Source organism: Lepidochelys olivacea, assembly GCF_965140295.1.
Source record: "Lepidochelys olivacea isolate rLepOli2 genome assembly, chromosome: 1".
In the NCBI taxonomy this organism is placed as follows: Eukaryota; Metazoa; Chordata; order Testudines; family Cheloniidae; genus Lepidochelys; species Lepidochelys olivacea.
This window is the reverse complement of record NC_140411.1, coordinates 351,733,006-351,862,524: the sequence shown is the minus strand read 5'-3', so window position 1 is coordinate 351,862,524 and position 129,519 is coordinate 351,733,006. Positions and strand designations below refer to the sequence as shown.

Genomic DNA, 129,519 nt, shown 5'->3' with positions numbered 1-129,519 from the left:
CTCGCTGCTCCCTCTCCACACCCCACTCACAGGGGTTGTCCTTGGTCAGTGAGGACCCAGGTTTCCGAGGTGCATCTGTGTGAGTTCCCCTCCCACCTGGGGAAGAAGGCACCTTGCTTGCTCCATCATCCCAGCACTTGCTTTGGCTGGCCACCTGGCCACCCTGCCAACTGCTGTTCCTCACCGCCTGGCCGACCCACCAGCCGTGGTTCCTCTCTGCTGGCTGCCCAGCCAGCCGCGGTTCCTCACTGCCTCGCCAGCAGCTTGTTCTGCTCACCGCTTCACCAGCCGCTCGTTCGCCGGCCGACTGTCAGTCGCCTTCTGCTGCCACCTGCCTCTCTGCTGTGACCTCCATATGTCCGTCTCTGAGTGATTGTCAGCTCTGTGCAGGCTGGGCAGAAACACAGCCCCACCACAACTCATTTTAGCTCTGACTGAACGTTTAAAATAACAAAGATGCTCATAATGAAGCCTATTTAGCTTTTGATTTGAGCAGTGGGGAAGAAGAGGGTAAACCAGTCTGGGGTGGGGTGACCCCTAGAAAGAGTTCACACTGCCTGGCTGGGACACCTGTCCCCACCCCTTTTACTTTCCCAGGGCTCTGGCATTCAAGCGCCTGGTTTAAGAAGGTCCTTTCAGCTGAGGCTGGTCTCCTCATTTGGGACCGGTTAAGCACAGTTCTGCTCCCTTTCATTCATACAATAATGGCAACACATTGATAACAGCATTTCACTACCCCTACATTCAACCCTAAAGTGATTTGTAACCCAACACCAGCCAAAGTTGATTACTTTGAGCAACACCGCTCTATCTGCTGGATATCTAAGCAGAGAAGGTGTGTTTATGTAAATACAGTTTGCTCCTGAAGTCTCTCCCCCTCATAGCTAGCTGTCAGGGGAGAATTCATCAGTTCATTCAGACCCTGCTTATATCTGCATTTCTATCAACAAAGTCTTTCCAAGAGTCCTTTATCATTTTGCGTTACAATTGGCCAAACCCTGGCAGACATAATCCCTTTGGCAGACGCAGTGAAGTCAAGTTGAACAACACAGGTACATGTATAAATTGAACATAATTGAACAGCTCTTTAAGGGGCCTTAATACCTGTCCATTATTGGGTCCCGCCGTGGGGCATTGTTTTTTTTCCAATGTACGGTATTTGTGCCACCCCTATGGCTACCTTCCCTGATGCTCAGAAGGGTACACATTGCTAAACGCTTGTTTGATTAAATGTTACAGGAAACTCAAAACACGTATAATGCCCCTCATGCCTAGATGCACATATGGAAAACTCAAGGTACCATTCCCTAAATGGGGATTGATGCTACAATTGTCAATTCTTATGCAATCAGCGTGTTTTTGCTTGTCTTCAGGCCACGTGCAGAATTGTGTGTGATATCCAGCGGCATTGTTTATTTCACACCCTGACTGAGCTGACTTCCGGCTGTCACTTCAATGACAGCGGCTTCCTCAGATCCCCAAACTCGGATTGTTATTTCTGCCTTTTATTGACGTGCCTTCTCCACGCACAATCACACCGGCCTCTCCGGACGCTACCAACAGCCTGAAAAACAAACCACAATTTCTGGTGCTGCCCTAGGCCACGGCTACACTTGCGCTTATGTCAGCAAAATTTTTGTCACTCAGGGGTATGAAAAAACAACCCCCGGAGCAACGTAATTTTTGCTGGCTTAAGCTCTCGTACGCACAGCACAATGTTGGCGGGAGACGCTCTGCTGGTTATGTCGTGACCGCCGCTCCTTGAGCTGGTTGTATTATGTTGCCAAGAGAGCACAATGCGGCTACACGAATGCACTTACAGCAACACAGCTGTACCGGTGCCGCTGGGCTGCTGTCAGCTCGTAAGTGTAGACATGGCCTTAGTGGGAGCAATTAACCAGGTTTAACTGGAGTAGCAGGTAGCCATCGATCCTTGCTTTTAGGTCCTGCTTCTATTCGGCCCAAAGACCTGCAGAGCTGCCTGCTTTGCATCATATAGCAGGGGTCTCACCACCTGGGTGCTGGAAACGGGTTTTTTTCTGGGGTTACCAGTACCAGCACTCTGTCCTCTGGATTTTGGGCTTGTTGTTAAAGCATGCCCTCATTTTTGGCATGATCCCATCCCTGCTACTCTGCCCTACACACACACATGACTTGTACCTCTTTTTCCAGCTGTCTGACCCATTGTTCTGTGACCAACCCTTCCTTCATTAGGCTTGGCATGGGATCAGAGAACAAATGTTCTGGGAGTCTCATTTCTTGGCTTGTTGGCAGTAAAAGGAGAGACTACGGTTGGTTTATTTTTGGTTCCCCTTAAACCCATAAGAACCATAGTTAATTTTGCATCCTACTCTTTGCCTGATTCACATACCACCTTCTCTAGCATCATTCTGATCTTTCTGTTTGGCCTTTCCACCGAGACAGAAGCCTGGGGGTGATAAGGCTGGGCTGATTTATTTGGGGTTGGTCCTGCTTTGAGAGGGGGTTGGACTCCTGAGGTCTCTTCCAACCCTAACCTTCTATGATTCTATGACTCTAAGGTATGTGAAATTTTTACTGAAGTCCCAGGATGATGCAATCATCTTTCATCACCTTCCCTGTGAAGGTTGTTCCCCAGTTACTGTCTATGGTATGGGGTATCCCCCAGAAAAGACATGCTCCACTAAGAGTCTGGCTGTAACAGGAGCCGAGGCTTATCCAGTAGGTGTCATAAATATAAAGGGAAGGGTAACCACCTTTCTGTATACAGTGCTATAAAATCCCTCCTGGCCAGAGGCAACATCCTGTTACCCGTAAAGGGTTAAGAAGCTAAGGTAACCTCTCTGGCACCTGACTCAAAATGACCAATGAGGGGACAAGATACTTTCAAATCTGGAGTGGGCAGGGGGGACGGGACAAAGGGGTCTGTCTGTCTGTGTGATGCTTTTTCCGGGAACAGATCAGAAATAAAAGCCTTCCAACTCCTGTTAAGTTAGTAAGTAATCTAGCTAGAAAATGAGTTAGATTTTCTTTTGTTTAATGGCTGGTAAAATAAGCTGTGCTGGAGGGAATGTATATTCCTGTTTTTGTGTCTTTTTGTAACTTAAGGTTTTGCCTAGAGGGATTCTCTATGTTTTGAATCTGATTACCCTGTAAGGTATTTACCATCCTGATTTTACAGAGGTGATTCTTTTACTTTTTCTTTAATTAAAATTCTTCTTTTAAGAACCGGATTGATTTTTCATCGTTCTTAATATCCAAGGGTTTGGGTCTGTGTTCACCTGTACCAATTGGTGAGGATTGTTATTACGCCTTCTCCAGGAAAGGGGGTGTGTAGGGCTTGGGGGGATATTTTGGGGGAAGACGTCTCCAAGTGGGCTCTTTCTCTGTTCTTTGTTTAAAACACTTGGTGGTGGCAGCATACGGTTCAAAGACAAGGCAAAGTTTGTACCTTGGGGAAGTTTTTAACCTAAACTGGTAAGAATAAGCTTAGGGGGCCTTTCATGAAGGTCCCCACATCTGTACCCTAGAGTTCAGAGTGGGGAAGGAACCTTGACAGTAGCAAGGCTTCTTGTTAGGGGGCTTATTCCTTCACCCACTTCCTTCCCTGGTCCTTCTTGCATGAACAGAGAGCTACAATACCCAAAGTCCAAAGGTGCAAACAATTCGATGTTTATTGGGGTGAACTTCCAGCAAGCATGATTCCAGTTTCCTTCCTTAGTGTCCCCCTTCCCAGCTCGGACACCACAGAGCCTTACCTGTGTCCCTGTTCCCATTCCTGCCCTTAGCCAAACATGATTCCAATTTCCCCACCCCCCATTCCCTGTTCCCATTTCCCCCACCCACTTCCAGATTGACTGCAGACTATATAGTAAAACTTGAGTTCTGCTTAGCTATACCTTAACCAATCATTTTTCTGAAATTTAACTAACCAATCCTAACATATTGTAACATGATTATGTAACCAATTATATCCCACCACCTTAATTAGTTTACACTCAGCAAAATTAATTATACAGCAGACAGGAACAATCACAGAACCAGACAGAGATTATACAGACAACCAATAGCAAAGTGGGAACTATAATGACAAAACAATACAGAAGTGAGGATTTCACAACTACATCTATAAAGACATAAGGGTTTCCCAGCTGTGTCTGTTGATAATCACTTGCTGGAGGATTCTCTGCTCCTTGAAGTCTTTAAACCACGATTTGAGGACTTCAGTAGCTCAGACATAGGTGAGAGGTTTTTCGCAGGAGTGGGTGGGTGAGATTCTGTGGCCTGCGTTGTGCAGGAGGTTTGACTAGATGATCGTGGTGGTCCCTTCTGACCTTGATATCTATGATAAGTGAGTTCTTACCGAACAGAAAACTATCAAATTAAACTTCCTTTTACATCCTCTAGGCTCTTCCCTTTCTCTGGAGGTGATAGGCGTTATCACCTTTCTAACAGCCCCAGATTGCCTTATTTTGATGTGACTAGTTTGGAATGTGAGGAGGTGACCGGTCACTTCCCAGCTTATGGCTGCCTCTGCTGCTTAGCCAGAGATCTTAGCCTAAGAACAGGGCCTCAGACGGTCACAGTAAGAGAAGGCCCTTACACCGGCAGACAGCGATTTTGATTCTTTCTTTTATACCTCTAGAATTAGCTAAGTGATAAGAACACACCTAAATTCTTAGAGTATAGGCCTTTGCAGACAGGCCTGAATATCTATATCCTAACACTTCTATCCGTTTAGTAAAGGCACCAGCGATTACCCGTAAATATTGGTTGCCTCTTCTTGTGCTGGGGCAACTCCCCTGCGTAGTTAACCTGCAATCTTTCCCACGGATCCCGGAAGTGCTGTGCCGGGTACATCCACAGTCTGGTTTCCCTGGTGGGTGGCTTTTAGCACAAACCAGGCAACAGCTAACACGAATTGTTACATCTTTTTTACAATCGGGCCACCCGGCTGCCTCAGTCAGTCCCTGCTAAGTGGCATCAGCACTTCAGTGGGCCCCCGATGGTACGTCACTCACCAGTCGCAACATTTCCTTTTGAAGAGGCCGAGGAGGAATTCAAAGCAGGCCGGGATGCTGCAGTAATTCGGACAGTGCGGGTGCTGAGAGCCATTGAACCCAACTGTCTAATGGAAACCACTCCAGGCCGGGGGTAGGGCAGCACCCCTAGTTCCAGCACCTATCAGAGCGGGCAAGCTCAATCACCCCCTTCGCAGAGCACCAAGGAGCGATTTGCCATTGAACTGGTTTAGCGCCCGGGGCAGCGCTTTCTGGCTAAGAGCAGATCCCTGTGGAGCAGCGTCTTGGAATGTTATTAAAGCAAAGTGCTGGAGGGTGGAACAGCGAGGACCGGATGAGCAGGGGCCAGGACCCGCACTGGCCACAGCTTCATCCCCCCTGCGCTGTTTTCTTGCTGGCTTCCCCATGTCCGGAGTGAGCTTTTACCTTACCCACAGGGTCCGCTGACTTGCCTCATTGATTTGTTGGTTCCCAGGCATAGGAAAAAAGGGCTCAATAACATCAAGGCTCGTGAGCTGCAGGCAAAATAAATTCATGCTCCGCCAAGCGAGACACTCATTGAGAGTCTGAACGTATCTGGACGGATCACACCTGCCGGCACTTGCCCTTTGTCCCAGAGTGGGAATGCCTCTGTTACAGCAGCCTGAGGGCCCTCTTTGGTGATAGGACGACCCATCAGCATATGCTGCCAGCCCCTCAGGGTGCAGCCCTGCAGAATTTAACTGATGTACTGCACATGGGAGAAAAGGTTAGGGCCCCTTTCCCAGGGCACTCGCGCGTGGAGAGACGCTGTAGCACCCTTGATTTTACCACACAAAGGACACTTGAAGGGATATGAACAGTGAACTGGTTTATTCGTCCCAACCCCACCTAAAACGTGTCGAGGCCATGAACCAGGCAGTTCGTCTTTTCAGCGCCATTCAGTATCCTGGATGCACGGCCAACAGGTTTTCTCTCTCATGACCGTCTTGAGTCCACGCAGCTGAAACGGCTGCGTCCCTGGTTCCTACAAACAATCCAAAAAGTTTTGTCTCGTCTGGGGTGCCAAAACCTGGTGCTTGTGTTAAAGCTGTATACGCTGCTGGGGGCGGGGACGTTCCTACTCAACCTTCTGCTGCAGAGACGTGCAGCAATTGCCTCGGCAGGGGTGAAACCCTGACAAAAGCTCGTCCCGCCCAGTGGTGAGCGCAGCGCTGGGTCTGAACCAGGGAGGGGCCGCTCCAAAATCACTTCACTCTTTTGTCTGTCTGCAGCTTGCTGGCTGGGTTGCAGGGGTAGTCCCAGGGCTTGCACACAGGGGTTCCAATACTTTTTGAGGGCTTTCCTGGTCAGCAGCGTGCACCAGAATATCACCCCCAGATTGGCCAACGTTTTCGTAACAGGTTTAACCGTAAGCCATTAGCTGGATTTGTTTTCAAGCTCGGGCTTTTCAGTCTATTATTCAGTTACTTCGTTTTAATACTATTACTCTTCTTCATTTACGCACCACCACCATGTAGGGTTTCACTCCCTAACAACATTTACTTTACAACAAAAGGAGGACTTGTGGCACCTTTCGAAAGCTTATGCTCAAATAAATGTGTTAGTCTCTAAGGTGCCACAAGTCCTCCTTTTCTTTTTGCGAATACAGACTAACACGGCTGTTACTCTGAAACCTTACTTTACAACACAATTCATCATAACTTTTGGAAAGGTTTACACTGGTTAAGCACCATTTCTTAAATGCACGGATCTTTTTTTGGTGCGGGGTTGGTTTCTGCTTCCGAAGCACACAGCCTCCCGAAAAAGAAGATTTTAATTCAGTAGCATGCTTTGTTTACCTTTCTTTTACCCCTTTTACATATACATTGCACCGTCCAGGGGGAAGTGCACGTTCCTTCCAGAGTTTAACTCCCACTTTCTTTGCTATCACATTATATCAGCTACATCAATTTTCACATGAAGTGCAACTTTATTTTGAGCTTGCAGAGTTTCCACGGACCCTTATCAAAGTGGCTGTCTGATTGCTCAGGGCCACCTCAAGGCTCCGTGTTCCTGACATTACTTCTCTTGTATACCTTGCCCTGGCCCTTGCTCCAGAGGGGTGCTGTCTTTGGAGTTTTTCATTCCTCTTCTGCAGCTTTTTTAGCTGCTGTTTTACTACGGAAAGAGGATCCAGGGTCTCTCCCCACTCTCCTGGTCCTGGCTGACTCTGCCACAGCCACGATCACGTGCTCTTGTCCTTAGTTAAAAAGACGTTGAACTGTATAAAAGCAAAGGTTTACATGCTAAATAATAAACCCTTCGAACACTGGCTACCTGGGCTTGGCAAAAACTGTCTGTCAATTCTGCAGCTTTGAATGAAAGATTTGGATAGATTTTAGGGGATTTTTTTTTTAAAGTCAGTTTATTTCACACATACATTTTACCTTTTCTTTTTAAATAGCTGGGGGGTTCTAAAATTAAATCCTGAGGCTTCTTGCTGCGCTGTAAACAGTTTATTACAAGAAACCAAATAAATATTTTTAACTTGCTTGGCTTCGCCTGGCCAGCGGAGCCTCTGAACCTTCCTCTTTCCTAAAAATGGTTTGATGCTCCGGACTTTTCCCCTTTGTAAACTGCGAGTTAGGAGCTGAGGACGTACTGCAGTTGCTCACATTTCTAACCTGACATTTTATTTTGATATTTAAACTTCGAATAAGTTTTTCCACAGGCAGGAGAACTCTTCTGGCCTGGGCACTGGTAATTGCTATATCCTAGCAATGTTTTGTTTTACTGCCACTTTTCCTCCCTTCTCTGTCTCAGCTGTCTGAGACATCAGTGAGACGATTGCGGGCTCCAGTGCTGCAATGGGTTAGCGTACAGTACTTGCGTCAGCAGTGTGCCCTCGTTGCCAAGAAGGCCAACGGCAGATTGGGCTGTATTAGTAGGAGCGTTGCCAGCAGATCGAGGGAAGTGATTATTCCCCTCTGTTCAGCACTGGTGAGGCCACACCTGGAGTACTGTGTCCGGTTTTGGCCCCCCACTACAGAAGGAATGTGGACAACTACCTGAGAGGTGGTTCCAAAGAGGATGGATCTAGACTGTTCTCAGTGGTAGCAGATGACAGAACAAGGAGTAATGGTCTCAAGTTGCAGTGGGGGAGGTTTAGGTTGGATATTAGGAAAAACTTTTTCCCTAGGAGGGTGGTGAAACACTGGAATGCGTTACCTAGGGAGGTGGTGGAATCTCCTTCCTTAGAAGTTTTTAAGGTCAGGCTTGACAAAGCCCTGGCTGGGATGCTTTAGTTGGGGATCGGTCCTGCTTTGAGCAGGGGGTTGGACTAGATGACCTCCTGAGGTCCCTTCCAACCCTGATATTCTATGATTCTATGATTCAAATTGGAGAGAGTCCAGCAGAAGGCAACGAAAATTATTAGGGCCTGGGGCACATGACTTCCGAGGAGAGGCTCAGGGAACTTGGTTTATTTAGTCTGCAGAAGAGAAGAGTAAAGGGGGGGATTTGATAGCAGCCTTCAACTACCTGAAGGGGGGGTTCCAAAGAGGATGGAGCTCGGCTGTTCTCAGTGGTGGCAGATGACAGAACAAGGTGCAATGGTCTCAAGTTGCAGTGAGGGAGGTCTAGGTTGGATATTAGGAAACACTATTTCACTAGGAGGGTGGTGAAGCACTGGAATGGGTTCCCTAGGCGAGTGGTGGAATCTCCATTTTTAGAGGTTTTTAAGGCCCGGCTTGACACAGCCCTGGCTGGGATGATTTAGTTGGGGATTGGTCCTGCTTTGAGCAGGGGGTTGGACGAGATGACCTCCTGAGGTCTCTTCCAACCCTAATCTTCTATGATTCTATGATTGTTACACTGAGATTTGTCTTGTTCTGACAGGCAGGATTTCTTTTGTAACTTACTAGATGGTTTCCCCTTTTTTCTTACAATCTGTTCTTTGAGCTGATCAACGCCCCTCGCATTGTTCTTAATAATTTGCCTCCACAACTGTACCCAGGTTACATCCCCACTGGTACATTGGGAAGCAGTCCAACCTCATAGAAATCCCTCTGTCCTTTTCAGTGATTTTGACTAAATCATCCATAGTCAAAGGAAATTGTCCCTCTGCCTGCAGCAGCCATTTACAATTGATTATTCACAGAGCATTTCTTAGGGCAAAGAGTCCATGCTCCTTCGGACTGGCTGTAAAGGCTCCTGGGGACAAAAGCAGAGTGGTGGTGATCTTGCCACCTAACCTCCTGTCTGCATGATGTGACGACCAGAGTTCCACCGAGCGTGACCGTCCTCGAGCTGTACTGCCATAACTGGGTTTCAATACTAAACCAAGCTTTTAACCCATTAGCACCCTCATGATGACTTCTTCCAGTTTTTTAACACGTCTACAACCTCTGACTGGTTACTTCCCTCTGAACTCTGAGGTGTGAATTTGTGTGGAAGCTACTTTGAACTCGGTGTGCTCTTTCTTTAAAACACTTATCTCCCAAAGTGACACATTCATCCGCTGATCTCTCTCCGCGGCCCTGAGCTCAGTTTTGTGCTTTTTGCACTCATCCTTCAAGGTGGTGCCCTTTGCCTGCAAAGCTTTAGCCACCAAGTGCAGCCCCTGTAACACCGCTGCAGAAGGCTGGGCTTTCTTTGCCTGCATGGTTTAAGAAGGCAGTGTTCATATTTGTCTTCCTGGTCACCCACGGGTCTTATTCTTTAAAAGTTCAGTGGCGCTCAACAGCCCTCTGCCGAGCTTTGCCAAGAAGCTTTCCACACAGGTATCCAAAGTACCTTCCATCTCCCTTTTGCTATTGATTTTCTAGTTAGGAGAGAAATTATCGTAACTCTGGAGGGCAGGGCTCTACGGCAGACATGGGCAAACTACGGCCCGCAGGACCATCCTGCCCGGCCCCTGAGCTCCTGGCCCCTCCCCCGCTGGCCCCCCTCACCCGCAGCTATGCTGCCATGCGGGCAGTGCTCTGGGCGGGGGGCTGCGTGCTCATGCAGGGCACCGCGGTAGCATGTCTGGCTCTGGCCGAGCGGCGGGGCTGCCAGACATGCTGCTCTGAGCGGCATGGTAAGGGAGTGCGGGGGTTGGATAAGGGGCAGGGAGTCCCAGGGGGCAGTCAGGGGACAGGGAGCAGAGGTCGGTCGGATGGGGTGGAGGTTCTGGTGCGGGGATGCGGTCAGGGGACGAGGAATGGGAGGGATGGATAAGCGTGGGAGTCCCAGGGGGCCTGTCAGGGGGCGGGGGTGTGGATAGGGGTTGGGGCAGTCAGGGGATGGGGGGTTGGATAGGGGGTGGGGTCCCGGGGGAGTGGTTAGGATTAGGGGATCTCGGGAGGGGGCAGTCAGGGGACAAGGAGTAGGGGGGGTTGGATGGGTCGGAGGTTCTGAGGGGGGCAGTTAGGGGGCGGGAAGTGGGAGGGTGTGGATAGGGGCGGGGTCAGGCTGTTTGGGGAGGCATAGCCTTCCCTACCCAGCCCTCCATACAGTTTTGCACCCCAATGTGGCCCTCAGGCCAAAAAGTTTGCCCACCCCTGCTCTACGCCTTCAGTCTGGGGGTTTAGAGCAACTGAAATTAATGCCAGTGGGCGTCCCTTCGTGGGTCCCCAGAACACTGGTATAATTTAGGCAGGGTACTACCACAATACTAATGTAACCAGAAAGTCCTTGATTAAACCCAAAGGCCAAATGGTATTTATACAATTGCTCCACACTCGTCTGACAGTCTAAGACTCAGCCATCACTACGCCCAGTACAGTAACAAAGTGTTCACAAGCAGTGTTCAGTATACTTACAAACAGGCCAGGCTTGGGGATGACCGTCTCATCCTGCCGTGCCCCGGCATCATCAGGTCGGGTCTGACAAAGCACCTTCACATTCACAGTTCTCTTTATACACCTCAGCTACCTTGCTAGCTTGAGCAAAATCCCAGTTTGAAGCAGTTCAGGCTTGCTCCTTCCCTTCTGCCAAGGCCTTCCTTTCTTATCTTCTCCCCCAACCCACTACCCTTACCAGGAGAACCATGGGAAGGTTTTCGCTTGTTTCTTTTAAGACAGTTTCCCTTTGTCTTATTACTGCAGCTTTTCACTTGAGCAGTTCCTTTTGACCCAAACTTCTTTCCCACACTATAAACAATATTACTTATTATTCTCATGACCTTATTTTATGTGTTGATTGGGGCCTTTCCCGTACTAGCCACAAACCATAAAGCAGATATTATTTTCTTAACCAAACTTAAGCTGACTTTAATTAACTGTCCCTACAGGCAGAGACCAGGAGAGGCTGAGATGTCAGCAATATCTGAGGCGTCTGCGATGGCAGGAACTGATTAGGTGAGACCTGCCCGGGTGATCCCCACAGGTGACCCATGCTGCAGAGGAACGTGAAAACCCCCAAAGTCCCTGCCATGCTGACTTGGGAGAAATTCCCTCCTGACCCCAAATCTGGGGCGAAGTTAGACTATCAGTATGTAAGCAAGACCCACCAGCCAGATATCTAAGACAGAGGATGCTCTGCACCACCTCACAACACTGGTCTATCCCCGCCAGTACCCCATCTCTCACTGTGGCCAACCTCTGATGCTTCACAGGAAGGCAACCTGCCACTCCCCACCCCACAATTACAACTGCATAATATCGAGGGGGCAATTCCTTCCTGACCACTGGAGGCAACCACCTGAAGCCTAAAGAATGAGATTTAGACATTGCCATCATACACAGCTGCGAGTGGTATGCGCACATTGAGGGCTAGGGGGGCCACCCACCTAATGGTTGGTAACTGGACCCCCCAGGCCCCGCCCCCTGCTCTACCTCTTCCCCCAAGGCTCCGCCCCCGGCTCTGCCCCTTCCTCCCCAGATCAGGGCTTGTCAAATGGCACTGGGACGCACAAGCCGGAACCAGGACTGTCTGGGTGAACATCGGAAGGGTGGCAACCCTATTAGGAGGGCAATCCTGGCAACCCCATTCTCCCCATGGCCTGTGAGGGAAGGGGATGACCAGGGGGATTCACAGAGTCACAGATTCCCAGGCTGGACGGGACATCCATGCCCATCCAGGCTTACCCACAACACGCACAAACAGCTGAATTTCTGCCAGAGGCTGGATTAAAGCCTATCTTTCCGGAAGGTCTCTAACCTCATTGTAAAGGCCACCACCACCCCAGTGAATGGTTCCAACATCTAACCGCTCCCACTGCCAAGAAACGGCTGCACCTTCCTGCACGGCTGAGTTGGTCTCATTCCGGCTTCCAGCCGTTGGATCTTGTTCCGTCTTTGTCAGCAAGACTGAAAATCTGCCCAGTTTCAGCTCTCCTGTCCGTGTGTCAGATGCAGCAATCAAGCCACCGCATGACACTTCTCTTTGATCAGCTGCATCTGTTGAGTGCCTTTTAACCTCACCTGGGGCAGCTTGTTTTCCAGCCCCAGGATCATTTGTGTGTCCTGCCCCCTTTGAATTCTCTGCAGTATTTCCTTGCAGTGGGGACCGTGGAACATTGAAACAGAGAAGGAAAAGGTCCTTAGCCCTGGCTTTGGCATCCCCTCCCACCTGAATTCCACCTTTCCACAAGCATCATTTTGATCGCGCTGAATTTCACACCGCCACTTTAAACATTTATACAGAGAGAATGAATGGGTTGTTCAGCACTAAGGAAGCACAGGGCCAGATTCTTTCCTGATGTCACCCTGGGGGGGTTCGGGCTTGACACCAGGGCCCTGCACATTTGACTGGCTGGTTATCTGGCTGGTGTTTGTGTCTGCGATACCTGGTTCAGGTTGTTTGCAATCAACACCATGTTTCACAACTCACATTCCTGCTACCTGCTCTGTTCCCTTCTCAGCCAGCGCTGGACAGGGAGCTTGGACGGGGAGCAGGTCTGAACTGTGCACTGCAGATGAGGGTTATCAGTTGTGGTGTGTGGTGCCCAGCTTCGTTTAGACAAAGGAATAGTTATGCAAGAGCCCAGGCAGGAGTCCTGGTAGGCGAGCAGAATCCAGCTTGGCCGGGGGAACTCTCATCCACAACGAAACACTGTCATTCCCAATGGGGAGAATGGAGCCCTGTCACCAAAGGGTTTGACTTTATAAAGACAGGTTTCAGAGTAGCAGCCGTGTTAGTCTGTATTCGCAAAAAGAAAAGGAGGACTTGTGGCACCTTAGAGACTAACCAATTTATTAGAGCATAAGCTTTCGTGAGTTACAGCTCACTTCCTCAGATGCATATCGTGGAAACTGCAGCAGGCTTTATATATACACAGAGAATATGAAACAATACCTATTCCCACCCCACTGTCCAGCAGGACAGTGGGGTGGGAATAGGTATTGTTTCATATTCTCTGTGTATATATAAAGCCTGCTGCAGTTTCCACGATATGCATCTGAGGAAGTGAGCTGTAACTCACGAAAGCTTATGCTCTAATAAATTGGTTAGTCTCTAAGGTGCCACAAGTCCTCCTTTTCTTTTTGACTTTATAAAGGCAGAGGAAATAAATCTCCCCTCCTCCTGGATAGACATGCATGACCCAGCACATACTGCTGTACCCCACATGTGATCTAGCACTGTGATCGAGGGCTTTTCCTGTCACGTTCGTAGGCTGGTAACACAAAACCCATAAATACCAGAGCCAGAGGATCCAGGTCGGGGAGGGGGACTAGCACCCCACCATGGAAATATTGTGGGGGATCCATCCCCACATAAACTCATGCACACGGCTCGGGGGGGGGGGGGAGCAGAGGTAAGAGCGGGACCTGGCAGGGCTGGGGTAGCGGCAGCTGCACCTGGGATCGGGCCGTGGACCCGGCAGGAAATACCAGGACCCCCCATTCCAGCCTGGGGCCACCCCCCCTTCCCCCACACTGCTCCCACTCCTATCCCTCCACCCCACCTCCCCCCTCACAGCAACCTTCCGCCTCCCAATAATCATCATCTCATTTGAGTCATGCCAGGCCCGCAGTGGCCTGCTTGAGGAAGAAGTTCGCTGCCTTCTCTGGCCCTGTAGCTTTGTACTTAGGTAGCTTATGACTGGGAGTGGTCTCCCTTGAGACAGCTGGAGAATGGGATCTTTCCCAGAGACACTAGCCAGCAGCACCCCGCTCTGAGTCTGCTTTGGCAATTCAGAGAGAACCCAGCCGGAACCATAGGGCAGGAGCCAGGCTAGTCTGGCCCTAAGCTTAGCCATAGGGTAAGGCAGCAGTATGCAGAAGGCTGCAGAGAGCTTCTTCCCCTCTGCCAGCTCAGAGCATCTCAGTTGTGGTGCCACGTTCCAGCATTTGTGCACAGCCAGGCCTCTTTTTCCTATAGTCCAGGCCGGCTCTGTGAATCCATGGGTCAGCTCTCAATTAGCCTCTGGGGATGAGCTAAACCCTTAATCCAGACTGGAGTGGTTGTTCTTTGTGAAAAGGCCACTCATTAACAGTAAAACAAAACACACGCCTCTCTTCATGCCAATTCCAGCCCTTCCTGGCTCCTCCGGCCTGCAGACATACTCGGAGACCTCCAGCTAATCTCACCTGCAGTCAGTGTTTATAGTGCCTGCCCACCGCCGTGGTGTTTTGAGCGCCTCACCGAAATGACAGGAAGGCAATAAACAGACTAAGATAGAGCTAAGAAGATACTGCAAAAAAGTATTTGCAAACATTTGCCTGAATTAAAACAACCCATCAGGTCCTGTGGTGTCTGTTGCCTGCTTCGATTCCCTATTTACACTTGAAAGGACTCTGTGGGTTTGGGAAACATCCAACCTCGGAGCAAAACCAATAACATGTGATCTAGCTGACCCATCACATAGTGTGAGATGTTACACTCATTTTGCAATAGCAAATAGTTTGGTGAAATACTTTTGCACTAACCGTTCACTGGGCAATTGCATATAACAAGCCCATCTGTTAGAACCAAAGTCTTCTCTGTAGATTATCCATGAGCAAAGTGCTACAATCATCTACTAAATTGTTCCCCATGAATAATCCAAACACAGCTGATGTTTGCCTTTCTCACTGTTTTCCACATGCACATCTATGTAATTGCATTGTAAATAGTAACGTGTTTGCTCATGAGGGGATCCTGTAGGCAACAACCCTAAGAAATTATTTCAGCTAGAGAAATAAGGCAGCAAACACTCTGAACGGTGTCAAGAGTGCTTAGCACTCCGTTTCTAAGAACTACACTGCAGCTAACCCCACAGCATTTCTCCAAGATCTAACTGCAGATACAATCATTGAGAAAGAACGTGTAACCCTATCGACTACAGCGCCACTTGGTGCCTCCCCATAATATGACAAGAATGTCTTGTCTCTCTTTTTGAATGTTCAGGTACAGCGACTCCCGGGGAAGGGATGTTTCTTCCTCGCTGTATGATGTGTACGTCATCAGTCAACCTCAGTGATTCCCCGGTGAGCTCCTCTGAGGCCAGCCCCTTTGCGAATTGTCAGCTGGGTGGTTCCCAAACTAACAGCGCCCAGGAGCGCCCATACGCTGTCACACCAGCAGCACAATATGGTTCTCCCCTCTCCGGGACTGAGTCGGGATGGATTCCTCCTGGGTCGCAGCAGTGAGCTCGCAGGCAGGCCCATGGGACGGAGACCATGTGCTGCATTGTGGTTTAGCAGATAAGAGCTCTGGCGGGATCGGAGCTGCACAGGATGCCCTGACCTGGGAGCCGCAGAAATAAACACACGGTTTACAAAGGGCCTTTCAGAGCCTGCCACTGTCTTGCTGGTAGTAGCATTAGTGGGCGGGCCTGGGTGGGCAGCCCCAGGGTTGGAGACCATAGGGGACTGACTGGGGAAACGAAGGTTATTCCCCTTTCTCCCCACACTGACCCTAGCCCCCCGAACAGGGTTGCTTCCTCCCCCTGTGGCTGCCTCACTCCCTTCCCACTCAGCACGGCTTTGCTATGCTCGGTGGCACCCTGGGCTCCTGCCGGATGCAGCGTGGAACTGCCCAAGTTCTTTCAGAGCCCGACAGCCAAGCAGAGCCCGAGCTTGGGGCCATCCAGCGCTAGCTGTGGTGTGCGGTGCATAGGGCAACCTGAACCGACCCAAAAGACCAGCAGGAGAGAGAGGGCCAGGGTAGAAGGAGGAGGGCAGAGCAAGAGAGGCAGCGCCCTGTCTATACTAGGCCCACGGTCTCTCGTTCCAGGACCCCAGTAACTCCTGCTGGCTCCTGGAGGGCGAGAGAGAGGGCTCAAGGGCTTTGAAACCTGCTTTGGGACCAGCTGAGGCTAATGCTGTTTAACCAGTGACTGGCGGCAGCCCGGGTGTGTGTGTGTAACACCAGGGAAAAAGTGGGCTTAGAAACAGATTCAAGCTGATTTGGATCAAGAGCCAGTGGTGGGTGGGGAAGAGACAGACGGGGGCCGGGGGGAGATTCCCCAGATTCGCTCCCAGCTTTCATCAACACAGAACTGTTTAAAAAAAAAAGAGAGACGTTGATTGAGAAGGGTGTGAGTGACTCGGGGAGGGAGGCTGGGTAGCAAAAGACAACACTGCAGGGGCTGCCGGGCTGGGGGCTGTAAATTAGAGCTTGTCCTGTGGTTAAACTCTCCCCCAGTTCCCATTTGGCGGCCCTTTCCCCTGAGGTCACAGTGCCCTCTGCTGACAAGTTCATTCCTTCCCACACGTTCCCTGTGCACATTCATGTTTCCTGTCTCTGGTCGCTGGCTGTTTCAACCCCTGTACAGAGCTGTATGTCTGCCCTGCACCATCCGCATGTACATTGACCCTCACCCCACCTCACCCACCAGCAGCGACTACATATTAGCTCAGTTTTACAAATGGGGAAACTGAGGCACAGATGCATTAAGTCAGTTGCTCAAGGCCACCATGTGTTGGTGTCCAAGCTGGAATTCAGGGCTCCCAGTCCTCTGCTCACACCACTAAACCTTGCTGCCTTCCTGTGCTAAGGCAATGCAAACTGGAAGTGCTGACAGCAGAAGTCCCTGTACTTGCCTTTACCTTGGTGAGTCTAGGTTCAAACCCTGCTAGGCCACAGGTAAAATACATGGCAGGGGCTCACCCAGGCATTCCAGGTGGGCACAAGCCCTCCACCCAGTTTGGCACATGTCAATGACTGGAACAGCAGAGGGCTGCGGGCTGGGATTGAGGAGTATTAGCAGAGCTGAGCATCTGGGAAGTAGCGGGGAGTTGAGGGGGAAGAGAGGGGCGGCTGCAGACAGAAGCCTCGACACAGCTCTGAGTGTGGAGAACCCAGAGCTGGACTAGCAGAAGTGGCTGCGGGTTAGGAATGTGGGGCACAAGCAGATCTGGGAGGGACGGGCCTGGAATAACAAGGGAGGCCAGAGATCAGGACTGAGGGGGCCGCAGCAGAGCTGGCAGGAGGGGGGATCTAGACTGGAATAATCAATGGGGCGACAGCTCAGGAGCTAAAACGTTGACAGAAGGGTTGGGGAAGTCCAGGGTAACGCTTGCCTGCACAGGGGACAGAGCTTCCGTGGGGGCCAGGCTGAGACTGGGGAGCAGACCCCACCGGACTGGAGGAAAGGCCAGTATTAAGCTGCCTGTGCAACCTTATTTCAGCCCCCTCGTGCGTCTCCATTTCAATGCAGTCGTTAATTACGTGATCTTATGGGGTGTTTGCCACAGGACCAGTCTCAGTCAGTTATTCGATATCCCTTTGTATCCTCCACTCAGCAGGAGCCCTAGGCCTTATTTAACCCACACCAGCCAAGCCCTACCCTGAACACCACATTATAGTGTATCTATGGGGCTCGCACCACAGTATCTCCACAAACGTGAATGTATTGATCTTCGCAACACCCCTGGGAGATGAGGGGCTAATTTAATCCTGGCATCGCCTAACTTTTGAGTGCCGGACTTTGCAACCTTAATCTTCGGTAACAGGGTGTTTGGACGCAAGTCCCTAAATTTTTTTAAAAAAGAGACCTTGAAACAGGAGAAATTCCATCATGTGGAACCATATTGACCCGCATCTTGGGTCACCGGCAGGGTGGAATAGTTAGCATAGGAGAGCAGTGTAACTAGTTGCAACAACCTTGCACCCCTCTGCATGTCCTCCTTCTCCTCTATGCCACCTGGGCCCAGCTGTAGGATCACTGAAGCACAGGAGAGACAGTCGCCCTGCTCTCAGTTCTGGTACCTGGCCCCCCACAGTGCCCCTTGGCAATTGCAAGGGAAAGTTCTGCTCAGCCCCTGTAGCCCTGGGATGGTGCATGGTCAATTGCTCTGGGAGATGGCCCATGCGCCATCCAGCCACATGTAGGAGTTGTGCGGAGATGGACCAAGCTCCCTGGAGATGGAACCTTCAGAGTATTTAGCTACCAAACACGAACAAGTCTCTAATGAGCATGTGCTCATTGAAATTTACACCTCAGTGACACCAGAGCAATATACCTGGCAAACTTCAAGTCCCTGCTCCAAAGCATGGGAGGTGCTAAGGCTTCTCAACTAAACGATTGTAAAAAAAAAAAATTAACATGGGCAAAACAATGTCTTTCCCTCTCACCCCAGTCTCAGAAATGGCTGAACTGATTCAGATGAAACTTTAACAAAAAATCCTTTATTACCTAAAATTACCTAGCGTGGGAAATTTCAGCGCATTACAGTTTGGAGAAGTTACAAACAACTGAAAAGTGAGTGTTATAAAGGGAAATTGTCAGGCAACCTTATCTCGATAGGCATCACTGCCACCTCTGTATAGAATAGAATAGAGAATAGAATGGGATGGGATGGGATGGGATGGGAGTGCAGGTCAAAATTATGCTACTCTCAGGCCCAGACCCATAAAGCATTTTCTTGCATAAAGGAAAATATAAGAACGGCCAGACTGGGTCAGACCAAAGGTCCATCAAGCCCAGTATCCTGTCTATCAACAGTGGCCAATGGCAGGTGCCCCAGAGGGAATGAACAGAACAGGGAATCATAAAGTGATCCATTCCCTGTCACCCAATCCCAGCTTCTGTCAAACAATATATAACCAAAGTTAGAAATAACCATCAGAAAAAAACCCTGGGTCAGGAATGGAAGCTGGGCAGCTACGATCACCCACCTTCTCTGTGCAGGCCCCCCTCTCGATGGTCTAGACAGAGCTTCAGTTTCTCTCCTGGGCCTATCCATCAGCTTGGGGTTGTAGCTGTAACTGATTGGTTTTCTAGCCTCAGAAGCAGTCTGTGTTGGCTCCATATCGGTTTCATCCCTGCCCCACTGCCCTTTGTCTCAGCTGGGCTGGCTGCCATTTGGAAGGGAAAGTTTATAGTGTCAAACATCCCAAGCATGCCAGCTATCCCCCATCTGGGAAAGCAGGAAGCCTGGGACACAGAAACCCACCGGCAGCAGCTTGTGCTTCGAAAGGCATGTTTCCAATGCTGCATAAAGGCAGATCAACAACAGCAGCCTCGTCTCAAGCCCCATGAGCGCTGGTACCTGCTCACAGCCAGGCATCCCTTGTCCCTGGGCAAGGAACAAAATAACCTGCAGAATGAAAGTTCGGAACAAATAGTTTCCAGCCAGCTCCAGTTTCAGAAACAAAACAATGGTATTCCCTGCTCACGGATAACCAGCTGGGCAGGTAAAGGCATCAAACTCCCAGCAATACTCAGGGCCATGGGTGAACCAGGGGCTCGGGGAAGCTAGCCCCTGGCCCAGCCCACCCCATCCACCTGAGCCCCCCCTCCAAAGCCCAGAGTCGTTCCCCCCTCCCCCCGCAGCTGCCAGCCCCCCTGCAGCCCCGGATCACCCGAGTGCCTCCAGCCTCAGAGTGCCTGGTGGGAAGCACGCGCCTCCGCCCCCCAGCCCTGGAGCACTAGGCAGCATGGCCCCAGCCACCTCCAGTCCCAGCCGCCCCTTCCCCAGCAGGCTTCCCTTCCCGGAAGAGAAGCAGGCTGCCTGGGCTGGGGCTAGCTAGCAGCAGGAGGGGGCCTTGGGGCGCAGGGTGGGCAGGGCTCCATGGGGCTGTTTGGGGAGGCACAGCCTTCCCCGGCCTATGATACGCACTGTCCATGCACAGGGCTAGGCCATTAAAAACCCAGACACCATCCTCTATCCATCGAGTGCTGATAGTCAGATAGACAGCTAGCTAGATGGGTGGCTAGGGGGAGACAGCGGGGTGATTGGCTGGATGCAGAAGCAGAGGGAGGGGAGGGTAGATGGATTAGATAGAAGTTTTGTTTCATGTTGGGCTTTGGAAGGGGAATTTACCCCAGACGCTTCTGCCCCTTAGCACAGGGCCAAAGATTCAGGGCTGAACTTAGTGCAGGATTGAAAGCCCTGGGGACTGACCCTTTACCCTACGACCACTTGTTCTCCTGAGCTGCCTCTTGAGAGGGCCCTTGTCCAAGGCTTTGTGACAGTCCATAGTCAGCCCGGTATTGTTATTGTTCATATTGTTGCCCCTTTCTGACCTGAGCGGCTAGTCAAAAAGTTTCGGGCCCCCGGGGATGTTCCAGGTGGCAGAGGATGGAATCGGGTATTTTCTTCTATGCGGTTTTGTTTGTTTCCAAAGAATGTACAAAGTGTTGTGGCCCTGAGTCCAGAAGGAAACAGAAAGCAGGAAACAGCTTCTTTTGCTCACAGCACCAAGAGCACTCGTCTCATTCCAGGTTTCTTCCAGCGTCAGCCACTGTGCTTGCAGCTGCTCCTTTACACTCTCTCTCTCTCTCTCTGTCTTTCCCAGTTGGATCCGTTCTGCCTTCCCACACGCAGCCCTACCCAGAACAATAAACAGCCAAAAGCTCCTGGGTGTGGTCACACACTCCTTTTCCCACAGCAACGTTCCAGCCAGCTCACGACAGTGCGATCGTAGCGCCCGGCAGGTTGAACCCAGGACCGAGACCCCACTGCGCTAGGCGCTGTACGCACACAGGGCGAAACGATGGGCCGTGCCCCTATCTGCATGACACAGCCTCACCATCGTCATGTTTCGTGTGGGCATCATGGCAGAGGAGAGCTTTAAGGAGGGCTCTGAAGGTGGCTGCCGAGGTGGCTTTGTGGATGCTTCCAGGGAGCTCTTCCCACACATGAAGGGCAGCGTGGGAGAAAGGACCAAGGAGCTTGTTGGCAAAGTTGACAAGGGGCTGATGGAGGCTGATGCCAGGAGCCGATGGCAGGCAGGTGTCAGATAGTGAATGAGGCCTGAGGAGTTGCACTTGAAAGTCAGTCTGGTGGAACTATCCTGGCTAGGGGTGAATACTACACGTGTGGACACAGTTATACCAGTATAAAGGTGCCTTGTACGGGTACTTTATTACCCTTCCCAGGCAGGAATAGCTCTATTGGCATCAAGTACCCATCTAGTAAAATAAATGCTTCTCCACTAAGGGGCTCCTACTGGTTTAATTACACCAGGAGAGTTAAAGCGACACAACTGCCTCGCGCAGACAAGGCCTGAGAGATGATAAGGGGGATGAGGCTAGGCCACGAAGGGGCTCAAACGTGCAGAGAAGCCACGCAAGAGAAGGGGGAGCCGGGGGAGACATGGCCAAAAGGCAAATGGTCTTTGCAGCGGCATTGAGCCTGGCTGGGAGCAGGGCGGGATGGCATTTGTCAAGGCCAGAGACGGTGAGAGGTCTGGCTGGGTGGATGGCCGGGAAAGGCCGGATCTTAGAGCTATTAGGCAGAAAGCAATGGCAAGATTCAGAGGTCCCCGGCTGGGAGGACCTACAGAGAGGGTGGAGTGCAAGATGACCCCCAGGCTATGGGCTTGTGTGCCAGGCAGGCGGGTGGTGCTGTTTAGAGAATGAGAAAGGACGGAGGAAGGGCATGGGGTGAAAGATTAAGTGCTCTGGGTTAGCCAGGTGGAGCTTGAACTTCCTGAGCTTCCCCCGAAATGTCTGGGTATGTGACCAGGCCTCTAGCTCCGCAGGGCCCGCTCTGCTGGGATGGCCTCTCCCCTTCCCCAGTGCGACCCACTGCCCGGGGCACAGGACAGGCCACTGGTTTGTGCCTCTCAAGGACACAGATACGAGTTCTCTGGATCAGCAACAAGATCCTTCTCCCACCCCCGCCCCTCCTGCAGCTGTCATTCCTTAGCTGTCAAAGGCTCACACATTAATTGCTTTCCCAGAGGCTACTTCCAAGCAATGAGAGTTTGGCCCAGGGCTAGTTAACTGGTGACTCATTGCGCCCTGGGGTCAGCACTTCTTCAGGCAGGTTCTGGCCAGTCCTAGGCCCTCCTTGCATAACTCAGGGGGTTTTATAAACCCAGAGAGACGCCTGCCCTGGCCCCAGAGACTACAGAGCTCCCCTCCTCACACACTCTCCTCCTCCAGGGGCTGCCAGGGTGAGGAGCCGGGATGAAGGTCATACGCTTGGTGAGTAGGGAGAGGCAGACTGGCCTGGGATCTGAATCCTAGAGGCAGCAGAGGAAAAGCCGTGGGGTCACTCCCATTGTGCCCAGCCATCGGCCCCCCCGCCTCCCATCCTCCAGGTCCGGATTTGCCTAGCGTCTATTAGCCAGGGCTAGGCCCTGGCTAGTTTTCAGTGTCCCAAGAGACAAGGCTCCCACTCATTCCATTGGGGACATGACTCACCAGCCAGGCTGGCAGGAAGGTTTTTCTGTGGTTCCCCTGAGATTTTCCTTTGCTGGGTTTGGTCCTACGGCTCCCTCTGGCTCCTCTGTGTACACACCCCACTGTACCTCCCCACCCCCATGCAGAGCTTGCATCTTCCACTGGATCCCCCACATGCAGAGAGACCACTGGATCCTCTGTGTTCAGACCCCACTGGACCCTGCTGGATCCCACACACAGAGATCCTGCTGCTTCTCATCTGATCCCCTATGCACAGACCCTACTGTCTGTGCACAGACCCCGTCATACCCCATCAGGTATCCTGCACACACAGACCCTAAAGGTTCCCAGATGTGTGTGGATGCTCCTAGTCAATCCTATACATATAGATCCTGCCTTCCCCCACTGGCTCCCACATGTACAGATCTGCCAGATCTGCTGTGCTCAGATGCTAAGGAGACGCCCAGGGCTCAGGGTCCAGCCCCTTCTCCTTGATCTCATAGCAGTATCAGGCACACTTGCCCACCTCTCACCCTTACGCTCGGGCCCTACAAGAGTTTGCTAGGAGGATAGGGGGATTCTTGTCCCCACACTCCTCCCCGCCATAGGTCAGGGCAAAATTGAGCCCTAAATAAAACAGTGAGCCCTTTAACCATCAGTAAAAGATAGACACACAGGCCAACGGATTGTTAGGGACCATCAGGAAATGGATAGGTAATAAGACAGAAAATATCGTAGCGTCACTAGATAAATCCATGGTCTGCCCACAAATTGAATCGTGCATGCAAATGTGGTTGCCACATCTCAAAAACGACATCTTGAAATGGGAAAAGGTGCAGAGAAGGGAACAAGCTTCCGAATGAGGGGAGATTAAAAAGACCGGGACTGTTCATCTTGGAAAAGAGACGACACAGGGGGGATAGGATAAAGGGCTGTAAAATCACGACCGGTGTGTGAATAAGGAAGTGTTATTTACCTGTACACAAGAACCAGGGGTCACCTGATGAAATGAATAGGCAGCCAGTTTAAAACAAAAGGAAGCACTTCTTCTTAAAAGCACACAGTTAACCTGTGGAACTCATTGACATGGGATGTTGTGAAGGCTAAACATATAACTGGGTTCAAAAAAGAATTAGATCAATTCCTGGAGAACAGGCCCATTAATGGCTTTTAGCCAAGATGCTCAGGGACACAACCCCATGCTATGGGTGTCTCTAAACCTCTGAATGCCAGAACCTGGGACTGGACAACAGGGGATGGATCACTCAATAATTGCCCATTTCTGTTCATTCCTGCTGACGCATCTAGCACTGATCGCTGTTGGAAGACAGGATACTGGGATAGATGAACCATTGTTCTGATCCAGTATGGCTGTTCTTCTGTTCTTATGACATAAGTAGTGACATCTCTGTACCTTTCCTCAGCATATATTTTTGACAGGTTTCCAACTCCCCTTCCCCCATGATATTGTCTCAATTAGACTTCAGCATTAGACCCTCTTTTTGGTCCAGTGAGTTGGCTGTATGTTTCTGGAAGTCCTTCCTATCATGCCCTCCCTTTCCAGGGCCCCTAGGGTTCCTTTCGAGCCACGTGTGCATTTATGGTGCCATGGGCCCGGTTGGGAAAAAAACGAGATTTAAAAAAAATGTTAATTAATTCATTCTTCTGGAATCATTAAAAGGAAATGACTAAATACATATTTCATCCCTTTCACTCATTTTAGAAAAAATATGCTTTTTATGCCATTACTACAATTCTAAATAAAGCCAAGTAAATAATTGTATGAAAGTGCTAGCAAAATTCTCAATACATATGTGCAAAAGGTTTAACAAAGGAATAAAAGTATCTACCCCCAGACACCCTCTCTATCTATCTATCTATCCCCAGACACCCGCCACATCTATCTAATGCATTTTCCTTTATTTTAGAGAAAAATATGCATTTATATTATTAGTTCAATTCTAAACAGATTAAACACTTGCAAAAAGGGTTAGTAACAGAGGAACAAAGAAGTGTTTATATATAAATACATAATGCCTCATGCATTTTCCTCGTTTTTCGAGAAAATATTCTTTTAAGCAGTTAGTACAATTCTAAATAAATTAAACACCCGCACAGACACAAACACTCACACACCACACTCTCCTTTGTGGCTGCTATTTAAAAAATTAAAGCCGAACTGCAGAGCGCCCTGGTTTAAACTCTCCCAAACTCCTGAGAAAAGCACCATGAGGAAAAAGTTATTTTCTTTGAAATCTTCCTGGCCATTTTGTCATTGTGTTGCTAGATAACACAGGTATCTTAAGTGTGAAGACAGAGAACAGGTGTTAGTTGCTTTTTGAAGGCCAGTAACAAGGCTATGCAGGACCTGCAGGATTGCCCTTCCCCCTCCCAAATTCCTCTCTCTCCACACCAAGCTCTGAAAGGATAAAGACGGCAGTGCTGCCTTTGGCTAATGTTAATGTCTGAAATACCGACACTCTTCCATAGCACAGGTTTCAGAGGAGCAGCCGTGTTAGTCTGTATTCACAAAGAGAAAAGGAAAAGGAGGACATGTGGCACCTTCGAGACTAACAAAAGGCTTTACCAGTTCCGCCACCCTCCAACGTAACACTTTATGTAAGCAGGGGGAATGGGCCTGCTATTGTGGGGAACTTTCCTGGCTTATACGCTAGCCCGGTGAAGTGGGCTAGGGAAAGGATCTGAGTCCTCACTCCCACTTCCTTTACCCAGGGGCCCACCTGACCTCGAGGGCTCCCCTTCCACCCTCCTGTGTGACGGAGTCCTTGTAACCCCGACAAGACTGGGCCCAGGATTCCTGGGGGGGCTCGACCCTCAACTTTGTCGTGGTCACTCAAGGCAGGGGGTAGGGTGTCCCCACTCTGGGGGGCTCTCTCCGCACTGGACATTTCCCTGACCCACTGATCATTACATATAGTTCAAAGCAAATACAACTGATTAAACAGCAAGCAACTTTAAAAATTGCTCTGTGGCCCGGGGACATCGCACCCAGCGTCTCTGGACTGTCAGGGCAGTTCAGTCTGCTCCTCACAAGTCCCAGGCCCCTGCCCGGGCCATAGCTGTGCTGCAGGGATGCTGCGGGTCGGATCCTTGCTCTGCCGGTTCCCACACGCCCTCGGGCTCTCGGTGGCAGGACCCTTCTTCCCAGCGTCAGGCCCCGTCGGGGTTCTGATCCCCGCCTTGGCTGGGGGCGTCTCCCTGCGCTGGCCCCTCTGCCCAGGGTCCCCCACCCACCCACGCACTCTCCCCAGCTGCCCACCGCACCCGGCTCCGGACGGCTCCAGCCCCGGCCCCGGCCCCGGCTCCACTCTGCCTCAGCCTGGGTGCGGCTCTGCCTCCAGCTCCCTGGGCTGCTTCTCTGGCCCCTCTGGATCTGGCCCAGCTCTGCTCCCCAGCTTGCCGTGGGCCCCTGCTGTCTCCTTAGCTCAGCCCCAAGCTGCCTGCCCCAGGCAGTTCCAGCTCACAGCAGGATGGGACCCCCCCCCCCCCGACTCCCTGATTAGCCTGCCCGCCCTGTCAATCAGGCTGACCTGGAGCACTGGCCTCTCCCCATTGGTCCTGGGGACTGTCAGTCTCAGGGTCCTGATTCTCCATCGACCCTTCCCCTTTCTTTTGGTACTGGGAGCTAGCAACCAACCCCCGCCCCCGCCCCCCAGTGTTAGTAAGGAGAGAACAGTGCCCTTGTATTTAGAAAACGATGCACTCTGGGCACATGTGGACAGCCAGTGCATGCATCACAAGTGCACGCAAATGGAAACTGGACATACGCAGAGGACCATGCGAAGCCCTGCTCAGCAACCGGTGTGTGCTGCCTGCACGTGGTCATATGGGGGTCGATAACAAGTTATTTCAGAGGAATCAAGAATAAAAACCAGGCAATCGCATGACACATGCGTGGAAGCCTGTAGACGTCCCCCTGGGTGCACACAGGCCATGCACAGACAATCCCCCAAAGTGTACACACTCAGACTTGTTTTTCAGCCCTAGTTTATACAACACACACAGAGCCCAACTTAAAGGAACTCCAACTGTGTAAAATTGGTCAATACACCCGGGCAGGAGACAAAATGCAGGCCTAGATGAAACTATTCCTACTCTATGTAAAAGAATTCATAACACTTTTTACTTTTCTGTCCACAGCTGCTGCCCGTTTTGTTAACCTGTAACTCGTTCAGTGTTTAAGGCGCCTGCCTGGAATGTATATTGATAAAACTTGGATTTAATAAATGAAAAAACAATAATGGAGTGTTCAGGAAACCCATATTTTAATATTTGGGAGGCGATGGATACAAACAAAATGTTCAACGCCTCTGAAACGGTTTAATAGTCAGTATTTTTACATTATTCACTTATTTGACCCATTGAGCAAAATACAAAAAAGAAATGAAAAATCCTGAAACGGCCACAAACACCTACATTTTATCTAACTTAGAGGCAGGAATTTGGCAGTCAGATAAAACCCAGCTGCAAAATTATCACACTCTGCTCTCCCAGCACCCAGTTGAGCATCTGGTTTCGGGTCTGGCGAGCGCAGGCTGGGCCGAACCCAGTCGTGCCTTCAGAGACGGTAGTCTCCCGGTACTCCAAGGCCTCTGAGGAAACAGTGCTCAGCTGCTGAGGGATTTAAATACAAAACACAAGCCAGGTTTGATTTTAGTTTTTATGCCACACTTTAAAACCTTTACACTTTGTGTCAAGAGGCCTCTTCGGCCTTAACAAAAAATTCACCTCAGGCTGGTCTTGCTCCACAGACCTTTTGGCGGGTGTGGGGCAACCAACTGCTCTAGCAAGTTCAGCAACCATAGCCTGCTCTTCTCACCCCTACCGCGCCTTTTGTGCAGCGCCTTAAACATTCTTACATGCAGCTTCATAGATTCCAAGGCCAGAAGGGACCCTTGTGATCATCTCGTCTGATCTGCATAACACAGGCAAGAGAACATCCCAAAATAACTTACGTGTGCCTCGTCTCTTCCACCCCACTGTTTGAATGACTTGGGGTCTCCTGATTGAGTTTCAGAGCCTCAAACAACAGCGGGGCTGAGGAGCCATCTTCTGGTTCTCTTCCTCTGCCCCATCCTTGCGATTACTTTCATTGTCAGCTACCATGGTCTCATGGCTTGTCTGGCTTGGTGCTGGTGTGCCCTTCTCTGCACCTTTTCCAGTTCTAATATATCTTTTTTGAGATGGGGCAACCAGAACTGCAGGCATTATTCAAGGTGTGGGTGTATTATGGCTTTATATAGTGGCATAATGATATTTTCTGTTTTATTATCTATCCCTTTCCTAATAGTTCCTAACATTCTGTTAGGCTTTTTTACTTCTGCTGCACATTGAGTGGATGTTTTCAGAGAACTATCCATAGTGACTCTAAGATCTCTCTCTTGAGCGGTAACATCTAATTTAGACCCCATCATTTTGTATACATAGTTGGGATTATTTTTTACAATATGCATTACTTTGCACTTATCAATATTGAATTTCATCTGCTCACTTTGCCTAAGAACATTTGGTGTGGGAACTTGTCAAAGGCTTTATGAAAGTCCAAGTACACTATATCCCCTGGATCCCTCTTGTCCACATGCCTGTTGGCCCCCTCAAAGAATTCTGTTAGATTGGTGAGGTATGATTTCCCTTTACAAAATCCCTGTTTACTCTTTCCCAGCATATTCTGTTCATCTGTGCTTCTGATAATTTTGTTTTTTACTATCATTTCAAGCTCACCAGCCTGTAATTGTGAGGATCACCTCCGGAGCCTTTTTTAAAAACAGGTGTTACATTAGCTATCCTCAAGTCATCTGGGATAGAGGCTGATTTAAGTGATAGGTTACATTTAACAAGTACCAGTTCTGCAATTTCATATTTGAGTTTCATATTTGGTGCAAAATACCTCTGAGCTTTCCGGTTTTCTTCCAATCCTCTCTTACATCATATCCTCTTTCACTTCAGCAAGGCCTTCAATCCCTCCCAAACCCCTCTGCGTTAGGGCTTTAGTCACCACAACGCCTCTGTTTTCAATGATTTCTCAGGTCTATCAGATGCTGTCTTGTGTATTTATCTCTATCAAGTATCTAGATCAGTGGTTCCCAAACTAGTTCCGGCGCTTGTGCAGGAAAAGCCCCTGCTGGGCCGGGCCGGTTTGTTTACCTGCTGCGTCCACAGGTTCGGCCGATCCCGGTTCCCAGTGGCCGTGGTTCGCTGCTCCAAGCCAATGGGGGCTGCGAGAAGTGGCAGCCAGTACGTCCCTCGGCCCACGCCGCTTCCAGCAGCTCCCATTGGCCTGGAGCAGCGAACCGCGGCCACTGGGAGCCCCGATCGGCCGAACCTGTGGACGCGGCAGGTAAACAAACCGGCCCACCAGGGACTTTCCCTGCACAAGTGGCAGGACAAGTTTGGGAACCGCTGCTTTAGGGTCACAGTTTGTGTACAATGTAACGTTTGATATAAGAGCGGGGGAATTATTTCTTGGGACCCCTTCAATGTGATGACAAATACGTAATTTTAAAAATTTAATTGTTCCTTTGCAGATACTGATACAATATATCACTGAGCATTTTTCTTGCCAGTTAGAAACGACCAAGCACGGTGTTTTGGCCTGTTATATGTAAGCAGTGTCAGAATGAGCTCCACCCTGACATCTGGTGGTGAGGTGTGGCAAGTTGTGGAAAAGAACTTCAGGGGCCGATCTTATTTGCATAGGCACACCCACCACGCCTAAAATGAGACCATAGCTGCCCAAATGGTCACTTTGGCTGCTGTGGGATCCCCAGTGTTTCTGTTATTGGGGCAGGAAGAATAAATTGTTATTACCCTGATTATGGGAACTGTGCTTGGAACTGTACGTGGCCTTTTGTTATGATGGAGGGATTCACCATCAACTAAGTAGCACTCGCTAGGCAAGGGTCATGGGTTCCAAAACTGTGTGAATGGAGAGAGGCTGGGGACAAGTTTTAATACTTGGTAGCATGGGCTCCTTGGTGAGGGTCTTACATGCTAATTGCACTTCCTCCTCTCTCCACTGTGGAATATCAGAGCTAATTTTGATTTCATTAGAAGTCTAGTTACAGGCTGCTGAGCTCACTTTGGGCTGACAGTGCACCAGCACTGGGGCTTCCCTACTACAAGCTGAATTCACCTAAGAGCTGAAATCACTGAGTGTTGTGTTAAGCAGTGGGGGAGCCTGAAGCTATATTGTGGAGCAGTTTGCGGGATGGCTGGAGTGCCTTGCGGACTGGCTGGTGAAGCAGTTCGATGCGGAGCACTATGTGGATGGCAGGAGCTGCTTGTGGGCTGTGGAGCGGAGCGAAGGAGTTCGTGGGGCGGCTGGCGGAGCGGAGCGCAGCTGAGCGAAGGAGTTCGTGGGGCGGCTGGCGGAGCGGAGCGCAGCGCAGCTGAGCGAAGGAGTTTGTGGGGCGGCTGGCGGAGCGGAGTGCCGCTATGGAGCTATGGGGCGGTCAGCTTCAGATCATGTAAGGTGCCTCTTACCCCTGTCCCATTTCCACACAGGTTGGGAGGTAAAGCTCAGCAGATAAACTTTCGAACTCTGGGGCTGCCCTGACCAGGGACAGAGACTTTTGGGGCATTGGACTTTTGGGACTTTGGGTGATTTGGGGTTGCTGGACTCAAGAATCAAAGGGGAAAGGGCATGCCCAATTTGCTTGGGGTGGGTTTTTTTTTGCACATGGGTTGTGTTATGAATCCTGTTGGGGGTGTTTCCCCAACATAATGCCACATTGTTTCTCTCTGTTATTAAAAGGCTTTTGCTACACTCAGACTATGTGCTTGCGAGAGGGGAAGTATTGCCTCCTGGAGGCGCCCAGCAGGGGTGGTATATATTTGTCCCAGGTCACTGGGTGGGGGCTCGAGCCGGTTTGCATTGTGTTATTGGAATGGATCCCCTAGATATTGAACCCAGCCCTTGTTGCTGCCAACTCTGACAGGCAGAAGGGTTACATATATATGCCCAATATGTCCGATGCCCTCGTTAATTTAATTTATTTATTTCTCACTGCTGATCCCCTTGGGAAAACGATTAGAAAGACTGGCAAAAGAAAGGTGGGGAGATAACACCTCAGGAGGCAGGGGAGAGCTTTTATATTACATAGTGCTCACCTGTGCTAAAGTATGCCGACTGACAAACAAAGCATATAACATTTGCTTTGCTTTGCTTTTGCTAAATAAAGGTTCCAGACAGTTGTCAAAGTTTCCCCTAAAAGCCAGGTCTGATGTCTTATCCTTGGCCCTATTTATGAATTATACTTTTTAAAGGTTGGGTTACTCTTTCTCTTGCTGTACGTAGCATGTAAGAAATACTTTCTAAACCATTAATTGGGGTGATTTTTTATTTCATTAGACCTTTGACTAAAAATAAGATGTTTAGTAGAAGGAGATGGAGAGGACACAATTTTAATTACCAGCTATTAGCTTGAGAAAAATAGGGAAGGTGAGGTTGGGGGCACATGTTTCTTCAGATAATCACAAAAAATTCAGAAAAATGGAAGGGTCAAGGGAAGGTGCCAAATGTGGAACCTTTATCTCTGTCCTTCAGGCAGTCGGAAAGCCATGACTTAAAATTAGGGCTGTCAAAGCAATTAAAAAAATTAATCGCGATTAAAAAAATTAATCGTGATTACTCGTGCTGTCAAACAATAATAAAATATCATTTATGTAATAATGATTATTAAATAATAATTTTGGATGTTTTCTACATTTTCAAATATATTGATTTTAATTACAACACAGAGTACAAAGTATACAGTGCTCGCTTTATATTTCTTTTTGCTACAAATATTTGCCCTGTAAAAACAAAAGAAATAGTATTTTTCAATTTACCTCATACAAGTACTGTAATACAATCTCTTTATCATGAAAGTTAAACTTACAAATGTAGAATTATGTACAAAAATAACTGCATTCAAAAATAAAACAGTTTAAAACTTTAGAGCCTACGAGTCCACTCAGTCCTACTACTTGTTCAGCCAATCACTAAGACAAACAAGTTTATTTACATTTTCAGGAGATAATGCTGCCCGCTTCTTGTTTACAATGTCATCTGAAAGTGAGAACAGGCATTTTCGTGGCACTGTTGTAGCCGGCATCACAAGATATTTATGTGCCAGATGTGCTAAAGATTCATACGTCCCTTCATGCTTCAACCACCATTCCAGAGGACATGCATCCATGCTGCTGATGGGTTCTGCTCAATAACAATTTAAAGCAGAGTGGACTGACGCATGTTCATTTTCATCATCTGAGTAAGCTGCCACCAGCAGAAGCTTGATTTTCTTTTTTTTGTGGTTTGGGTTCTGTAGTTTCCGCGTTGGAGTGTTGCTCTTTTAAGACTTCTGAAAGCATGCTCCACGCCTCATCCCTCTTAGATTTTTGGAAGGCACTTCAGATTCTTAAACCTTGGGTCGAGTGCTGTAGCTATCTTTAGAAATTTCACATTGGTACGTTCTTTGCGTTTTGTCAAATCTGCCGTGAAAATGTTCTTAAAATGAACAACATGTGCTGGGTCATCATCTGAGACTTTAACATGAAATATATGGCAGAATGCGAGTAAAACAGAACAGAGGACATACATTTCTCCCCCAAGGAGTTCAGTCACAAATTTAATTAACACATTATTTTTTTAACGAGCGTCATCAGCATGGAAGCATGTCTACTGGAATAGTGGCCGAAGCATGAAGGGGCATACAAATGTTTAGCATATCTGGCACATAAATACTTTGCAATGCTGGCTACAAAAGTGCCATTCCTGTTCTCCCTTTCAGGTGACATTGTCAATAAGAAGTGGGCAGCATTATCTCCCATAAATGTAAACAAACTTGTTTGTCTTAGCGATTGGCTGAACAAGGAGTAGGACTGAGTGGACTTGTAGGCTCTAAAGTTTTACATTGTTTTGTTTTTGAGGGCAGTTATGTAACAGAAAAAAATCTATATTTGTAAATTGCACTTTCACGATAAAGAGATTGTATTACAGTACTTGTATGAGGCGAATTGAAAAACACTATTTCTTTTATCATTTCTAAAGTGCAAATATTTGCAAGAAAAATAATAATATAAAGTGAGCACTGTACACTCTGTATCATGTGTTGTAATTGAAATCTATATATTTGAAAATGTAGACAAATGTCCAAAAATATTTAATAAATTTCAATTGGTATTCTACTGTTTAACAGTGTGATTAAAACTGTGATTAATCCCTAAACCACATGGGGTAGCATCAAAGACTTACAGCCCATACTCGATGGGGACCCCATCCTGAAATAAATCTTTCCCGAATGCCCCTTCTGGCCTTCAAACAACCCCCCAACTTTGCCAAGTCATCATTAGAAACAAGCTCCCCACAGACTAGGACCCACCAATGCCAAGTGGCACCAGTCTCTGCCAGAACAACAAATGCAAAACGTGCAGGCAAATCTCCACTGTCATGATAATCAACATCCCCCATAACACACCTTTCAAAATCCATGGGTCCTGCACATGCCTATCACAACATGCAGGGTACTTCATCCAGGAGTGGCGGAAGCCCCTTAAAAATGGGGGGCCCACCATCGCCTGAACTGTGGTCCTGCCCTGCCCCTTCCCCCTGAGGCCCCGCCCCTTCCCCAGGGTTGGATTGAAGTCTTCATTCTGTGCAGTTCATGTAGGCAAAATTTTACTAAAATTATGAGGCCTCTTTACAGTGGAAGCCATTAGGGGCTGATTGCCATTTGGGAGAAGAGGATGATGAGTAAATGGAATAGGGAAATTTGGGGGGAAAGCCTGGTACAGTACCGTAAAAGGCTACGGGGGTCAAAAAAACCTTCTGACTGGTGCAGAAAAATGTGACGCACCCTAAAATTTTATGATGTGTGATTATGCAAAAGGCCGCGTGGTTAAAGACGACTTGCTAATTGGCTCAGGCAGGGGGGTGTGGTTTGTCGCCTGCTCCCAGAGCTGGGAGTTTTCGGTGGGGTAGATTCATAGGTTCATGGAGTTTAAGCTCAGAAGGGACCATTAGACAGGGCGGGCCTTAGGGAAATGGCACCCTGGGTGAACCTGTATTTTGATGCTCTGGCCTCCACTGCCTCCCTGAGCTCCCCACCCATCCCCCTAAGCCTCCATTGCCCCCCACTGATCCCCCCATTGCCCCTGGCCCCCACTGTCTCCCCAGGCTCCCCACCCATTCCCCCATCACCTATGTCCCCTACTGTCTCCTTGGGTTCCCCACTGCCTCCATATCCCTTGACCCCCGCTGCCTCCCCCACATTGCCTCGAGCTCCCTTCCACGGCCTTGCACCCCAGACCCAGCACGCTCCTTCCCTCTTGACCACAACATCCTGGGTGGTCACCCACATTGCCCACCCATAAGGCCGGCCCTGCCATTAGATCATCTAACCTGACCTCCTGCATTTCACAGCCCATTCAAATTCACGCAGTTCCCCCTGTATGGAGCCCAATAGCTTGTGGTTCACTACCGCATAACTTGTGGTGTAGCTAAAGTGGATCTTCCAGAAAGACAGCCTGTCTTGCTCTGAAGACCTCCAAGATGGACAAACCACCCCGCCCCCCCTTGATAATTTGTGCCAATGCTTAATCCCCCTCACTCACTACGACAAAATGTGCCTTATTTCTAATTTGATTTGGTCTGTCTTCAGCTTCCAGCTGCTGGTTCTTGTTCTGCCTTTCTTAGCTAGAGTACAGACCCCTTTAGTGCCCAGTCGCTTCTCTCTACGAAAGTCCCTATACACTGGAACCAAGAGTCACCTGTCAGCAGCTTGTTGATGAGCTAAACAGATGGTGCTGCTCTTTATGTCTCTTGCTTCAAGGCATTTTCTCCCCCCGCTTTGAGTTGTTTTTGTGGCTCCTTTCTGCATCTTCTTCAGTTTTTCAACATCCTTTTTAAAGTGTGGACCCCAGAAATGAGGATTGTGGAATCAAACATTTTATGTCATGATCACTGGGCCTCTGCAACCACCAACTTCCAGTCCAGTGATTAATTCATCTTTGTCCATCATAATGAGGTCCAAAATATTCACTTTCTGTTGCGTAAATGGCTTTTCTCATCTTTCTCCCGACTCTCCCCATCCCTTTTAAAAACCTTCTTGGCCATCTCTGAAAGGCGGCTGTAGAACAACTAGATCCCGTGCACACGTCATTAATCCTAAAGTTATATTTACCCTTCCGATCAGGAATCCCTTGCAGCCTTTGTGCATGTGTGTAATGTAGTTAGAAATGTTCTAACTGCATACAAATATTTTTTTCTGAAAATTAGAAAAATGCATGATAGATATCATAGAATTATATATAAACATTTCTCCTTTATTCCTCTGTTATTAAGTCTTTTTTGCATATATTTAATTGATTTAGAATTGAGCTAACTGCATAAGAGAATACATACCTTTAAAAATGAGGAAAAGTTATGTATATATGTAACCCTTCTGCCCGTCAGAGTTGGCAGCAACAAGGGCCGGGTTCAGTATCTAGAGGTTCTGTTTCAATAACACAATGCAAAACTGGCTTGAGCCCCGACCCAGTGACCTGGGACAATTACACCCCCCCCTTCCCCCCAATCGCCTCTAAGGGGCAATACTTCCCCTCTCGCAAGCACAGAGTCTGAGTGTAGCAAAAGCCTTTTAATAAAGGAGGGAAACAATGAGGCATAATGTTGGGGAAACACCACAAACAGGATTCATAACACCAACCATGAGCAAAAGACCCTCCCCCAAGTAAGTTTGGCAGTGTCCTTTTCCCCTCAGGGTCTTAAGTCCAGCAACCCAATAGTCACCCGCCCCCCAACCCCAGTTTCTGTCCTTGGTCAGTGCAGCCCCCAGAGTTCAGAAGTTCATCTGCTGAGTTTACCTCCCAGCCCGGGTGGAAGTGGAGGGAGGTGGGGGGCATCTTACATGCTCCACTGCTCCGGTCAATGGCCAAGTGCCATGCCTCTCCATAGGGCTCTGCTGCAGTCTTCACCACCAGCCGCACCTCTCCGCCAGCCACCCTGCTATCCACGCCACTCTCCACGCCTCTCCGCCAGCCGCCCTGCTATCCACGCCACTCTCCACGCCTCTCCACCAGCCGCCCTGCTATCCACGCCACTCTCCACGCCTCTCCACCAGCCGCCCTGCTATCCACTCCGCTCTCCACGCCTCTCCACCAGCCGCCCTGCTATCCACTCCGCTCTCCACGCCTCTCCGCCAGCCGCCCTGCTATCCACTCCGCTCTCCACGCCTCTCCGCCAGCCGCCCTGCTATCCACGCCACTCTCCACGCCTCTCCGCCAGCCGCCCTGCTATCCACTCCGCTCTCCACGCCTCTCCGCCAGCCGCCCTGCTATCCACGCCTCTCTCCACGCCTCTCCGCCAGCCGCCCTGCTATCCACTCCGCTCTCCACGCCTCTCCGCCAGCCGCCCTGCTATCCACTCCGCTCTCCACGCCTCTCCGCCAGCCGCCCTGCTATCCACTCCGCTCTCCACGCCTCTCCGCCAGCCGCCCTGCTATCCACTCCGCTCTCCACGCCTCTCCGCCAGCCGCCCTGCTATCCACTCCGCTCTCCACGCCTCTCCGCCAGCCGCCCTGCTATCCACTCCGCTCTCCACGCCTCTCCGCCAGCCGCCCTGCTATCCACGCCGCTCTCCACGCCTCTCCGCCAGCCGCCCTGCTATCCACTCCACTCTCCACGCCTCTCCGCCAGCCGCCCTGCTATCCACTCCGCTCTCCACGCCTCTCCGCCAGCCGCCCTGCTATCCACGCCGCTCTCCACGCCTCTCCGCCAGCCGCCCTGCTATCCACTCCGCTCTCCACGCCTCTCCGCCAGCCGCCCTGCTATCCACTCCGCTCTCCACGCCTCTCCGCCAGCCACCCAGCTATCTGCTCTCTGAGCTAGCCAATTGCCACGTCAGCTATCCGCTCCACTCCGCTCTCCATTCTCCACACCTCTCCGCCAGCTGTCCTGCTGTCTATTCCTCTCCGCCAGCCGCCCTGCTATCCACTCCACTCTCCCCGAGCTGTCCTGCTGTCCACTCCTCTCTGCCAGCCGCCCACACCGCTCTCACTGTCCTGCTGTCCACTCCTCTCTGCCAGCCGCCCACACCGCTCTCACTGTCCTGCTGTCCACTCACCAAGTTGTCTTCAGCCCCCCCCATTTAACACAGCTCTCAGCACCTTCAGCTCTCTGACTTTTAGCTGGTAATAGGGGGAGCCTCAGTGCTGGTGCACCACCAGCCTAAAGTAGGTCCAATGCTCACGCCCAGGTGTTAGTGATTTCAGCTCTGCAGGATAAAACAAGACTCCTAAGGGAGCCAAACGTAGTTCTGTTATTACACCATGGAAGAAGAGAAGGAATTAAAGTAGTGTTCAGAGCCTTCAAAAGGGCCCACACTCCCCAGTACATATACCTAGCCCCAACCTGTCTCAATCCACTGGGTTTTGGAACCCATGTCCCTTGTCTAGCGAGTGCTCTTTAGTTGAGGGCAAGTCCCTCCGTCATAAAATGCCAAGTACAGTTCTACTGTCCTTGATTCACATAACCAGGATAACAACGCTTTATTACTCCTGCCCCAATAACAGAGAGACTGGGGATCCCACAGCAGCCAAAGTGACCGTTTGGGCAAGCAGTCCATCACACTAGGCAGGGTGGGTGTGCCCATGCAAACGAGATCGGCCCCTGAAGTCCTTTCCCACAGCTCACCACCAGATGTCAGGGTAAAGCTTATTCTGACTGCTTACATATATATATAACATAACACTTCTCTTTTATTCCTTTGTTATTAAGATTTTTTACAGGTATTTATTCTATATAGACTTGTACAATTACGTAATTTGACTAAATTTAGAATTGTACTAACAGCAAAAGTGAGGATAATGCATGAGTATATATATTGATTTTTCTCATCTATATATATATACTATTACTCTGTTACTAAGCTTTGTTGCATGTATTTAATTTATTTAGACTTGTACTACTGTAGCGGTTGTGTACAATTATTTAATCAACTTGATTTAGATTTGTGCTAATTGCACACAAAGTACATTTTAAACGAAAAAGACGGAAGAAGGACGAGATTTATATTTATTGGTTTGTTTTGAATGATTCCAGTAAGGATACAGTAAAAAAAGTACCCCCCCAAAAAATCTTGTTTTCCCCCCAAAAATGGCTGAATGGCGCTATAAGTGCACGTGACCAAACCTGCAACCTAGGGGGTCCTGGAAAAATAGACAGGACTTCCAGAGCCATATGGCCATCTCATTGGACAAGAAGGAGAGCACTGGAGTCTGATTGGTGGATTATAATAGCTGGGGGGGGCATGGAAACCTGTCAGACCTATAGGAGGAGGAAAGGTGTAGAGTATCACTACTGACGCAGAGCTGGGCATTGGAGCTGGTTGGGAATTTGCCACTGGATCATGATTCCATCAGAAAATGCCGATTTGTTGAAGTCGAACTGTTCCATGGGAATGTGTCAATTGCAACAAAACTTTTGCAGGAAGCAGACGGGTCTGTTGCCTGTGGATGCACTTCCTGGCTCTGCGGAAGCCTGCCTGGTAGTCGGCTGGGGAGTCCGGGCTGCCGGGGTTCCCAGTGCCGGCCAGCCCGGCAGGTAGGCTGCTGGGGAACCAGGTCTCTGAGAGCTTTCAGGCTCACTGACAGGTTCTGTGGAACTGGGAGTCCACTGTGGAACACGGACAGACAGACACATGCACAGACAGAGTGACGGACTAACGGACAGTTGGACATACTGACCCAGCATACAGACAAACATACCACCTGGACATACAGTTTGATCTATTGAGGCAATAGCCCCTGGTAAGGACGACCTGGCCAGGGCCGGGTGAGAGGGGCTGGCAGGGAGGGGAGCAGGTGGGCGCTACCCTCGCTGGTCCCTCATGCCTTCCCTCGCCCCAGGACGCAGACCCCTCTGAAGTTTACCGGCCGGAGGCAGGGGCTGAGCATGGCAAGCTGAAAACAGACTACAGGAATTACACGGTGAGCTCCCGCCGCCCTGTCGTCTGCCACTGGATATCTGGGACCTACCTCATGGGCATGGGGTGTCAATCCCCCATGTCTAGGCAGAGACGGGTCCCGGTGCTAGGCGCTCAGGCTGGAGCCGATCTGCTCTGGCCAACAGGCTGGCGACCCGGTGACTGCAGGAACTGCACTCCCTGCTGGGGCTAGGAGGGGCCAAGGGGGAGGCCAGGGCTGGAATAGCCGGGAGTCCCCTATGGCCAGCGCTCCCGCCCCGCTCCCCACAGCGCCCTCTGCTGGGAGAGACCGGGACCGGAATAGCCGGGAGCGCCTCCCACAGCCAGTGCTCCCGTCCCGCTCCCCATAGCACCCCCTGCTGGGAGTGACCGGGACTGGAATAGCCAGGAGTCCCCTATGGCCAGCGCTCCTGTCCCGCTCCCCATAGCACCCCCTGCTGGGAGAGACCGGGACTGGAATAGCCGGGAGTCCCCTATGGCCAGCGCTCCCGCCCTGCTCCCCACAGCACCCCCTGCTGGGAGAGACCGGGACTGGAATAGCCGGGAGCTCCTCCCACAGCCAGCACTACTGTCCTGCTCCCCACAGCACCCCCTGCTGGGAGTGACCGGGACTGGAATAGCCAGGAGTCCCCTATGGCCAGCGCTCCTGTCCCGCTCCCCATAGCACCCCCTGCTGGGAGTGACCGGGACTGGAATAGCCAGGAGTCCCCTATGGCCAGCGCTCCTGTCCCGCTCCCCATAGCACCCCCTGCTGGGAGAGACCGGGACTGGAATAGCCGGGAGTCCCCTATGGCCAGCGCTCCCGCCCTGCTCCCCACAGCACCCCCTGCTGGGAGAGACCGGGACTGGAATAGCCGGGAGCTCCTCCCACAGCCAGCACTACTGTCCTGCTCCCCATGGCCAGAGATCCATAGCTACCTCCTGTGGAAGAGGCTGGGGCTGGAGTAGCAGGCCTGGGCTCTCATCTGAGTCACGGGTGTGTTGTTCCAGGCCGGGCCGCTGCTAGATCGCGTGTACAACACCTACCTGCTGATGCACACGCACCAGACCGTGGACTTTGTCCGGAAGAAGGTACGTCTCCTGGGGACTCACAGAACCCCACCTGTGCCCCTCCAGCACTGCTGATCCAGCCCCCCGAGATGCTGCAGACAGCCCCTTCCTGAGAGGGGACTATAAATCTCCAGCGGTTGTGTCTAGAAAAGGGTTAGCCACAGCCCGGCTCCCCAGGAGCCCCAGCCCATGGGAGCCCCCTCTGTTTCCCTCCCCAGCCCAACCCAGAGCCCCTTAGGGAACGCTGCTCCCCCGACAGTCCCTGGGAACCCCAGCCAAGGGAGTGAGGCTATTGCAGACATTTCCCCGCCCCATTTCTGGCCCCTAGAGCTGGCAGTGACCCCTGTGCTCACAGCTGGGCCTCACCAGCTCCCCTCTCCCCAGGGTGCAGAGTACGGGGCCTGTGCCCAGCGCCGAATGAGCATCATGGAGGCCTTGGATTTACTGGATAACGTGGTGGATGAATCAGACCCTGACGTGGACTTTCCCAACTCCTACCACGCGTACCAGACCGCCGAGGGCATCCGCCAGGCCCACCCAGACAAAGGTAGGGCCAGCCCCTCTGTGCGCTGGAACTGGGGCAGCTTGGGTGCGGGATCCCAGTTGGGGTCTCCACAGAGCTGGGTAGGTAGGAACCGACCCCCTTCCTTCTCTGGGACGAGAGGCTGCTGCATTAGCGGCTCCTCGTGGGTGCAGCCAAGAAACCAGCGTGGGTTTTTCTGCTGCCAAACAGCCCCGCGTGTGGGCTGCCCCCATCCCAGCCCCAGGCTGACCCCTCTCTGCTCTCTCTGTCACAGACTGGTTCCAGCTGGTCGGGCTGCTGCATGACATGGGCAAAATCCTGGCCCTGGCCGGGGAGCCTCAGGTGAACAGCCGTGGAGGCAGCGTGTGCTCCAGTCGAATGCACTCAGTATGACTGGTTACCCCCGTGTGACCCCTGGGGATCAGCCAGGGGAGGGGGAGTGAGGGGGGCAATGCCCTAAGGTGCTGGGTGCATGTGGGCCACCTGCCAGAGACACAGAGCCCTTTGCGACGGGAGCCAGTGGGGGCCATCCCCCATCCCTGGCCAGCTCCTCAACTGTGTGTTTCCAGAGGGATGGGCCAAGCACCCAGCAAGATTCAGAGGGAAGGGCCGCGTCCGTGGGTCCTATGGAGATCTGGAGCTATTACAGTTAATGCTCACAAATGCAAGGCGATGGGTGAGCTCAAGCTGATATCTGGCTACGAGAGCCCAGGATGGGGCTGGTGCAGGGCAGATTACCCTCCCCGCCAGCTACCCACTGAAGGGACCATGGTTGGAGCCAGGACACTGGGTTAGGTGGCCCTCAGCTCGGCCCTGGCTGGCGAGCCCTTTGTTCCCATGTTCTCTCTGCAGTGGGCTGTGGTGGGTGACACGTTCCCCGTGGGCTGCAGGGTCCAGGAGTCCGTCGTCTTCAGCGACTCCACCTTCCACGACAACCCCGACACAAAAAACCCCCTGTACAAGTGAGTCCCCTCCCGCCGCCAGAGCACCTGTGCCCTGGGGGTCCCTTCCACTAGGAAGTGACCCCTAGGCTCACCGCACCCTACAGGGCAGCCACCCACTGGGACAGCTCTGCCTGACCCCCCGGCCGCCCCTACACCCAGCAGCCTCCCAAGGTCTGCAGGCTGGAGCAGCAGAGCGCTGGGCCTGGGGTGGTGAGAGCAGCTGGGCACTGGGGCGGGTGAGGTGTAATCCCCCTCCAATGGCACAGCTGCAGTCCCGAGTCCCCACTGCGCCCCTCAGGGGCAGGTCTGGGTCCTGCCCCCTTCCCCCCCAATGGGGGGCACGAGGCTGAGTTTCCCCAACAATTAACACACCGAGTCGGCCAGTTGTTACTGCGGCTCATATTCCGCACCCGCCTGCAGGCACCTGGCCTGTGTCTCGGAGCCAGTGCTCGTGCCCTGTAGCCCTGTGGGGCGCTCCCCCAAGGAGAGGGGACGAGGCAGGAGGGCTGAGGCCCTGCTGGGAGCTCAGCTGACCCGCTCTCTCTCTTGCTCAGCTCGCAGTACGGGATCTACCAGCCTCACAGCGGCCTGGCCAACGTGCTTATGTCCTGGGGCCATGATGGTAAGGGCGTGCCTGGCGGGGGGCTCCTGGCTGCGGCCGAGGGCTGGGCCTGGCTCCGGAAGCCCCTTGGAGAACGGAGCTGGGGGTGGGGTGGGGTGGGGATTTGCTTTCAGGGCCCCTTCAGGGTGAGGGTCAATGCACCAGTGGGAGCAGATCCCTGCTCCTGGAGCTCTCGGCTGCCCTCTCCTCCCGGCTCGCCCTCGTCTCGCTCCTTGGGGGTCCTCCCCTGCCCCTTGTGGTCAGTGTCCCACAGGGCTCCGTTCGCACTATCTCCCTCGCCCCTGGGACCACAGCTGCACCCCCCCTTCCCACCTGCAGTTCCCAAACCCACCGCCCTCTCCTGCCCCACTGTCCCACTCCCCACCTCCTGCGCGTCGGGCCCTGCTTTCCTGGCCCTCTTCTCACCTTGCTGCACCCTTGGCCTGTGCAACCCCCCCACGCCAATAGCCGCCACCAAAGAGCAGCTGGGTGGCAGAAAAACAAAACGGTGGGTGTGGGGGCGGCTCTCCAGACACATGATCCTCTCCTCTGCCCAGAGCAACCGGGATCTTCCCCCCAGCAGCCCTTCCCCATCCATAGGGGCTTAGGGCACTGTGATGGAATACCCTTGCAAAGCATCTCTCCTGTCGCCCGCTAGCGGCTGGGCCACAGAGGATAGCAGCCTACTGCTGCTGCCAGCTAACAGAGGTGCGCCAGTAGGTAGTGCGTGACTTGTGTATCCCCCATTCACAGCTGGGGAAACAAAGGCACAGACTTGCCCAAGGTCCCATTGCAAATCACTGTCAGAATCAGGAACAGAAGAACCCTGTTCTGCCTTCTCCCACCCCTGCATCCTTCGGGCTGCATGCCTGCACCACTTTGCAGTCTCTTTGGTACTGTCAGCTCCTGCGATGGGTGCTCCGTCCTGACTGATCTGCACAGCGCCTGGCACCGGGGCTAATATTGTCAGATGTGGGCAGTGATCAAGGGTGCCAGCAAGAAGCTCCCAGGGCCTGGTTTTCAGCTGGGGGCCTGGAGCTGTAGGGCTACATGAACTCCTTACAGTAGGTTCATTTCTGGCTGCCACAGCCCACAAGCTCCGAGAAGGGTAGCAGTGTCTTGTGAGCAGACAGGCTGGGACAGGGCACTGGAGCCAGTCTGGGTGCCTGGGCTCATGGGACTAACACTGCTCTTTCTCCCCAGAGTACATGTACAAAGTCATGAAATTCAACCACTTTGCTCTCCCCCAGGAGGTAAGTGGTTTGGGATTTTTGGAGGTTTTTTGGGGGGTGGGGGGCAAAATGGGGGTATGTGGCTGTGAGAACTGGCTCATGCCTGTCCCACAGCTGAGCCAACCCCCCAGGACTGTCTCCTGCTGCCCCCAGGGACAGCATGCTGGGCATTTGCCCCATCGGCTTTCCCCTGCTGTCCAGCTGGGTTATGCTACCCCCTGCAGCAGCAGGAGGTCTTCACAGTCCGGTTCCTCTGCCTCCACCTACTCCTTGATGCCCCATTGGCACAGGGCTGATACCCCCCCCCACCCACGCAGGCTCTCAGGATGAGGTACCAAAAGCCTTGGGGACACAAAGGGGAGATTTGGGGATTGGAGAAGGAGCAGCTGCCCCCTGGGCTGGGCTGCATCAGAGTTGGTGGGATGGCTGGGTCCGGGCCGATGCTGGCCCTCTCACCCTTTCTCCTCGTGCAGGCTTTCTACATGATCCGCTTCCACTCCTTCTACCCCTGGCACACGGGCGGGGATTACATGCACCTGTGCAGCAACGAGGACCTGCGCATGCTGGCCTGGGTCAAGGAATTCAAGTGCGTGCCCAGCCCTGGGGAGAGGGGAAGGGGCTGCTGAGCCAGGCCCTGAGGATGGGCATAGCAGCCATGCAATCAAAGGCAGCAAATCTGAAACCGATACTAGGAAATACTCCCCCCACACACAACACAGAGTACCAGCGAGCTGTGGAACTCTCTGCCACATGAAGTCATCAAGGTCAAAAATTTAAGATTCACCCAGGCCTTGGACATTTTATGTGGCCAATAGGAACACACAGAGTTATTGATGCTAACATGTTTTTGCACCGATATTAAGCTTTTGGGCTTGAGCTGTGCTCCAATTATTAGAGAGCAGGAGGGGACCTAATGTGGGATCCTCCCCACTCCTCACCTCCTATTACAGAGTGCTTGCACTTTTCTCTTGCACAACTGGTTCCATCCCCTGTTGGAGACAGGATCCAGGACTGGGGGGACCTCAGGGCTGATCCCATCTGGCGGTCACAGGGTTTGAGATCAGGGTGAACAGAGAGAGGCTAGAGTGAGCAGGGAATGGAGGCAGGGCTGTGGCTGGGGAAGGGGGCAGGCTCCCTGGCTGAGGCTGGTCTCTGAGGGTCAGTGTTTGGGGACTGGCTTTGGCTAGGAGGCATATATGGAACGCGTTGCTGCGCCCACAGGGAGCCCTGGAGAGAGCTAGCCCAGTTACAGACATGGGACAGAACTGATCACCTCCATGCTCCACGGGGTGGAGACAGAGAGCAGCATTGGGGTGGATTATCCTTGCCTTCCTGGGATGTTTGCCCTGTTGCTATGGGGCAGGGTGCAGCCAGGTTCCTGGGAGGTGAATGGGGCAGGGACAGCAGAAGGGGAACAGCCTAGTTCAGCCTTTGCTTTCTGCTCCCTGCAGCAAGTTTGATCTCTACACCAAGTGCAAGGATCTGCCCGACGTGACGCAGCTGAAGCCGTATTACCAGTCCCTGATTGACAAGTACTGCCCCGGCCAGCTGTACTGGTGACCCGCTGAGCAAGCACCCACCTGGCCCCGAGACAGCATCCCCACCCAGTCCCCTACCCTCACCCAGCTGGCTGAGCTCAATCCCTGAGCACAACAGGAGCCAGCCTTTAGGGAACAGCCGCCTTCAGGCCTGGCCCTGCATTCTCCCACCGATCAGCCTGCAAGGAGGTCCCCTAGAGCCGCTGGGCTGGGCTGCTGGGGGATCCAGGCACCCCGGGCCGGGGAAGGTACATGCGGGTGGAAGCGGTGAGAGGAGATGGCTCCATTTCTCATTCTGTTCCCCACTCCAGCTTGCGGAGGCCCGGGTACTTTACACAATGCCACATGGGCAAAGAGCAAGCTGCAGCCACCCACTCCCCCCGCCCTGGCCCACCCCCTGCTTAGAGACACCGCTTCCTCCACGAAGCACCCCTCCTTTGCCCCTCACTCTGCCCCTGCACAAGCCCACACAGTCATTATCAAGTGGCTGAAAGCCCCCGGCGCAGCTCAGTTTCTAGCCCCCTGCAGCCAGGGCGGGGTACGCAGGAGCAGCGCTGCTGTGTCTGATCTCCCCTTCAACCAGGGCGCCGCTGTGCTGGGGGTTGTTTTCAGAGCTCAATAAACAGGTTGTTAGCATACATGGTGCTGGACCTGTCCCATGCATGCTGCAGAGCCCTGCAGAGCTAGCATCACAGCAAAGGGGGTAGGGAGTTAGGGTACTGAGCTGATGCTGGCATGCTGGGGGCACCTGTAACTCATCGCCCCTGGCCTGGCTCTCCTGCTCCTCCTAGGGGGCAGCCGCCACCATTGCCTCAGCATCTCTGCAACCAACTGCCTGCCCCCACCCTTCCTCCTTCGCTACCAACACGCACCCTGGCCTGGCCCCCAAAGCTCCAACACAAACTCAGAGCACCAGGGCCCAGGCTGACCTGCTCCGAGCTGGCTAACAGGCCGCAGCACAGACCCTAGCCTCCTCCTGCCAGCTACTTTCTGCTGCTGCAGTAAAGAGCAGCAGCAGCTCTTCTTGCTGAACCCCTTTGCCTGGGCTTGACTCCTCTTCTCCCCCCGCCCCCGCTTCTGATGGCAGGGACCAGTGCCCTCTTGCCTTTACCATCTACTCAGACCCAGCCCCGCTGGGCTCAGCCCAAGGCCCTCGTGCAGCTTGCCTCAGCACCTGCTCTCCGGGCCTGCACACGCAGCATCTCCTCCTACACCAAGGCTCCTTTGTTCACCCTAGGGATGGTTCACATGGTGGAGAGCTTGGCTTTCTAAGGGGGCAGTGAAGGGCCCATGGCCCCAGGACACAAGCTGGGCTGCTTGAAGCCATGCAAGAGGCTAGAGCTGCAGAGAAAGGCAGCTGGCACTATCAGCAGCCTGCAGGAGATGGTACGGGGAGGATGTAGGCCTGAGAGAACAATAGAAACAGGTCCAAAGGCCAAAGAACACAGAGGCTCTGCGCTGAGTCCCTGACCAAGGGGCAGGAGGGGAGGGTGGCTTTTCATAGCACAGTTGCTGTAGCAGCTGCCTCCCGTGTGGGCTCAGCCTTGGAGCCCAGCAGGGGAAAACATGAGCCGTCTCCAGCACCTCACACTGTTACGCTAGAGGTCAGGCGGCTCTATGGCGAGGATGGACGGGGGGGGGGGGGGCACGGTGGTGTCATGGAGACAGCTAGGGCAGAAATCCTGGTACCACAGCTTCAGGGGGCAGAGCACACAGGGGCTAGGCCAGATCAGCCTGAGCCAGGCAGCTGCCTTGCAGTTTCTGCAGCCACATTTCCAGGGCCCTGCTGGCCAAGGATCCGGGCCTCAACATTCAGAGGAGGAGGGAATGTGTGCACGCACCCACCACGTGGCCCCGGGGGATTAGTATTACAACCTGGGGCAGCCTGGCAGGAACTGTCAGCCCATGCCCTATGCACCCCAGCTCCTGTCTCAGGCTGGATGCACTGGCTCCTGGGTGAGGGGCTAACCATCCCCCACTCCTGGAAGGGAGGCAGGGCTGGAATGTCAAAGGCTTTATTTAGAAAGTTACAGGAAATGTCTCCGCTCCATTAACAGCTGCTGGGAAGCACGTGCCAGCCAGGCTCTGTGCCCAGGGAGGGGCCAGGGCAAGCGAGACAGGTGCTCATGCCCCTGAACACGATCATGGGATTGCCCAGCAACCCTGGGCAAGCACAGCAACCCCCACCCCCCCACAGCAGGCTGGTACAGGAGGGGGCAGCATTAAGGCAGTAGTGGAAGGGGAGAGGATGGCATGGTTTCTATTGGGCCTCCTGCCTGCCTGTATGAGCACAGTACTGCTGTCCCTGAGCACAAGGGGAAGGGCTGGGCGTAGCTGGAGCCTGCAGCTTATCCAAGCTGGGCCACGGCTCCTTGCCTAAAGGCATCTCTGGGATGAGATCCAGGATTCCCACCCTGCCCACTTTACAGTGCCCCTAGGAGCTGGAGATCTGCCAGGTTGGGGCAATTCAGCCCCCAAGAGCCACTGGCCATGGGGGAAAAGAGTATGTGGCTCCTTGCCCTGGGTCTGCTGTAGGGATCCCCGTTACCAAGTACCCAACCCCAGTTCTCTTCTCAGCTGTAAGGGCCAGCTCCATGGGCAAAATAAGGCCACTGTTCAGCAGCAATAACCGGGAGTGCCCATGGCACTCAGGGGCAGCAAACTCCCCAGCGGGGAGGGAAGGGACTGACCTCACCGGTGTCCAGAGACTGCAGTCCTAAGGGAAGGGGATGACAACTGTTGCTCCACAGAGCAGGGTGGGTGAGGGGTAGGTCAGGGCATGGCCTCTCCTTGGGCAGACAGGGATGTAAGTGACATTCCACACCTTTCCTGAGCTGGGGCAGAGCAGCCTCCCGGAGAGCAGGCAGCTCCACAGCTCAAATCCTCGGGGCTATGGGGGAAAAAGTCCAGGCCAACATGGAGCCACTAGGGGTGGAGGCTGATAACCAATGGGCCCCCACGGTAAGGCCTGTGGCCGGAGCAGACAAGATCCATTTGCCGTATGGTTATGGAGACAGGAGAGCTAGGAGGAGCCATCAGAGTGGAGCCAGGCAAGGCGAGAGCGGCAAGTCCAGAAACAGGAGTTTAGAGCAGAGGTGATATCAGTCATTGCCTGGAAGAAAGGGGTGGGGGTCTAGGGCTGGCACCTCCGGGGCTACTTCTTCTTCTTGGTGCTACGGAGGCTATCTGAAAGGGCATCTCCAGCCCCTCTGGCTCTGCCCTCGACCTTCTCCTCTGCCTCCTTCTTCTTCACCTGCCCATTCTTCTCACTGCCCGCATGGTCTCCGTCTCCCTCTGCCACATCAGGCCGCTTGGAGCCTTTGTGCCGGCTGATGGGGGCGCTGCCCAGTGTCCTGCTGCTCAGCACTCGCAGGATGCAGATGGTGGCAGCAGTGAGGTAGAGAGACCACACCACGGCAGGGCCTGTGTAGGGGCGGCTAAGCTCCCGGATGAGTTGCAGGGTCATGGGCAGGAAGGCATCCGTAGGGCGCTTCAGGGGCGTCTTGTCCTGCATGCAGAGGAAGAGACAGATGCAGATGCAGTCACAGAGCTGGGCTGTTGGAGCCCTGGCTGCCCCACCAAGCCTATGGATGGTCCCTGCTTCGGGGCAGACAAGCCTTTCTGGAGCCACCCACCACTAGGGGCTCAATTCCTCCATCACCACTTCGCTGAGATGCAGTGCTGAGTACCTGGTCTTAACACAGGGCCATGACATGTCTGTCCCCACTGCTAGGGGGCATGTGGGGCTCTGCTGCTCAGAAGTGATTCCAAGGCAGACATACAAGGTGTGTGCACACAGGGGGACACATTGCAATCCAACCCCATGGCAGGCAGCCCTCCCTGCTCCAAGAACACTCCCCCTGGAAGTGCCCAGGAAGTGGCCCAGGCCTCGTATGGCTCACAGCCTAGATGTGGTGTTCTGCCAATCCTACCTTCAGCCCGTACTGATTGAGCATGGCCTCCAGATTGGGGTCTCCCAGGAACACAGTGGGGTAGAACTCCTCCACGTGCTGCCGCCGCCACCATTGGCGGGGGAAGCCCCTGCAGAGAAGGGAGAAGAGGCAGGAGTTGCTCAGATCAGCCATGCTGAGCGGCAGGTGCGGTCCCAACTCCCACTCCTGGAGAGTTTTCCTGACAGCACAGCCGGCCCTGCCCTGAACGGTTATTGCATAAGGACCAGAATATTCCCACTTGCAGAAGCCAGGCTGGGAGGCAGTGGCCTCCGAGTGGTTAGGCCCTCTGCAGCCAAGAGTCTCCCCACCGCGCACACAGGACAGATGCCAGTATTTGCCCAACTCTAGTTCCATTATTCACCATCCCATTCCTCACATCCTAACAGCTTCTGACTGCAGCTGCAGTGCGTAGACAGCTGTCACCCAGTTCCATCTCAGGGGCTGACAGTTCATTTAGAGCCTTTCCGGTTAAGTGATTAAATGTTTCCCTCCAGCATGCATTACTTCACATTTAACACTGAATTGCATTTGCTCGCCTCTTGCCCATTCCCCTGATTTGGCTCGGTCTCTGGAGTTCCTCACAGTCCTCTCTGGTCCTGACTAACCTAAAGAACAGAATCCTCTGCAAGTTTTGCTTCCTTGTTGCCACCCCCTTCTCAGATCATTAACATGTTAAGCACCAGGGAATGCTGGCCATGGGAATAAGCAGCGCAGGGTGAGCCCTGGGGACAGTGGGCTGTGCCTGCTGCTCAAGCCAGCTCCTCATCCCCTCAGATGGAGGCTGATGGCGAAAGGTGCTGGCGTCACTCACCCGGCCTTAGTGCTCTCCGTGAACCAGTACTTGTAGAGCTGGGCTCGGACGTAGGCAGGCGGCCGTGAGCTGAATGGGTATTTAGTTTCATCAACCTGTACCAGGTGGATCACTGCCAGACACAGAGGAGTTAGCGCAAGGCCCCAGCACACCTTTACCCCAGGCTGCTCCTCCTGCCCAGCTGCATTAACACCAGGCATCAAGGCCATGCCGCGGGCCCCAGCCTGTGGAGCCTGGTGATCTCACCAGAGTCTCAGCTCTCACATTAGGGTTTCTAGCTCTCAGTGCTGCAGAGAGAAGCTTGATGGCCACGACTCCAGTGCAGCCAATGCAGAGGCCAAGCGCTCCAGCAGGAGTGAAATCCCACGATGATGCATGGGGCAGCTAACTCCCTGCCCTGTCACTGTGGGGACCCCAGCAGGAGGAAGAGCAGAGCATGCCTTACCACCGCACCCCAGCTGCTGGGCTCACACGGGGCGGCCCCTGCTGCCATCCCAGGGAGCGCAGCTTGCCAGGTTTGGGCAGGGCTAGGGCTGGGACCACCTTAGCACAGGCATGCTCTGGCTGCACTGCATGGCACTGGGGAGGCAGGGCAGGAAAGCAGCAAGGACTCAGAGCGCTGGCCAATTTGAGGCTAAGAGGCAAGCAGGGAGTGGTATGGAAGACACAGCTCTGTTCATGTCAATCCTGACCCAGAGTTCCCCCTGCTATCCCAGCCCTGGACTTCTCATGCACGCAGCTCTGCTGGTGCCCCCAGCCCCAACCCACTGAAGTGACTAGCTCCGTCGACAAAGCAGAGTAACACCCACTGCCCAGGGCACCACGTGAATTTACTGGGTGGGCAGGGTGTGGGGCTGATCACAGGGTGAGAGCGCCCACCCCGAGCTCAGCCTGGGACACAGAATGGCTGGGCATGCATGGCCCCCTCACCTTCTTTCTTGCCCTGCAGCAGGCGATAGACGAAGCTGGTGAACCAGGGGCTGTGAGCGTGATCCCCCAAGGCCGCAAACCACATCTGCCAGTCGAGGCGGGGCTGGTGCGGGGCCACCACAGGAGGCCCTGCGCTGATGTTCCCTGGCTTGTACATGAACTCAATCTCCTGCAGGGACAGAGGAGAATGGGGCAAAGGTGCCTCTGAACTGCTACCTCACCCCACATGCAATGGGGCTCGAACATTCTGGACCAACATGGTTGGAATGAGGATGCCACCGGCAACGCCCCAAAGCACTTTACAGCATCACTGCCCCATTCCTAAATGCAGCTGCCTATGGGGTGGAACACAGCAGCTGTTTAACAGCACACAGCACCAACACAACAGTTCAGGGCAGGAACTGAAGGACGCCACATCTAGATGCATGGGGCCTTAGACCAGAAGGCCAAACTGCAAATGGGGCTGACAGCCAGCTCTTGCTGGGGGAAAGGGGGGCGGCGCTCATTGATGGCCACATGGCACAAGCAGCACCTCCAGAGCACGTCACTCCTGTTCAAGCCCCAGGGATGGTCACCTCCTCTTCAGGGAAACACGGCCACCTGGAGCCGCAAGGGGTCAATGGGGCTAACTAGTGTTTATTTCACTGCTGATGTCCAACAGAGGCTGGGTCTCGTGGTTAACCTAGACTCCCCCTCCCCACACATCCCAGACGTATCCCGCCCCCTCCCCCCCCTTAGGGAAAAGCTACAGCAGCGGCATGAGATCACTGGCAGGGCATAGCAGCGAGTTACCGTCCAGTTCTCCTTGTCATAGCTTCCTTCCACCACCACCTCTGGCCGGCCCCCGACCCCCGTCATCCTGCGGAAGAGCCCGTATGAGTTCACCAGCTGGTAGCGGTCAACAGCACTGAACATCCGGTGGATGCTGGGCCACAGCTTCCCATTCGACTCATACTCTAGGTAGGTGAAGGGCACCTGGGAGGCAGCAGCAGAGAAGAGGCCGGCTTAATCACCCTGTGCAATAGGCACCAGGGAGGGGCGATGCAGCAGAGTGGGCCAGTTCATCTGCTGGCCCTGCCCAACTCACGCCAGGAAGCAACCCTGGCTGGTGTCTGCAGCAGTCAATATCCAATGCTGTCCACCCAAGCCCTGAGGATAGTGCCAGCCAATGCCCAGAAGATGGAGCTTTACCTTGACCTCAGGGCATGACTAAATCACCCCTGCAGTTACCCAGCCAGAGTATCTAACTCCCTGTTACCCATGGTGGGGATTCTGTGGGCTGGTCACATACTATGCCACACAGCATTTCCCCAGACCCAGCCAACCCTCCAGCACCAGTGGCCCTTCCAAAATTTGAGGCTGCCTTAGAGACAAGCCTCACCAGCGGGGAGAGCTGCCAGGACGCAGCCTTGGCAGCGTTCACAGCTTTGCTCCCCAGCGCAGGTTGTTCTGCCCGGCTGCATCGCCAACGTGCTCCCCCTAGCAGATGGCACTGCCCTCTACTACGCCTCAGGGGATGGGCCTGGGTCCAGTAGTCCGAGCCTGCAACGAAGCTAGAGCTGCAAGAGCTAGGTAGCGTGATCCGATCACCCGGGGCTTTAACCATGCTCCTGTCCCTCCCGCATCCTGTATGTCTTCTGACCCAGAAGGCCCCAATGCCTTGAGGCAGAGCCTCACCCTGAATTGTAATGGATGGTGCTCAGTCTCCACCTGCCTTCTCTTTTCCTGAAGTGCCCACAGCACCCTGAACCCTGCCCGCCCTCTACCAGCCTGGGCTCCCTAGAGGGTGGCTGCAGGAACCAGGCACCACCCCATGCAGTGACCCTGCCTGGCCTGTACTAGGTATGGAAGGGGAGTGACTAGCCAACCGCCAATCCCCATATCACACAAGACATGATAGGCCGCTGCCCCACACCATCCCACCCACTCACCAGGCTGACAGCAAACATCCCTGCTGCTGCAGCAGCGAAGACAGCCCACTGGAGAGTAGCCCAGAGCTTCCAGGGAAAGCCCCGGATGCAGGCACACCTGTGTGGGAGGCATGAGAAGGACAGGTCAGCAGACAGGGCCAAAGTCCCCCATTAGCCACACGACTGGAAGTGAAGCACCACTGAACAGCAGAGCTGGGGGAGGGGCTGCAGACTTTGCCCCACTTCAAGAGGCCCAGGCTGCCAGACGACACCGCTGTACGAAGGGTTTGCCAGCCGCAGTCCTTAGCTGTGCTCTGGACTAGAGACTTTGCAGCAAAGACAACTGGAGTTTAACTTCAATCCCATCCCCAACCCCTTAACCCACAGAAGCGAGGCTTTTCATACGAGTTGCTGGCCCAGCAGGGGGTACAGGCTAAAATTCCAGTTAGTGCAACTCATCAGCTGCCAGCACAGCTGTTCTGCAGTGTACTGCAGGCTGCTCTCCTTGAGTGCAGGTAGCCCACCAGTGCCTCTCCCCTGACGCCCATGTGCCCAAGAGGGGCTGACAGGCTCCCCCACAATACCCTCAGAGCTAACTGCAGCACTAGGAACCCTGGGAAGTGCCCCAAAGAGCTGCACTCATGTGCTGCGCCACGCCAGTGTAGACAGCAGCGAGTGCTTTAAGCAGTGTGGCTGCTCTCACTCGAGCCAGGATAACTGGAGAGGGGTAAGGAGAGTGTAGACAACTCCAGCCAACTCTGCAGGGAAGTCTGACCCTGTGGGGCCCCTGAGGCTGTGGGTGAAGGGTTAAGCATAGCAGCGCCTCATCAGCCCATGAGCCAACCTGACAAGACTCTCCCAGGGCAGCCAGTGGCTACAGCATGAAACTCGATCTGAATGCAGTGTTCCTGCAGACCACGCCAACAACCAGGAGCTGTGGGGATCCTGGGATCCCCCAGGCAGACAGCCTGCCCCACTGATCTGAGGGGTGCCAATTCCCTCAGACCTGCTGTACTCTAGCTCCAAGTCAGGAGTAATCAGATCTGTGCATGGATTGGCTGCATTTTTCTACCACTCCAGACCCCATGGCTGCACCTCCGGGGCAGTTCCCCTCAGCTTTAGGAGGGGATGATACAGCAGAGAACTGATGCTTGCCACAAAACCCCTCCAGTTCAGAGGCACAGCAAGCAGCAGAGCCTGCCCCTGGAACAGTGACTCACCTGTACATGGCAGAGAGAATCTCCCAGGCCAGGGAGAGGAGGCCCAACCCCACTAAAGGGAGAGTCACTGTCTTCAACCACTGGATGAAGTCATGATAAGTGAAAGCTAGAGAGGAGGGGTAAAACCACAGGAGTCAGATAGTGTCTGGGCAGGGAAGGGGGGACGCACAAATCACCCCTTTCCTCCAGGAAGGAGTGCAGGTCATATGACACAGAGGCACCGAGGGGTGTCACTGTTAGCAACAAGGTGGCTCGTTTTGAGTCACTCAGCCAAAGTCAACAGGCTCACCAGGACATGGACCAACTTCACCATTGGGCGGAGTAAAAGGGTCGGGGAGCCAAGTTGCACCTGACCTGAGGGAGGCCTTGCCAGGATGCTGCCTGGATGGTAGCTGGGTCAGGAGCTGCTCAAGGTTGTGTCCTGCTAGTGTCACTCTTCTGGCTAAGCTGCAAGGCCCAGAGCGGATCACAGAAGAGATGGGATACCAGCCAGAGGGCACATCAGCACCCAGCTGTGGGCTGTGCATGCTGTCCCACCCTGCAGTGAAGGGAGGAAGCACCACACCTGTTTTGGATTCAATGAGCTGCTTTTCCCAGTTGAAATGCAGGCCGAAGTCCTGGATGCTCCAGTAGATGAGTAACCCATAGACAGTCAGCTCCAGCAGCGTGGAGAGGACAGACAGCAGGCTTGGAGGCCAGGCTGCAGGGTAGGGGAGGAAACAAGTGATGTTAAGGGACTGAGTGGAACTGATGCACAATGCTGTCTGCCAGAATCTGATCAGAGCCTGAAACAGCTCCAAGGGAAGCATAATTGTGCCATGGGGGCCTGCTCAACTATTAACTTTGAAACCCAACAATGGCAGTTTGAGAGGCACTGTTAATCATAGAATCCTAGAATATCAGGGTTGGAAGGGACCTCAAGAGGTCATCTCGTCCAACCCCCTGCTCAAAGCAGGACCAATCCCCAATTTTTGCCCTAGATCCCTAAATGGCCCCCTCAAGGATTGAACTCACAACCCTGGGTTTAGCAGGACAATGCTCAAACCACTGAGCTATGCTCCACATCCTTCAACAGCCACCTCTCCAGATCCAGCAGCTACCCCAGATATAGCAAGGAATCCGTTACTTACAGCCAGGCACCCAGGTACCACAGAACATGCTCCGAGGAGCAAGTCTGGGATGCACAACTTAACACACTTAAAACCGCCTTCACCAAGCAAGGCCTATCCACCAGAGAAGTATATTGCATCATGGAACAAGCGACACTAATAACCTGAGAGAACTTGCTTCAATCGAGAAAAACACCCACTGACCACACACCTCTAGTTGTCACCTACCACCCCACACTGGAACTTGTACTGGCACCTAATAATTACTACCCTGACTCGATTGGGACCCCATCCTAAAAGAAACCTTTTCCAACCCCTCTCTTCTAGCCTTCAAGCATGCACCCATCATCATCAGAAGCAAGTTCCCCATAATTGAGGGCACGCCAATTCAAAGCGGCACCAGACCCTGCCAGAACAGCTGCAAAACCTGCAGTCATATCTCCACTGCTACAATGATCAAGACCCTATGCAGGCCTATTGCAACACATGGTGTACCTCATCCAGTGCATCAAACTTCACAACAGCTATCACGACGTTCTTGGATGAGCTCATGCAGAAAAATGATAAGACAAAACCATCTTATCACCAGAAGTGAACATTTCTCACAAAGTGATCACTCCACACCTGAGCTCTCAGTCCTTGTCCTCAAAGCACCTTCCAAAGATGAGCCTGGGAGAACTCTGCTGAACACTAAAAATCATGAACAGACACACTAATTTTAAGTCTCATTACAACAATCTGTGACCTAACAAATCTTTTCTCTTATGACTGAAGGGTGTTAACGGCCCGCTGCACCTTGGTTTCTTACGTGTGTTAATTCCTTATGCTAACGTTTAGCTGAGACACTGCGCATGGCTACACTTCGGGTATGTCTACACATAAAACGCTGCTGCAGCTGAGCTGCTGTAGTAGCTTTAGTGTAGACACCACCTATGCCAACAGGAGGGCTTCTCCTGCCAGCATAGGTAACCCACCTCCTGGAGAGATGGTAGCTAGCTGAATGGAAGAATTTTTCAGTTGACCAAGCACTGTCTATCCTGAGGGTTAGGTCGGCATTGCCATGTTTCTCAAAGTAGGATTTTTCTACACTCCTGAGAGATGTAGCTTTGCCAATTCAAGTTCCCGCTGTGGACCAGGCCTGAGTACCTTTTGAGACCTGAACAGCTGGGGAGGCTCAAAAGCTTATCTTGTATTGAACCAGCTTCTGCTGTTGACAGACATCATCTCACCCACCTTCTCTCTCACCATTCTTTTAGCAGATGCATGCAGCCAATGTGCTTCTCCCACAATTCCTGCCTACCCCACAGCACCCCTGATTGTCTCAGTGCAGCTGTGTTTATTAGACCTACAGCCCCCTAAAAGTTAATTATGGGACAGTTTAAAATAGCCCAGCTGAGTCTGCTGCAGGATCTCCTGTCTGCACCAGGGCACTGCCCCCTTGCTACAGGGCTCAGAGCAAGCTCCTTGCACAGCACATGGGACTGATCACCGAGAATTCTGCCAAGGGCTCCCCCTCTGCCACTTCTGGATCAGCCCCAGGACCTGCCCACCCCCAGAGCAGGACCCACCTCACCCTGTGGAACAGCTTGAGCCCAGGTGAGCTGAGACCACAGCAGAGCCCTAACCCACACAGACTCACCGCTGGTGGGTCTCCTTTTGCTGCGCCCCAGCCCCAGGTGCTCGTCATCCAGCAGCGAGAAGCACAGGACAATGGTGAGCAGGTTGAAGAAGTTGTAGTTGCCTGTGATGATGATCAGCAGCTGGAGCAGGACCTGCGGAGGAGGGCAGGAACTCAGAGTCATGGCTTGGGTCCCATCACGGCATGAAGTGCAGGCCTGTCATCCCCAGCACCTCCCTTCCTGAGCCCAGGGACAAAGTGCCAAGAGAAACACCGAACATCCCTTCCCATGCACCCCCTCCCAGGCTCCCTGCCCAAGAGGCCTCCACTCTCAACATTCCCCCATGGAGGGGTCCTGCTCCCTGTAGGGGAGCTGCCCCACACTGGCACTGCCTGCCGCTCAGCCTAGGAGGCAGCTTGTAGACTCCAGAGGGTTAACAGAGATCCACACAGCAGCATGACCATCCTTCTGGCTGGCACCAGCAGCCAAAGGGCCAGGACCGTGGCACGAGAGGAAGGTATCCAGGGGAGAGGTGAGGGGGACCCTCCCTGTCTGGCCTTGCAAGGCAGGGGGAAACCCATCTTGCTTGTAAGCTGCACCCTTCAGTCTGAGGCTCTGCTGCCCTTTGCCTCCAGTGAGCAAGGCAGGAACACCTCCTTGTGGGCCCAGAACTTGAAGGGTCCAATGTCACTGGCATTTGACCATTGTGAGCCTGCAATGCATGATGGGAACAGACTGCTGGGATGCTCATTTCCATTGTATCCCCCTTGGTCTCCTGTCCCCTAAGTCTTATACCCGAAAGCGAGATCTGAACTAATGGCTCCCACTGGACAACACGTGGGACAAGCACAAGGCCCCCGAACTCTCTTTCCTGCTCCTATCCCCAGAGGCGCATCCGAAGTCTTCCGGCCCTCGCTGGCTGTGGACGTACCTGGCAGTAGAAGGCGAAGAGGCGGAGGCGGCGGATGGGGGAGAAGAACAGCAGGGGCACAGCGATCTCGATGACGTACGTGGCCACTACGCTGAACTTCTGGAACCACACAGGGAGCTGGTGGGCAAACCAGGCGGCCGGCGTAGGGATGCACTGGGTCTCGTAGTGATAGGTCAGGGCTGCGTGGGAGAGAGCAGGGTCAGGGCCATGAAGGGATGCATTAGACACAAGCAAGGAAGGAGGAGCCAGTGCAGGGTAATAACTGGATGTGCCTCAGAGAGCAGGAGAGCCAGGACCATATGGGGACAGAAGCCATGCAGGGATATACAGAGATGCTGGAGCAAGCTGCACACAATATTAAGTGCTGCCCTGAACAAGTCACTTGGGCTGCACAGCAGTGCATTTGCCATGAGACCTGGTGCAGGAAACCCTGCCAGTGTCTGGAAATGGGAGCATGGCCTAGTGGGCTGAGCACAGGGCTCGGAGCCAGGAACCTCTCTCTCATCCAGGCTCTATGGCCCACCCAACCTGTAGGAAAGGGTCAGTGACACTAACTTACCCCCAGGGGTGCTGGGGAGGAGCGCTTGCATGGGTTGAGAGAGCAGCCACAGCGATGCCGCCCCCACACTGTGGCCATGCCAAGCCCCTCACCTGTGAGCCCCCACCACGTGGGGCAGCGGCTGGTCAGCTTCACCACCCCCGAGGCGAACATGAGGCGAAAGAGCAGCCAGCGCATCAGCCAGAAGGTGATGTTGTCATGTGGCCGCCAGGCTGTGGAGTGCCACTTCAGTAGGTGCAGGGGGGCCACCAGCACGGCCAGGAAGCCTGTCTCCAGCAGGAGGCTGTCCCTGCAGGGAGCACACCACACAAGGCATCAGAGAGAGGGGCCAGAGGCTCCCTGTTTGCTGGGGCCAACCTCCCCTCAACTGTCCTGGCCCCGCGGGTGCCTCATAGAAGCCCCCTCCACATGCCTCTTTGTCTGGCAGCCTCCAAGAGGCCAGGTCTGAAAGGTCACGGTCAGGCTGCTTCAGCTGGCTGCAAATCGTTTCTAGCCACCTGCATGCGGATAGCATGCATGGCTGCACAAGAGCGCTGACCACCCAGACTGCTCCTACAGAGTGCCCATGTCCAGGGGTCAGCAAGGCACTAGCAGGGCTGTACTGCGACCAAGCCCCCAGAGGCTGCAATGCAGGGCACGATACAGCTGAGCTGCAACCTCTGCCTACGTACAGCCACGGAGTCACCAGTAACTAACTGCCACCGCGATGAGGCACCAACCCCATTTGCCCACCACCTGTACACAACACCCTAGGCAACCCGGAGCTTGGGCCCTCCTGGAGGATGTAGCAGTGGCCGTCGCTAGGGTAGACTCTCCAGGCTTAGCTGGTGATCCCTCTTCCCCAAAGGGGAGGCGAGCTTCCCCAGCTGATGGTCTCAGGTACCACTGCAGAGTCAGTGTCTTTCTCCTGCCTTTAGCATGTTACTGGAACCGTTTTTGAAAATAGGACAAACTGTGGCCCACTCCCCACAATGCCTGTTTAAATGGCCCCAGCGAGCATTCATAGGGAAACAGGAGTCCCACAAACCTAGACATACAGCAGCCATCTTGAAAGAGAACGGCCACCTCCCCCCACCCCAGGAGCACGTGGCAGGCGGTAACAGTCAGAACCAGTTCCTGGCACACCAGACCAAGCATGATTTACAAGTTGGATAGTTCCCAGGAATGCTCAGCACAAGAGGCCTGCCTGACTACACTGAGTTAGGACAGCAGTGTCCAGGCAGCACGGTGCAGGGATCTGTACTTCAGTGTTGCTTCTCTGAACTGATTCAGCACAGCACAAGACTTGCCACTCTGAACCCCTACAGAGCTACAGTGCAGCCACACAAGAGGTCATGTGAACACCTGCAGGATAGAGCTGGGGCTTCCACGGCCCACCCATCGGGGGCCCATCCTGCCGGGGAACCAAAGCTGTGCTTGGAAAGGGCTGAACGACCCAACAGGAGTGGCCACGTGTAAATCTGGGGAGACGGAGTCACTTACCATTGGAAGTACAGGAACACCTGCCCCACCTGTGGGGAGAGGGAGCACAAGGGTATCAACAGGTGACCCAGGGTGCATTACGGAGTGACAGGTACAAATAGGTTCTGATCACAGGATCGCCCCATTCCGGTCTTCTCTATCCCACCCAAACTAGAGCGGAGAAGAGTGCAAAGAATCATGGGAAGACAACGCCTTCTCCTGGGCACATTTCAGGTAGCAATGCCAGCTCCCTTGTGGCAACAGGCCCCGATCCAACCCCTGGGAATTGAGACCAGGCACTGTCACACAGCCAAGAGCTGTGGGGCCACGGTAAGGCCCCAGCAAAATGCCTGGGTGAGGGGAGGGGTGCAAAGACAGAGGGGGCGGGGAGCTGGGACACATCTACGTCACGTGCTCCAACAAGGCTGGATGATGCTGGGAGCTACTGCACCAGCCTCCTCTCCGGAGAGTCTGCTTCAGGCCTCGCTTGTTCCAGTGGGATGGGCTGTCTGGGTCAAGCCTGGCACCCAGATGATTATCCAAGGAAGACTCAAAGGACAAGGGACTGTGGGTTGGGATTGAGGGGTAGCAGCAGAACTGGGGGAGCCCAGGGCTGGGCTAGCGGGGGGCTGAGAGTCAGGATTGATGGGCATTTGCAGCTGAATCTTGCTTCATACCAGCCTGCACTATGGCTGCCTCTAGGCCTGGTGCTATCAGCGTCTCACTCCCACTAACGCTTTAAGCACGCTCAGAGATCAGGGCAGGACGATCAATACTGACAGTGTAACAGGCTGACTCCAGAGGCCAGCTCCTGACTCGCCCACAGCTGTGGACATGCCAACACTATACTAGAAACGCAGGGGATTGGATTACTGCCAGATTCTGAGTCAGTGCTGCTCCAGAGGGGAGGCACCCTAGAGACTCCAATAAGAGGAATGATGTTTCTCTCCAGTGTCACCTTAAAAGGGAAGAGGCAGCAAGCAGAACATCCCTAAAGCCAGGAAGGTGCTAGCGGGCCTGCGTGAAAGGGAGGCAAGACTCCTGGCAGAGGCAGGGGATGGTCCTCCCAAGCCTCTTGTTAGGATATAGATATTCAGGCCTGTCTGTAAAGGCCTATACGCTAAGAATTTAGGTGTATTCTTATCACTTAGATAGTTCTAGAGGTATAAAACAGAGAATCAAAATCACTGTCTGCCAGTGTAAGGGCCTTCCCTTACTGTGACAGTCTGAGGCCCTGTTCTTAGGCTAAGGCCTTTGGCTAAGCAACAGAGGCAGCCCTAAGCTGGGAAGCAAACAGTCACCTCCTCACATTCCAAACTAGTCACATTGAAATAACATGCTATTGGGCTGTTAGGAATACAATCCTGTCCTGATAATGCCTGTCGCCTCCAGAGAAAGGGAAGTGCCTAGAAGATGTAAAAGGAAACTTAGTTTGATAGCATCCTGTCTGGCAAGAACTCACTTATCCATAGCTGGGATGTGAAATCCTCACTTCTGTATTGTTTTGTCATTATAGTTCCCACTTTGCTATTGTCTGTCTGTATAATCTCTGCCTGGTTCTGTGATTGTTCCTGTCTGCTGTATAATTAATTTTGCTGGGTGTAAACTAATTAAGGTGGTGGGATATAATTGATTACGTAATCATGTTACAATATTTTAGGATTGGTTAGTTAAATTTCAGGAAAATGATTGGTTAAGGTATAGCTAAGCAGAACTCAAGTTTTACTATATAGTCTGCAGTCAATCAGGAAGTGGGTGTGTGTGGGGGAAATGAGAACAGGGAATGGGGTGGGGAAATTGGAATCATGTTTTGCTAAGGGCAGGAATGGGAACAGGGACACAGATGTAAGGCTCTGTGGTGTCCAAGCTGGGAAGGGGGACACCAAGGAAGGAAACTGGAATCATGCTTGCTGGAAGTTCACTCCAATAAACATCAAAGTGTTTGTACCTTTTGACTTCGGGTATTGTTGCTCTCTGTTCATGCGAGAAGGACCAGGGAAGTAAGTGGGTGAAGGAATAAGCTCCCTAACACCTCGGCCCAGAGGTCACTGCCCTGGGGACAGAGAGGGCCTCTGAGATACTGCACCTAGCAGACCAAACTCCATCAGTTTGGAAGGTAGAGAGCACCTCCCCATGGCCCTGTTTCAGAGGCAGCTACCGTCCCAGCGAAGAGGACAGTCCAGTTACCTTTGCTTTTCCTGGCTACACAAAGCTGCAGCCAGGATACTTCACTCCCTCTGCACAGCTGGGGACAGCACTCATGGCCACAATAAAAGCTCCCCACCCTGTCCCCTTTCCACACCTACCACCGCAACAACTGACAGGGCTGCTACAAGCTGTGGGTGGTTTGGCAGAGGTGGCTGCTGGCATTAGAGTACTTTGGTCAGACTGAGCCGAACTGGAGTGGAGCTCTTTGGAGAGGCAGAACCACCCAGCAGGCTCTCAATGGGGACCTGGCTGGCTGGCACGGGGCCAGAGCCCTATGCGGGGGTGAGTATAACATCAGCACAGTGTTAGTGCTGGAGCAGGCTGTCAGCACTCACTGCTTGGTGCACACAGGGATACCAGACAGGTGTACGGATTTGGGGAGAGCACCTAGGATGCAGCGATCCCAGATGGCTGGTCTCCTTAGTGTCCCAAACTGACCCAACTAGCTCCACTCTCCTTCACCGATCCCTGCAGGAATCACTTCTGATTGAGATCTGCCAGGAAACGACTCCCGTCTCAGCAACTGGGAGAAGCTCTGTTCTGATCAGAGAGATCAGAGCCAGCAATTAAATGCAACGCACTAGTATTAATGCAGTGTTAAGGCCAAAACATCAAACACTCAATAGCCAGGATATTCTGAAAGCTAAGGTAGCAATGACAGGGTTAACTCAACCACGCTGCCTACGCAAGGGAATTCAGGGTATACAATACAGCAAGTGCCACCTTTTGCATTTAATTCATCTGGTGTGAGAAGGAAGAGAAACCATGCTTACAAACTGCCAGGATACCTGACTCTCACCACAAGTTCCTCAATAGGGAGCTATGGGACCCAGGCAGCCTGCAAGCACCACCAGCAGATTAAGATCCCTTAAGTGTGCTAAAAGTATTAGGCACCACTATGCTTGTGTGCAATATCCTGTCCTCAGTGGTGGTGCACTTAGCGAAGTGATTCTTTGCAAACCTGGCTTGCTTTGGAGAGCTAAAAGATTTGGGGTTTTTGTTTTTTTGAAGAAAAGTATAGTGTGACGTTTCTAGCCCAAGGCATTAAGTGAGTAAAATTCCTGCTAAGAGCAGGTGAGAATGTGACATACCCACTTCCCAAGAGGCTACTCCAAAGCCCAATCAGTAGTCACAGACCAAATATGGAGAATTTTAACCCCAGAAGGAACTGGGGGGACATTATGGAACCACCAGGAACAGGGGCAGGGATGGAGACTTGAATTCAACCTGAGATGGCAAGACCAACACCTGCTATGGAGAGAAAAATCACCCACCCCATCGCCCTGGGCAGAGGTGAGGGAAGAGGACTGACAGGAGGAGAGCTGGGCTGCTTTAAAGAGTGAGAAGCTAAAGAAGAACAGCAGGGAAGAGGATCAGGTGAACAAACCCTGCCCCAAGCACGGATTCTGCTAACCCACTGCTCTATTAGGACCCACGCTACAGGTGGGTGCAGAGCAGCAAGGAGGGCACTCCCACCATGTACCTGTCACAGATGAGAAGTCTTCCCCTGCCCCCACACTCCAAGGGATTGCCTCTACCCCCAACCATGTACTGCTCCATCCACCCCCCAGTGCCCACATACCTGGTAGAGCGAGAGGTAGAACACCCAGAGCAGCAGGAAGACGAGGCTGTCCCGCAGGGGCTCAAGCACCAGGGCGCCGAAGGAGGTCAATATTCCCAGCAGACACAGCAGCTCCATGCCCTGTTCCGTGTCCAGCCCCAGGTGTGGGCCAAACCACAGCAGCGTTGGGGAGTCCCGCAGCTGCTCCCAGAAGCCCTTCCCGGAGACACGCAGCATCTTGCGGGCTGGCAGGATGCCATCTTTCCCATAGAGCCCTGGGGGGAGGGGGGGGAGAGGAGACAAGAAAGAAAGTTGTAACCCCCAGCAACCTCTCCCCCCAGGTAACTATCCATCCGCTAGAAACATGCGGTCCTCCCTTCCCAAGGGACACCCAGCCTTTCTGGTGAGCAAGTTTGCCCTGGGAGGAGGTCCCACTGAATACCACCTTCTCCAGGATCAGAGGAACAGAGCTAGGTCCAGAAGCCTACCAACAACATTCAACCCTCCATTGCTGCCACTGAGCCTGGGAGAGGGAATGAACATACCATGGGAAACATCCACCTGCAGCTCCTGGGGTGAACAGCTGCCTAACGATCCATGGCCATAGCCTGCAGGGCTGCCCACGTGGAATGGTTACAAGGACTCTGCTCACCAAGCAAACCAGGCCTCTGCCCAGCCGACTGGGGGAGCAGCTGCAGGAGAGCAGAGTGATGCACATTCCATCCTGGTGGGCCCAGCAGCATGCAGAGGTATAGCAGCCGGGACCACTCACACCTGTTTTAAGGGCCCAAGCACACTGTACTCAGCACAGCCTGGACCCATATGTGATCAAGGCCTTAAACAGACTTGAAGCCTTTTAGTTTTTGCCGAGCAAGGGCTCTCTCTCCTTCCCCAGCCTGCAGGGTACGCTCCCTTGCGGGACGTGACTGTTTCAAGGGCAGGGGCCCAAACTGTGCCACAGCCATCTTCTTTCACTCTCTAGAGCAGCTCTGGACTCATGGGGGTGGGGTGGGGAATTATCCTCTCCCTGTGGATTTTAGGGGCCACTCCAGATTTAGAGATGCCAACATCAGAAAGACCCCCCTGCTATGCTCCAGCACAGCCTCAAACTAGGGAGATTAAAAGCCCTGCTCGGAGTGGCTAAGCACTTGGCCGCTCGCCCGGCTCCCAGCCAGCAACTGGCAGGAAACAGAGAAAAGACTCTCAAATAAAGTGGTTAAACAGAGGCTGGAAGTACTGGGCAAAGGGAGGGACCAGCTGGGCAGAGCAGAAGCTACTTCCTCTTAGTCCCCAGGAAGAAGGCAGCAGCTGGAAGGCCTCGAGGAACTGCTTCCCAAGGTAGCGGCACAGAACTCTGCACCTGGGATCAAGCACAGCCTGTATTTGCAGGCACAGCTCGCAGGGAGAGACGCAGCAGCATGAATGGTGTGATAAGGAGTAGGGTAGTGCAACTGGGAGCAGGGTAGCGCAACTGGGAGCAGGGTAGCATTCTGTGGGCATGGGTAATGTATACAGAAGAGAAGGGTAACGGGAAAAGCTATCAGGAGGGGGGTACAAGGTAAAGAAGGCACTGGGAGGGCACTAGCCTACAACTCAGGGTATCCTGGTCAATTCTCAGCTCAGCCAGACTTCCTGTGCAATGCAGTCTGTGTCTTGGGAGGAGATAATATTGTCCTACTTCAGAGTTAGGATTAAATACTAGTGTTTGAGGGGTACTAGCATAGTAGGGCAATGGGGACTCTATGCACACCTAGACAGAACCCCCTCATCCTCCACCTGGTCTCACACACCTCAACCCACCACTTCCAGACACCAACCAGATCTGGTCCAGGTGGAACCAACTCCTATTGACTTCAGGGGAGCTACACCTGCTTACACTGGGGGACAGGGGGCAGGATTTAGTCCCCACAGAACACCAGATGGAGGCAAGTTACATACCTTGGCCACTTAGCCATCGTGGGTCACTGCTGAATGAGGCCCTTCAGCTGGGAACTGCTCTGCTCCCCCTCACCCCAAAACAGCAGGAATCAATGAAGTGTAACAGAGGTTTCCCCCTCCCCGACAAGGGCCTTCACTGCCCATCCTCATGCCTTGGTCCAGGAGCCTCACTGCACTGAGCCAATCCTCCCCCAAGGAGCTACTGACTTGTTCCCCTTGTTTCCGCATTACCCGCCTCCCTGGTGTTTGGAGTCTCAGGGTGGCATCTGACCCTGCTACAGGCAGGAGACCAACACATCCTGGGGCGGGGGGTGGGGAATAGCTCAGTGGTTTGAGCATTGTCCTGCTAAACCCAAGGTTGTGAGCTCAATCCTTGAGGGGGCCATTTAGGGATCTGGGGCAAAAATTGGGGATTGGTCCTGTTTTGAGCAGGGGGTTGGACGAGATGACCTCCTGAGGTCCCTTCCAGCGCTGACAGTCTAGGATTCTACGTCCTACCGCTCCTAGTTCATCTTCGGCCTCTCTGTCTGCTGCTCCTCTTCCTCCTTCCCAACCCCACCTCCAGGGAGCAGCCCAGAGCACCAGCCTTGGCCCCGCCAACTCCTGCATCTTTCCTCCCCTTTGCCCCAACGGCATCAGGGCCTGACACAAGGCCCAACAGGAGCCACCCAGGCCATTCGATGGGTTTCTCCGCAGGCGATGAGATGACTGAGGTACCACAGCCCGTTCCCAGGGAACTCCCCGCCCCCCGGTGTGGGGGGCTGGGACCCCTCGGGGTCTGTCATAACCGACACCGCGTCGCGGAACCAGCGAGCCCCTCCCCCCGAGGTACCCCGCCGGGCCGGGCCTGTGTCCCCGTGGGCTGTGCTCCTCCCCCAGCCCCTCCCCCTGCGGTACCCTCCCAGGTCCCCCCGGGGCTGCGCTCCCCCCTCAGCTCCTCCCCCCGTGGTACCCCCCCCCGGGACTGCGCTCCCCCCTCAGCCCCCCCCACGCAGTACCCCCCCCCCGGGACTGCGCTCCCCCCTCCCCCTGCGGTACCCCCCGCGCAGTACCCCCCCAGGGGCCCCCCCGGGACTGCCCTCCCCCCTCCCCCCATGGTACCGCCCACGCCCCCCCGCGCAGTACCCCCCCAGGACTGCGCCCCCCAGCCCCTCCCCCCGCGGTACCCCCCCGGGGCTGCACTCCCCCCTCAGCCCCCCCCGCGCAGTACCCCCCCGGGACTTCGCTCCCCCCTCCCCCCGCGGTACCCCCCACACCCCCCCCGCGCAGTACCCCCCCAGGGCCCCCCCCGGGACTGCGCTCCCCCCTCCCCCTGCAGTACCCCCCACACCCCCCCGCGCAGTACCCCCCCAGGGGCCCCCCCGGGACTGCGCGACCCCCTCCCCCTGCGGTACCGCCCACGCCCCCCCGCGCAGTACCCCCCCAGGACTGCGCCCCCCCCGCGGTACCCCCCCGGGGCTGCACTCCCCCCTCAGCCCCCGCGCAGTACCCCCCCAGGGGCCCCCCCGGGACTGCGCTCCCCCCTCCCCCCGCGGTACCCCCCCCCAGGGAGCTGCGCTCCCCCCTCCGCCCCAGGCCTCGAGCTCGCGGCAGGCCCCCCCCCCGGGACCCGTTCCCCAGCCCCCCGGGACCGCCCCCGGCAGCCCCGCCCTGACGCCTGGGGACAGAGCCCTCCCGGGCCCCCGCCCCGCACCCGGTATCTGCAGGTAGAGCGAGGCGAAGGCGGCGACGTAGACGGCGGCCAGGCCGCCCAGCAGCAGCTGCCGGGCCAGGCGCGGCGGCTCCCCCATGGCGCGAGCGGCGGCGGCGGCGGGACCCGGCCTCCGCGCGCCCGACACGTCCCCGCGGCCCGCGCGCCGCCCCGCGCCAGGGGAGACCCGCCCCCGCCGCGACGTCACCGCGGCCCCCGCGCGCGCTGGCCGACGTCACCGCTCGTGAGCGGGAAAATCGAACGGGCGGGCGGCCGGCCGGCCGCGGGGGCTGAGGCGGAGCGGAGCGATTCCCCCTGCGCCGCGGGGTGAGTGTGGCACGGTCCTGGTCTCCCCGACGCGACACCCCCTGCCCCCGCCCCGTGGTACGGTCCGGATACCCCAGTGCCTCCCCCACCCCTCCGGTACCGTATTGTCTGGATTCGCCCCGCCCCGGGGTGCGGGAACCGACTGGGGGCGGGGGTGTTCTGTTAGGTGCCGGTTTTGGGGGGACGCATTCCGGGAGGTACCGTCACGTGACACTCTTTGGAACGGGCGGGTGCCGGCGCTGGGGGCGGGGGGGCGCTGGGGGGGTGAGGGGCCGGGCGGGGGGGGGCGCCGTGGGAACAGGTGGGGGGCAGCGCTGGGCCGGACAGGGGCCAGAGCGGGGGGGGGGCGCTGTGGGGATGGGGCAGAGCTGGGGGGGGTGGGAGGCAGCTGTGGGGCTGGGGCAGAGCTGGGGGGGTGCTGTGGGGCTGGGGCAGAGATGGGGGGATGCTGTGGGGATGGGGAGTAGAGCTGGGGGGTGCTGTGGGGATGGGGCAGAGCTGGGGGGGTGCTGTGGGGATGGGGAGTAGAGCTGGGGGGTGCTGTGGGGATGGGGCAGAGCTGGGGGGTGCTGTGGGGATGGGGCAGAGATGGGGGGGTGCTGTGGGGATGGGGCAGAGATGGGGGGTGCTGTGGGGATGGGGAGTAGAGCTGGGGGGATGCTGTGGGGATGGGGGGCAGAGCTGGGGGGGTGCTGTGGGGATGGGGAGTAGAGATGGGGGGGTGCTGTGGGGATGGGGCAGAGATGGGGGGGTGCTGTGGGGATGGGAGGCAGCTGTGGGGATGGGGAGTAGAGCTGGGGGGGTGCTGTGGGGATGGGGAGTAGAGCTGGGGGGGTGCTGTGGGGATGGGGAGTAGAGCTGGGGGGGTGCTGTGGGGCTGGGGCAGAGCTGGGGGGGTGCTGTGGGGATGGGGCAGAGCTGGGGGGATGCTGTGGGGATGGGGAGTAGAGCTGGGGGGATGCTGTGGGGATGGGGAGTAGAGCTGGGGGGGTGCTGGGGGGATGGGGAGTAGAGCTGGGGGGTGCTGTGGGGATGGGGGGCAGAGCTGTGGGGGTGCTGTGGGGATGGGGAGTAGAGCTGGGGGGATGCTGTGGGGATGGGGCAGAGATGGGGGGTGCTGTGGGGATGGGGAAGAGCTGGGGGGATGCTGTGGGGATGGGGCAGAGATGGGGGGTGCTGTGGGGATGGGGAGTAGAGCTGGGGGGATGCTGTGGGGATGGGGCAGAGATGGGGGGTGCTGTGGGGATGGGGAGTAGAGCTGGGGGGATGCTGTGGGGATGGGGAGTAGAGCTGGGGGGGTGCTGTGGGGATGGGGCAGAGATGGGGGTGCTGTGGGGATGGGGAGTAGAGCTGGGGGGATGCTGTGGGGATGAGGAGCCAGAGCTTGGAGAGGTGTTCGGGAGCCGGGGGGGGGGGCCAGAGCCGGGGGGTGCTGTGGGAATGGGCGGGGACAGAGCTGGGGGGCCATTGTGGGAACAGGGGGACAGAGCTTGGGGGATGGGACAGCTGAGGGGGATGCTGTGGGAATGGGGGGCAGAGTTGGGGCAGCACTGGGGGGTGGGGGCTAGAGCTGTGGGGGCGCTGTGGGGATGGGGGGGTGGTGTGGGTCGGGGAGCAGAGGTGGGGATGGGGGGTGCTGTGGGTCGGGAGCAGAGCTGGGGAATGGGGGGGGTGCTGTGGGACAGGGAACAGAGCTGGCGGGATGCTGTGGGGATGGGAGGCAGCTGTGGGGAATGGGGGGGTGGGGATCGGGGCAGAGCTGAGACGGTTGCTGTGGGGATGAGGAGCCAGAGCTTGGAGGGGTGTTCGGGAGACAGGGGGGCCAGAGCCGGGGGGGTGCTGTGGGAATGGGCGGGGACAGAGCTGGGGGGCCATTGTGGGAACAGGGGGACAGAGCTTGGGGGATGGGACAGCTGAGGGGGATGCTGTGGGAACGGGGGGCAGAGTTGGGGCAGCACTGAGGGGTGGGGGCTAGAGCTGTGGGGGCGCTGTGGGGATGGGGGGGTGGTGTGGGTCGGGGAGCAGAGGTGGGGATGGGGGGTGCTGTGGGTCAGGAGCAGAGCTGGGGAATGGGGGGGGTGCTGTGGGACAGGGAGCAGAGCTGGCGGGATGCTGTGGGGATGGGAGGCAGCTGTGGGGAATGGGGGGGTGGGGATCGGGGCAGAGCTGAGACGGTTGCTGTGGGGATGAGGGGCCAGAGCTTGGAGGGGCATTTGGGGGGCCAGAGTGGAGGGGGGTGCTGTGGGGAAAACCCCAATCTGGTATCAGGGTCTTCCCCAAGATACACTAACCATCCTGAGTCTGATGCATCCTTGGGGAGATCCTGGTTCCTTTAGCCTTGTCCCCTTTTGCGCCTGCGTACCATGATCGGACGTCCCCTCTGTCCTAGGGCAGTGGTTCTCCGGCTTTCCAGACTACTGTACCCCTTTCAGGAGTCTGATCTGCTTTGCACAGCCCAAGTTTTACCTCACTTAAAAACTTGAGACTAAAAATACAAAAGTGTCACAGCACACTATTACTGAAAAATTGCTGACTTTCTCATTTTTACCATATAATTATAAAAAAATCAATTGGAATATATGTATATTGTACTTACATTTCAATGTAGAGTATACAGAGCAGTATAAACAAGTTATTGTCTGTGTGAAATTTTTGTTGGTACTGACTTCGCTTGTGCTTTTTATGTAGCCTGTTGTAAAACTAGGCAAATATCTCGATGAGTTGATGTACTCCCTGGAAGACCACTGCGAACCCCCAGAGCTACACGTACCCCTGGATGAGAACCACTGCCCTAGGGTCTGACCCCTCCCTGAGTCTTTATTGCTCCAACTTTTCACACTCCCTGACCCTCCCCCACCCCATCCGCTCTCTTCGCTCCTGGGTCTGACCTCTCCATCCCTCTCTGACAGCCAAATACTGCAGTCAGCATGGTCCTGTATGAGGCACCAAGGCCCACTACCTGACACTGGCTAAAAAAGGGAGGGGAGGCGAGGCACCCTCCACAGCATGGGAGGGCAGGATGGGGAGCAGGAGAGGTACATGAGATGGGCTGGTTTTGAGGAGAACGCTCAGGTGTGCAATGAAAGGCAGCTCCTTCCTAAAGCGTAAGAAAATCCTATGTGTAAAGTGAAGGAGGACTTGTGGCACCTTAGAGACTAACCAATTTATTTGAGCATAAGCTTTCATAAGCTACAGCTCATGTGATGTCCATGTTCAGAGCAGTCTGGCCATGAGTGAGCCTGCACCTGTGTAAAAACAATGAGGAGTCCTTATGCCACCTTAGAGACTAACACATTTATTTGGGTATAAGCTTTCATGGGTTAGAACCCACTTCATCAGATGCATGGAGTGAAAAATACAGTAGGGAGGTATAAATACACAGCACATGAAAAGATGGGAGTTGCCTTACCAAGTGCGGGGGTCAGTGCTAACCAGGCCAATTCAAACAGGGTGGATGTGGCCCATTCCCTACAATTGACAAGAAGGTGTGAATATCAACAGAGGGAAAATTACTTTTTGTACCAGACTGGATCCTAAGACCCAGGAGTCAGGTCATGTGTGCTTAATTGTTTGCAGAATTGGAGCTCAGGTGTGCAGATTAACTATCATAGAATCATAGAGTATCAGGATTGGAAGGGACCTCAGGAGGTCATCTAGTCCAACCCCCTGCTCAAAGCAGGACCAATCCCCAACTAAATCATCCCAAACAGAGCTTTGTCAAGCCTGACCTTAAAAACCTCAAAGGAAGGAGAATCCACCACCTCCCTAGGTAACGCATTTCAGTCCTTCCTACTGAAAAAGTTTTTCCTAATATCCAACCTAATCTTCCCCCACTGCAACTTGAGACCATTACTCCTTGTTCTGTCATCTGCTACCACTGAGAACAGTCTAGATCCATCCTCTTTGGAACCCCCCTTCAGGTAGTTGAAAGCAGCTATCAAATCCCCCCATATTCTTCTCTTTCGCAGACTAAACAATCCCAGTTCCCTCAGCCTCTCCTCATAAGTCATGTGTTCCAGTCCCCTAATCATTTTTGTTGCCCTCCGCTGGATGCTTTCCAATTTTTCCACATGCTTCTTGTAGTGTGGGGCCCAAAACTGGACACACCACTCCAGATGAGGCCTCACCAGTGTCGAATAGAGGGGAATGATCACGTCCCTCCATGTGCTGGCAGTGCCCCTACTTATACAGCCCAAAATGCCATTGGCCTTCTTGGCAACAAGGGCACAGTGTTGACTCATATCCAGCTTCTCATCCACTGTCACCCCTAGGTCCTTTTCTGCAGAACTGCTGCCTACCCATTCGGTCCCTAGTCTGTAGCGGTGCATGGGATTCTTCCGTCCTAAGTGCAGGACTCTGCACTTATCCTTGTTGAAACTCATCAGATTTCATTTGGCCCAATCCTCTAATTTGTCTAGGGCCCTCTGTATCCTATCCCTACCCTCCAGCATATCTACCTCTCCTCCCAGTTGAGTGTCCTCTGCAAACTTGCTGAGGGTGCAGTCCACACTATCCTCCAGATCATTAATGAAGATATTGAACAAAACCGGCCCGAGGACCGACCCTTGGGGCACTCCGCTTGATACAGGCTGCCAACTAGACATGGAGCCGTTGATCACTACCCGTTGAGCCCAACGATTTAGCCAGCTTTCTATCCACCATACTTCTTTAACTTGCTGGCAAGAATACTGTGGGAGACCATGTCAAAAGCTTTGCGAAAGTCAAGGAACAACACGTCCACTGCTTTCCCTTCATCCACAGAGCTAGTTATCTCGTCATAGAAGACAATTAGATTAGTCAGGCATGATTTGCCCTTGGTGAATCCATGCTGACTGTTCCTGATCACTTTCCTCTCCTCTAAGTGCTTCAGAATTGATTTCTTGAGGACCTGCTCCAGGATTTTTCCAGGGACTGAGGTGAGGCTGACTGGCCTGTAGTTCCCCAGATCCTCCTCCTTCCCTTTTTTAAAGATGGGCACTACATTAGCCTTTTTCCAGTCGTCGGGGACCTCCCCCGATCACCATGCGTTTTCAAAGATAATGGCCAATGGCTCTGCAATCACATCCGCCAACTCCTTTAGCATTCTCGGATGCAGCGCATCCAGCCCCATGGACTTGTGCTCGTCCAGCTTTTCTAAATAGTCCCGAACCACTTCTTTCTCCACAAAGGGCTGGTCACCTCCTCCCCATGCTGTGCTGTCCAGTGCAGGAGTCTGGGACCTGACCTTGTTCGTAAAGACAGAGGCAAAAACTAGTCCAACAAGGCCATAATTCTGACCAGGTGCTGCTAATGTATAAATAATACAATCAGTCATTTATGAAACATGCTTTACTTTATTTCATTTAGCTTGGCTTGGTCAGTTTCACTGGGATTTCTAGTCAGTTTCATGGTCAGGTTTGTTTATTTCCAGGCATTTGTGTAGGTCTAAAATCAGATAAATATTTTTTTATTTGTAGGTTCTCAGACACTAGCTTACTGTTACCGTGTGTTGTGACAACACAGGGGAATGTTTATGTCAAAACAAAGCCCTGTTTTTTTGTTTGAGTTAAAACATTTTTATTAGTTTTACAAAAGCTGACTTTTTATAAAAACAAAATTGGAGCCAGCTTTGAGCTGACTGCATCCCATTGAATGACTACAGGCCACATAGGACAGCATTGTCAGCAAACTGATGGACCTGTGTCCTTGCTGTGTCCCCTCCTGGCAATTCTAGGGATCTGTTACGATGGAGGATGTGGAGTCACGCTTCCTGCACCTTCTGCAGCCCATCCGGGATCTCACAAAGAACTGGGAGGTGGATGTGGCAGCCCAGCTGGGGGAGTATCTGGAGGAGGTAAAGCATCCTTTCCTTCCACAAAGAACAGGGTGGCGGGGAGGAATGTCAGTATCCAAGTGCCACAGTGTGGCCAGTGGCCATGCAGCTGGAATTCCTAGCATGTGGTGCTTGTTTCGATCCCTAATGTTCCTGTCCCTCAGGCCAGCCCTGACACGTTGTCACTGGCATTAAACTCTAAATATCAAGTCCTGGACCTCAGATCTGTTCCTTTTGCTCCCTGCCCTCCCTGTGAAGTGCTCCTGGATCCACAGTAGTTTTAGAAATGATGCTCAGCACAGACCTGTTCCTCGGAGAACCATTGCCACCTATGGAAGAGCTCTAGCCAAAGGTTATAAGAGAATGCGTTCTCCATTCACCCCTCTCATCTCGTCCCCCAGGTGCCACTGCAGGTTTGCTGTGGGGCCAGGGCTTTGTCCCCTCCAAAGTATCTCTTCCTGCTGTGTTGTCTCTCAAACCCAGTCTGTGAAATCAGCTTATGTCGTCCCATGTATGTGTTCTGTAGCTGGACCAGATCTGCATTTCCTTCGATGGCGGCAAAACCACCATGAACTTCATAGAGGCAGCTCTGCTGATCCAGGGTTCTGCTTGCATCTACAGCAAGAAGGTGGGGAAGCCAAGGAGAACTGCTGTGACTCACTCCTGCTGCCCCTGCATGGCCAGGAGGAGAGCTTCTGGGGAGTTTGCCAGCTGGAGGCTTGTACAGTGGGTGTTTTGGGGAGTTTTGCTTGACTCTGAAAGTGTTAAGCCACCTGCACATGTGCTGATTTATTAAATGTAGCCCTGAAACAATAGACATCACTCAGCCCCCAATGTGGCTAGCCCCATCTCTATTTGTTTATGGACGTGCAGCCTGCAGACGCTACCAGTCTCACCACATAGTTCTTTGTCCCTCAAGCAAAATGGTCCCCTAAGCTGGAGTTAAGGCTGAAAGTGTCAAGACCTGGTGAGGACACTGAAGTTATCAAAAACAAACATTGGGGCCTTTTTAAGGACCACGTCCACACTATCCCCTAATAGAGGCAGCCTCCCTGAGATCCTTACATCCCACCCTCTAACCCTCTTGCCTTATTTTGGCAGGTGGAATATCTCTACTCTCTTGTTTACCAGGCCCTCGACTTCATCTCCAACAAAAAGTAAGTAAAGATTTTCCTTTTCCGGGAGGTTGCCTCTTGCAAAGTCTGTCTGGGCGGGGTCCCACCATGATAATAATGACAATGACTTCCACCAGCCCAGCTCAGCAGGCTAATGCATCTCTTTCTGACCTGTAGCTCCTGTCCTTTTTATCACGTTCACGTTTCTTTGCCCCTCCCTAGACCCTTCCAAGCAAGGGTCTTGTAGCACTTCGCAATCACTAACTAATCCTTCCAACACCCCTTCCCTTAGATATAGGTAAATTATCCTCCTTTTGCAGGTGGGAAGCAAAGTGACTTGACCAAGTCTACAGAGGAAGTCCCCCGCAGAGCGGGGAATAGACCCATGAGTCCTGACTCCCTGCTCAGATCATAAGGCACGCTCGGTCTTTATCTGGTTTTAAACTGTTGTCATCCAGGACCATCTCTGTGGCTATTTTTTGCTGGTTTTAATGCTAGGCTCCTGTCCTGCAATAGGATCCTCCTGGAATAATGTTGAAGTCAGTGGGTCTCCGTGCAGGTTTGAGGGGTCTCTGGTGGGGATCCAGCTGTAGGACTGGGGCCTTAGCTGGTGTGATCATTTTATCCCAAAAGGCTTTACAAGCAGTCTCAGTGCACAACTTAATTACTGTAACAAAACACACAATGCAGCCCAGTGAGTGAGGTATTAAATAGAAGGAGGATCTAGGCAGGATGGCCGAATAGGCCTGGTATATGGGGGGTTTTCGGCACCTCGCTAGCAGACGGATCCCATGTAGTAGCAGTTTTCAAATGTAGCATGTCGTCTCTTTAGTAACTTTTCCTTCCCTGTATATCCCCATTCGAACTGGCCCATGCTCAGTACAGGTCTTCGGTTAAGAGAGGAGAGATCTGTTCAGGGTGGATGGCAGCAGCCGTTCTGAAACGGAAATCCCCCGGACAGGTGAAGCTCTGCTAATGGCTCTGACTTTGAACAGGCACTTGGCTCCAGCCACACGAACCCACCTCCGAAATGGAATTCACTTTGGGCTCCTCTGCTTCTCTCAGCCAGAGGCCTGGCACACCGGGGGCACTTGGTAGGGCCTTGCTGAGGCAGGAAGGGACAGAACCGACAGGGAAGGATGCTGCTGGGGAGCTGGAGCTGCTAGAAATGGAGTGTGTTAAACAGTTCTCTCCAAGCTGCCTCGAAGTGAAACATGCCTCCATTTCCCCTTCCCCATTCCCTGACGGAAAGGGAATCGACTCAACAAATAAGGGATTTGCTGGCCAGGCCTAAGCCCCTCCTCCCTACTGCAGCCAAATCCCATTTTGCCACTTGCACTCCTGCACAGGAGTGGTGGGCTCCAGGTCCGAGCCAGGCCTGCATATAGGAATCAAGTGCACTTTAGTTGGCTCTCATCAGAAGAATAATTTACCGATGTGGCTGTCTCCCTCCTGGGCTATTTAATGCTGGGCCCTTCGATAGCCCTTCACAAGGACAAAAGAGGCCCTGGGAGCTTCATCTGCTGCCCACTCCCGGGCTGGAGGAGACATGTTACATCCCTGTGTCTTTTGTCAGAGTAACTGTTGCCCCAGGGCACACCCAACCAATGACTCGGACATCCTGGGCTCTGCCCCTGGGAACTGCCCAGCTGATAATAATGGTTTTAAAAAACTCCAGTGCCCTCTTGTGTTTCTTCCCTCCCTGACCCAGGCGGGACAAACAGCCTACGTCGGTGGGGGAGGACGGCACCGACGCTGACGTGAGCGCTGGGCCCAGGATGGAGGAGGAAGAGGTAAGACAGCAGGTGTGGTGTGTATCCTTCCTGTGTGCCAGCAGTGGGAGTGCAGGCAGTATTCGGACGGTCCTCTGCCTGGAGTGTGCTAGGTGGGTTAAATGGTGGTGGGTGACCTTAGGCTGCAGCCTCGGGTGCCAAGTCTAACTGTGCCCGGCCTGATTGCTACGATCACTTGCCAGCAGGCCACTCCCAAACTGCTCTTCTCTGGCTATGGGGTATTTAGACTCGACCCTGCCCCCAAACACCCTGGGCCTGAGGGTTTGGTCTCTACTCACCACCATAAGTGCAGACATAGCTGTAGAGTGCAGACACACCTGTAGCTACACACCAGAGCGAAAGGCTCCTGCAGTGGGGAGGCAGTGGGACACTGCACTGCTGAAAGTAGCCGTGGGAGGCCCTGCTTGGGCATGTGTATACCCCAGGGGTCAGGCCTGTGGGGGACTGTATTCTACTTGCCTAAGATGTGTCTACACTGCTAGCTGGGCATGCAGTATCTGTTCTCTACGCGCCACCGTAAGTGTAGCTTTGTAGCATTTCACCCCTTCACCTTGTGGGACAGAGCCCTCAGCCTCTGCAGCCCTCCAGCTCCACCCCAGAGACTAAACGCTGGACCTCCATGCCTCTCTCCGTCTCTTGGGACAGAGGGCTCTCAGCTGAAGGGTGTGTGAATGCTTGCCGGGCCACTCTGAGGGCTGGGAGAGCCTTTAGCAGGTGCACAATATAGCTGTAATGGCTAACCAGCAGCGCGGCTTGTGGAAGCCTGGCGTGCTGCCCTCGGGGGAGCAGTGGCTGCCCTGTGGTGTCTGTGGAGATAACAGGTTCCCAGCTCCAAGGCCCCTGGGAGCTAGGGATGTTTCTCAGGGCCTGTTGAGGCTCCCAGGCTCAACGCACTGTGTGTGTGTCACACTGCCTCTATACAGATAACAGTGTATCGGTGAATTCTGCTGCTATCCCCAAACTCACTGGCCACTGTGTTCTAAGGCATTTCTGCTAAGAGACCAGCTTGCTTTGGAAGGAGTTTGCCACCAAGCATCTGGGAGCCCATAGCCCCTATGCACCGGTTGGAGAGCTCCCACTGGCTCTCTGCCTCCTCTCCCCGGTCCTGGGTTCAGATGCGGATCTGCAGACCTGTTCTCGTTTGGGTCAGGATGGACTGAGCCCAGGGCAAGAAATCAGGAGTCACTCCATGACCTTGGGCATGTCACTTCCCTCCCCCGTGGCCCAGAGATCCCGACCTGCCTTCGGGGGTGCTGTGGGGATCAGCAGAGTGTGTCTGTATGGCATGTCAAAGAGACACAGCTCTCTGTGAAAAGTGCTCCATGTTACTGCTCTCTCCCTGCAGTTCCTCTCATTGGATGACATCAAGGACACCAACGTGGTGAGCGTGGACATGAAGAAAGATCACCAGCCTAATGTAAGTGACACGGTCCCCGTCCTTCATGCCCTCCCTGCCCCTCTCGTATCCCTTCTGCCTCCTGATCAGGGGGTTTCCGAGACTAGAGTCTGCCGTGTCCTACGTGCCAGCTTGCCCCCCCCAGCACCCCATCTAACTGAGCAGTGCCGTTAGGGGAGACCTCTGCCAGCGAGGAGCATTTCCAGCCATTTCTGCAGACAGAACCCTCCTCAGCAGCAAGTGGTGACACACCGTGGGTACCAATGACTGTCATCTGGCTGGTGAGAGCTGGTGTTTGTACCCTGGCAGGACGGCATTGCCCAGCGCCCAGCCTGCCCTGATAGCCCTGAGAAGCAGATGAAAAAGCTCTCTGTATGTGTAAATGCTTATTCCCAGCTGCAAGGGCCCTGTCTCTGGAGTGCAGCTGGGCCCCTTTCTTCCCGCGATGGGCAGCTGGGATCATGCTGTCCTATCTTTGCAGACTGTGAACATTGTCCCCTTGACTCCAATGGCCCTGGTACCCCCAGAAGAGGCAGAAAAGAAGGACAACCCCTTGTTCAGGTAAAGGCTTCCCTTGTAATGCCTTTCAGTCACTCCTCTCTTGCCATCTGCTATCTCTCTCTCTTGGATTTTCTCACCATTGGTGTTAGGGTCTGGCCCTACTCAACATCTTCATTAACGAGCTAGAGGAGGGAGAACAGCAGCAGGAGGGAAAGAATCCAGAGGGCTCCAGTGAGATCAGAGATGTGGGCAGGACATCACATGAGATTCTTCATGGGAAACGCAACTGGGGGGAAGAACAATCATGGAGGCACAAGCCTGGAGAACAGCCAGGGATGGAGGCGGGAGAGTGAGAAGCCAATCCGATTGAGATTGCCATGTGAGATGGGCCACCATGAGCCTGGGCTGAGAGAGGCCCTGTGTCCTGGAGCAGGGAGGGGATAGCCCCCCTCTGCCTGGCTCCAGGGAGATCCTAGCTGGGATTCTGCACTCAGCTCTGGCCCTATTGTATTGGAAAGAGGGGGTCTGTCCAGTGGTGGGGGAAGTTCAGAGAGCAACAAAACATTTGGGGTGCAGAGGTTGAGATTTAGGAAGAGATGAGCGGAGCTAAACCTGCCCTGTCTGGCTAAACAACAGGGGGATGTGACACCAGTCAGTGCTGCTTAGAAGGGCATGGCCAGCCTGGAGACAAGGAGATCTTGGTCTCCCTTATGTAGGCCCCCTCACTGGGATCTGAGCCAACAGAAGTCCCATTCATTGCTGGCTTGGGGATGTGACTGGGCTCAATGGGACCCAGTGGGTCTCTCCCAGGTCTGGGTCTCTCTCCCTTCTTCCTAGCACCCCATGTGACCTTTTACGAACCCACGCTCTGGCTGCGCCCTGGAAATCAGCGATGGTGCTGGGTCAGAGCCGTTCTAATGCTGCTCCTTTTCCTCAGCCGGAAGGGGGAGATCCTGGCCAGCCGGAAGGATTTCCGCATGAACACGTGCACCCCTCACGCCAGCGGAGCTTTCATGCTGGAGCTGGCGGGCCTCTCACCTACACAGTGCTTCCAAGCCAGACACCAGGCTGGGGACCCCGGCAGTACCACAGGTGCAGGGCTGGGCTGGGGATCTCCCCTTACCTTCCCAGAGCCGCTCCAAAGACCTCCTGGGAGGGGATGTGGGAGCCGCAGAGCCCCCGTCCTGTTCGCTGCTCCCCCTCACATCTGTGGAGAGGCTCTTCATTCCTGCCCTGTCAGCATCCCTGTCCCCTTCCGTTCCCTGGGACGGGCCAGGTAGGCTGCTTAGCTCCTGCATGACTCCCGCGTAGGGCCTGGAGCACTCTCCATTGGCTGGACCTGCCTCCAGCGAGGATGCTGTGGGGACGATGACAGAGGCTTGCTGCAGCACGGCCTGGGCGGGAGAGACAAGGGGATTGGCTGAGGCAGCTTGCCCCAAAGGCAGCGATGCCTTCTGGGGGGGCTCTTGGGTTCTCCTGTGTTGTGGCTGTAGCCCTGTGCTAGGTGCTTCCCCTCCATCGGAGAGGCCGACCTGAGGGGTATGGGGGAAGCTGGCTATACAAGCCGGCCTCGTTTATGGCAGGCTGGAGTGAGCCTTGGTCACCAAACCAGCAGCTATTCAAGGGGGGTCCTCGGGGAGCCAAGGGATGAGATCCCAGCAGGGTAATGCTTGGGGGACATCATTAACAAGTCTCCCCCCTCCCCTGATTCTGCCTCATCCCTGCCAGGAGGGCAGAATGCCGCCCTGGGGTCTGGAAACGCGCCCATGGAGGTCAGTGCCTGTGAGACTCCTGTCCCAGTCTTGAACTTCTCTGAAAATGAAGGTGAGAGATGCTGCCAGTTTGCTGTGTGAGATCCGGGGTTTCAGAATTGAAGGAGAGGTTTCCTCTCGGGAGGGCGGAGGATGGATGGCTTCCAAGGCTGGTTGTGGCCCCATGGATGGAAAGGGACCCATCTCTTCAGGGACTGACTGTGCCCCTCTCTGGTAGGCGCTGTGGCACCAGAGGGTGGTGACGATGATGATGATGCAGGAGGAGGAGGTGATTTCTTGCCTGAAGCCCCAGAAGGGGGCGTGGAGACCAGTCCTGCGGCTGTCGAGCACATTCAGCCGCAGAAGGTAGGAGTAGGGCCGTCGTCGTGGGGGCGGCATGGGGAGGTGGGACTGCTGCACTCACTCCTGTCCAGCAGCCTGGGGTCCCCATAGGCCCAGCTGATCACTCTCGCCTCTGTACGATGCTTCAGGAAACTAACTGCCTTGTTCTCTGCCCGCTAGAGTGCGCCCGAGGGCAAGGGGTACATGCTGCGGGGAAGGGCCCCTGCCGTGGAGCCCAGCGCCCACGTAAAGGTGAGAGAGGTCTGTAGGGACCATCCAGAGGGGCAGCAGAGTCCCTTTGGGAATGAGAGCAGTTCCCAAATAGTAACTCAGGGGGAGGTTGGTGATCTCGGAACTTCCCCACTGCACTGTGTATGCCAGGGAGCAGCTGCCAATGGGCACAGGCCCTAGAGCTAATCGCTGTGAGTCCTGAACTGGCTGCCTAAGCCGTGCTTTGGTGACAACGGATGCTCCCTGCCTGCTCAGGGAGGGGGACTGCAGCGGGGAATTGAGTGGGAACTGACAGCCTGGCCATCAAGCTGTCCCATTCACTGTTCACTCATGTTCTGTGCCAGGAGATGCTGGATCTGTGGCGAAGCCTTGACCCCTTTGACGACTCTGAGGACAAGCCCTTTAAGAAAGGTAACGAGGGGCCAGCTGACCAGTGACTTGGCCTGGCTGCTCTCTGGGGTTTAGCAGCTGCTTGACCATAGCAGGGCCTGGGATGATATCCTAGCTTGGGTGTTTAGCTCCAGGAAGCAGGAACCACTGGAAGGGCTGCATGTGCTGTGAGCAGGGAAGCCCCCATCGTAGCACCTCCTGCTGTCCATGGAGCAAACTACCGTTCCCCCTAGATGGGCGTGGCTAGTGGAGTGAATGTGGCTGCCCCCGTCCTGAGCTGAGCCATTTGACAAGGAGCGAGTATGTGTCCCTGTCTGCCTGGACTGGAGCACCCAGCCTGCATTGCCTGCTGGGCCTGGGGGTCTCTCTGGGAAAGGCCCCTGCACTGACAGCGGGAGCGGCTGCAGTCCAGGCTGTCGAATATCATGGGCTGCACTTTGACACCCTGACGCTGGAAAGCAAAGGGAACTTCCTCCTTCCTGAGCAGTCCCAAACCTGCCTCCCAAGGCGCTTGCAGCACTGCTCTGTGCTGGGAAGAGGGGTGGTGTCAGGCCCCCGCAGCACGTCTTCCAGTGCAACAGAGCCACAACGAGTTTGGAGGTGCCTCTGAACTGAAAGGCAGATCATAGAATCATAGAGTATCAGGGTTGGAAGGGACCCCAGAAGGTCATCTAGTCCAACCCCCTGCTCAAAGCACGACCAATCCCCAATTAAATCATCCCAGCCAGGGCTTTGTCAAGCCTGACCTTAAAAACTTCTAAGGAAGGAGATTCTACCACCTCCCTAGGCAACGCATTCCAGTGTTTCACCACCCTCCTAGTGAAAAAGTTTTTCCTAATATCCAACTGAAACCTCCCCCTCTGCAACTTGAGACCATTACTCCTTGTCCTGTCCTCTTCCACCACTGAGAATAGTCTAGAACCATCCTCTCTAGAACCCCCTTTCAGGTAGTTGAAAGCAGCTATCAAATCCCCCCTCATTCTTCTCTTCTGCAGGCTAAATAATCCCAGCTCCCTCAGCCTCTCCTCATAACTCATGTGTTCCAGACCCCTAATCATTTTTGTTGCCCTTCGCTGGACTCTCTCCAATTTATCCACATCCTTCTTGTAGTGTGGGGCCCAAAACTGGACACAGTACTCCAGATGAGGCCTCACCAGTGTCGAATAGAGGGGGACGATCACGTCCCTCGATCTGCTGGCAATGCCCCTACTTATACATCCCAAAATGCCATTGGCCCTCTTGGCAACAAGGGCACACTGCTGACTCATATCCAGCTTCTCGTCCACTGTCACCCCTAGGTCCTTTTCCACAGAACTGCTGCCTAGCCATTCGGTCCCTAGTCTGTAGCGGTGCATTGGGTTCTTCCGTCCTAAGTGCAGGACCCTGCACTTATCCTTATTGAACCTCATCAGATTTCTTTTGGCCCAATCCTCCAATTTGTCTAGGTCCCTCTGTATCCTATCCCTGCCCTCCAGCGTATCTACCACTCCTCCTAGTTTAGTATCATCCGCAAATTTGCTGAGAGTGCAATCCACACCATCCTCCACATCATTTATGAAGATATTGAACAAAACCGGCCCCAGGACCGACCCCTGGGGCACTCCACTTGACACCGGCTGCCAACTAGACATGGAGCCATTGATCACTACCCGTAGATCTGGCAGGGACTATGTTCACGGGCGTTGTCCTGAGTCCCGAGGCATGTGACTGTATGACTGGGCGTCAGTGGCTCCTAACACCCACCCAGCTGCCCTGGGATCTCCCTGGTACCGGTACTGGTGGCTGCTGCTGCAGAGACTGGCAGAACCCCCTACTGCTTCCTTCCTTTCCCCACCCACTGTGACTGCAGCTCATTCCCTTCTCTGCACCCGGCTCCAGGCAGACCCTTCACGGTGCCGCGTGACCTGGACGATGTGCCCGGCAGCAAGCGGAAGAGGAGGGCACCCAGGAAGCTGCAGGACTTCATGCAGTGGTTTTCTGCAACCCGTGAGTATCTTCGCTCCAGCTCTGCTCCTGTCCCCTGCAGCCTGCTCCCTGGCAGGGCCCTTCTCTGCCGAGAGACATGGCCTCTCGATGCCCACAGCCTCAGCATCCTAGTCCTGTGGCGGCTGGTGGCTGGACTCTGTCCTGGGGACTCCCCTTGTCCTGCCGGTGTCACATGGGACTACAGCCCCACCCGTTCGGCGGCCCTTGTATTCAGCCTGTCGCCTGCCTGCCGTTTGGCGTGGATCACAGAACTGGCCCCAGGCTCCATCCAGCCCAGTGACGAGCACCAGCTGCATCAGGAAGGGACTGGAAACCCCAGAACAGAATATGCTGCTCACAGCAGGGCTCCGTGTGCTCCGCAGCAAGCTGGTCCTAAATTCTGCCATGCACCCTGGATTCTACTGTGCCCGGCGCAGCAGACTGGAATTCCCCAGCCGGGCAATGGAGGTTGAAAGGCAGAGTGGCCACGTCCGCCTATTGTGATATCAAATTCCATTTAGTTCAGGCTGTCCCCCCACCTCAGGTCCACACGCACCAGAGACTCTTGCATTGCCCAGTGTAGAACTGTACTGTGGAGATTGTCAGGGGAGAAGGTGCGAGCCTGGGGAGGGGGTTAGAAATCATGGGATAGGCCATACTAGTTGGGCGTTCTTGCTGAAATGATCGGCAGTGAAATAATTAATGGTACTGACATTTAAAGTGTCATCATCACAATTCAGAGTCGGTCAAATGGAAAGAATGGTGCAGAGCTATTGGTTCAGACTGTCTGCAGATTCAGGCAGATATAGCTGCATCAGTTACGCGTGGGTCACATTGTCAAGGCTTTCTCTATAAAGCTGAGGGCCCACAAGCTTCCTAAAAATGAAAATTCATTCTCTGGAGCCCTGTTCCGCTGCCAGGGGCGCATTGCTCGTGGGCCCTGCCCGTAGGGGACGGTTCTTCCCAGCACCTCTCAATTAGTCTGGTTTCTATTCCTTATACGTTGTTCCCTGCCTAATAGAATTGTGGGTGTTCTCATCTACAGATTACAGATACTGAGTTCAGTAAGGTCACTACTACGAGAGGACTGAGCGCGGCACGTGGCGTTTCCTCTCATCAGTGGCTGCCCTTTGCCCGGGTATCATGAGAGCGCAGAGAGCTATGTCTGATGTGACCGTCCCTAACCCACTTGTTTGCATCCCTCTATCAGGTTCTCTTGCCGCTTCTTCCCCCCGTGGTGCAGGTCTCCTTAGGCTGCTCTGCCTCTCCAGAGAGGTTCTGGTAACCCTGTAACCGTCGTGTGGTAGCAGGGCTGGTAAAGGAGCTTTGCATGGCCCCAGGGCTCTTGGAGAGGAGGTAGCATCATCATCTGGCATCCATGTGTTTGTCCATCTTATCCGGGCCCTATTGCTGTAGTATCAGAGCCTTGCCACCTATAATATATTGCTCCTCCGCACCCCCCTTGAGGCCTGGCAGGGTATCCTCCCTTCTGGTCACCTGGGGACTGAGACCCAGAGATGATGTGACTCACCCCAGGAGGCAGAGGGAGTTTGGAAGAGCAGGGACTTGAACCCAGGTCACCCCAATCCTCGGCTGGTGCCTGAAGCACTGGGTCAGCCACACATCTGTCCTTAATCCCACTCCTGCCCCCAGTAATCCGCTGGCTGGTGTCTGACTGACAGGGCTATCCCCGCAGAACCCGGCTGTCTAGTGTTGCCCATTTCTGGTCTCTCCCCAGAGAACGACAGAGCTGACAGCAGAAGAACCAAGAGGAAAGGGCCCACGTTTGCTGGTGAGCGGGACGTGGCTGGTGATGTGCGTATGAGGCAACCTCCCTTCGCTGCCCACTCTGCTTGCGCTAAACGCCCCTCCCCTCCTACACCCAAACACCTCTGGAGCCTGCTTTTCCCGGAGCCTCGCAGAGCGAAACCAATGAGTGCATCAGCGCTGTCCCAGCCCCAGAGCATTCCTCCCAGCTTGTCTACACTGGAAAGCACACTGCAGTGTAGACATTAGCTATGCCGACGGGAGGGGTTCTCCCAACTGGCAGGCCAATCTGTCTCCTTGAAAGGTGGGAGCTAGGTCAACAGAAGAACTCGCCTACACGGGGTCTTAGGTCTGTGTCATTTCGGCATGTGGATTTTCACATTCCCAAGTGATGCAGCTCGGTCGACGTGCTTTTCTAGCATATACCAGCCCTCAGCTCCCACGTGGCGGGAGATCCAGCCGGTGAGGTGGAGGGTCGGGGAGAGAATGTGCCTCGAGCCCTCTCCCCACCTGGACACGCACGTCCCCACCCCAGGGAGCGCTGGGCCAAACTGCTTGGGGTGGGATGTCCAGCTAGCTGTCTCACTGAAGGGGGATGGGAACTGCATGCCCAGTTGGTTGGCAGCAGCTCCCGCCCCAGGGCTCTGGCTGCATGCGCCTGTCCTGGAGCTCTTTCTTCCCTCGGGGGTGGGGGTGGAGCCCAGCCAGTTTGTGACTACAGCCAAGCCAGGGCTGTGCCTAGAGCCTGCGGGCAGGAGCTGTGCCGGGCGTCCAAGCCATGCCGCCTGGCTCCGTCCGTCTCTGCCTGGCAGGGCAGTTCTCATGCTCCCACTGTGTCTTGGCAGATCTGGAGGTTCTGTACTGGAAGCAGCTGAAGGAGCGGCTGGCCGTGCAGAGGAAGCTGCAGAGGAGAACGGTGAGGCAGCAGCTACGTTGGGGCATGAGTGTGAATGTGGAGGTGCCCTTGGTCCGCCTGCAGAAAGGGGCAGGTTCCTGTGAGCACTCATGCTGCTATGGGGCTGGGTGGCACTTGGGCAGCCACAGAGATTGGCCAGTGGCTAGGGCACCTTTCCCTGGCGTGCTCCCCACAGGGCAGGGACCACGTGGGCAGCCCCACCCGGCACGTACTGCTCAGGGGCTGTGGGTGTCATGGCGAAGTAAATCCCGAGGACGGCCGCTGGCTGGTGGTAGGCAGGCACTCACATTGAGACCAGCGGTGACGGCTGGGCCTGTTACCTCTCCCAGGGCCTGCTGCTGGGGAAGCATCTGCGGGAGGAGGAGCTGTGGGAGGAGGCCGAGGAGGAGCTGAATGCCGTGGACGAGGAGCGAATGGACGACTACCTGGACCACGACGGGGGGGCAGGTACTCCCGAAAGCCTCAGAGCCTGGGGCAATCTGTGCACCATCACTGCCACTCTGGGCATGGGATCCTGGCCACTGTGCCTCACTCCTGCCCTGGAGGTCTGGGCCAGTTAGTGCCCATCAGAGGGGTGGCATTTGCTACGTTGGGCCCAAACCCGCTAGAAACTGGAGTGAGAATTCGTGCTGGGGCTGTTGCAGCTGTCGGACAGCGTCTGCTCTGACCTGGGCCATACCTGAGCTAGACAGGCAGGCTCTGTGCCCTGCTCTGCCCCTTGGAAGCCAGCACAGGATTTCCTGGCCCAGGGCAGCTGCTGTGTGACGGCTTTGTCCTCTCTTGGGTGGGTCAAGGTCAGAGCAGGCTGCAGGGACTCCCCACAATCCTTGCTCCCCTTGGCTCAGCGGTTCCGCACTCAGCGCGTGAGAGCTAAACGGGGCTCGATGTCCGGGCAGGAACTTTCCCACGAACCTTTGACCAGAGTCCTCTCTCCTTCTGCAGATGACTTCTTGGAGCAAGAGGACATCCACCCAGAGGCCCTGGAGCAGCTGGCCGAGGGCAACCTGGGTAACATAGTCCCAGACTGGTGCAGCCTCATTTACCCCAAGGGGCCTGTGTGGCAACGTGCCCGAGCCTGGAGCTACAGCAAGGATGTGTAACACAGAGCGGGCATTACCATAGCTGGGCACCTGTGGACTACGTGTCCCAGCATGCAGTGCTCCGCCTTACATGGAGCACTGCATGCTGGGACCTGTAGGCTCCATGGGTTGCAGTTAAGTTAGAGATGCCTAGAGCCCTACCAAATTCACAGTCCATTTTAATCAATTTCATGGTCAGAGGGTTTAAAAATTGGTCAATTTCACATTTTCAGATGTTTACATCTGAAACTTCAGGGTGTTGTAACTGGGGGGTCCCAACCCAAAAAGGGGTCTTGGGGGAGGGGTGTCACAAAACTGTAGTAAGGGGGTCGTGGGATTGCCACTCTCACTTCTGCGCTGCCTTCAGAGATGGGTCTGATCTCTCTCAACGTCCCCGGCCCCGACCTCTCCCAGAGTGGCTGTGCAGGGGGAGTCCCATTCCTCCCCAGCCTGGGGGACCAGCAGCTGGAGCCCAGTGAAAGGTAGGAGTCCCGGGTGGGGGTGCCCCCAGCCCTGCCCCTCCAAAGCTAGATTTCACAGGGGAGGTCTGATTTCATGGCCCATGATGTGTTTTTCACGGCCTTGAATTTGGTAGTGCCCCAGAGATGTGGTTGGCTGCACCAGGCCCCATCTGGCCTCTGGGTTCATCAAAACCTGCCTATGTTAGGAGAGTGGTGTGTCTCCCCACCCCGAACACGTGCATGTGCACATTTGCACATACCCAGCTGCTCAGGTAGCAAGCTCCATGCGCTTTCTGGGGACAGTGAGCCCCATGGCGCTGGGGAAGCGCGGTCCCTGTCAGTGGGTTGGCAGGGCGCCCGTGACAGCTTGCGCTGCTCTCAGCAACAGCTTCCCCTTTGCTTTCAGGCCCCTGCGCGATTCCTGACTCCCTGAGCTATGAGGAGCTGGTGAGGAGAAACGTGGTACGTACCCACCCCCTGGGGGCGGTTGGGGCAGAGCGCAGGGCCTCTCTGCCTCAGCCTGGCCCTGCAGTGCCACCTGCCCATCGGCCCTTCTTGCTGCCTGGGTAGCCGTGCCCTTCCTGATGGTGCAGCTAAGGGCCGTGGCTTTCCAGGGATGCCTGTAAATGTTCATTCCCTCCTAGCCCAGGAATAAGAGGGATGGTGGGGGGCAGGCTGGGCTTGTTAGCAGGTCAGAAAGCCTCGACCCAGCTGGGCCAGAGACAGCACTGGATTCTCTCAGCCTCTTAGCTGTCTGATTCCCCCATTTCTAGGCCGTGCAGTTAGAGGGCCAGGCCTGAGCTCTCCAGCAGAGATGGGGAGCTGCCCAGCTGCTCCTTGGGGTGAGCCCTCAGCGCTGAGAGGTGAGCACCACCACACCCATTGCAGCTGGGGGGCAGCCCCCCTGCCAGCGCCGCCTTAGGTGTGGGGAGCAGCCACGTCTGGCAATGCTGGCTCAAGTGACCCCTGCCCACGTCTCCGTGTCAATGTTCCCCTGAGCCAGTGGGGAGCTGGGAGTGAGGCACAGCCGGGGCGGATGCTGGAATCTTCCCCCCTCCTCCTTTTCCCTGATCCCCCATCTCTCTGTCCCCAGGAGCTGTTCATTGCCAACTCCCAGAAGTATGCCCGCGAGACGGTGCTGTCCCAGCGCATCCGTGACTGGGAGGACAAGATGGAACCCAAGCTGCAGGAGCAGGTGAGGCCAGAGCATGGGAACCTGTCCCCGGCTGTGGGGGAGCTGCTCCAGGTGGAGCACGGGCTGGGCTCTCTGCAGGGATGAGCCCCAGGGGTGGGTGGAGTGCGCAGCAGAGGGCTAGGAGCGAGGGTGGCTGGGCCCCTGGCAGTGGGGCATGCAGGGTGTTGCTGAAGTGAGGCTTGAGAGCACGTCCCCGTCCCCCCCAGCTCTGTGCAGATTTGGCCAGAGCTCTCAGCCTGGTACTCTGCTCCCTGCAGGGAAGCCCAGGCCTGGGTCCCAGTCCCTGGCGGGCACCTCCTCTCACCCTGTTGACCTAAAGGCCCTGCCACCCCACTGCACTACAGGCTGAGCGCGTCTCTGATTAGCTGCTGCCTGGGGAATGAACAGTGGCATAACCTAGAGCAGGAGCCCAGGCCTGGGGGGCTCCCAGCACTGTTGCTACCCCCTCTGCCAGCTGCCGGAGGCCCCCAATCCTGACCTACAGCCTGGGCTTTCCCCATAGCTCTGCCGGTGCCCCTCAAACCCAACCTGCTGTCCCGCCCTTGGCTCCCACCACAGCTCTTCTGGTGCCTCTCAGCCCTGGATAGAGACAGTTGTAATGTGGTTTAGGGCAGGGGGCTGCCTGGGTCATCCTCCCGCTCCCCCAGGAGTTGGCCAGCTTTTGCTAGTGGCCTTGGGTGAGTGGGGCTTGGCCTGGCCCCTCAGTGCTGGGCACAGCATCTAACTCCCCCTTTCCCATGCAGGAGGAGCGAGGCGCCTTCGACATCCACAGCTATGGGGACCAGCTGGCGGCGAGCTGTGGGCGGGTGGGCGAGTGGCACTCTTTCGCCAGCCTGGTGGCAGGGAAGCCGGCCTTCGAGGTGTGTCGCTCCATGCTGGCCTCGCTACAGCTGGTGAGTGTCTGGGCTAGGCGGAGTGCCCTGTTCCCCATGGACAGCAATCAGCCCCTCCACCCTGCTGTGGGTTGTGCGGGTGGCCGGCCTCCCCCCTGCGAGAGTTGCCTGCGGTTGGAACTCCCATGCAGGCTGCTGCCCATTACCCTTGGCTCTCAGCGCAACTCCCCAGGGCCACTCCATGCACCTGCATTGCTGCTCCCATGTGCCCCTCTGCAGGCCCTGACCTGTGCCCCCTCATCAGTGGTGTGCCCCAGCAACAGGCCCATGCCCCCACTCCTGGATCCCAGTCCTAGCCGGTCCCCTAACCCTGCTGTTGCCCCCTTACAGGCCAACGACTACACGGTGGAAATCAGCCAGCAGCCGGGCCTGGAGGAGGCGGTGGACACCATGAGGCTGCGACTCCTGACCCAAGAGCGAGCGCACGAGCGATTCCACACCTACATGGCCCCCTCTGTGTCAAACTGAGAGCACCCGTGGGTTTCTGGGGTGCATGGCACCCCCAGGGCTGCTGCGTTCCTAGCGCCCTGCCTATTCCCTGTGTATATACTGAGCTCCGGCAGCATGCCCTGTACAGCCTGTCCCTTTCGCTGCCTCAGCTGTCTTCTGTGGGCCCAGCGCCTCCTCATGTGGGGTGGGCCCCTCTTCTTCTCCCTTTGCTCTGCCTCTTTCCATTGGCACAGCCTGTGCAGTAATAAACCATGGGTATGGTCTTGGGAAGTGCCTTCCCTGTGAATGGGGGGGATTGGGCCGCCAGGTGAGGAGCAGGGCAGGTTCAGGCTCCAGGGCGTATAAACAAGCTATGCCCTCCCCATTCCCAAGGTGGGCCCAGCTTTTGACCCCAAATGCTCACAGGCTGGGTGTGGAGGATCCTGTCTCATCCTTCCTATTCCCTCCCCCCAGTCCCCCAGCATGTAACTGTTAAAGAAAAACATGGCTCTGCCTGGAGTGATTCCTTCCTCAGCTGCCAGCATGGGCAGCCCCTGCTCCACGACCCTTGTGGCAGCCATAAGAATGGGATCAGACCCCCTGGCCAGCCGGCCCAACGTCCTGTCATCTTGACAGTGCCAGAGGCTTCTGAGGGGATGAACGGAACAGGGCCATTTATCGTGTGATCCAGACCCTGTCCTGTCCCAGCTTTTGACAGTCAGAGGTAAGGGCCACCCAGAGCATGGGGCTGTCCCTGACCAGCTTGGCTAATAACCACTGCTGAGCTGTCCTCCAGGAATTTACTTAATTCTTTGTGAAACTCAGTTCTATTTTCAGCCGTCACAGCATCCCCTGGCAATGCATTCCAAGGGGGCCTGGGCATTGTGTGAAGAAATACTTCCCTTTGTTTGTTTTAACCCTGCTGCCTGTTAATGTAATTAGGTGACCCCTGGACCATGTGCTGTGTGAAGGGGTAAACAACACTGCCTGGTTCACTTTCTCCACATCCTTCATGATTTTACAGGCCTCTATTCTATACCCCCTTAGTTGTCTCTTTTCCAAGTTGAGCAGTCCGTCTTTCTAATCTCCTCAGATGGAAGCTGTTCCAGCCCCCTAACCATTTGTGTTGCTCTGCTCTCTACCATTTCCCACTCTAAGAGCTTTGTTGAGATGGGGCAACCAATGTTCCAAGTAGGGGCAGGCGCAGCATGGACTGAGCGTGTGGCCCGTGCTGCTCTGCCTCTCTTCTCCCCGCCACGTGAGCGCACAGGCTCCATAAATGCAATGTGCTGCCTGAGCCTGCCTGCCTGGGGGTGGTGGGGGGAGCTGCTGGACACACCTAGCCTGGGACCTGCTGCAAACTGGCCTAGTGGAAGGAGCAAAGTCCTTTAAGGGGTGGCATTAGAGCTGCAGGGTGCGGATTTGACAGCAGGAGACCTGGCTCCCCAGGGTGGGCTGAGCCCCACAGACCAGCCAGCTCCTCCCAGGAGACTTGGTGGGAAATACACCCCCCCCTCCAATATCCATCCAGCATGGCTTTGAATAATCCTTAGGTTCAGTGCAGCTTCCACCTCCCTCCACCATCCTGCCTGCGGCTTCCGGCACATGGTGCTGCATCAAGCCAACACCCACAACATACAGGACAGCCGCCCTGCTGTTGCCAGCGCACCATCACCCACAACCGCTCGCGCGCCCCTCACGCCGTTCTCTTTTCTAGGAGGCTCAGGGATTTTGGCTGCTCTGCCTGTGCTAAGGATTAATGATAGCACCACAAGCAGGGCTGGGAGCTGCAAAACAGCAGCTGGGTCTGATGGTGACAGGCCTGGTCCAGCCAGTTTTGAGAACAGCACTCACTGTGCAGCTCCAGGGGGATCCTGCCCAGCTGGCCCAGGAGGAGAGGAGCTCCTGTGGCTGTAAGGGGAGGGGGTCCTGGGGCTGCAGGGGTGTGTGTGTCTGTCTGTGTCCTGCCCACCTGGCCCAGGAGGAGACAAGCCCCTGCGGCTGTAGGGGAAGGATCCTGGCCACCGGGCCCAGGAGGAACCGAGCCCCTACGGCTGTAGGGGGTCCTCCCCACCTGGCACAGGAGATGAGCCCCTGTGGCTGTAAGGGAAGGGGCCCTGGAGGAGCCGAGCCCCTGCAGTTGCAGAAGGCCCCTTCCCCGCTGCCTGTTTCACAACGCTCGGCATGGAGCAGCAGTGCTGGGCTACAGAAAGGAGATCAGGCCCCGTCATTCTGCCCTAGCTGCAAGCAGGGCGTTTATTGCTGTGTGGTGCTCAGCTGAAGAGCGTCTGGTAGGTCTCCATGTGCCCCTTGATGCTCTGGACGATCTGCGCCTCACTCTTGCTCCGGTTGTAGTAGTCCAGGAAGAGCCCGTCGGGGCTGAGCAGGTAGATGATCACCGTGTGGTCAACAATGTAGTCATCGTCCTCGTCCCTGGGCCCGGCGCTGTAGTACACACGATAGGCCCTGCCAGCCTCCCGCACGTGCTCCGGGTGGCCAGTCAGCCCCAGCAGGCGCGGGTGGAACTCCTTCACGTACTTGGCCACAGCGGCCACATTGTCCCGTTCGGTGTCCACCGTAATGAAGACCGGCTGCACCCGGGGCAGCTGTGGCTCCTGGTCCAGCAGCTGCACCACCTGGCTCATCTTCTCCAGCTCCTCGGGGCAGATGTCTGGACAGTGGGTGAAGCCGAAGTAGAGCAGCACCCACTGCCCCAAGAAATCGGCCTTGGAGCGGGGCTGCCCAGTGTGGTCCACCAGGTGGAAGTCCCCCTGGCCGATGGCCAGCTTCTTCAGCTCCTGGATGCGCTGCAGCTTCTGCTGCCGTTCCTTTTCGGAGTGGATGTAGAGCCACGCACCCAGGACTGCCCCCCCAAAGAGGCAGGTGATGAGCAGCCGAGTCCTCAGCTGTATCCGTGTGGCGGAGCCGCTGGTCGACGGGGGCCCCTGGGCGAACAGTCTCCTGGTGACCCTGTTCCAGGAGAGGGTCTGACCTGCCCACCTTTGCTGCTGAGTCCCTGCTGCTGCACCTGGGAACCACCTTGCAGGCTTGGTGTACCCGCTACTGCCAACTTCCCAGGCTTTTAAGCAGGGTGACGGCCAGACTGTTTTATTGGCTGTCGATTCAAACCACCTGGCGCAGCCGGCTGGAGGGCGTCTCTGGGCACGTTCCCGGAAAGCCCAGGATTTCCCCTGGAGGCTGAGCTGCTGGGCACCGCATGGGGCAAAGGGCCAGCGGCTCCGGAGCGGGAGGGTCTGAAACATCCTGGGCAAAGCTGAAAGGACGAAAAAGCCTCAAGTAACGAGTGTTTTGGGCTGGGCTCATCCGTAGCATTCTGCACTGCGGGAATTGTGGGCGGCCTGCGGGCCAGGCCCGGGGAGATCGTGGGAAGCCAGAACAGAGATGGGAGAAACAACCGACTTTAGACCCGCATGGCAGCAGAAGCCTGGTAACGCTGGAGCTCAGGCTAGAGGCTCCTGGACCATGGGGCGACCCTCACCTCCCTCAGCTCTGTGCGGATAGACCTGGCTCCAGCCTTCCAGCCACGCCCCTCCCATTGCAGCACTGGGCTCCCCCCAGCGCTGCCGATCCCCCACAGCCCCCTGGTACGCCATCCCCACACTCCCCCAGCTCTGCCGGTGCCTGCCCCCCACTCCCGACCCGCAGCCCCCCCCCCAGCTCTGCCGGTGCCCCCCACTCCCGACCCACAGCCCCCCGCTAGCCCAGCCCAACCCCCCCAGCTCTGCCAGTGCCCCTCACTCCCGACCCGCAGCCCCCGGCCAGCCCAGCCCTGCCAGTGCCCCCCACTCCCGACCCGCAGCCCCCCCCCCAGCTCTGCCGGTGCCCCCCACTCCCGACCCACAGCCCCCGGCCAGCCCAGCCCTGCCAGTGCCCCCCACTCCCGACCCGCAGCCCCCCGCTAGCCCAGCCCCCCCAGCTCTGCCGGTGCCCCCCACTCCCGACCCGCAGCCCCCCCCGCTCTGCCGGTGCCCCCCACTCCCGACCCGCAGCCCCCCCCCAGCTCTGCCGGTGCCTCCCACTCCCGACCCGCAGCCCCCCCCCCCAGCTCTGCCGGTGCCCCCCACTCCCGACCCGCAGCCCCCCCCCCCAGCTCTGCCGGTGCCCCCCACTCCCGACCCGCAGCCCCCGGCCAGCCCAGCCCTGCCAGTGCCCCCCACTCCCGACCCGCAGCCCCCCGCTAGCCCAGCCCAGCCCCCCCAGCTCTGCCGGTGCCCCCCACTCCCGACCCGCAGCCCCCCGCTAGCCCAGCCCCCCCAGCTCTGCCGGTGCCCCCCACCCCCGACCCGCAGCCCCCCGCTAGCCCAGCCCAGCCCCCCCAGCTCTGCCGGTGCCCCCCACTCCCGACCTGCAGCCCCCCGCTAGCCCAGCCCCCCCAGCTCTGCCGGTGCCCCCCACTCCCGACCCGCAGCCCCCCCCCAGCTCTGCCGGTGCCCCCCACTCCCGACCCACAGCCCCCGGCCAGCCCAGCCCTGCCAGTGCCCCCCACTCCCGACCCGCAGCCCCCCGCTAGCCCAGCCCCCCCAGCTCTGCCGGTGCCCCCCACTCCCGACCCACAGCCCCCCCCCCAGCTCTGCCGGTGCCCCCCACTCCCGACCCACAGCCCCCCCCCAGCTCTGCCGGTGCCTCCCACTCCCGACCCGCAGCCCCCCGCTAGCCCAGCCCCCCCAGCTCTGCCGGTGCCCCCCACTCCCGACCCGCAGCCCCCCGCTAGCCCAGCTCTGCCGGTGCCCCCCACTCCCGACCCACAGCCCCCCCCCAGCTCTGCCGGTGCCCCCCACTCCCGACCCGCAGCCCCCCGCTAGCCCAGCCCCCCCAGCTCTGCCGGTGCCCCCCACTCCCGACCCGCAGCCCCCCCCAGCTCTGCTGGTGCCCCCCACTCCCGACCCGCAGCCCCCCCCAGCTCTGCCGGTGCCCCCCACTCCCGACCCGCAGCCCCCCCCCCAGCTCTGCCGGTGCCCCCCACTCCCGACCCACAGCCCCCGGCCAGCCCAGCCCTGCCAGTGCCCCCCACTCCCGACCCGCAGCCCCCCGCTAGCCCAGCCCCCCCAGCTCTGCCGGTGCCCCCCACTCCCGACCCACAGCCCCCCCCCCAGCTCTGCCGGTGCCCCCCACTCCCGACCCACAGCCCCCCCCCCAGCTCTGCCGGTGCCCCCCACTCCCGACCCACAGCCCCCCCCCAGCTCTGCCGGTGCCTCCCACTCCCGACCCGCAGCCCCCCGCTAGCCCAGCCCCCCCAGCTCTGCCGGTGCCCCCCACTCCCGACCCGCAGCCCCCCGCTAGCCCAGCTCTGCCGGTGCCCCCCACTCCCGACCCACAGCCCCCCCCCCAGCTCTGCCGGTGCCCCCCACTCCCGACCCGCAGCCCCCGGCCAGCCCAGCCCTGCCAGTGCCCCCCACTCCCGACCCGCAGCCCCCCGCTAGCCCAGCCCAGCCCCCCCAGCTCTGCCGGTGCCCCCCACTCCCGACCCGCAGCCCCCCGCTAGCCCAGCCCCCCCCAGCTCTGCCGGTGCCCCCCACTCCCGACCCGCAGCCCCCCCCCGCTCTGCCGGTGCCCCCCACTCCCGACCCGCAGCCCCCCGCTAGCCCAGCCCCCCCCAGCCCTGCCAGTGCCCCCCACTCCCGACCCGCAGCCCGGCGCCGAGCTCCCCCCTCCCACCTGGCGGCAGCGCCGTGCTCTCTCTCCACCGGCAGATTCGCTCCGAGCGCGCGCCGGGGCGGGGCGCGCCCAAACCAGGAAGTGCCATGGCGAATCCCCCAACGCCAACACGCGCACCCAGGGCCCCGCCCAACGCATGCGTGGTTGTACAGCCTCCTCCTCTCAGAGCGCGGGCACTTCTCAGAGGCGGGCTAACGCTGCACCTGCGCTCTGGGCTCCGCGGCTCATGTGTAATACCCGCCTGCCGGCAGCAGGGGGCGCTGCCCGCACAGCGCTGGGCGCGCGCGGGGCTGCGAGGGCTCGACCCCTCCCCCGACAGAACCCTGTACTGGGGGTGTCCCCCTCCCCCCCCGGTGCTCCCCAATTCCCCCCTCCCCACACAGAACCCCCATCTAGGGGTGTCCCTCCCCCCGCAGAACCCGGATAGCTCAGTGCTTTGAGCAGTGGCCTGCTAAACCCAGGGTTGCGAGTTCAAACCTTGAGGGGACTATTTAGGGATCTGGGGCAAAAACTGGGGATCGGTCCTGCTTCAAGCAGGGGGTTAGATTAGATGACCTCCTGAGGTCCCTTCCAACCCTGACCTTCTATGATTCTATGAACCCCCATCTGGGGGTGTCCCCTCCCTCCTGCAGAGCCCCCAGATTGGGGGTGCCCCCCTCCCCACAGAAAACCCCCATCTGGGGGTGTCCACCCTCCCCCCACAGAACCCCCCAATTGGTGCCCCCTTCTCGCACAGCACCCCCATCTGGGGGTGTCCCCCACACCTCCCTCCTGCAGAGCTCCCTGCTGGGCGTGTCTCCCATGCCCCTGCAGAGCCCCTCCCCAGCCAGGGGGCTTTGTTGGGCATGGGGGGGCAATGCCCCCCCATGGCTCCCCCAAACTTGGGGGTGCCCGATCCAGCCCCAGCACGTGACCCCTAGTGGGAGGGCTGCATGCACGTCGAGAGACCTGGGGTGGGCCCTTGCCAGGAGTGGCCCGTTGAACACCCCAGTGCAGGCCGCCCGCGGTCGAGGAAGGTGTCGAATGGAGTCGCTTTGTCCCCACGGGGGGCGAGGGCAGAACAGCAGCTTGCGGCAGCCTGACGTGAGCGGCCTGCCTGAATCGTGGTGGCAAGGCAGACACCCGAGGGTGCCAGTGACAGGACGGGCGGGCTGGGTCGTTCTAGGCGGCAGCACCCCTAGAGCCAAGTGTCCGGCCCAGCCCAAACCATCTGGCTGCAGTGCAGCAGAGGGGGAGGGACAGGCTGTTACCACAAATGGCCCCTAGGGGGTAGCAGAGCAAGACGCTTTATTGCCCAGTCGTTAATGGTGGCAGGGGCTGGCCGTGGGGGCTGAAGGGTGGTGGCGAGTTGCACTGTCCAGGAGTCAGAGGGTCCATGGGGGCAGCGGCTGGGGATCCCTCCCTTCAGGCGGAGCAGAGCAGTTCCTGGCTGCTCCCCAAGCCCTGCTCCTCTGACAGCTCCTCCAGTGTCCGGCTGCCCTGTGGCAGGACAACCTCTGCGACCTTGCAGCTGGGCAGGAAGGGCTCCGAGCCTGCCAGGACCAGCGCCCCCTGCAGGGTCTGTCTCTGATCGTTGCTGAGCTCCGGGGTGTCGTAGTGAATCCGGATCCAGGGTGAACCTACAGAGGTGGGGGGCAGGGGCTGAGACACTTGTCACCCCCTGCTGGGCGTGGGGAAGGACAGCACTGGGAGGGAGCGGGGCTCTTGGGGTGCACCTGCCGGGGCTGGGATGGGCAGCAAGGGCCTCGTTTCCTGGGCAGAGATGGGATCAAAACAGGACCCAAAGTAGAACCAACTGGTTCCTAACCCAAGGGAGGGGACGCAGGCGCGTCCCAGGTCTTCTTGGGGTCTCAGAAGTCATGGGCTGGTCGGGGCTCTCCAAGTGGGCACCCCTCCTCACGAGTCCCTACCACTCCCTCCACCTGCTCTAATCCCAGCCAGTTACCCCGTTTGCAGTTTGGTAGGGGGTAGTGCCAGGTGTCTCTCCCCTCCTCAAGCCAGTCTCCAGCCCAGGGGCCCTCAGTCCAGAAGTGCCACCTACTCCCAGGCAAAGGGAACCCAAGTGAGCCCCCAGGCTCTGGACTACTGAACTGGCATTGCCAGCTGCAGAATAACTGCCAGGCAAAGGGCACTTGGGCGCAGCTCGGGATGGGTGCCCCAGAGCAGGTCAGATACCATGGGAATGGGCAGCGGAATAAAACCCTAAGATAGACAGAAGTCCTGGCCGGACTCTGCCCCCTTGTCTGGCCCCAGCAGCAGACCCCAGGGCAGGGGGTGGTTGGAGAGCCCTGCATGCTGGCGCCCTGGGCGGGGCGCGCTTGGCTCTTACCTTTAGCCACGCGCTGCCCCACCGTCACCAGCAGCTCGGCCCCCACAAGGTGGTTGATGGGCTGCCCCTTCTGGGTGCGGCCGGCGCCCAGCTCATGCAGCACCAGGGCGATGGGCAGGGCCTCGACCCGCTGCACTGTGCCTGGGGAGAAGGGCGGAGACGGGCCAGCAGTTACTGAGGCACCAGACCAGCCTGCGAGCCGGGGTCACAGGGAGCACAGATGTGGGGATGGTGGCGGGAATCTGGGGACATGGAGGTGCTGCCTATCCCACTGGCCTGCCCTCCCCTCTTGCCCAAGGGTGTCCCTCTGGGCCCGGGCAGGGGGCACTAGCCTGGGCCCCTCTCCCCAGCACCGGCTCCCTTGGTTCCTATTGCGACGAGGGGCAGAGAGCAGCTCCCCCTGCAGGCTGGGGCTGCCCCACCCTCGTTGCCCGCCCCTGCTTACCGTCCTGGGCCGCGGGCAGCTCCTCCTGGGCCCGAGCCCGGCCGAGCACCTGGTAGCGCTGCTCCTCCGTTCCTGTGCACAGGGCCCGGGCCACGCCGGCCTCCACCCCCTGGGCCTGCAGCATGGCCTGGAACTTCCCCAGCGCCGAGCCATCCGCCAGCGTGGCTGCGATGCGGGCAGCGCCCTGCCCCACCGAGCCGGCCTCCCCGCACTGCCATAGCAGACTGCCCCCTGCGCAGGGAGAGAGGGGCTGGGGTCTCGCTCCTACCCACGGAGACCCCCCTCCCTCCCGCAGCCCCCTCCCGCCCCTCTGCCCCAAGGTGCTGCTCCTCGTCCCGTCGTCCCCGACACGCCCTGCCCCCAGGCTTGCCCACGGGCCCCGTTCCACCCAGCCACCTTGCTGTGACGGGGAGCCCAATGGCCATAGCCGCTCTCAGCTACTGGCCTCTGCCCCCCACTTCTCCTCACGGGTGCGGGGGGATATGACTGTAGCCTGGCCAGGGGCAGGAGGGGACAAAGGGCTGGCGCTAGGAGGTGGCCGCTTTGTGTGGAGGTTCACTCGAGCACCTCCACGTCGGCTCCTCACACGGCCCGCGCGTCTCACTGACCTGGCTCCGGCTGTGGGGGGGCCTCGGAGCCGCAGTCTGACCCAGATAAGAGCCGCACGGCCCTGGGTGTGGGGCATGGGGGGGGCAGGGGCATGGGCCTGGGGCTGCTTGGGCCCCCCGCACTGCGGGCAGGTACAGGGTCTGCCAAGGCTCCCCACAATTGCCTGCCCGGCTCTTGTCATGGCTGGGCTGTGGCTCCAAGGGCCCCCCCAGCTGGAGCCGGGTCGGGGAGAGCTGCGCTGGGGGAGAGCTGGGCAGGCAGCTGGGGGCAGGCAGGGGGCTGCTTTCACCCCCACCTTTTGGGAGGGCTCCGGCGTCCTTGCCCCGGCTGGGGTTGGGGTTAGTGGGGGCCAGCCTGCAGCCAGGGATTCTGGGTGGCTGGAGCCAGGGCTCGAGCTGCCCGCCCGCCTGGCCTTCGGGGGCTGGAGCTGCACTGCCTGCCGTGCTGGGGGACGCGCTCAGCTGCTTACCTGCCTGGGGATTCAGGGCTGAGGGGAGTGGGGAGTACTCGGGTGGCCCGGGGCTGGTGGGGGGGCTCTGGGCTCCGGTGGGGGAAGGAGGGTGGGAGGTATGGGGCCCCTGGGCAGATGGGGCGGTCCAGCTAAGAGCTAGCCTCCCAAAGCCCCCGGGTCACCTGCCGCCCATGTTCATGGCATTAACCCTCGGGCAGCTGTTGTCTCCCCCAGCACTGCAATTCCTGAGCTCCCCACACCTAGCGTGGTGACCAGCTGGTGCAGATCCGCCGGCCCCTGGCCCTCCAGGCATTGCAGGGCCTCCAGCACCTCCAGGGAGTGGCCCACGCGCTGCCCAAGAGGCCCATCCATCTTGCTGAGCATGGCCACCGTGCAGATCCCCAGCTGGCTGCCCACCGACACCTGCAGGGATGGGAGGGAGGGGCCGAGAGTGTTTGGGACAGCTGGGCCTGGGGACAGGAGCCTGGCATCTCCCCAGGGGACGGGGGGTAGCTCCCACCCTGCATCACCATCTCACGGGGGCTGCAGACCGTGTGGCTGGCTGATGGTCCCAGCATCCCCCCTTCCTGCCCTGCCCGGCCTGGCCTGGCCTCACCTTGCCGTCCTGCTGCACATGGCAGACTCGGCTCCCCGGGAAGAACAGACCTTTCTCTGGGGGTTGTCTTGGAGTGACGGACACGTCCCAGCTCCCTTTGTGCCAGAGCACAGGTCGCCCGCCCCTGTGGCACAGGCATGGGAACGGGGCACGGCTCCCGGTGTCAGGGACCTGCAGGAGGCCTCTAGCCCCATAGGGAGAGGGCCGGGGAGGCCAGTCAGCACAGGGATTGTGGGCGGACAGGAGGAGCCTGCAAGCAGAGTAGGGAGGAGGTCAGGCCACTCGGGGCTCCTGGGGTGGGTGGGGATGGCTGTGCCCCCTGTCCCAGGGTTGGCGGGTCTGGGTGTTCACCAGGCTCTGGGCCAGGGTCCGGGCGCTCTCCAGGCTGGTGTAGAGGGCAGCGCTGCCAAACTTCACGTCCAGCACCAGGGCCGAGACCTTCTCTGCTGCCTTCTTGCTCAGAATGGAAGCTGCAGAGTCAGGGGGAGCCGGTTCAGAGATGGGGAGGCCTGGGCACCTCCATTGCTGGGGCAGGGCGCTGCTGCCCCGGGGACTGCTGCCACGCCCTGCCTTGATTTCTGCTCTCTGGCTCCCACCGACCGTCTCCGCTCCTGCGAGTCCCCTGGCACCCTTCGCTGGCCGACCCGCTGCTGGGCAGTGACGCCATGCACGGCACAAGGGGTGAGCTCTTTGCTCTGAGCCAGCCCAAGGGGAAGGAGTTCACACCAGGGTTGGTGGGGGCTGGACTTTGGGGTGAGAGGTCAGCTCTCTTCTCTCTGAACGTGGGTCTCCCAGCCCAACGGGCAGCCTCCTGGGCCCCCCACAGTCCTCACCATTCCCAGTCCCCCCTGGATCTCAGACATCGCTGACTGGGTGAAGAGCGTTGGCTCCCACTGTGCCTTGCGGGCTCTGCCACCCCAAGGGGGCAGCCACAGTGTAGATTCCAGGGACGCCTGCCCCATCGGTGCCACCCCACTTTCCTCTGCCCCCTGCAAAGGCCCCGGGGGAGGCAGCCAGGCGTCAGGATGGGGGCAGTTGCTGTGGTACCTGTGATGAGGGGCAGGCTGTCGATGGTGGCCGTGACGTCCCGCAGGCCGTAGAGCACCTTGTCTGCTGGGACCAGATCCTCGCTTTGCCCCACAATGCAGCACCCCACACATTCCAGGATGCTCCTCATCTGCAGCAGTGGGGAGGGGCTGTCAGTGTGTGACCCCATGCACCCCCCAAAGCCAGGTGCGGCCAGTTGCCCCAGCAGGGCCCTTTCTGGGCAACAGCCAAGTGCAAAGCAGCTGGCCTGTGCCAGGAGGTGGGCAGAGCCTGGATGCCCGCCCCTGGTGATGGGCAGAGGCACTGGGCGCAGGATGCCCAGCTGTCTGAGGGGCTCAGTGAGAAGCCTGGATGAGGGGAGCACCAAGGCACTGACTGGCTCTCCCCCGGCTCAGGTCTCCCCCTGCCTCCATCAGACACCCCTTTCATGGGCTGAGCCCCTATGGATGCTTGCTCTGTGCCCCCTCCCATTGTCCCAGAGGCACGGGGCACCGGATTGGGGGCAGCACAATACCAGGCAGGCCCTCGGGTCTCCCTCCCCTGGCATGGACTCAGCCCCTGCTGTGGCCCCCTCACCTGCTCGGAGCTCTGAGAGATGTTGAACCCTGGCACGGACTCCAGCTTGTCCAGCGTGCCCCCGGTATGGCCCAGACCCCGGCCACTGATCATGGGCACCTGGCAGGGGAGGAAAAAGCCACAGGCCCTGGTGAGAGGCAGCCGGGCAGGAGAGATGGGGAGGGATGAGCCCCTTTCCTTGGTGCCAAAGGGAACGCACACCGGGCAGAGGCTCTGCCAGGGCACCCATCTCTGCTGGCAGTTGTACAATGGCAGACCCAGGCCAGCTGCAGGGCCCCTGGGTGTACCCACTATCATGCTGCCAGCCCCACCTGCTGAGAGACACAGGCCTCTCCGGGTTCCCAGCACACCCATCTTCATCTCCACCCTTCTAGGCATGGCTATGGGGACCCGGGCAGGCGCGTGGGGTTGCCATGAACCCCTGGGCCCCACTCAGGCCTCTGCGCAGGGAGCAGAGGCTGCCGGGCCCTGGCACTCACCTTGCAGCCGCAGGCAGCCAGGGCCGGGGCCAGGGGCAGGCTGACCTTGTCTCCCACGCCCCCTGTGGAGTGTTTGTCAACCAGGAGCCTCTGCCAGCTGTCAGGCCACTCCAGGACCCTTCCCGACACCACCATCTCCCGGGTCAGAGTCAGCGTCTCGTCCGGATCCATGCCCCGCAGCCGGATGGCCATCAGCATGGCCCCTGGGGGACAGAGCCAGGGCTGAGTACCGGGGGTTGGAGGCAGAGCTCGGGGGGATGCACTGATGGGAACTGGGCAGGGTGTGATAGTCCAGGGTCGCACAGGTCTGGGAATGGGCAGGCTGGGGTGTGTTGTGGGGAGAGGAGGGGATGGGCGGGAGTCACAGCTCCTGGGGTGGGCTCTGCCGACCCTGTCCCCCCCCAGGGGAGCAATTAACTCCAGGCACTTTAGGGCCTCCTGTCCTGGGCAGAACCAGCCCATCGCTGCGTCGGGGCCAAAGCAGACGGGGCTCCCCTAGGATCCACGTCCAACTCAGTCTGGGAGCCCATTTCTCAGCTCAGAGCAGAGACCCCTGGTCCCCATCCTGCCAGGGACCTGCCTGCCCCCTGTGTCCCCTGTCCCCCCAAGACCTAATCCCCATCTCTCCAGGACCCACCTGCTCCCTGCATCCCCCACCCCCAGGACCTAACTCCTGTTCCCCATCCCTCCAAGGACCCGCGTGCCCCCTGGGTCCCCCATACCCTCAAGACCTTACCCCTGTCTCCCTCCCCTCTGGACTTGCCTGCCTGCTCTGTTCCTCATCCCCCCAGGACCTAATCCCCATCTCTCCAGGACCCACCTGCCCCCTGCATCCCCCACCCCCAGGACCTGCTTTCCCCCTGGGTCCTCCATCCCCCGAGGACCTGTTCCCCATCGCCCCCGGACCCCCCTGCCCCCTGGGCTCCCCATCTCCCCAGGAAGTACCCCCCTGGGACCACCCCCGCCGAGGTCCCCGGGTCGGCTCTGGGGGTGCCCGGCCCATCTCACCCATCTGCCCCTCTTGGAGCCCCCCGCGGGTCACGGCCCGGACGAAGTGGCGAATCTCCTCATCCCGCAGCGTCTCCCCGTCCCGCTTCTTGCGGATCAGCGCCGGGAAGCTGCTGCCCGAGCCCGGGCCGGGCCGCTCCATGGGGCCGGGCGCTGCGGGGACAGGGCCGGGGCATGGGCGGCAGGCGGGGGCGCTCAGCGGAGAGACCCCAGGCGGGGACTCGGGTCCCGGCCGGGAGCCCGCTCGCTGGGACATGGGGCGAACACTGGCCCGGGGCCGGTCTCCAGGCGTCCCTGCCCCGGGGAAGCCGCTGGCTCTGCCCCGACCGCGCCCCTCTCCCGGGACCAATCCTGGCTGAAGGGCCCCGCTGCCCCGGGCCGTCCCGGGCCGGGAGAGGTGCGTTGGGAAACTCCCATGTGGCTCAGCCAATCGGGGCTTAGTCAGAGTCATCCCGGGGACACCCGGCCGGGGGGGAGTTGGACCTGCTGCTCCAGCCCCGAGATCAGCCGTCTGGGCGGGTTTAAGGTGACCCTAGCCCGGGGAACCCTCCCTGGGGTGAACCCCCAGGGCCCCCTGCAACCATGGTTCAAATCTCAGGGCACACAGAAGACCCAGGCCTCTCTCCCTCAGAGGAGCGGTTTGCCCTGATGCCCTGGGCCAGAGTTCCCCGGCAGCGCCAGGCACTGGGCTCTCTCCCCTCTCAGCTGGGGTGTGGGTGCTGTTCAGGGGGACAGGTGCCTGTGAAATCCCCCTTCATTAAATCCAGTTTCCTGGCTCTCTTCCCAGAGGATGCTGCCAAGCCAGGGAGCTGTCCTTGTTTGCGGGGCATGGGGACAGGTGGGCTGCCCAGTGTCTGAAGTCCAAGGGTATGTTAGAAGTAATGTTTTTCTCTCTCTCTGGGCTCCAGGCTGGTCAGGTGACCTAAATTGGCCTTGTGAGGCCCATTTGGGCAGCTCCTGCCCTCAATGGAGCCGAGGTATGCAAGGACAGTAATAGCTTAATGCCATCAGCCAGTGCGGACTGGGCCAGAAATCCACCCACCTAGGCTCTCTGTAATCAGCTGAGGACCTTCCATCTCTCTCCAGGTACTTATATGACCCAGCCATAGTTCTGAGCTCCTCACCCTTGTTACTGGATTTATGGCCCCAACTCTCCAGTGAGGGAGGGCAGTGCTGTGGTCCCCATGTTACAGAGGGGAACTGAGGCACTGGGAGACACAAGGGCATGGCCAGGGTCACACAAGGAGTCTGCGGGGACTCAGCTTAGATCTTCAGAGTCCCTGTTCAGTGCCTGCACAAGGAGACCACCCTTCCTGAGCTCTAGACACAGGGGCCCGTCGCACGGGGACGGGACCAGAGGGAGGACTCAGAGAAGACACAAATTGCGGGCTGGGGTTGCACAGAGTCGGCCAAGATTAAATCCAAGCCCAGCTCAGCGTGGCTTGTACTGGCTCGGCCGTGGGGAGGTGATGTGGGGAGGAAAGTAACAGTCTCAAGTTGCAGTGGGGGAGGTATAGGTTGGATATCAGGAAACACGATTTCACTAGGAGGGTGGTGAGGCACTGGAATGTGTTACCTAGGGAGGTGGTGGAATCTCCTTCCTTACAGGTGTTTAAGGTCAGGCTTGACCAAGCCCTGGCTGGGATGATTTAGTTGGGGATTGGTCCTGCTTTGAGCAGGGGGTTGGACTAGATGACCTCCTGAGGTCCCTTCCAACCCGGATACTCTATGATTTTATGACGTCCAGCTGAGCCGGGATCCTGTTGAGAGTGGCGGATGCTGTAACTTACCGCGAGTGTGGTTATTAGACGTGTGCATGTGGGTTTATTGTACCCAGCCATCAGGGCAGCGTCTGCATGGTGGCTTTTGGGCTGGGCTGGCGTTGGCTTCGCTTTGCGTTTCCTTCAGTCACATTGCACACGCTCAGGGCCGGCCATCTGAGCAGCTGCTCTGCAGCAACCTGCAGTTGACCTCGGTGTCAAGCAGGAGTGAGCTCTGCCTGGGTGAGAGGGTGGAGCTGTCTCCATGGCAGCAACTGAAGCAAATCCTCTGTCTAGGCAAAGCCTTAGAGGTTGGCCAAGTGTCATGGGCTTCCTGTGGGCTTGGGTGGGTTGTCTGTTCGGCACCCATGGAGTCAGCCCGTTCGATTTCTGTGCTGTGCAGCTGCCAGTCAGGGATGTTCCACCTGGTCGTCATCTCAGTTTGCCACCTGGAGCTCATTACGGCTCCTGGAGAACAAAGCGTTTGCTGCTCGGCTGGAGGGAGCTCCAGGGCCTGGAAGGGCTGGTCTGTGCGTTGCTGGGCAGCGGGACTCGGCCCAGTTCTGATTGGCAGCTGTTGTTGCTGGTGTTGATTGTCAAGGGGTGCTCCCCTTGCCGCTTGTCTGGCGCCCCCTCCTGGTCACTCTGGGGATTAGCTCTCAAGGTCGACGCCCCTTCCCGTGCTCGCATGCCGTCACACTGTCTCTCTCCCAGGTCTGCAGCAATTCTCTCATCTCAGGACCTGCAGCATCCTCTTTGTGACTCCGCCCTCCAGCCTGGTCATTCGCCAGTCCCCCCTTCTGGGGTGTATCAAAGTCTTTCCTTCAGCAGTCCTAGGTAGTCGTCCCATTCACTCCTCAGGTGCCACTCCCTCAGCAGCTGGCAGGGGAACCCGGGCTTGCCCTCTCTCCCGGTTTCAGTCCAGGGACCCTCAGGCCAGCAGTTCTGGGCTTCATTCTCCCAGCCCTCACTGCACCTCTCCTGGCCTGCTTCCTACAACTTCTGGTTTCCCTCCTTACTCTGGGTGAACCACTCCCAACCCTTCTCCCTCTTCACAGGGAGTGGCTGCCCTTTCCCAGCAGCTACCCCTGTTTGTTGCCAACTTCCTGGATTTATAGGCCCTGCCTAGTCCTGCCCAGCTGAACCTGCTTGCAATCCATTCCCACTCCCTGGCTCTTGCTCCAGGTGCAGCCAGTGAGGTTAATAGGCCTATCTGGCCACCTTACAAATTTCCAGTCCTGTGTGGTATGGATGCCCCATCACACTGACCCCTGAAGTGATCAGGGAGGATCTGTAGTTTTCGTAAAATATAATTCATCTGCCAAGCGTGCTTATAGAAATAATAATAGGAAGTAGGAGAATAGAAATAATTGGGTTGTAAGCTTTGCTATAGTAACCACGAAAGGGCAGGTACACTGCAAGTTGCACAAGTTAGAGGGAGTTTTGGTTTTTTTTGGAAGTTGGTAACTAACCAGTAAGACTGCAATAACGTATAGGAATTGTTAAGATGTTGGGGTAAGTTACCATAAATGCAGTATTGATAGCTGCAAGCATGCTATGGCTAAAATGTTGTAAAATATAACAGTATATATTGTTTGGGTATCTGTGTTCTAAATGTCAAATCTAATCTCAGCTAAGTAACATGGTGTTGGGATAAATATTAAATTGATCACCCTGACAGGAGGCGAGTGTTGACTCTGGACTGATCTTGAGAGAACTGCCTTGGGTCAACCCATGATGGATAAACTAATGTGCCCAGGCTTGTTGATTAGAGGTAGATTCAGCTCATGGTAATTAAAGCTGTGGCAAAAAACCTACGTTCTGCACCACGTATTCTGAAGTGATCGGAGCGGCTTGTGCACTGAAATTTTGAAGTGCACCCTGAGTTAATATTTGAATCATATTCTTTTTTGATTCTGCCTGGCTCTGCAATGCCCTGACATATTTTTCATTCTGTTATTTTTGAGATTTCACCTATTTAAATGGTTCACCCTCAAGTATGCTACTCTTATTTTATGTGGGCATTTTAGCCTTTTGCTGTAGTGAACTCCTTTATGTACACAAGATAAAAGGTCATTGTGAATGAATGCTTTGTATCTCCAAAACAACAGAGCTAATTTAGTAACCAGAAAGGGAGTGGGAATGCAAACAGGCTGTCATGTGTTTGTGAGCCAGCCTGTGACTCCCATGCACTTTCTTCAGTTCAGGGAAGTCAAAGGATTTAGTCCCTGATAAAAAGGCCTATAAAAGTTGTGGCACTCCCAACGGTGATGCAAGAGTGTGAGTACTAACCTCAGGGCAGATTGTTAAAAACCAGGGCACAAACCCTAAGTTGGTTGTTAATTTGAAACTGAGGGCATGGCTACACTTGCAGATGTAGAGCGCTTTGAGTTAAACCAGCCCTTGGAGAGTGCAGTAGGGAAAGCGCTGCAGTGTGTCCACACTGTCAGATTCAAGTGCACTGGTGTGGCCACATTAGCAGCTCTTGCAATGCCACAGAGCGCAGTGCATTGTGGTAGCTATCCCAGCATGCAAGTGGCTGCAACGTGCTTTTCAAATGGAGGTGGGGGGGGGGAATGTGACAGGGAATGTGTTGTGTGTATGTGGGGGGAGAGAGAGTGGGTTTTTGGGGGGCTGAGAGCATGTCAGCATGCTGTCTTGTAAGTTCAAACAGCAGCAGACCCTCCCTCCCACCCGACTTTCTCTCACACACTCACAGCAGCAACATATCACACTAATGGTTGCTTTGTCCCGGAGCAGATAAGCAGCCGGCTGTCCGAAACGGAGCTTTGAAAGGGCATATCCCCATTCCTACAGCTGAGTTCAAAACAATGACAAGGGTGGCCACTTGACTTCAGGGGATTAGGGGACTTTTCCGGAGGCCAATCACAGTGCAGTAATGCAGCACCTTGTTCACACTGACGCCGGGGTGTTTCAGCTGAGGCGCACCCAGCGTTATGCTTCTTGTGGAGGTGGATTACCAGGAGCGCTCTAGCAGCAGAGTCCCGATGCTCTAAGTGCCTTGCCAGTGTGAACGGGTAGTGAGTTAGGGTGCCTGGAGCTGCTTTAATGTGCTCTAACTTGCAAGTGTAGCCAAGCCCTGAGATTTTCACCAACCAACTGCTCCAAGTGCCAACTTTGCAGGCACTTTATCAGCTTTAACACAAAATCACAGACCGACCTCTTGGACACACTTGTCTGTCTTGTCACCCAGGTGAGTGAATCTCTGTGATCACCCCTTACATCAAGAACCGCAGCAATATTCCCGTTATTCCTAATCCCAAAGGACCAGGCAAAATAACCAGAGAGTTATTTACAAGGTTAAAGCGAGCAAGCATAGGCCAGGTCTACATTATAAACGTATATGGGTCTAACTACATCGCTCAGGGGAGTGAAATATCAAGACCCCTGAGCGATGCAGTTACACCGACCTAACCCACACTGTAGACAGCACTAGGCGATGGGAGAGCTTCTCCTGTTGGCATAGCTACTGCCTCTCAGGGAGGTGATTTAACTACACCGATGGGAGAAGTGCAATACTATAACATCTTCACTAAAGCTGCAGGTCTATACATGAAGAGAAGCCCATAGACACATCAGTGAGTTACACCCATAGGTTTCCAAAGGTAATATAGGCTTCAATAATCAGCAAACTCTATTTGTCCTTTAGGGCTAACCCAGGCTAAGTAGCTGGGGACCTCTTGCTTATGCCTAGAAACACCTCCCCCCCCTCAGCCCCCGAATCCAAGCAGCATAGAGATACCTAGTTCCTTTGGCTTGAGGTTTTTATCTCCCTCCTTCCCTGTGCTCTGAGCTGCAAACTCAGCTGCTGGGATGAGTCCCCTTGCCTGATTTATCTTCAGTGGGAGGAGAGCAGAACAATAAGAGTCTTTAGTCCTGTTTGATGCAGATGGTTTCTCAATCCAGGGGAGTTTCCAGTTGTAAAATCCAAACTGAGCCGGTCTTGTATCGATGGGTCTCCTCCTTCAGGAGGGGCGTAGCAATTTCTGTAGCTCTTCACAGTTCCCTTTCCTGAATGGTAATTCATACAGTCACAGAGGCTCACCCTCCACCCGCTCAGATATTACATTCGAATACGGAACACAGATTATAGAATCATAGAATATCAGGATTGGAAGGGACCTCAGGAGGTATCTAGTCCAACCCCTGCTCAAAGCAGGACCCAATCCCCAACTAAATCATCCCAGCCAGGGCTTTGTCAAGCCTGACCTTAAAAACCTTTAAGGATGGAGATTCCACCACCTCCCTAGGGAACCCATTCCAGTGTTTCACCACCCTCCTAGTGAAATAGTGTTTCCTAATATCCAACCTAGACCTTCCCCACTGCAACTTGAGACCATTCCTCCTTGTTCTGTTATCTGCCACCACTGAGAACAGCTGAGCTCCATCCTCTTTGGAACCCCCCTTCAGGTAGTTGATGGTTGCTGTCAATCCCCCCTCACTCTTCTCTTCTGCAGACTAAACAAGCCTAGTTCCCTCGGCCTCTCCTCGTAAGTCATGTGCCCCAGCCCCCGATCATTTTTGTTGTCTTCCACTGGACTGTCTCCTGTTTGTCCACATCATTTCTGTAGTGGGCGGCGGGCCCAAAACTGGATGCAATACTCCAGATGTGGCCTCACCAATGTCGAATAGAGTGGAATAATCAATTCCCTTGATCTGCTGGCAATGCTCCTACTAATGCAGCCCAATATGCCATTAGCCTTCTTGGCAACAAGGGCACACTGCTGACTCATATCCAGTTTCTCGTCCACTGTAATCCCCAGGTCCTTTTCTGCAGAACTGCTGCTTAGCTAGTCAGTCCCCAGCCTGTAGCAGTGCATGGGATTCTTCTGTCCTAAGTGCAGGACTCTGCACTTGTCCTTATTGAACCTCATCAGATTTCTTTTGGCCCAATCTTCCAATTTGTCTAGGTCACTCTGGACCCTATCCCTACCTTCCAGTGTATCTACCTCTACCGCAGCTTAGTGTCATCTGCAAACTTGCTGAGGGTGCAATCCATCCCATCATCCAGATCATTTATGAAGATATTGAACAAAACCGGCCCCAAGACCAACCCCTGGGGCACTCCACTTGATACCGGCTGCCAACTAGACATTGAGCCATTGATCATTACGGCCCGGCAATCTAGCCAGCTTTCTATCCACCTTATAGTCCATTCACCCAATCCGTACTTTTTAAACTTGCTGGCAAGAATACCGTGGGAGACCGTGTCAAAAGCTTTGCTAAAGTCAAGATATGTCACGTCCAGATATATGAGTTATTATAAGTTAGATTAATGCAGGCAGCGGCTCACAAGCATTCAATAGAGTCTAACTGCTAAACATTTTCTTATAATTGTAATACCTATTTTATTAATATTAATCCACAGGTGAGTCAGATTGACTCCAGCTATGTATCTGCTAGTATCCAGGTGAGACATGGGGATCTTAGCATGCACTGGCCCTTGGCCTGCCAGCATCACAAAAGGAAAATAAAAATATTGGAAAAAACAATTTAGCAGTTAAAACTCTGAATGTTGGCTTTACCTTCACAATTTAGGGCTCCCAATCGCTACCCTCCCTGGGCCTACGGTTCAATGTCTCTCTATGGTTTGGTGCAGGGATTCTCAAACTGGGGGTCGGGACCCCTCAGGGGGTCACAAGATTATTACACGGGGGGTCGTGAGCTGTCAGCCTCCACCCCAAACCCCACTTTGCCTCCAGCATTTATAATGGTGTTAAATATATAAAAAAGTGATTTTAATGTATAAGGGGGGTCGCACTCAGAGGCTTGTTATGTGAAAGGGGTCACAAGTACAAAAGTCTGACAAGCCCTGGGTTGTGGGACCTTTTCCCAGTGAAAGACCCTTTACCCAATAATATCCTTAACTTGTATTTATTAACAATTAATCAACAAAGTTCACTAAGCACACAATGCTTACCACTCCCGATACGGCAGACTAACTTCTCCTGATGGCCAGTCAGGATAGGATTGTCTGGGGTTCTGGCTTCTGCACAGAATGATGGTGCAGAGTATTGAGTTCTGGAAGGTTTGATCTTGGGCTGTGTCCAGTAGTAAGGTTCCAAAGAACTTCCTTTTGGACCTCAGTTTATATAGTTAAACGTAGGTCCTGCTTATCTGTACCTTAACCAATCATTTTTACTAAAGTATTATAATACAATATTTTAACCAATCCTAGCACACTGCGAAACAATTCTTTAACCAATCCTAGCACATTACCCCTCTACGTACAAGAGTAAATTCAAATATTGTGAAGCCAGTTATGCAACAGACAGAAACAATTTAAGACCAGACAAAGTACAACAAAAGGGAACTATAGCTTTCCCAGCTTGAAACTGCTGATATGTGTTTCTGCCAGAGAGAGTGTTATCTTGCAAAGTTTTCCTTTAAACATCTTAATGTCTGTCTGTTGATCTGGCCACTGTTGGCGCTATACTTCCTTACGGCTGGAATGCTTTCTTAACAACCAGATATTCTATTGTTTTGTACAGTTTAGATGGGACGTGACTCTCCACTTTTAGCTAATGGTTGTGTGACGGGGCAAGGCCAGATGGCTACAGAAAAGTAGTGGGAGATAGATATATTAGCTCCAGGCTAAACAAATCCCTGGTACCAGGTTAAGTGAAATGGAAGCTGCTCCAGGTCAATTAAGACACCTGGGGCCAATTAAGAACTTTCCAGAAGGCAGGGAGAAGGCTAGGTTGATTGGGACACCTGAAGCCAATCAGGGGCTGGCTGAAACCAGTTAAAAGCCTCTCAGCCAGTCAAGTGGGTGTGCGTGTCAGGAGCTCTGGAAGGAAGCTGCGCTGTTGGAGAGGCTGAGTAGTACACACCATGTCAGGCACAAGAAAGGAGGCCCTGAGGTGAGGGTGAAGTGGAGCTTGAGGAAGTGAGGGCTGCTGTGGGGGAAGTAGCCCAGGAAATTGTACGTGTCATGTTTCTAAAAGGTCATCTACCATAGCTGATACTATTAGGGTCCCTGGGCTGGAGCCCGGAGGAGAGGGTGGGCCCGGGCTCCCCCCGCACACACCTTTGCCCCCTGATTAATCACTGAGACTGGGAGACAACAGAGACTGTGCAAGGAAGGATAACTTCTCCTCACCTCTCCCTCTGGCTTATGATGAAAATGGCTCAGTAGACTGTGAGACAGAGACAGTAGACTGAGAGACAGAAGGGTTACGTGCAGGGTCACAGTGAGCCTCTGAGGCTAGTGAAATCTGCCAGGAAACACAGGACCCACGGAGGCAAGGACAGAGCTTTGTCACAGTTGCTACTACTGCTCCTCAATCCAAAAAGGCCTTGGACTACAGAGGTTCCCTCTGAAAAACATCAGGGACCAAATAACCCTCCAGTTGATTTTGCAGGATCACTGCTTCCTACACAAAAGAAAAACCAATATAATAAAAAATAAAATCAGAGCAAGAGACTCACATTACTGGTCAAGTATTCCAAGGTTATTGATGATTATTATAATTCTAACAGAGGGTCCCTTTCCCTTATCAGCCCCAGGTTTTGGGGACAATGCAAAGCACCAACCGAATTATGAAATTAAAAGATGGTTAAGCTGGTGCATTGGTATGTGTAGTAGAAAGAGAGCCTGAAACATAAGGCCTTGTATCAGAGGACTGGTGTGAGGCCTAAGCCCTTAACTAAAGGAGTGGTCAAGCTTTGCTGATATAAAGCAAAGAAGCAAAGTGCGCAGAAATCAGGCTCTGCCTGCGTGCAAGCTCACAGAATCTGACAAGACCAGGGCTGGTATTGCAGAAACACAGAATCCTAAGAGGTGCTAGGCACAGAGCACTCATACAAACACATTCCAGAAGGGTGGTACCAGAACATCTTGGGACCAGCACATTCCCTAAAGAGAACAGGAACACGCTGACTTATTCTAAAGATAAGATCAGAATAACAGTGCAATGGATAGAGATGAACAAGGTGATGGGTGATAAGTGGCTACATCAGAGGGTGTCAACTAACTACGTCAGAGGGGCAGTACATAACTTGTTTGTATTGATGTGTAAAATGGAGTCTCAGAGGGAATGTCTTTGGCTAACTGAGTGGGGAATGGAAAGTCCCGCCATTCACTGAGCTGCGTCCATTGTCATAGGCATACATGTCTTAGTATCCCCGTAGTCTTCCAGGTGCAATTACCGTGCTTTGTTGACAATAAACCTGGCTGGGCACCTTTGCACCTTAACGGATCTTGTGGTCATTGGGCGGTTTGCTGAAGGACTGCTGTGCTGTCTGTCTGTGCAGAGCTGGGACAGCACACAGAGAAAACACACACACACACAGCCAAACATCTACCAACAGTATGTTGCTGTCAAAAAGAGAAAAAGGAAAATAAAACACAAAAACCTTGGAGGTTGGTAGCCCTTCTCATATGATGTGTCAGAGCATGGCTGGTGCCACACATGCTTAAAATCATATCACATTATTAACAAGCTTAGTTTAGTTGTATAATAAATTCAAATCACTGGTAACAAACAAAACGTAAATAGGTTTTGCCTTGCTAATTAATTAAAGCTGTACCAGGAGGAAGGTCTGTCCCCACAGAGAAGGGCCACAGATGAATCCCGAATCCTGGTGGGGCTGCTCGTCCTGCATCAGCAGTCTCCATGGTGCGCTCACCAACCAGGGCCTGGCTGAGTCATTTGCTTTGCACCTACAGCCAGGCAAAAATTCACATGCGACGTGCCACACGTAGAAAAAGAAGTTTTCACTGAAAGCAGCAATCAAGAGGTAACTTTTGGGACTGAGATTCAATTTCACATCAGTCAGAATCCAACCTTGTAACCTGTGACAGTCATAGCATTTGGGAACTGTTTATACATGTCATCCTAAGGAGCTTTAATAACCAAAATATGTTGCCTGTCCAGCTTGTATCAATGAAACTTTCGTACCAATGTATAATACTCCCACACATATGTCAGGTCTGTATGCAATAGGTATTCAGTTGGGTAACAAGAAACAAAACCAAATTGTGTTAAAGATGGTGGTTAAAGAAGGCTGATCAATGGAACACCCACATGTGAAGAGCCCTGCCTACCAGTATTCATGCAGGTGCAGTGTCTCTGAGGTGATCCCCTGTGTGTGGTCAGGAGGAGAAATAAAACGTGCAAGATGGGTCCAAAGGAGCAGCAGCTGGTATGTCATCATGTCTGGTGTAGTTGACAAGGTGGAAGATTCCATGCAAAGACTAACCTATACCCTGAATGCTCAGTATTGCCTAGTAACTCACTGAAAATGTTATAATTGTTGGGGGAACCAGCTGTGCTGTTATCACTCCAAAGCTTTGTTTTATATCATTGTTAAAAACTATTAGAGACCCACAGGCATTATTCTGGTTCCTGTTTTTGAGAACATCACCTGAAAAAGAAGATCAGGTCACTGCTAATTAGTGAAGTGTTGGGGCTACTGTCAAGATTATCACCCTAACAATGGGGGTCTGTTGACCCCTTACATGATGATGGAGAGCTATAGTTTTGGGTAAAATATAATTTATCGGCTAAGCATGCTTATAGAATTAACCATGAAAGTTATTGAAGCTGTAATAGGAAGTAGGAAAATATCAATAATTGGGTTATTGGGCTTTGTTATTGTTAAAGGCCTGTTATATTAATGTAAGGCCTTGTGTGACAGTCATGTTAGGGAGGGGTTTTTGGCTGAAATGATCAAGGCCTCAGGACATAACCTCAGGTCACAAGTTATGTCTTCTCATTGTGTGCAAGTAAACAAACAATCACAAAAGGACAGTTACACCATAAGTTGCACAAGTTAGATGCGGCTTTGGGGTTGGTTTGTTTTTTGCAATTTGGTAACTAGGCAGTTAGATCGCAATAATGTATAGGAATGATTAAAGAATGATTGACAGTTTACTAATATTAGTGATTAGAGGTAAGGTTATGAACACCTGGAATGCCACATGTGGGTAACAGGCAGGTATTAATCTTGTTATCCATGAAAATGGATCAAACATGGTTGTGTATCCGAAGAGTGACATAAAGAAGGGGTATGAAAAAATCCAATCTAGTTCCCTATTTTTGGGTTCTGCAGGTTCCTCAATTGTTGTCAACTAATTTGTGGCCTTCTGCAATATTTCACTGTCTATGTCCTCATCTCTTTATGTCTTCTGATTGTTGTAATTACTGTATGTTGTAAGTCTGTCATGCTTCCGGATGGGTTAAAAGCAGTGGCTCTGTGTGGGGCTTTCTGTTGTTTGGGTATACTGATGAGTAGAATCACATGGTTTTTAAGTAAGGGTTTAATTGAACAAATATATGTCACAGATCCCGCCAGACCCACGGTCCCTTCTGTGGAGCCCACCTTGGTAAAGAACTTTGATACCTGACAAATAGTGTATGTGGGGGATTATTAATAAACATCATAAGTGTGGAAAGTTTATAGTTTCATTGTTTGATTGGGCGAGACTGGAGTCCCCATCTGTGCACAAGGAGGCTGTTGAGAACGGCAGAGGCTGGGTTTTCACTGGGGTTGAATTGGTTGTTAAAGCTGAGCTTCTTGTGTTAGTTTTTGTGGAATAAATGGGCCCAGAGAGTCAAAGGTGTTACCAGGACCCTGTCGCTGTACAACACTAGACAGGAAAGCATACTTCAGGGTTTGGAGGATAGAGACCTCAGCCTGCTTAGTCACATGGCAAACACTCCACTAACACCCTTCACAACGTTTTATAAAAGACACAGAAAAAGAGAAGGAAAAACAGTGAAAGCATTTGGAAATGAAAGAGCTAAGGAAGATTTTCATTTGAGGACTCTCCCTTACTCCCTTTTCCTGGAGTTGTAGAGTTTTATAGCGAGAACCTGTCTGACGGGCTGGTATTAGGTGGTATTAGATAGTATTAAAGATGGTCCTAACTGTCCTGTCTGGGGAAAAGAGAACAAGTTAGTTGATACAGGCTGGAGCTGCTGCTGTTGTTAATATCAAATCTTGTTTCCTTAAAGACAAAACAAAACAAAACTCCTGCAAAAGGGCAGAGACAAGAACCTCGAAGCGAGAAAATGGAGCACCGGAAAACATCTCTGGTGCTGACTTTCTCTTGTAACCATGCTGCTGAAAAAACAGCAAAGAGTCTTGTCAGCTACCCTGAGACCTGGCTGACATGTACCCTCCAGGTCCAAAGCAAAAGCAATCCCCATTCTAATCCGCAGTTTGGGAGCATCTGGTTCCAGGAAAAAATTCTGCTATTAAAATAATACAGCCCTGTGCACACACACAACTGTAATGAGCCTGCAGTGCTTTGAAGTCCTTTGGTTTGAGGAAGCCTCTGATCATCGAGCATAATATCACTATGAAAGCTGGTTGATGTGGAGGTGAACAAGCACGCTGAGGTGAAGGTTACCCAGGGAGCAAGTGGCAGAGTCAGCAATAAAACCAGTCACAGTGATTACTCACCCCCTGCTCACCACTGCTCCTGAACTGCATTGGGCAGTTACTAGTCAAGGTTACTGATATATCCCAGTGCATAGGATGACCAGACGTCCTGATAAAGTCGGGACTGTCCTGATATTTGGTTGTTTGTTCCGTGTCCTGACCGACGTACGCTTGGGACACCATTTTGTCCCGATATTTTGGCTTGGGGCTGGAGGAGTACACTGGTGAGAGCTTACCTGGGGTCCCAGAGGTGCTTATTTGAGGTGGCTCCCAGGAAATGGTGGGCCGCAGGACGCTGCGGCCCCTGGGTACAGGGGCAGCTGGGGGGTTGGGGAGAGGGAGGGGAAGAGGTGTCCTTGCATGCTGCACCTACCATAAGTGCTGGCTACATTGCGGGCCAGACAATGGGAGCTGCGGGCACAGGCAAGGCGCAGACCGCGCCCCCCCCCCGGCTGACCCTGACCCTGGGGTGCTGCATGCTACTCATGCCCCCAAATAAGTCCTGCCAGCTGGAGCCAGTGCTTGTGGCAAGCGCAGCACGTGGAGTGGAGACCCCGCCGGCCGCTGCTGACCCTAGGAGTCTGAGGAACCTGCTGTACGGGGAGATTTTGGCAAACCAGTAAAGTGTCTAAACCACTATTGCTTGTTGCTAACAGTAGCCAAGTCAGCAGGTCATAAATTGGTCATGCAGCAGCCTCAGCATACCAAGGCAAGAGGGGAAGGGGTTTTGGATGCCACAGACAGGGCAGCTTGACCCCACATCCTTCCTGCTAAGAACGTTGAAATTGCTGATTTACGTACTTTAGAAAAACAGGAAGTCTGTCTATATGTGCCCCCGGGAATGTCTGTCAGGCCCCCAAGGCATGGAGACTCTGGAAAAAAAACACAGCTGGTAAACTGATGATCATAAGAAAATCTCTTGCTTGATCTTTAAAACCTGCTTGCTTAGCAAGTTTTCTTTAAGGGATATGTCATTATGTTACTAATGTATAAATAAGGGGAAAAGTTTGAGGTAACCGGACTACTCAGAAGGGGATCTTCAGGGACACTCCTCTGGACACATCTTGGGGTCCCCACTGGCAGACAGAAGTTTGGCCAGCAGAAGCCTGTTATGGTGCCACTCGAAAGCCACGCTTCGGTAATTATCGAGGGTTGGGGGTGTTTTACTAACCTGTTGCGGACGTTTGTAAGTGCTTGAGACTAAGTAAAGTTTAGTTTTAAGTGAAAGCACTCTTGTGTTGTCCTGTTTGTGCCAGCCATCGATCGGCCGGACAGTCGTGTCTCCCCTGATTTAATTCCCGATACCACCTTCGACAGAGTAAAAGTTACCGAGAGCTTTGGGTTGAAAGAACCCCGGGTAACAGAATTTGGAGGCCCCAGCGAGGATTGGTAGAGAGGAAGGAGACGGATGGCACAAACAGTTTGTAGTTTGTCCTTTGCAATAGGAGGTGAAAGAGGGCGAGGTGGGGTTGGTCCCTATAGTTCCCATGTCGCAGTTCATGAGTTAATCTATGGATACATTCCGTTAATGGGTCTCAGAAAATGGACCCTGGAAGCCCGGGGCCTCCACTGGCCCCGGAGCCTTTCTGAAGCTCCACAAGTGCTGGGATATCCGGGTTAGTGCAGGAAGGTGGGGAGATCTGAATGTTTTGGCAAAGAAAAAGGCTGCTTTGCAGGGGTTGTGGGTGGTTGCAACAACACTGGATCAGGAGATAGATCGGTTAGAAGACCAGGGGCAGGAATTGGAAAGAATCAGAGCTGAAAGCAAGGGTCCAACCCGCAGCACAGCCAGGGTCCGGGAAGTAGGAACAGACTGTGAACTGCCCTTACACTCCAGAGACGGCTGTTTGTGGGGTGTCCCTCAGCCCACAGGGTGGAGTGACCTGTTCCTTTAACCTCTCCCATTTTTCCTTATTTATTTATGAGCTGCTGTTTAATAAATGGTTTTTGCTTTGAACTATATGCAATGATCAGTGGGTCAGGGAAGCATCTGGTGTGAAGAGAGCACCTTGGTGTCGGGACACCCTACCCCTGTCCTAAGTGTCCATAACAAGACTCGGGGCTGAACCCTCCAGGAATCCTGGGCCCAGACTTGTTGGGATTACAAGGACTCTGCCACACAGGAGAGTGGAAGGGGAGTCCTCGAGGTCAGGCAGCCTCTGGGTAAAGGGAGTGGGAGCAAGGACTAAGATTCTTTCTCTAGCCAATTCAAGTGGGGGAGTGTATAAGCCCGGAAAGTTCCCCACAATAGTGGGACCATCTTCAGCTCACATAGAGGTTACATCCTAACAAGGAAACCAGCATTATTAATACTATCCCAGCCATGTTCTGTGAGATATTTTTTTTAATGGACTGGAAATCCCAGGCATTAATGACAGAAATTTTATATATTGATACTTAGGGCTTGTCTAAGCTTAAGGCTAGATTGGCACTGCTGCGATCAATGCAGTGGTGTCGATTTAGCGGGTCTGATGAAGACCCACTAAATAAATGGCAGAGCGCTCTCCCGTTGACTCTTGTACTCCAGCTCCCCGAGGAGAGTCAGGTAAATCGGTGGGAGAGCGTCTCCTGTCGACACAGTGTGGTGTAGACACCACTGTAAATCCATCTAAGTTACATCATAGAATCATAGACTATCAGGGTTGGAAGGGACCTCAGGAGGTCATCTAGTCCAACCCCCTGCTCAAAGCAGGACCAATCCCCAACTAAATCATCCCAGCCAGGGCTTGGTCAAGCCTGACCTTAAAAACCTCTAAGGAAGGAGATTCCACCACCTCCCTAGGCAACGCATTCCAGTGCTTCACCATCCTCCAAGTGAAAAAGTTTGTCCTAATATCCAACCTAAACATCCCTCACTGCAACTTGAGACCACTGCTCCTTGTTCTGTCATCTGCTACCACTGAGAACAGTCTAGATCCATCCTCTTTGGAACCCCCTTTCAGATAGTTGAAAGCAGCTATCAAATCCCTCCTCATTCTTCTCTTCCACAGACTAAACAATCCCAGTTCCCTCAGCCTCTCTTCATAAGTCATGTGTTCCAGTCCCATAAGCATTTTTGTTGCCCTCTGCTGGACTCTTTCCAATTTTTCCACATGCTTCTTGTAGTGTGGGGCCCAAAACTGGACACAGTACTCCAGATGAGGCCTCACCAATGTCGAATCGAGAGGAACGATCACATCCCTCGATCTGCTTATACATCCGAAAATGCCATTGGCCTTCTTGGCAACAAATGCACACTGTTGACTCATATCCAGCTTCTCATTCACTGTAACCCCTAGGTCCTTTTCTGCAGAACTGCTGCCTAGCCATTTGGTCCCTAGACTGTAGCGGTGCATGGGATTCTTCCGTCTTAAGTGCAAGACTCTGGACTTGTCCTTGTTGAACCTCATCAGATTTCTTTTGGCCCAATCCTCTAATCCTCTAATTTGTCTAGTGCCCTCTGTATCCTATCCCGACCCTCCAGTGTATCTACCTCTCCTCCCAGTTTAGTGTCATCTGCAAACTTGCGGAGGGTGCAATCCACGCCATCCTCCAGATCATTCATGAAGATATTGAATAAAACCGGCCCAAGGACCAACCCTTGGGGCACTCCACTTAATACCAGCTGCCAACTAGACATGGAGCCATTGATCACTACCCGTTGAGCCCTACAATCTAGCCAGCTTTCTATCCACCTTATAGTCCATTACTCCAGCCCATACTTCGTTAACTTGCTGGCAAGAATACTGTGGGAGACCATGTCCAAAGCTTTGCTAAAGTCAAGGAACAACATGTCCACTGCTTTCCCCTCATCCACAGAGCCAGTTATCTTGTCATAGAAAGCAATTAGATTAGTCAGGCATGACTTGCCCTTGGTGAATCCATGCTGACTGTATCTGATCACTTTCCTCTCCTCTAAGTGCTTCAGAATTGATTCCTTGAAGACCTGCTCCATGATTTTTCCAGGGACTAGGTGAGGCTGACTGGCCTGTAGTTCCCAGGATCCTCCTTCTTCCCTTTTTAAAAGATGGGCACTACATTAGCCTTTTTTCACTCATCCGGGACCTCCCCCAATCCCCATGAGTTTTCAAAAATAATGGCCAATGGCTCTGCAATCACATCCGCCAACTCCTTTAGCACTCTCGGATGCATCGCATCCGGCCCCATGGACTTGTGCTCGTCCAGCTTTTCTAAATATTCCCGAACCACTTCTTTCTCCACAGACGGCTGGTCACCTCCTCCCCATGCTGTGCTGCCCAGTGCAGCCATCTGGGAGCTGACCTTGTTCTTGAAGACAGAGGCAAAAAAAGCATTGTGTACATTCGCTTTTTCCACATCCTCTGTCACTAGGTTGCCTCCCTCATTCAGTAAGGGGCCCGCACTTTCCTTGACTTTCTTCTTGTTGCTAATTGTTGCTATGATTCTATGATTCTAACATACCTGAAGAAACCCTTCTTGTTACTCTTAACATCTCTTGCTCGCTGTACCTCCAGGTGTGATTTGGCCTTCCTGATTTCACTCCTGCATGCCCGAGCAATATTTTTATACTCTGGTCATTTGCCCAATCTTCCACTTCTTGTAAGCTTCTTTTTTGTGTTTAAGATCAGCAAGGATTTCACTATTAAGCCAAGCTGGTCGCTTGCCATATTTACTATTCTTTCTACACATTGGGATGGTTTGTCCCTGAAACCTCAATAAGGATTCTTTAAAATACAGCCAGCTCCCCTGGACTCCTTTCCCTCTCCTGTTATTCTCCCAGGGGATCTTGCCCATCAGTTCCCTGAGGTTGTCAAAGTCTGCTTTTCTGAAGTCCAGGGTCCGTATTCTGCTGCTCTCCTTTCTTCCTTGTGTCAGGATCATGAACTCGACCATCTCATGGTCACTGCCTCCCAGGTTCCCATCCACTTTTGCTTCCCCTACTACTTCTTCCCGGTTTGTGAGCAGCAGGTCAAGAAGAGTTCTGCCCCTAGTTGTTTCCTCCAGCATTTGCACCAGGAAATTGTCCCCTACGCTTTCCAAAAACTTCCTGGATTGTCTGTGCACCACTGTATTGCTCTGCCAGCAGATATCAGGGTGATTGAAGTCTCCCATGAGAACCAGGGCCTGCAATCTAGTAACTTCCATGAGTTGCTGGAAGAAAGCCTCGTCCACCTCATCCCCCTGATCCGGTGGTCTATAGCAGACTCCCACCACGACATCACCCTTGTTGCTCACGCTTCTAAGCTTAATCCAGAGACACTCAGGTTTTTCTGCAGTTTCATACCGGAGCTCTGAGCAGTCATACTGCTCCATTCCATACAATGCAACTCCTCCACCTTTTCTGCCCTTCCTGAACAGTTTATATCCATCCATGACAGTACTCCAGTCATGTGAGTTATCCCACCAAGTCTCTGTTATTCCAATCACATCCTAATTCCTTGACTGTGCCCGGACTTCCAGTTCTCCCTGCTTGTTTCTCAGGCTTCTTGCATTTGTGTATAGGCACTTGAGAAAACTTGCTGTTTGTCCTGCTTTCTTAGTATGAGGCAGGAGCTATCCCCTTTTGCGCGCTCCTGCTCCTGCTTCCTCCCGGTATCCCACTTACCTCAGGGCTTTGGTCTCCTTCCCCCGGTGAACCTAGTTTAAAGCCCTCCTCACTAGGTTAGCCAGCCTGCTTGCGAAGATGCTCTTCCCTCTCTTCGTTAGGTGGAGCCCGTCTCTGCCTAGCACTCCTCCTTCTTGGAACACCATCCCATGGTCAAAGAATCCAAAGCCTTCTCTCCGACACCACCTGCGTAGCCATTCGTTGACTTCCATGATTTGATGGTCTCTACCCAGGCCTTTTCGTACCACGGGCAGGATGGACGAGAAGACCACTTGCACCTCAAACTCCTTTATCTTTCTTCCCAGAGCCACGTAGTCCGCAGTGATCCGCTCAAGGTCATTCTTGGCAGTATCATTGGTGCCCACGTGGAGAAGCAGGAAGGGGTAGCGATCCGAGGGCTTGATGAGTCTCGGCAGTCTCTCCGTCAGATCGCGAATCCTAGCTCATGGCAAGCAGCAGACTTCTCGGTTTACCTGGTCGGGGCAGCAGATAGATGACTCAGTCCCCCTGAGGAGTGGTGGTCGTGGAACCCCATCCCTAGGACAGTGCATCCCATGCCTTCCAATCAGCGGAGTCTCCTTCTGTTCCCTTCCCTCAGACGTATCATCTAGTCCACTCTCCGCATTAGTACCTGCGGAGAGAACATGAAAACGGTTGCTTACCTGTATCTGCACTGCTAGTACATGGAAGCTCCCCTTTCTTCTTCTGGAGGTCACATGCTGCCAAATTTCTTCACTGTCCTCCTATCCCTGCTGCGTGGCCTGCTCTGAAACTTCAGAACATTGTGCCAGTAGAAGCATATCCTGACGTCTGTCCAGGAAATCTTCAGTTTCTCTTATGCAACGCAGGGTCGATACTTGTTTCTCCAGACCTTGAACTTTCTTTTCCAATATGGAGACCAGCTTGCACTTTGTACAGAGAAAGTCGCTTCTGTCCTGTGGGAGAAAGACAAACATGGCACATCCAGTGCAGGTCACAACAGCTGAACACTCCCCATCCATATTACCTTCCTTCTACGAGCTTCCTCAGGAGTTGTAGTAACTACTCAGAGAAGCTGGCAAGATGTAAGCCTCGGTGGGCTCTACCTGGGCAAACTCCCTCTGTTAGCCTCTCTGCTGTTCACGGCTCAGCTGATTCGCAGCTGACTGTCTTTTTATAAGAGTCAGGCCCACTCAAGGCTCACCTGGAACAAAGCACTCCCAATTCACACTTTTCAAACAAACAACCAATCAAGCACACGGTCAAACTGTCCCCACAACAGACACTCAGATACTTACCAACACAGCCTCCCTAATGCAGCCCTTAGCGTATCTCCTCTCAAACAGATCCCAGGCAAACTCCCTCTGTTAGCCTCTCTGCTGTTTGCTGCCTTCTTCAGTTACGTTACTTACATAACTTACAGCTGTAGTATAGACCAGCCCTTAGAGACAGGATATTTTTAGGTCAAAGAGAGTAACAAGGATTCAAAAGAGCTGATTAGGTCCCTCTTCCTTCCTTTATTTCTTTCTCTCTTTCTGTCTCTCTCTCTGTAGGTCTCTACATGAGCTCAGCTGCAATAAGAGATTATCATTAAAATTTTTATTCCACCAACCCATGTACCTTAAGTTTCCTGTCTTGCCAGCTGTGTGCTTCAGATTTATCTCCATGGCAGAAAGGCGCCTTGCGTCACAAATGTGTGAAGTGACATTCCACAAATCATGCGCGACAGCTGCAACAAGCCAGACGTAAGGCTGTGCCCTGACTCCACAGTGCTGATCCAACCACCACCGGCTTCATGACTTTCCCAGGAGCCATTCTCAGCTTCTTCCCTCAGGTGCAGCTGACATCAGAGGTGGGGATGGGGGCTCATGTGCTGATAAAGGCTTATAAAGTGATGGAGGATTATATTGTAACCGACATCCCTGTGGTTATGGGAGATTATACAGTTATGGGGGCCCATACAGTTAGGAGGAGCTTTATGGTCACAGGGGCCCATATGGTTGTGGGGGAATACAGGGTTAAGGGGATGGTGATGGGGTCATCTGTACCTTAACGGAAACTGTAGACCATCTTAAACCCGGCAGGCATATTCATGGGAACAGGAAGAAGCAGGAAATGAATGGCAAGATACAGATCCAGGTCTGATCACATAGGCCTGGCTTTGAGAAATGTCGAGTACACCGAACTCTGTGTGAAATAATGAGAGAGTTGCATGTCATCAGCACCTCTGCAAATATTCTTAATGTTTGCCATGTTACCCTTGATCATTTTCTTCTAATGCCTTCCTGGCTATGGGTTTCCTTTCTTATCAGCCCAGTAGGCCTGATTCTCAACTACACAATGGGTTTTACACCATTCTGTAAAGTGCAAATGGAGCAGGGGGCACAGTATGTATGTTAACTACATCTACATTGACTTGAATGCCTCTTTCCCATGCCACAGCAGTGTCGGACGGATTTAGTGTCAATGAGAATTAGGGCAGGTGATCTCCCATCCATGAATATGGAGCGTTTCTTTCTTTCTAACAGCAGCTGCATAATGGAGAAGTTTTTTGAACTTCTGCTTTTATTGAGTTTTGCTTTAGTTGAGACTGACCAGGGTGAAAGAAGTAATTAAAAATGGTGGAAGAGAGACTTGAGTGTCAAACTCTACAGCTGCAATAAGGGAGTAAGAGAACTGTGTGAGAAATACACCACTTTGGAGCTGGGGATAGAATACAGCCCTTCATGGAAATATAGTCTTGTTACTCTGCTTTGTTTCTTTCTTCTTTATTTTGGCAATTTTCCACTCCTCTTTATTTCAAATTCAGATATATACCACAGCATACTATTGGTCTTTGGGTTTAATTGCTCTTCCATTTGCTATCATTTAATATCACCAAAGGCTTCCACATCTCTTGACCAAAAATGTCCTCCAGTTTGGGATACCCTCAGTTGGTGCACAAGGAAGGAAAACTTGTGGCCTCAAGAAATGTTGAGCATGAACAGCTCCCGTTAGCTTTAATGGGAGTTTTGAATACTCAGTACTTTAGAAAAATGGGCCCATAGCCTCTCTGATCAGGCATCTAAAATCAATGGCTCCTTTGGAAAGAGGTTGGCTAAGTTGCTAAGATCATTGGAATAGCTGCTGATTTAGCCCAGGCCCCAATCTGTTAAGTCGTCAGTCTTGCATGAAACGCTGTTACTTCAATTCAAAGGATCAGAGTTCCCAGGCCTTTCCATTTAAAAGAAAAGAAAAGGAAAGAAAAGAAAAAAGAACTAAGTAGATATTTTAGAGAGGCGTCTTGGCGATATTTGGGCATTTGTTCTCAATGAAGCTTGTGATCTGGTGGTGAAAGGCTCATTGCTTAATATCAAAAGGTTTATTCTTGGGCTGTTCAGGTCTTTAATGCTGCAGCTTTAAATTTGTTATTGATCCTGGTGTATCTCAAAGGGGCAGGAGGAGTTGAGACCTGTCTGTTGGGGATGCAGACAGAATGGTGCTTGCAGCACCCTGGAGCAAATGGAGACTGAGATGGATTTACTGCATTTCTTCAAGTTTGGCAAGGGTATAAAGTCTTGTGCTTCAGGGTATCATCCAATCACAGAGACAGATCTGACTGACAGGGGATAGTATAAAAGTTCTTTTATGGGCAGGTGATCCCAGAAAAACTGTGTTCTGCTGGGCTTCTTGCACCTCTGAGTAAAGCATCTGGTACTGACAGATGTGGGAGAGAGGCTGGGTCTTCTGAAGCGATACCTTATATTCTTCTGTTCCAAGGAGGCGTCCATGGATATGGTCTGATATTGAAGATTAGAGCTGAATTGCTTTTATACACAAAACCCATGGCCAAGACAGCTAAATCTCCCTACCTGAGTAGTGTATCATGTCCTTAAAGATGAAGAATGGTCTGGATAGGTATTTCTTTTTGTGTATTCAAATAAAAAAAATGATTAGTGGAAAATGTTCATCTTCTGGGAACTGAGAGCCACAAAAATGTTGAAGAAAAATGGAGTGGGAAATGTAATCTTTTTAATCTTCAGTTTTTGCAATATCAAGCCATGGTACATCCAGGGGATTTTATACAAGACTGGTAATATGGTAGTGTAGTGAGTCACAGTTACCTCAAAAACCATGAGATTCTTGTATGGAATGAATGGTCTGGGCATGAATCTCTTCATATCACACATGAGATTCCTAACTCCTGCAGATGACATTGGCATAGTGTAATTTGTCTATATGGGCAGAACGGACTCAGTCAGGTGTGTTGGCAACATCATTGTGAAATCAACTTTTGTTCATGTCATTTGACCAAGGAGTGGACATGGCCGCTGACCAGCTGATAAACACATGAGGGCAAAGAATAAGAAGATTACTTTAACTGAGTTTGATTGGGCCAATGAAATCCAAAATTTCAATATGAAGCTGAACTATTTCTGCCCCATTGCCCCAAATCTTCTCAGCTCATCTCCAGCATTGTGAAATTAATGCAAAGGTTGTGTCAAGCATAGACATGGACTTTTCTTTTTGCCAGTGGGTTCTTTTGAAGAGGTGTGTCTGCTTGGGGGTGTGTGTGTGGTAATTTTGGGGTAGACTATTTTCAGCATAATTATGCACTTTTTTCATATTCTAGTTATTGAATATGTGTTGTGACAAAGCTCTGTCCTTGCGTCTGTGGGTCCTGCATTTCTTGGTGGATTTCACTAGCCTCAGAGGCTCACTATGACCCTGCACATAACCCTTCTCTCTCTAGACACAAGGGTCACAGTCTACTGAGCCATTTTCATCATAAGCCAGCGAGGGAGGTGAGGAGAAGTTATCCTTCCTTGCACAGTCTCTGTTGTCTCCCAGTCTCAGTGATTAATCAGGGGGCAAAGGTGTGTGCGGGGGGAGCCCGGGCCCACCCTCTACTCCAGGCTCCAGCCCAGGGACCCTAATAGTATCAGCTATGGTAGCTGACCTTTTAGAAACATAACACGTACAATTCCCTGGGCTACTTCCCCCACAGCAGCCCTCACTTCCTCAAGCTCCACTTCACCCTTACCTCAGGGCCTCCTTCCTTGTGCCTGATACGGTGTGTACTACTCAGCCTCTCCAACAGCACAGCTTCCTCCCACAGCTCCTGACATGCACACCCACCTGAGTAACTGGGAGGCTTTTAACTGGTTTCAGCCAGCCCCTGATTGGCTTCAGGTGTCCCAATCAACCTAGCCTTCTCCCTGCCTTCTGGAAAGTTCTTAATTGGCCCCAGGTGACTTAATTGACCTGGAGCAGCTTCCATTTCACTTATCCTGGTACCAGGGATTGATTGATCTGCCATTTTGTTGCCAAGTCACCCAGTTTTGTGAGTCCTCTGCTGTCAGCTTTGGACTTAACTGTCTTGTGTAATTTGATATCATCTACAAATTATGCCACCTTACGGTTTATCCCTTTTTCTAGATCATTTATGAATATGTTGAACAATGCTGGTCCCAGTACAGGCCCCTGAGGGACACCACTATTTACTTCTCTCCATTCTGAAAATGGGCCATTTCTTCCAACCTTTTGTTTCCTATCTTTTAACTGGATTGCCTGGCAATGCTCTCAGCGTCATCTAATTATCAATTTAAGTTAATGACAAGCCTTTTGTTATCTTAATCGTCCTTCCTCTATTTATAAAAAAAAATCCCTGCCCTAAGGACAGAAGCTGGGAGCAGCACAGAACTTATCACATTCCACACTCAGGCTTAGGAGAACCTGGGTTGCTGTCCTGCAAAGACTCGGGCAGTCTCTTACCGCCAACCATGTGAATGGCCTTCTTCAGTGGTTCTCAAACTGGGGATGCCGCATGTTCAGGGAAAGCCCCTGGTGGGCCAGGCTGGTTTGTTTACCTGTCGTGTCCACAGGTTCGGCCAATCCTGGCTCCCACTGGCCACGGTTCACCGCTCAAGGCCAATGGGGGCTGCAGGAAGTGGTGCGGGCTGAGGGATATGCTGGCTGCCCTTCCCGCAGCCCCCATTGGCCTGGAGCAGTGAACCGTGGCCAGTGGGAGCTGCGATCAGCCGAACCTGCAGATGCAGCAGGTAAACAAACTGGCCCGGCCCACCAGGAGCTTTCCCTGAACAAGCGGTGCCCCTAATTTGAGAACCACTGGCCTTCTTGAAATCCAAAGAAAAAAACTTATGTTCTTAAAGTGAAAAATGTATCTAAGTCTTTGCAGGAAAAGACTCTTTGCTAAAACAGGTAATGCAAGGAGGAACTCCACCCTGGTACTCAGGGCCTGCAGAATGCTTTCAAGCACTCCCAGGGCCAGATTCCCCTACCACTCCAGAGCTTTGAAAATTGCAATTTGAGAAGTTCGGTTGTACTGGCTGCACAGGAAGAAATTTTGTCCTATGCAATTTTTAAGAGAGGAGGGAGGAACAAGGAGAACCAGAGACCGATATTATGATGCAGCAGAGTTTTTAATGCAAATGAAATTGGCAGTACACAGTTACAGGAAGAAATACTACAGAGCAGAAAGAATGTATTTCCAGAGTTTCAAGAAGGCCTGCGACCAATCACACGCCTCAGTAGGGTGCATTTCAGATAGCATGTTATTTTGCTTTCTTGCAGCTGTAGAGGTTGACAAAGAAGTCCCTTTTGTAACCATTTTAAGTTCTTTGTTTTACCCCAGTCGGTGGGAAATGAGACAAAGCAAAATAGAAGCAGAGGACTACGCAGCTTCTCCATTATACATCGGTCGCAGCAAAGATCAAGGTGAGATGTTAAAGGTATATATTGATGGAAAGGATAGAACATATAGGGCCTAATTCTCCTTGACAGCAAGGTCTCTTTTTCCCCTTGCAAAGGGACTTAAAGTGATAATGAATATACATGATGCCTATCTTAAGGCCCCTGTTTCCTTCACCCTGCAGGGTCAGCGTAGACAGCCTGTGTGTTATTCAGAATGAGTCCACATGTGAATAAGAGAATCAACACAGGGCTGGAAAAGCACTAGCAGAAAGAGTCCTAAAGCGTAACGTTAGAAATGCAGCAGGGCTATCAGACCAAGGTGCTGAGCACACACAGCTCCCACTGAGCTCAACTGGAGCCATGTTTGCACAGCACTTCTGAAAGCCATGCCCGAAAGGTCAGCGGTGAATCTGGATCTTCCTGTTCATTTCCTGGTTCTTCCTTCTTCCACGGATGTTCCTGCTGGGTTTAACATGGTCCACAATATCCACCAAGATACCTACGGCCATATCCCCCATATCCCCATAATCCCCCATAACCATAAAGGCCCGGGTAACCACAGTATCCCCCATGGCCCAATAATCCCCTGTAACCGTAAAGGCCGGGGTAACCACAGTATCCCCCATGGCCCAATAATCCCCTGTAACCGTAAAGGCCCGGGTAACCGCAGTATCCCCCATGGCCCAATAATCCCCCGTAACCGTAAAGGCCCCCGTAACTACCATATCTCCCTAAACCATACAACCCTCCATAACGGCCTCCGTAGCCATACAGTCCCCCCAAACCGAATGAGCCTCCCAAACCAGCTCCGACCACAGGTGCTCCTGCGGCTGCCACTTCGCTCTGCTGAGGGAAATTGCTGAGAATTGGTCCGGGGAGGGTCACAACAACCGGGGAGGGTCTGATCACCACTTCGGAGTCAGGGCACTGCCTAACGCAGGGCTCGTTGCAGCTGCCAGTGACTGGACTGGGTCGGGCCACCCCGCATTCTGGATAGCAGAGGCTGGAGAAAGACATCTTTCTTGGATGGAGGTAAACCTGGAACACAAAACAGGGACTAGAGTAAAGAGAAGGTACAAGTGCCGGTGGAAGAAAGGTTTCAAAGCTCGGTTACTATTGCAGCAAGGTCTGCATGGGGCCCGAGAGAGAGAGGAGAAGTGGCCTGAATCTCTTTTTGTGTGGTCATGTATTTGTTCCTATTTTCTCTTTCTATGCCTCTTGTCCACTCGCACTAAATTTCCCTCCCAGCAAGACCCTTTGATCCTCTCAAAAAGACTTTGTCTGAAAAATCTAAATTGCTAGCCTGGATCACACCTCTTGTCATCTTAATCCATTCTCTTGTCCTCAGGAGAGAGGGGTCACAGCTGCTTAATACAGTAGAAAACCACTGAATTGTCCCTTTCTGGACTAACCTGAGAATTTCTTCCTAATCCAGCAAAGAAAAAATGGCTAAATGACTTTCATAAATTACTGAAAAGATTTCAATGCTCTAATTCTTCTTCCAGTTAATAGGAAATATGTTTCTGAATTGCATGTGTTGCTCTTAAAGTCTCTCCTTTAGCTTCAGATCATCAATCTACGAGCGCCTGCAACTGAATCACGACTCAAGATAGTTATGGAAGAACTCCCTGATCCCTGACAAAAATCACAGTGAGCAGATGTAAGATTCCGTCTTCAATGAAAAGAGGCCCTATTGTGATACCTCTGTGGTTAGAAAGAGATTGAGTGGAATTGGACTTACCCAGTTCACTGAGGAGATGAAGTCTGGAGAAGTGTGTAGAAGAAATCTGAATCGTGAGTGCTTTTATACCGTTCCTAGGACTGCCTGGAGGATCTGAGATGCTGTTTGTGGAGGAGGTCCTAATCAGTTACCAAACAAACTTGATTTCCTTCGCAAGTCCTCCTTTGGATGGAGCTATTTTCCTCAGCGTTGGTGATTATTGGGCTAATCTGAGCCTCAGAGGGTGTGACATGCACTTTGCACTCTTCAGCTGTCTTTCATCTTAGAATGGTATGGGCCAACTGCATTTCTCGTATCATTCCAGAGATTTTATAGGTGCTGCCATTATAATGAAGGTCAAGGTGATGATTCTGAGCGGCATCAGTAGCACAAGCGGGTGTCATGAAAGGAATCCATGAAAGGAAAGTTTGGTCCTTGCAATTCATGCTGGTCATGATTAGGGGCATGGGGCAGTTAATTCTAAACATGCTAGGAAGGTGGGACCCATTTTTCTCCATTCTCACCACCTCCTTTCCCAGCAGGTCAGATCCAATTTCCTTTCAAATCAATGGGAATC

At 54.3% G+C, this 129,519-nt stretch overlaps 6 protein-coding genes and 1 long non-coding RNA gene across 9 annotated transcripts; 3 read left to right on the top strand and 4 right to left on the bottom strand.

The window, feature by feature from the left end:
- Positions 1 to 22,161: 22,161 nt before the first annotated feature.
- MIOX (myo-inositol oxygenase) lies at positions 22,162 to 44,954 on the top strand. 3 transcript variants are annotated; one of them, XM_084640717.1, is made up of 11 exons: positions 22,168 to 22,248; positions 37,933 to 38,046; positions 38,352 to 38,432; positions 39,419 to 39,499; positions 39,863 to 40,025; positions 40,276 to 40,343; positions 40,854 to 40,963; positions 41,500 to 41,567; positions 42,750 to 42,799; positions 43,252 to 43,364; positions 44,230 to 44,954. In XM_084640717.1, exons 1-11 carry the CDS (start codon positions 22,231 to 22,233, stop codon positions 44,336 to 44,338), a joined length of 975 nt encoding a protein of 324 aa, XP_084496843.1. In that variant the 5' UTR covers positions 22,168 to 22,230; the 3' UTR covers positions 44,339 to 44,954. The 3 variants fall into 3 exon arrangements, with proteins under 3 accessions (XP_084496844.1, XP_084496843.1, XP_084496842.1); XM_084640716.1 differs by having other exon boundaries at positions 40,276 to 40,388; XM_084640718.1 differs by lacking the exon at positions 37,933 to 38,046 and having other exon boundaries at positions 22,162 to 22,248; positions 40,276 to 40,388.
- A 1,361-nt stretch (positions 44,955 to 46,315) lies between these two features.
- Positions 46,316 to 66,378, bottom strand: LMF2 (lipase maturation factor 2). The gene is made up of 14 exons (XM_084640693.1): positions 66,220 to 66,378; positions 62,610 to 62,863; positions 58,841 to 58,869; positions 57,451 to 57,647; positions 56,800 to 56,978; positions 55,889 to 56,021; positions 53,706 to 53,840; positions 53,141 to 53,246; positions 51,942 to 52,038; positions 50,803 to 50,985; positions 50,011 to 50,179; positions 49,081 to 49,192; positions 48,249 to 48,357; positions 46,316 to 47,824 (listed from the first exon to the last, which is right to left on the bottom strand). Exons 1-14 carry the CDS (start codon positions 66,314 to 66,316, stop codon positions 47,471 to 47,473), a joined length of 2,154 nt encoding a protein of 717 aa, XP_084496819.1. The 5' UTR covers positions 66,317 to 66,378; the 3' UTR covers positions 46,316 to 47,470.
- On the top strand, positions 50,880 to 55,043 carry LOC311527104. The gene is made up of 2 exons (XR_014713248.1): positions 50,880 to 50,970; positions 54,577 to 55,043. It is a non-coding gene; the product is annotated as an uncharacterized lncRNA (long non-coding RNA).
- A 53-nt stretch (positions 66,379 to 66,431) lies between the features above and the next one.
- On the top strand, positions 66,432 to 88,870 carry NCAPH2 (non-SMC condensin II complex subunit H2). The gene is made up of 21 exons (XM_084640708.1): positions 66,432 to 66,543; positions 72,257 to 72,376; positions 72,882 to 72,983; positions 73,457 to 73,512; positions 75,182 to 75,263; positions 76,609 to 76,680; positions 77,141 to 77,220; positions 78,098 to 78,252; positions 78,889 to 78,984; positions 79,150 to 79,277; positions 79,434 to 79,505; positions 79,829 to 79,895; positions 81,753 to 81,860; positions 83,578 to 83,631; positions 84,452 to 84,522; positions 84,852 to 84,969; positions 85,465 to 85,530; positions 86,469 to 86,524; positions 87,156 to 87,257; positions 88,001 to 88,150; positions 88,481 to 88,870. Exons 2-21 carry the CDS (start codon positions 72,269 to 72,271, stop codon positions 88,616 to 88,618), a joined length of 1,881 nt encoding a protein of 626 aa, XP_084496834.1. The 5' UTR covers positions 66,432 to 66,543; positions 72,257 to 72,268; the 3' UTR covers positions 88,619 to 88,870.
- Positions 88,871 to 90,806: 1,936 nt separating this feature from the next.
- On the bottom strand, positions 90,807 to 94,394 carry SCO2 (synthesis of cytochrome C oxidase 2). The gene is made up of 2 exons (XM_084617183.1): positions 94,256 to 94,394; positions 90,807 to 91,853 (listed from the first exon to the last, which is right to left on the bottom strand). Exons 1-2 carry the CDS (start codon positions 94,341 to 94,343, stop codon positions 90,853 to 90,855), a joined length of 1,089 nt encoding a protein of 362 aa, XP_084473309.1. The 5' UTR covers positions 94,344 to 94,394; the 3' UTR covers positions 90,807 to 90,852.
- Positions 94,395 to 95,528: 1,134 nt separating this feature from the next.
- Positions 95,529 to 102,157, bottom strand: TYMP (thymidine phosphorylase). Its single transcript, XM_084642305.1, has 9 exons — positions 101,816 to 102,157; positions 100,808 to 101,010; positions 100,329 to 100,427; positions 99,753 to 99,882; positions 99,057 to 99,175; positions 98,350 to 98,512; positions 97,030 to 97,260; positions 96,585 to 96,725; positions 95,529 to 95,874 (listed from the first exon to the last, which is right to left on the bottom strand). The coding sequence occupies exons 1-9, from the start codon at positions 102,069 to 102,071 to the stop codon at positions 95,660 to 95,662; spliced, it is 1,557 nt and encodes a 518-aa protein (XP_084498431.1). The 5' UTR covers positions 102,072 to 102,157; the 3' UTR covers positions 95,529 to 95,659.
- A 24,775-nt stretch (positions 102,158 to 126,932) lies between these two features.
- LOC311517346 (uncharacterized protein) lies at positions 126,933 to 129,032 on the bottom strand. Its single transcript, XM_084622084.1, has 2 exons — positions 128,964 to 129,032; positions 126,933 to 128,260 (listed from the first exon to the last, which is right to left on the bottom strand). Exon 2 carries the CDS (start codon positions 128,237 to 128,239, stop codon positions 127,691 to 127,693), a length of 549 nt encoding a protein of 182 aa, XP_084478210.1. The 5' UTR covers positions 128,240 to 128,260; positions 128,964 to 129,032; the 3' UTR covers positions 126,933 to 127,690.
- Between the last annotated feature and the right edge of the window lie 487 nt (positions 129,033 to 129,519).

Bases quoted from the DNA above. Each gene is read 5' to 3' on its own strand.
- MIOX (XM_084640716.1), top strand. The intron at 38,433-39,418 runs GTGAGCTCCCGC...GTGTTGTTCCAG, and splicing joins CAGACTACAGGAATTACACG to GCCGGGCCGCTGCTAGATCG. The intron at 40,964-41,499 runs GTGAGTCCCCTC...TCTCTTGCTCAG, and splicing joins ACAAAAAACCCCCTGTACAA to CTCGCAGTACGGGATCTACC.
- LMF2 (XM_084640693.1), bottom strand. From the start codon at position 66,316: ATGGGGGAGCCGCCGCGCCTGGCCCGGCAGCTGCTGCTGGGCGGCCTG. The intron at 56,022-56,799 runs GTACGTCCACAG...CCTCCTCCGCAG, and splicing joins TCTTCGCCTTCTACTGCCAG to GTCCTGCTCCAGCTGCTGAT. The intron at 53,841-55,888 runs GTGAGTCTGTGT...CCTACCCTGCAG, and splicing joins CAAAAGGAGACCCACCAGCG to CCTGGCCTCCAAGCCTGCTG.
- NCAPH2 (XM_084640708.1), top strand. From the start codon at position 72,269: ATGGAGGATGTGGAGTCACGCTTCCTGCACCTTCTGCAGCCCATCCGG. The intron at 78,253-78,888 runs GTGCAGGGCTGG...CATCCCTGCCAG, and splicing joins GGACCCCGGCAGTACCACAG to GAGGGCAGAATGCCGCCCTG. The intron at 78,985-79,149 runs GTGAGAGATGCT...CCTCTCTGGTAG, and splicing joins GAACTTCTCTGAAAATGAAG to GCGCTGTGGCACCAGAGGGT.
- SCO2 (XM_084617183.1), bottom strand. From the start codon at position 94,343: ATGGCACTTCCTGGTTTGGGCGCGCCCCGCCCCGGCGCGCGCTCGGAG. The intron at 91,854-94,255 runs GTGGGAGGGGGG...TCGTCCTTTCAG, and splicing joins GAGCACGGCGCTGCCGCCAG to CTTTGCCCAGGATGTTTCAG.
- TYMP (XM_084642305.1), bottom strand. From the start codon at position 102,071: ATGTCCCAGCGAGCGGGCTCCCGGCCGGGACCCGAGTCCCCGCCTGGG. The intron at 100,428-100,807 runs GTGAGTGCCAGG...CTCCCCTGCCAG, and splicing joins TGGCTGCCTGCGGCTGCAAG to GTGCCCATGATCAGTGGCCG. The intron at 97,261-98,349 runs GTGTGGGGAGCT...CTCCCTGCGCAG, and splicing joins CCAGCTGGTCACCACGCTAG to GGGGCAGTCTGCTATGGCAG.
- LOC311517346 (XM_084622084.1), bottom strand. From the start codon at position 128,239: ATGTCTTTCTCCAGCCTCTGCTATCCAGAATGCGGGGTGGCCCGACCC.